Raw genomic sequence first — 144,179 nt, forward strand, 5'->3', positions numbered from 1 at the left:
CTCTTCCTTTCCCTCCTGAATCCTCTGTCCTGTTCTCAGGATGTTGACTCACTGGGCCTCCTTGCTGAAGTTTGATCCCTTCCCAGGGCCCACCACAGTAGCTAATCCTCTCCTACAGCTTTTCCATAGCCCCTTATCCATGGCTCTTGCCCATCCTCTCCTCTCAGGAGGGGATCCAAGACTGCCTCTCCCCTTGGCCTCATGCAACGGCCCTGGGAATCTTCCCTTGAGTCTGCTACACTCTCTCCAGGTGTAGCCAGGCTCTCTCACTCTAATTAACCGCTTCTTCTCCTGTGTGCAGTTTAGCCACCCCGTCACAGACCTGTTTCACCTTTCATCATTTTCATGCAATGTTCTAGCCAATTGGTATGATTCTTTTGGACCAGGAAGGATGGATCACCCTTCATTACAAAGAATGGCAATCTAGTTGTTTATGACTGTTGAACATGAGAGGCAATTTGTTTTGCAAATGATGTAGATCACAGAGGAAGGTGATTGACTTTGCTATAACCACTGCATCGGATAATAGAATTACCCACTGCCAGCCCATCAGATCTTTGCATCATGCCAGGTCCCTGATTCTGAGTGACCCATCTTGTCACATCAATAACATTCTGAAGTAGTTATATGTGACGTGAAAATTCTGCTAACTTGTGGACTTTGTTAGATACATTCACCACTTGGGATTCTCTTGCAGGAATGTCCCTGACCTTGTGGCATGACACACCACGCTCACACAATAGGCACTTGTTTCTGTATTGCTTAACTATATAGCCCAGCCTGTCATGAAGGGCATCAGTTAACACTGCGTCCACCATGTTTAAGACTGCAATAAACTGTGAAATTTTTCCTTCCTTTTCTTGGTTTCTTTTATGTAACCAGAATCCCTCAGCAATCACCAGTGGCTCCGGAGCTTTATAGGATCTCTGCATGTGCTTTTGTTCCTGATGTGTCTGTCTGCATCAGACTCCATAATAGAGTGAAAGTTTTTATTTCCTGTGCTGTTCAGCACAGTGAATACAATCTGGTCCTTCAGTAAAGCATGTGCAGCTACATAATATTCAAAAATATAGGCGTTCCACATTCTCATCAACAGATACCTGCCACTATGGTGACTTATGTTCAAATCAATACACTTTATGGGGCCAAAGAGCATGTACCAGACATCTCTCTGTCTCATGATCTGCTCAGTTGCACCTAAATGAAAGGTTTCCTTCCTTCTGGAAATTTAATCTTTCGCTTTAAATATGCCTCTCTCTCTCTGTCTTTCTCTCTCTGTGCCTCCTTCCCTCTTCTTCAAGTACTTTGTTTTCCATCAAGGAGCATGTCTTATTTCTTACTTGGAGTCTGGGAGGCTGGAGAAACAGAGAGCTTTGCAGTACTAACTCTCCTGCAGGTAGATTTGCCCAGGTAATGATGTAACAAATTGTTGTTCTCCTTAGTAGAGCTGGGTGAATAATGTATTTTTCAGTTTTCTTGCAATTCTGAAGAATCAAGAACAGTCTCCTTTCAGGTTGTCCTGAAAATGAAAAATTTCCAATTTTTGGCAAACCTAAAAATAAATTCATTTTGGGTTGAACGAAAAGTTTTGTTCAAATCAAAATGAAATGTTTCAGGTTCAATTTTGACCATTTAAAAACAGTTTTGATTTTTTTTAAATAAAATTAAAGAAAATATGAAAATGTCAATGAAATGTTCTTTTTCAGATTATTGTTTAACTAAACGGTTCAATGAAACCAGCACAATTCATGAAACAGGTCAGTGTTGCCAAATCTGCATTTTTCAATGAAAAATGTCTCAGCCAAAAAATTTCACCTTCCTTCTTAACACTGTTAACTTTGGAAAGGAAACGTTCTCCAATAAATGAATACACCAGCTGTGAGTTATCAATGCATTCGTCTAATAGTCTATTGAGCAACAGACATTAGATGGTTGCTGCCATCCCACATTTTTAAGGTAGACTGTTAGGGTGGACTATCCATGTTGTGACTACCAATACATAATGGAACCTCAATCAAAAGTGGGGCTTGGCTATCTACCCCAAGAGATCAGAGTAAGGGTGTGGGGGTAGATGTATGTAACTCTCTGATCAGTGCATATTATGCAGTCTGACCCACAGTGCCCAGGTGCAGTGCCAGGCTGTTTAGCTCAAGCTGTAGAGACTCAGGCTTTTAGCTCTGGATGTTTCTGGTTCAATCTTCAGTGGGTTGGTCAAAGAGGTTAGAGTCCAGGTGAAGGGGCCATGGCTCCATCTTAAAGCACTATGCCTTATGATTTTCACCCACCCGCCATGTGGCATTCTGAAAAGGTGAAATTCACCTCTGTGCAGAGGGCCATCATAAAGTTTGTGCAGCACTTACATCCATCTCTAACATTGTAATAGGCTATATATGTCTAAACTGCAGCCATCTTGAGATAAAGCTCCTACGTGAGCAATGAGGGGATCATCATAGTGGACTATGGAAGACAAGAAGCCCAGAGGATTAAAAGACTGTTCCAAAGATTCTTAGTAATGTATTTTTAAAATAATAATCCCAGAGCTTGTTTTTGCTAAAAATTGAAATTGATGGAAAATTTCCATTGAGTTCAGTAGAAGCAGAATCTGGCTACATTTAAGACTTCACAACAGAAAAATAAGTTTTTATGCTAACTTTTTATTTGTGTAACTGCACACGCCATGTTTGTTTAAGACCTTTATGACATGGCCTTGAATTTTAGTCAATTAAGAAAAAAAGAATGAATACTTTAACACTCCCAGTTTAAAAAATGTAACTAATTGTCCTTGATCCGCAGAAGACTTTTTTCTTTTTGTTCTTGTAAAACAAGTTTAAAAAATTACACTTGGCGTTTAGTTTCTGTGCTACCATTTTGTTGCTATTGAGGGAAAGTAGCTAAGTATTAGTTTACATAATAATGTTTCCACATGCCCATATTTAATGTCCAGTTGTAAATCCATGTTCCACTAAATCCCACACTCATGCTGGTACATGTCCTTGTGAAACAGATACAGGGGATATTTCATGTTATAAATTGGGTATAGAATTCCCACCACAGTTGCCCATGAGGAAATTGCAAAAAGGTTTCAACTGCCCTCCCTGAATTTTTGTTTCTAAAGGGGGCCCTGAGTAATGCTCCTCAGACTATATTTAATGTAGTGATTTATTTATAGTACTTTGCACAGCAAATGCTTTTATTTTAAGTTGCTTTGGTTAAGATAGCATTTGTGGAAATGTATTTTTATAAGGAACAGGTTTGTTTTTTATATAAAAGGGGGTAGAGTGCATATAAATATATATCTAACATTGTACCATGCTACACATTTCAAACAAAGTGACAAACACTTTGACCATTTTCACTAAGAGCATAACTTAGATATAGTTATATGGATCTTCCTATGCCAAAGAGCCAGCCTTGTTCAATCTCCTCTGATTAAAGTCTTTGTACTACTCATTAACAGACAACCTACTAAGCTGATATCTGTTCCAAGAATATAGCCAATGATTTATAAAACTTTGACATTTCCAAGTTTTTCTTTACAGGATATTTTAAAAGGTTTTGATCACTTTCAACCATGTTTTCTGAATTGACAGTTTATGTTGGTTTCACTACCAATAAAATATTGCAACAAAACTATGGCCACCTAGAACTTTATGGGTACCATTTTGCTGCTCACCATGACCATTCAGAAATTCACATACTAATTTGGTGGTGGTGGTTAGCATTTTAAATGCAGGCAATACCCACCTCTTTGATCTGTCGTCTTGTGCTTTCTCCTGCTTCCTCCTTTGCTCAAAGTGATCTTGACCCTTACCTTCTGGTCTGGAAGGAGAAATGCATGATCTCCTGGCATTAAACAACAAGCCCTGTAGTTAAGGGTGGGCAGTATTAGAGACTTCTGTGCTTGCCTTCTTCATCTTCAAGCTAATCATGCCTACTTTTCATGAATCCAGGGAGCAGCAGGAGCCCTGAGTTTGCTCCCAAACCCTTGTCTCTCTGAAGGCAGCGCAACAGTGCTACAAAGCTACCAGTCAACTCTAGTAACATTGTGCTTGGTGAATTTGTTAAACACAAAAACCTAAGTTTTTGAAAAATAGGTGTGCAAAGTTAGGCTCCCAAGTGCACATTTTGGCACCTAAATAGGTGGCCTGGTTTTAAAAAATACTGAACAACTAGAAGGTCCCAGTGACAACAGTGCAAGCTGTGGAGTATTCAGGACTTTCAAAAATCAGACCATTTATTTAGATGTCAAGTTGTGTGTCACAGTTGAGGGCAACTGCACCTGTATTGCCCTTGTATAGTCCAGAAAAGGCACCCACCCTTAGGCTTCCAGTTCCCCAGCCATCCCCTCTCTTGGGAGGGGACACATGTCTCTCTCCCTCCTGACCAGGGTATTGCCAGTCTGCACAGCTCCCTGCCTTCATGGTGAATTCTCTAACAAAGTCAGACTGTCTAAAAAAGATTACCTTACTTTTTTCCACAGAAAGGGCACAATAGGCATAGTTTGACTTGTATATTGGGTGGGGGGGCAGCTCCAGCCAAGTCAACAGGGCCACGCATGGGGGACAAATTCCACACCTGCCCAAGGCTCGCAGGGCTGGGCCTGCCATGGGGGTCACCGTTGGCCTATGAGGCTGGGCACCTGCCCTGGTGTTTGTTTGGGTCTCACACAGGTATCCTGGGGGGGATTTAACCAGGACCACAGGGTGGCTAATGTGCAGGAGCCCCAGCCAGGCGGGGGGGTAGGGAAAGGAGGTGCGTGTGTACTGGGAGGAGTATTTGGGGGGTGCTGGAGGGGATACTTGTGGGGTACTGGAGGGGGTACCTGCGGCCTCACACTCAAGGCAAGGTGGCAGTGTTGCGCTCCCTGTTATAGTGGCAGGGTGGCTGGTGGAGGCCCCGGATGCAGCACCAGTCCATCAGTCAGCACCTCCCTGCAGGTCTCTCCCCCTCCCCCGGGGGAGGCAGAGACCTAGCCCCGTCATCCCTCCTGGCCAGGCTTTGAGGCCCTGCATTGGTGCAGGCATCCTGGTCGAGAGGCACTTGCTGTCTCCACTTACCTGGCAGGCTGGGCCAGGCCAAGGTAGGCGGGATCCGACATCTGCGGTTGCGGGGGGTGGGGGAATCAGCTGCGGCTGCAAAGGTGGGACCAATCAGGCAAGGAGACAGCTTTTTCTGAGTTGCAACATCTGCTCTCAAGGAAAAATCCCAGACATTGCCTCTTATTTGAAAAGTTTGGACGCACAGCGAGCAGACTACCAAAAAAGAGGCAATGCTCGGGAAAACCCTAATTGCCACAGTTAAGTTACCACATGGCTCTTTCTAAGTGAGCACATTCTTTACGGATTACAGAGAAAACATATTGACACATGCTAACAAGCTTCCCAGAGATCACTCCTACTACAACCAGGGCTCTGGATGGTGAATAGTCCTTCAAACCCCACCAGGGCTTGGCCTGTGGTTAGGCGTTCATAACCCCTTTTGCTCAGAACAAGAACCCTTGTGACTGTGAGTTATCCCTTTATGCTGTTTGGGCCTTTTGATCCTGGGAATAGATTACTGGTGGCCAAAGGTCCCTTCTTAAAGGCAAAGTTTCAAAAGAGCAGGGCTGGAGGTGGGCATTTGCATTTCCTGCCTCTCAAGGGATCTAGGGGTTATAGTGGACCACAAGCTAAATATGAGCTAACAGGGTGATGCTGTTGCAAAAAAAGCAAACATGATTCTGGGATGCATTAACAGGTGTGTTGTGAGCAAGACACGAGATGCTTTCCATGGCTATATATGTTGTTCCTCATCTATCATCCCAGCGCAGGGTAAGGGTTATCTCTGGCTGAGTGACATCTGGATAGCTCATGAATGTGCCATATGCACCCCATAATTTACAAACCTACAAACAATTCCTATATGAGGCTGCCAAGTAGGGAGAACAGGATCATTAAGGATGAAGATTCCCTCCATCAGGGCAACTGGGAGATAATACAGCTTCCCTAGACTCCCCAAGTGACTCACACACAAAGCATAATTTCGTCCCATCTTCAGGCTCCTCTCTCACCTCCACAGCAGCTTTGTGAATCCCAGGAGTGCAACAGACTTCAGAGAGAAAATGGAAAGATCCATAAGGGCTGATTGGCAGGGGCAGGCAGTTCAAGTGCATGAGCTCCTCACCCGCTTCACCTGCTGTGTGTCCCCCAACTGCAGAATGATATCACACCTGTGGCAGACATTAAGGTCAGAGTGCTCCCTAGCTAGTGCAATATATGAGGGGTCTTTTTGAGCTGTAAGTCCCAGCTTCTCAGGAACCAACATTCCCCCCCTTCAGTGTTAAAACTTCTTCTTTATTTACTAAGTGTACAAGGAAAACCTGGTTTCCAGAATCAGCTTTGTCTCTCATACTTTTCTTCATGGCTGATGTAAATATATTAATGCAGTTACTTACCAAGCTATAACTTTCCCCAAGCAAACACAGACAGACAGACAAGCACAGATAACAGAGAAGACAGCAGAAGAGGGAAAAGGACAAAAAGCTCAGCTGTGGTTGAACTAAAATAGTGTTATCATGTCAAAGGTGGCACCTGTCTTGGATTGGCAGGAAGTCTGGTCCATGGACATTCGGGTCATCCTGGAGTTGGAGTGAAGTCCTGTTGTCAGGAGAAATTGCCACCTCTCTCCCAATAACAGGAACCAGTGGAGCAGGCAATGACCAAATTCAGGACAGGCTAGGTCATATTGAGAAACAACGTGGTCTGGTGAGTCTCAGGGTCAGTAGGTCCTTCTAGAGCAGGGGTTCTTAGGACAAATTTTTTGGTGGCCTCAGAATACGGCCACCAACTCTTGCTGGTGGCCGCACTCACACTTTTTCATAAAATACTTAAATAGCTTTAGGAAAACCAAATAAATATGCACAAATTACGATTTGGACATGTATATATTTATTGCTAGCTAGTAGGTCTGTTGTGAAAAGTGATATTAACAAACATACAAGTATCACTTTTAACAGCAGTCTTACTCAGCCCTGGCAAGCCTGGAGACAAATTAAGCCCTGGATGGAGGGTTGGGGGAGGCATTGGGAGCCAGCGGAGATGGGGGTTGGAGGAGATAGCAGGGGACCGGAGCCTGAAGCCCTGCTACCAGAGCCTGAAGTCTCGCAGCTGGAGGACAGGGCCCAGGGCTGGAGCCCGAAGCCATGTGGCTGGAGCCTGGGACCTGCTGTCACACAGCCAGAGTCCAGGGCTGGAGCCCAAAGCCCCATGTCCAGAGCCTGCCACCCCACTACCCCAGGGCTGAAGCCCAAAGCCTGAGCCCCACCACCCCTGGGAAGGCAGGGAACTCACTGGCTGCCTGGTCCTCCAGCATTGTGCCCCAGGTGACTCCAGAGGGGGGCAGAACCCAATCCCTGCTAGTAGCCCCAGCAACCAACATCAAGGCAGTGCATCCAGGTGCAACAGGGAGGAGGCCATCCACGCCCCCCCCCCCCCGCCCATCACAGCCCAGGAGGCTGTGGCCGCGAGAAAAGCCCCTGGTGGCTGCATGCAGCCACGGTGGCCTCATCCGAGAAATGCTGTATAGAGGCCCTCAGGATGCTTCTGGCATATGCCAATCTGCTGCTTCACAACGCCTGGCAGACTTCCTTAATTCCATGGTGTGGAGGGCTACACAATACATATCTTTCTCAATGGACAACAGACAACCAGAAAACATTCAGGGATCCCACAAGATAGCTGACTTTCCATCACAGCAAAGCATGATGGAAGGCACACACATGCCCCTAAATGGTCTTAGTGTGGGACATGCTCCCTAAAAAAGCAGAAAGCACACACTCATGAATATGGTTTTTGTGTTCAAACATCAGCTGCAGTTTACAGAGGTTGTGGCCATAGTCCCCACTTTATGCTATGACTCCTGGGTGTTAAATAAAGTATCCCTTTCTGCACTGTTTGAGAGTTGAGCCAGCAAGTCTATGGTCATCCTGAATGAGCAAGCAAATACTATGCACACCACACAGACTCCCACGAGAACACACTGATGGAAAAATCATTGTGTGTGCTACTTTAGCTCCGTCCTTCCCTCAGGAGACTGAGAGTTTTCCTTGAGAACATGGCTCCTGAACCCCATAGTGAATTTCCAACAGGGTCAACACCAAGAAGTGCAGTGTTCCCAGCTCCACCTAAGTGGCCATAGAGAGGTCACTTGACCTTGTCAAAATGAGAACAAGGCATCGGCATCAGACTGGTACCCCATTAAAATAACCCCTTGCAAATGTTAACAGGGTTTTCCTGATCTGTTCTATGATACATAATACTCCTGTGAGACCTGGACTACCCTGGCCTGGGGGGGGACGACAGACATAAATGACTTAATGACCTCTGCTGAACAAGGAACAATACGAGAGAAGCTACAGTACTTACAGCACCCTCACCTTTTGTGGGAGAATATGCAACAGTTGCCCCTAGCCTCATGAACGTGCCATTTCTCCGGCATGTATTCTAGACAGCTATTACTGATGTGAATTTTCCATACACACCTGCCCATTATACACATTTCTGATGTCTTGTATGTTTCCAAGTTCTGTGTTTGTTCTTTTCATTACCCAGTGCTCACTGCATAGCCCCTGGTTGGCTGCCAGCTGGGGTCCAAGAGTAGACGAGGAACACTTTTGCATTTTGCAGCTTGCAGGCCCAATAGGACAAATGATCCTCTACTGCATACCCTATTATGATAGTGGCATTTTGAAAACCCATTAGGCTGTGAGTGCTCACCTAGATTCAGAGCATCCGGGCAGTGTGGGCAGCCAGAGCAAGGGCTATATTTTCAGAACGTCTGGATCATTCTGGACTACAGCTTTGAAAATTCTTGTTTTTAAAAGCATCCATAACAGAGAGCTCAAGTCCCCTGATGTTTACCCCATGGCTTCCTTTGGAACTCATGCTACATAGGCCTTACTCAAATTCACACAGGAAGGCTGTGATAGACCTGGGAATAGACTCCAGGTCTTCACCTGCAAACCATCTTTCTGCCTCTCAAGATAATGTGCCTTTACCGTAAAGGAAAGAAATGTCCCTAATTTGTGGTTATTTACAGCACTGTAAATCAAGCATTTGCCATGAAGTACCAATAAAAATTGTTTAATATCAGACTTAAATAACTAAACTCTCAACAGCAGCTCATAAAATGAGACTTGGCAGTTCTTATGCAGTTATGGTTAAATTGACAGTCCTTTAGGGAGTTAAGATAGCCAAAAGCAGTAATAGTTAAGAACAAAGTGATAGATAGTGCAGTTTGTTGGTTGGACAGTCTTTATAGCACACTGTTGAGCCCTTCACATGTTGAGAACTGTTAATTAGCACTGGGATGGGAGAATGAAGATATCAGTTAATGGGAGACTTTGTCATTCAGTACTATCCTACTGAACTCATATAGCCTTCACCCATATGGGCCTAGACAGAAGAAGGAGCTTTGCCATAAAGGGTCCAGTTGCCATCTGTATGTAATAGGATACTTTTCAAACAGGAAGAAAGATGAAAGAGGAAGCAAGTCCAAAAGAGGCTGAAAGGGAAAGTCAAAATCTGAAGACCCAGAGCACAAATGTAAAAAGAACATCCATTAAGAATCCACATCTCAATTCCCTTTAAAAAGTCAGGTGTGAGAGTTAAATTAGCCTTGAGCAAGGTCCAAGTTCCACTGCCAATAACCACTTCCACTGCCAATAGCCCAAGCTGACATAACAGAAGCATTTGGGGACTTTTCTGTAGCATTAGGCATTCATGTCTCTTTTCCACTTATTTTTAAAAAAAATTATTTGTATTGTGGCCAACTATTTCGCTCTTTGTTAAACAAGGTGAGTTTAGAAATGGGGCCCAAATCAGATCCACAACCCTACATTTTGGGGGACTTTAAACTCTGTCCCCAGACCTGGATCTGAATTTTGCAATCTCTCATATCCTGGAGCAAAACACGCTGAAACTTTGGCATGTTCAAAATCGGGATCCAAATTTTTTGCAGCATGATCCCACCTCTGGGCTACATTTCTGTTACAGTTGTGAAAGCAAGGCAATGCTGCAGTGCAGTACAGGCCTGTGATCCACACCTAGTCACACTCCCCACCCCTACAAGAACGCTGAAGCAACTTTCAAAACTAAATGCCAGAGGGCACTAGGAGTGTTCAGTGTTTTTCAGTCTGCCAGGTGATTAAATCGATTTTCCTGATATTAACTTGTGCAACTCAAGATTGTGTCCTTCATGCCCGTGCATGAGTGTGTCCAGTGGCACAGAACGGCATCAGCCCAGAACAGCTCAGGCTTTATGCCACAAAAAACTGGCATATATGCCGGGGGTGGAAAGTCTGCAATGGTGAAAGTCAGCCACAAACTTCCTTTTGCCACGTGATTCAGAGGCATTCTGGGCAGCCCAAAAAAGTGGCAGCACTGGCTGGGGACGGTGTCTTGTCAGTGTGGCCAAAGAAATGTGCTGACTCAGTACATCTCTGCTACAACCTTCACAAGCTGGACCCCCAGACAGAGTTAATACTAGCTACCCTCCCACAGGGGGACTCCTCCACCAGGCACAGTTACTTTCACTGACACATAGAGGTTAGAATTGCCTTCCTGTGCCAGCTTTGGAGAATAAGGCCTAGCATCTGTCAGAGCATAAGAAATGGCAGCATCAGAGCCATCAGCATGAGCATGAGACTGTTCAGGGGAAATTCCCATGTGAGACTCTGAAATCAGATTCTGTGTACTCTTCTCTCTCTAGCCCAGCACACTATGCCAGGAGGATCCGTCAGTAGCCATGACCTCGCTAAGCAGCCACTGTCACCTGGGATGCAGTGAGCTGCTATTTTCAGTCACTCATCAAGGTGGCTACTAACAGAAAGGCTACAATTCCCCTCCTCCCTCTGCTTATCACATGCTGCCCCCATTCTAACAACCCCATAGTACTACTACATAGAAAACAGAGAGAACATGGAAAGAGAAATGACCATTTATTTCAAAAACAGCAAGATGTGGTTTGCAGTTATTTATTTTATTAAAATGGTTACAATATGTTGAAACAAAAAAGAGCAATACTAATAATGTTTGTTTTTCCTACATCATAAATAATTATTGAGTCTCCATTAGCTGTTGGCTCAGCATTGATCATGATCCTTGTTATTTAAAAAAACACACACACACATACAACCTATTAGCATTTATGTTTTTAGAAAACATTTAAGCAGCAACAGAAAAAAATAAATTAAAGAAAATTGTAACAAGAAATGATGCAAGTATTTGTTAATTGTAAAACCTACTTGATATGTTTTTTGCAGGCTATTCTTTGTGCTTTGATCGTTTAAAAAAAGACAGACATGTTTCTAAAATGGCTTGTCTTCTCCAGTTTATCCCGGAGAAGTCACTGAAAGTACTTTTCATTTTTAACAATATGACAAATATTGTTGTCATTTACTCAAATAAAACACTGAGAATATATCTAACAGATTAGTTTGACAAGACAATCAATTTATTGTCACAAAATATTTAATACCAGAATAACTTATAATAGTATGAACAAGAGTGAAGTATTTACTTTCTGTTCTTAGTTACAAACTCACATTATTATGACAAAAATCCAAAAATTCAGGTATCAAAAATTATTGTCATGGAATTCTAAACACATAATGATGCAAGTTAATAAGAGGTATACTTCAACTGTTCATACAGTCATGACATATGTTTCCTGCTTGGCACTTTATGTCAATGCAAATCAGCAATTTAGAAAACAAAGTAAAAATATATATGTACAAAATATTTCCATATCAATCATTTCCACTGTACCCTAAATAAACCCAACATAATAGTATGTTACATCAGGAAGTGTCCTAGAAGTCACAAAAAGGATATTTGCTATATATCTTGACTATTTTAGTGCAACTGGAACAGACTATGCTTGTAGGGGAGTTTCATTATTGGCCCAATCCTGCTTCCGCTGAAGTATACGGGAGTTTTGCTGTCAACGTCAACATTGCAGGATCAAAGAGCTAGCAATAACCACTGATAGGTTACCCACAGGAAAAAATATCCAAACCCTAGGAACAATCAACTCTTTTCCAGTTTTCTGTAACTGATTCAGTACAAATTATATTTGGCTTCACCACTGTTTATTCAAGCACTGGTTAGGATATTGTTGTATGATTCAAGAAAACCTAGCACACCAAACACAAATTTCTGCTTTTACATTGATTATATCACTCAATAGCAGTCAAGTTTAGAGACTTAAAATGTTATTTTTAATGCCTGATTTAGCATTGACTTTAAACCCTCCTAAGATACATGCTGATATTTTTCAATGTTTCATGTCCCAGATGTTTTTAATTTGGGGTTTAACTTGGAGTATATATAGTTTTGATTATGTCTTTTTTTCCATTGAAATGTGAATTGTCAATCAACTGTCCTTATTTGATACAGTATGTACAAAATAAAAGCATTTGGACATATTAAAGTAATAAGAGTTTCCATTGTGGAAAGTTATTGAGCTCCAGTACAAATAACAAACTGTACTATAGATTTAGTTTGGTACCAGAAGAGATTGGTTTTGTTTATGTATATAATTACTTCAATAAGTCAATAGCAAAGCTTTAGAAGGATGAAACCCAAATTGACTGAACAGACGGTCTTGCTGCAACCTTCACTATAAATCTCTAATTATCACAATGTCTGTGTGTACGTGTGCATTCAGATTAATTTGAATGACTGAAATATTCCTAAACCTGTATGTTTTCTACAGTATTGCACTTTTCAAAGGAGTTATTTTGGTATTTTAACACACTGCAGATACAGGTAAGAAACATGCACAACAACCTCATGGTCACTTTGACAAAACACACTGTACAATTTTTAATAATACTGTGGATTTTTTAAAAAAAGATTTAACATTTTCATTAAGATTCACCAGTCATCAATTTGTATAAGTCAAATACACAACAAGTCTCTCAAGGGCTTCCAGCATAATATGTTCAGCCCATGACTGCTAGGCTCACTTGAAATAATATACAAAGATTAAGGTTAATGGCATTGTCATCTTGAGGCATAACTGTGTTGTACTATGCCCACGTTATAGCTTATTTTTTGAAAGCAAGGCACTTATTGTTATAGCAATGCAGACATTTTATGCGCACATTGATTAACATAAAATAAGTTAATATTTTGATAAAAATGGACTTTATTTTATAATTTACATGCCTTTTATAGAAGCAATTGAACATTTTATTTAATACAATGAAAAAGTCTGGGTCTGAGAGTGTATTTTAATTTTTTAACTGACCATAGTGTAAAAAGAATCTATTTTCAATATTTGCTTCATACCTGTAGATAGGATTTTAGTGAAAACCAATGCTGTGAGGAATGTCCATTTGACCAAAAAATGTAACAATTTCTCAAAACTGCTGAACTAATGGCACTTTAACAGTCTTTATTTCTGATATATGTGATGACTTTTGAATGATGCAGCTGGTAGTTCCCTGCAGTTTATCTTTTCCTTGGGCAAGGTTTGTTAGGGCCATCGCTGCATTGATCTCCTTCCAGTATGTTTCATCTTTGCTTGTTCCTTTTCTGTTAGCTGCGCTAGATTCAAGCAACAACAAACATTTACATGTACAGATTACATTTCTACCATGACATGTGACCAGGGTACAAATTGCACAGAAAAATTCAAATGGCAAAGACAACCCCTCACTCACCTTTCACACTTGTTGGGTCCATTTTCCAAAGTTTCTGAAAGCAGAGAGAAAATCCTATTATTGTCCATTTTGTGCACAGGATTTCCCAAAACATACCCCAGACCCAGCATTAACTTGGCTCAGGTGGAAATAAGACTACTTTTGAAATGGAGATTAGTCTTTGATGAAAGTAGTTGTATAGATATCCAACGAAAGAGCCTGAAATACTGTGGACCAGATTCACTCAAGGGTCTTAGCCAGGAGGAACTAGCATAGACCCTGAGCAAGGCACCAGATGACAAAAAGTCCACTTTGAGAGGCTGTGGCCAGGTAAAGACACAGGGGTATCATAACTAGCAAGTCCCCCAAAGTAGGTAACTTTAATGGGGAGGGATCTGCTCTCGAGGGATGAATTCCTCCTGGAGCACAGTGTACCAGGCTTGGGCGGTAGATGTAATTCTCCCAGCTTCAACAAAGGTGACTCTGGCCCTGGAAACTTACTTATAGGTTCTGGTGGGATGGAGCTAGATGTTAAAAAAAATAATCCGGAGGACATCAGGAATGATAAGAAACATGAAAAAGCAGAATCACAGTCCTGTACGAATCTAAGGGTAAATTTTCTACAAAACAAAATTTCCACTGACAAGACAGTATGTGGTTTTAAATGTGACCCTGACCCAGTCTGCAACTAAACCACAAACAGGGATTTAAGAAGGATACATATTTACATAACTAACAAACACACATGATCAGTAGCATTTAGTGATTTTGTTGCATCACAGGCATTTTCTCCTTCGCCCCATCCAGAGGATTCTTTTCAGAAAAATTCTGAGAGGGGAGGGGAAAGTTGCATCAGCATATAGAACATTATATGTGATTATGCTATATCCTGCAAAATTTCCAGGGTGCAACAAGTGGCACATATAGACCTATGAAACATCTGCCAGGCAAACCAAGCTTTGGGGGGCAACTTGCCCCTTAGCAAATGACACCCTTGCCCACTCAAGAATGATAATTGTTCATTCAAGGAAGTTCTCCACAGTAACAAACAGAGGTGGATTTCCAATTAGGCACAGTAGGCACATGCCTAACAGTGTTGGTGTTCCCTGTCTGTATGTCTGGATTCCACAGAAGACATAATGTGACCCTGACCCAGTCTGCAACTAAACCACAAACAGGGATTTATATATTTGGGAATCAGGCTGATCACTGGTTGCCAGCCACCATGATAATTCCAAGGATGATCTTTTCTTTAAATAGAGCTTCCATCTGAAGGGATCCCAAAACACTTTACAAACTTTACTAGGTAATTGTGCAAACTATATATAAAGGATCACTTCATCCGCCAGTGGAATGCAACCACTTCTGTCATGAAACCTGGCATATGTTTATCAGCATAACACAGCACATAGCAATATTCCATAACAGTTCAGGGTGGGAAGTGAAGAATATGATATCTAGCTGACATTGCAGGAGAAAAGTAAGCTGTCAGGAAATAATTAAATGAGTTAGAATTTGGCTAGTGTGCCAAACTTAACAAATACCCTCTCCTCTTCCAAAGTGCTATGAGTTTCATAAATCTTCCCAAGTGGTCAGGGACCTGAGTTTTCTATGTCTTTTCAAGATGAAATGTCCAAAAGCACAGTGCCCCCTAGCAGTATTTTAGGGTATTGCTTCAGTACTGGACTCAGCAGGGAAAATGTGTGATCTGTACAGAGGGAGGGAGTCACAGAGAGAAGAAGAAACATTTGATTTGGTGGGATGTATTGAATCATCCCAGTATAACAAAGGCAACCTTCTTAACCCTTTTCAGAGTGGTAGCCGTGTTAGTCTGTATCAGCAAAAACAACGAGGAGTCCTTGTGGCACCTTAGAGACTAACAAATTTATTTGGGCATAAGCTTTCGTGGGCTAGAACCCACTTCATCAGATGCATGAAGTGAAAAATACAGGAGCAGGTATAAATACATGAAAGGATGAGGATCCTTTACCAAGTGGGAGGTCAGTCTAATGAGATAAATCAATTAACAGCAGGATACCAAGGGAGAAAAAATAACTTTTGAAGTGGTAAGAGAGTGGCCCATTACAGACAGTTGACAAAAAGGTGTGAGTAACAGTAAGGGGGAATTAGTATTGGGGAAATTAAGTTTAGGTTTTGTAATGACCCAACCACTCCCAGTCTTTATTCAGGCCTAATCTGATGGTGTCCAGTTTGCAAATTAATTCCAGTTCTGCAGCTTCATGTTGGAGTCTGTTTTTGAATTTTTTTTTTTTGAAGAATTGCCACTTTTAGGTCTGTTATTGAGTGACCAGAGAGATTAAAGTGTTCTCCTACTGGTGTTTGAATGTTATGATTCCTGATGTCAGATTTGTGTCCATTTATTCTTTTGCGTAGAGACTGTCTGGTTTGGCCAATGTACATGGCAGAGGGGCATTGCTGGCACATGATGACATATATCACACTGGTAGATGTGCAGGTGAACGAGCCCTGGATTATGTGGCTGATGCGGTTAGGTCCTATGATGGTGTCCCTTGAATAGATATGTGGACAGTAATTCTTTTCTTCTTATTCATTTATTTTCTTTCATTTTAAGAGAATAGGATGGGGGTGAATATGCCCCGCCTTGTAATAAAGAAACCTATGTGGGTAGGTGTACAAATAGAAATGGGAAAAAATAATGAATGTCACTGTCATAAGAACACACACTCACTCAAGCATCTGTGAGACTTTTACTTTAGGAAAACATTCTTGTGAACAAAAAAATTGCTTGTACAAACATTTGAGGAACGTGGCCATGAATAGTGATCAGTATTCCAATTCCACTGTTGATTTCAATGAGTATTTGCAAATCTTTTTTAGGAGTGTTCATCTAGATATAAATGAAAGTGACTTGCCCAAGATCATACCAAAACAGTACCACAGCCAAAAAATATAATCTAAAGGCTTGTCTACATGAGAGGTTTAAATTGCACTAATTTTAGCTAGAATACACTCAAATAACCTGAGTATATACAATGCAATTCTAGTCCTCACTCACCGACACTTACCATTATATGATGCTATTGTTTTAAATAAAAATAACTTTTTAACTCAGTCAGGGTTTGTTTTCAAAAATAAATAGATTTATTTAAAATATTTGCCTCTAAAATTGGACTCTAATAGAAATATCATTGATTATTTTGCAAAGTTCTTGCTAAAAATTGATAAAAGAGAAAGATTGTATAACGAACTCCGAAAGCCTTTAATTTCTAGTGTTGTGGCCCTTTTTTGCTGCCAAAATTCCTTTGCTTCTACTCCAAGTTTCTACTGCACTTCTTGTCTTGCACTTCTATAGTAGCCAAGAATCTCAAAGCACTTTACAAAAAGTATTAATTAAGCCTCACAACAATCCATTGAGGTTGGTAAACACTGTCTCCATTTTATAGATGGGAACAATGCAGCACCAAAAGGCTAATGAGCCCATTCAGCCAGGTGATGAGTGCATTTACCTCCCCCTGATGTCAAGGGGAATTGAGGGTCTCTAGGACTGCTCAGCACCTTGGAAGATCAAGTCTTTAAAATGACTGGACCAAATTCACAAAGCAAAGTTACATTTTGTTTGTTGTTCACCTCTCGTAATTTGTCCCACTCTGTCTCTCTGAGTATTGGACATGTCTTTTGACATTCTATGTATCTGAATACCAACTAATCAGAATATTTTAACTGCAAAGGCAACACATGGGTGAAAACAATTTCTGAATGTAAAAATATACCCACAGAACGCTGTATTTCTGAACAACAAAGGAGATGGTGATCTTGAATGCTGAAAGCCAGAATATATAATGTATTCCTGAAACTGGTGCCTTTTCCAAAGAGACAGATCCTTTTCAGTCGCAATGGTAAAAATGGCATGACACTGGCACGGAATACTATCCTTGACAATGGTATTTGCAAGGAATTAATTAATAATGCCAAACATACGAAATCCCATTGACCATACTGAGGTGAGCACTTGGTCACCAGCAATGTACAGACTGAGCATTTTAATCTTGACCCATAACTACTATAAAATAGATTTGAACTGCAGATCCCAAATATGACCAGTACTTTATTCAGAATAGCAGGGATACCCCAGATTTACCCTATTTAGTAGCCATAAGCATAGGAGCTATCTTAATTTGCATAAAGTAGATCTGATTGCAGACATCTTTCTCTTTACTATAGAGGCATGCCTCTCCTTTTGGTTTGATCAGGATGGAGCAATACATACTGGGATCTTAAGCCTCAATGAGCCAAGCTTATTTACTAAAAAATAATACAACTACAGGCTGCATTGTAAAGGTCTCTGGTCCACATTTGGCTTTGGTATAATATTTTGGTTACCGACCCTGTGTAGCTTGATAAAAGAACAAGCCAATATCATGTCATGCACTATGTACAGTATTACCAAATTATAGGACCTCCATAGCACTTTACATATGAAAAGCACTGTATAAACAACTATGTCTTGAAGAAGAACTCCAAAGTTTGTCTCTCTCACCAACAGAAGTTGGCCCCATAAAAGACATTACCTTACCTATCAGGTCTCTCTAATATCCTGGGACCAACACGGCTATAACAACACTGCATATGTAAAGATAAATGTATAGTAATACATACTACATGACAGGCACCTGCAGTCATTATCAACTGCATAACACTTTCTATTGAATTCCAAATATCACATGTTCTAAATGTCCTCCCATTTCAACTGCATACAATATTCTTCTTCTGTGTGCTACTGAAAAGGTACTGGGTTAAGTCTCAAAGAGTGATGCACTTCAGTGATGGGAGGAGTGATTTCTGTGTACACTTTGAAAAATACTTCAGGGTCCTTGGGGTGAAAGACAATTAAACAGCAACAGTCAGAAATGCCTTTTTATTCTGTGTTTGTACTGTGTCTAGTACAGGGTACGCTGACCTACAACTGGGGTCTCTAAGAGCTACCACAACATAAATAATAAATAATTATGAATGTTGTTGTTGTTGTACCTTCCTTTCTGCTGTTCCTGTCTGCTCCCAACTGCATAAGCACTCAAGAGGGTTAGATTCTGATTGGCCAGGAATGCTTCATTGTGTTCCCACCATGTACCCAAAGAGACTAGCTAGGCTGAATATTTGTTCCCTGTTGTTTATAGCAGGAAGTACCAATAAATCTCCTACCAATGGGATCCTATATACCTTTCCATTAATAGAAGTGTTCAGTATAGAGTAAGCATTAAAACTCATAGCATTCAGTGCCAAGATTATAGTTACTGGACAATAATAGCTCTGTAATGCAGTATGGTGTTTTTCAGGAGTCACATAATTATCATTATTAATACATCACACATATAGTCTATTCTGTTTTTTATATTAAAAGTTCTGTAAAAGTATTAACTCATTAATAATCCTGACAACACTCTCGTGAGGTAACTGTTATTAACTTCATTTGAACAGATGGGGAAAATGAGACACAACGTACTGAAAGTGACACTATTCACTTGAAACCTCGTCAACTGCAAAAGAAAAGTTAAAAGTCATTTATTTTGGTTACTGTGCCTGTCCTGAGCCCTCCTAACAGTTTTAGTACTTTCATCAGCACAGTTGCCTATTTTAAAAATATTTTTTCTCTCCCTTGCTACAGTGTGAAAGACCTACACAAACTGAATAACTCACTACACAAGAGATACAGGGAAACTGACTAGACAGAACAGGCTGTCAGGTGCACTAAGTCAAACTGAGGAAAGAGCAAGGTTTTTTTTCTCCAGTGTCTTTCCATTACATTTATCTTAGCTGTTACTTGTAACAATAACAGGCAAAACTTTTACAAACAGAAATGTGTTTTTTTAAGTTGACAGTGTCCCTTTACATGACTTGTCCAATGCCCCAGAAGGAATTGGTGTAAAAGCCAGGACAGGCATACAGGAGCAGTCCGTGCAACTAGGACAGACCCCAGCAAACTAAGGTCTCCTTATTTTGACATGCTTGCAGCAGTTTCAATTATTTTAGAAACACTCATAGGCCTGTCTAGTTATTTCAGTCTAGCCCCAGTATGGAAAGAGGCTGGAATTTAAGAACAATGCTTTCAATAATATAAATTACAGCTACAGCTTAGTCTTCATTTTGATCTGACAATATTATTCTTACAGCACGCACTTGTGAAATTATGAACAGCTTCACCAAAGTTCCCTCTAGTGAGCAACTAAAGAAAAAACGATCAGTTATGCTGCGTCCTGCTTAAGAGACGCACATCCACCTTCCCTCCTATTTTATGTGCCTTTGTGTGCCAAACCCTGCTTTTTTGTTATCATTTAGAATATGCAGAGCAAATGGAGCTTGCAATTCAAAGGGGAAGGGGCGTGTATTAGAGGATGGAAGAGAGAAAAAGAGAAGGTTACAGATTATTATATAGTGAAAACAAACCAACATGGAAATTGAGACACAGGAAGTCAATCTCATGTGACTGAAACATATTTAGAATGTATAGATTCCTTATGAATTATACATTCTCTATTCCAGAAATAAAGACATCTCTGATCAAAAGGGTCTCTTTGGCCCTAAATCGTGAATACTGTAAAATATTTGCTGGGTTGACAAAAGGCCATGTGTATAACAATCTTCATTTTAAAATTGGCAGCAGCACTCAACTGTTTCTCTTTCCTCCTCTTGTGCACTGTCTTTTGTTGGTTTGGGAGACCCTGGTTTCACGTGTGTTGACCAGCATTTTCAAAACAAGCAAAAGAAAGAAACAGAAGGAGGAAGAGGGATGAGGAATAATAGGAGTCAGCTGAATGAAAAATAAAGTTGACGTGTATGTAAATTAGTGGTGATGTGATATAATTCTCTGGGTTACAGACATACCTTGATTGTATAATGCTTTTCAAACCACAGTTTAATGGTACATGACTTAAACAGCAGTGTGAGAAAGCAGAGGGGAAAGCTGGGTTCAGTGGAGTTAATATTATTATATTAATTTACATTGATATAGCTCCTTTCCTCCCAGTGGATCCCAAAGTAAACCATAAACCATTCAACATCACTAAAATTGAGCCACCTTTGGAGCACGAAGGTAGCAAGCAATCAGCATAGCCGTAGAGCATGCTACGCCACAGAATGGAGAGACAATTGTAATCATGAACACTAGGCCATTCTCCTACTCTTACAAAGAGTGTCATTTAATATCCATGCAGAGCAGGTAGTACCTTCTGAAAGACCCAAACTCAGTAAACAGCAGTTCATCTGGCATGAATGGAGGAAATGTGAGTTGACCCGTCTCTGTACTCAATCAATGGAGACTAGGTGTTACTGTTCTGATCCTTCAATCAAGAAATATACTTTTTTCTGGAGGACTAATTCTGTTCAGCTAATGGGCCATTCTATCAAACTGCTTTGTAGAGCATTTATGATCATCTTCTGACCCCAGAAACTGGTGCAAAGGCTTCAAAAAGCCTTTTCCCTTTGTGTTCCCCTGCTCCATGTCTCACTGTTCTACAGAAGCCCCATGACAGATAAATTACAGAGAGAGGAGGGTAGAATGGAAATCTCACTCTGAATCTGACTGCTTGTATATAGTTTGTTTTTTGCAGTGAAGAAAGTCCCCCCTCCCCATCTCCCCATCATTAGCATCTGCAAATTTGTAATCAGCAGAACTACAAGGAACAAGGAGTAATGGTCTCAAGTTGCAGTGGGGGAGGTTTAGGTTGGATATTAGGAAAAACTTTTTCACTAGGAGGGTGGTGAAGCACTGGAATGGGTTACCTAGGGAGGTGGTGGAATCTCCTTCCTTAGAGGTTTTTAAGGTCAGGCTTGACAAAGCCTTGGCTGGGATGATTAGTTGGGAATTGGTCCTGCTTTGAGCAGGGGATTGGACTAGATGACCTCCTGAGGTCCCTTCTAACCCTGATATTCTATGATTCTATGACTGCTCAAGGCAGTTTACAGCCTAGAGAATCTGGCCTGTCTCCACCTGGAATCAGAATTAAATGTTTCTCCCATGGGGAATTTTCTATCTGCTTTGTGGACAGGGTTGATCAGATTTTGAACAGACCGGCTGCCACTGACAGAATTATTTATGTTAGGTCAGGGGAGAAACGCTGGTTGATTTACAGCCAATTTGCACTGCCAAAGGAATATCAGGCTATGACCTGTGAACTGGACCCACGTCCATCATACTGGTATAATCTCCTGAGCATATACTGGGTTCACACTTGGCAGAAATTTGTCAATGCCTTATTTTGTGGAGCTGGAGGAGGAAAGATGCCAGAAACTCTCAAATGAATGACCTCTAGCCCCATGCTCAGGAGACCAATTCCTTAAATTGATGTTTTCACTGATGATTACCCTCTCTGTATGCTAGAGAGTTATTGAGAAGGCTGTGATGAAGTAGCTCCAGCAACACCTTGCCTCAACCCCCTTTCAATCTGATTTTAGATCTGGCTACAATATAGAGACTGAACTGGTCTTCCTGGCTAATAATCTCTTTCTGTCACCAGACAAAGATGCAGATACCTGTACTGTCCTTCTTAGATCTGTCAGCTGCTCTCAGATTTATCTTTGGACATGGGCAGGTGGAAGAGAGTTGTGTTTGAATGGCCCCATTACCGCTTTATGGAGAGATTCCAGAGAGTGGTATTGGGACATTTAAACATAGATTTGTATTTATTTATAGAGATTTTTTTGCTGTGAGGAGTTGCTCATCTGCTCTGATGGTTCTCTCATGTAGGGTACCACAGTATCGAAATCTGGCAGTCCCCTCTCTTGATTCAAATGTATATGAGGCCACTGGAAGAGAGTGAGATAGTGTGGGCTGCAGTGCCACCAATATGGTGATGACAGTGGGTATGGAGATTATTGGATATAGGCCTTACTAGTTATTCATATATTTGCCAACTCAAGACTGAATAACTGCAATGTTCTGTGCATGGGAGTACCTTTGTAGACCACTTAAACTTCAGCTAGTGCAGAAACATTTTTTCACATGGATCATATTATACCTATTCTCCACAGACTGCATAAGCTACCAGTTTGTTTCAGGGTGCAAACCCAGGTGTTGGCATTGATCGATTCTATAAAGCCCTATATGGTTTGAGTTTTGCCTGTTTCATAAATCACCTCCTTTTGTGCACCCAATTGACAGCTGGAAACAGTGCTGCTCTAGATTATCATCCCTAGATTTGAATGGCTGGGACAAGGCATTCTCTGAAACCTTCACCTCTGGAATTCGCTTCCGGCTCTGGAACATCAGACCCAAGTATGTTAACCTTCAGGGATTGGTACAAGGCCTATCTACTCACTCAAGTCACTGGAGACACAAGAGCACGAAGTTTTCTCTGTGGAGTTTATAACAGAGAATGGGAAGTGTTGATCTTGGTGGGGAGCTGTTAGCAAACTGAGGGTTGTAAGGAGATTTTAAAATGGAGAGTGGGGAGAGAGTGAGAGTCCATGAGGAGAAAGGGAGTAAGAGGTAAGAAGAGAGGATATTTTCTGGATGTATTTATTTTCTTTATTTTTAATATTAAAATATCCCCTTCCCAGCCAAGATCCTCATAGTACTGCAGACAGACATGTTCAGATTTTCACTCTATTTGAAAACTATAACTAGGAGTTCTTAAAGATTAAAATAAAGCTTTTAAAATAAAAAAGTTAAAGTTAAATGCCGCCAGGGTAAGCTCTATTATACTCCATGGCAAGCCCCAATTGTTTTTCATTAAAAGTGAGGGATAAAGGAGTGGGTTTCAAAGTCATTTTTCAACACTATGTTGACACTACGGCAGTAAAATATGATTTTGTTATGCTAGTTGGCTGTGGGTTTGGGAGCAGACCCTATATACACGGTATAATATTATGATATAAATGCATACACACAGGATGTTTTCAGACTCCTGCCACAGAATTCACAAAAATGTTGCACAGAATTCCAGGGCCCCTGCTCATAACCATTCCCCTGAGCTGTTCAGTTCTCCCACATCCCCAGTCAGCCCTCCCCAACAACAACAAAACATGCTTATACAATGTACAAAAGTCATTTAAGTTGCAAGATACCCTATTATCAGTCCATGCATCAGAATTTCTAACCCAGTGCCAGAACTGATTCCACAGTGTACTTATCCAGCGTCACAGAGTGAAACATGCAAGTCAGAAGAGGGAAAGGAGTTAATTGTTTCTCTCTCTTGCATACACCTGATTGAAGAAAAGGTAAAGGAGCACTTGACATGATCTTTTTAAATATAAATCCACAAAAAATGTCCATTTCAAAGGACAATGGATGTCAGTAATAGTTTTTACAGCCAAATGTTCAAAACAGTCACCTAAGTTGTGCCTAGACATACATGCTACCTATGCAATCACATGGGAAAGGCTTAAAATAGGGCTTCAATGGTGCATAAACAGTGCAAGGGCAAATTTCACCCATATACAGAGAACCTTCACATGCACACATTGACCCACTCATCACAGCGCTTTTGAACCAGTTTCAAGAGGGGAAAGAGCTTAATGGGGCCCCAACAACTTGTTTCAGATCAGAGAAGGGCAAACGACAGATTTCTCAATTCATTGGGAGTCCCAAAACACAAGAAATAATTGTTTTGAGTTGACCTGAAAGGAAATTTTTTTGAACCAAAAAGTTGGAAAAAATCTGTTTTGCGCTGAACTAAATGGTTCATTTGGTCCAAAACAAAAGGTTTCAGTTTGACAGAAATTCATACATGAAAAGACATTTTGAATTAAAAAAAATCAAAATGCTTCATTGCATACATTTCACAACAAAATGTTTTGATTTTTTCAGAATTTTGTTTTGTTTTGTTTTTAGCAGAGACAATTTGGGAAATTCAAGGAGGTAGTTCGGTGCCTTAGTCCCCCTGGGATCTAGCTCAGAGTTGCTTTGTGACGCTGGGCAAGTCACTTAAACCAACATCTCACAGGGGGTCACTGATTGTGTGTTCCTCATTTTCTGAGCACCTGACTTGGGACCCTGGGGTCTGATTTACAGAAGTGCTGAGCACTCACCGCTGCAACTAAAGTCAATGAGAGCTGTGCTTTGAGCATATAAAATGCTATATAATGCTAAGTTCTCTGAAAAATCAGGTCCTGGGCATCTCAAACAGGGCACCCAATATTAGGAGATCTCTCTATGCCTCAGATCCCCATCTGTAAAATGGGGATAATACCACACCCATTGCCTCACAGGGGTGTGGTGAAAATAAATTCATTAATGTTTGTGAAGCACTCAGATACTATAGCAATAGGCACCATAGAAAACCCAGGAGGAAACCAATCATTCTGTTTTCAGAGCAGGGTTTGAATAGCATGCAATAAATAAGGCCTAGGGCCACACACAATGAGGAGAAACAAAATATTGAACAGCTCTTCATTAAATGAGCACCATCCATCCTATGCACTGAACGAGGCAGGACTCCTGTGGAAAAAACGGTATGGTCTAGTCTCTTCCCATCCCAACTCCCAGTCCCAGTTTCCACACACACACATCCCGGCTCCTTGACCCAATCTACTCTTCCCCTCCCCTTGTCTGGCTCTCAGAGAGACAGTCTCTCTGCTCTCAGTTCAGGCGCCTGCACCCCAATCCAACACAGCCCACAGCAGGCTAGAGATGCAATTGCAGGGAAAGTCCTGCTCAGTCCTAGTGTGCACAAAGAATCTTTGGAGTATTTAGCTTCTAAAATCCAGGCAGTCTCTACTTAGAATGTGCAAACCACAATTTTCAAAAGGCTTATAACTTTGCCAAATTTGGATGGATTTTCACAGTGAGGGGAAAAGGCACATCCCTGATACAAAGGCTACGCTCATACCAAATTTCAAGTCCTTTCTCCAAAGCATGGGGGCACTAGAACATTTCCAAGAAATATTTTAACATAGGCAAAGCAATGTATTTTCCCTCACCTCATTCTCAGAAATGGCTCAACCATTTTGGCTCAAATTTTCCTAAAGCTTTAAACATGAGGCAGACTCCTAGCACAGGAAATCTCTGGGCAAGTGAAAACAAGGTCTTATGTTGGGAAGTGTCAGGGACCTGTAGGGACCAAGTGTGGCTGCCCTCCGAACCTGAGGGTAAAGGGCCGCTCTCTCAGCCTGAAAGGACAGGGCCAGGCCAAGCTCACTCCAACACCCAGAAGGGGAGGGGTGGAGCAGGAAGTATAAAGGGCGGGGCCCTTAGCTCAGTCAGGGCAGCACCAGGGAGGGAGGCAGACGCAGACTGCGGGCTGCTCCCTTCAGACTCTGCTGCCACGCCAGGGGAGGCCCTGGACCAGTGGAAACCTCACCTGGAGGAAGGACTGGGGCTGCCAGGACTGCCTGCTGCCGAGTACCCCGAGGGACTGGAGGAGCCGGAGGGGAAGCTGGAGCTGAGGGGCACCCTACGGACCTTTGCCGGTGCTCCCCTGCCTGAGAGGCGCTACGGACCTTTGCCGGTGCTCCCCTGCCTGAGAGGTGCGCTACTGACCTTTGCCAGTGCTCCCCTGCCTGAGAGGCGCGCCCCTGACCTTTGCCGGCGCTCCCCTGCCTGAGGAGCACGCTACGGACCTTTGCCGGCGCTCCCCTGCCTGAGGGGCGCGCTACTGACCATTGCCAGCGCTCCCCTGCCTGAGGGGCATGCTACAGACCTTTGTTGGCGCTCCCCTGCCTGAGGGGCGCGCTATGGACCTTTGCTGGCACTCCCCTGCCCGAGGGGCGCGCTATGGACCTTTGCTGGCACTCCCCTGCCCGAGGGGCGCGTGCCGGACGCTGGCTGGCGCTCTTCCCACCGCTAATTCCCCAGTGGCAGAGGTGTAACCCAGGCCGACCAGTGACGTTGTAACTCTCCACCGCACCGACATCAATCACAGGACCCTTACTAACAGGCAGTGCTACCAGCCCCGCCTATAAGTCTCCGGTACATTATATTTTCTGGGTATGTTTTTAACCTAGGAGAGAGCCTAGAATACAATATAACCAGCTAATACAATTTAGAAGATCCTAAGTTGTGTTTTATCTTCTTTGTCTCCTCCGCTCACCACAACTCAGTTTACCTTTATCTTTTCTATTAGACGTTTCTTATCCAAATATTCCCAGACACCTTCAAAATAACAGGTCCTTGGAGACTTCCACAAACTGGAATGTTTGTCGATGTAGATGCTATGCTTTCGGAGGAGCCCATTCTTCCCATTAAATGAGTGAATGAAAAAGAATACAACAAACAAAGTAAATGAGAGAAGGATATTGCAGCAAAAAGGAGTTCACAAATTTTGTCCAGAGTTCACGAGAAGCAGAAATACCTCTGCTCCTCAAGGTCTCCAACCACTTGCTTGTATGCAAAGGAAGGTTTGGGTCTGTCTTTGTACCAGGAGATTCCCTCCCTTCAGATGTGAGAAGATGGAATCCCCATATGGAGTCTAGCATGGTGCAATTTCAGTGTGCCATCAAGAAAGTGATCTTTGAAAGAGCTCTCAAACTCAGCTATGGTGGTGGGTGTGGTATCAGGAGATAGATAGCTTAGCTTGTGTTCTTGAGGAGCAGAGGAATCTTTACATTTTAAATGTTAACTTATTGGAAGTTGTAAAACAGATGAGGCCATTTTACTCCAGAATAGTGTCTAATGTGTGGGAGGCCTTAAAACAGTAGTAGGTAGATTTGTATATGACACTGTGAACGCTTTGGATCCGAAGAGCTCTAAGAAGAACTGAATGGTTCTTTCGGCAAAACATTTGAAACTGTCTGTGATGAGGTGAATGAGAGTAAGGAGGACTAAACAAATATTTGTACTGAATGCCTTGTCAGAACTATGGGAATTCCTTCTGATAGGATCTATACTTCTAATGTTATTGTTTCTGACAGGCTTACAGACTTTGCAGATGTTTGTTGGCTACTAAATCATTCTTTAAGAATGTTGGCACCATTCCTAAGCCTGACTGGTCTAAATGAGAAGAGGTTTGTTTCACAGTAGATACTACTGCTTTGAGAGAAAGTGATCTTGAAGAAACTAGCTTTCAGAGGAGGGTGGAGGGTGTGAGCTAGCAGTAAGAGCACTGGTCTGGGAGTCAGGATTCCTGGGTTCAGGTCTGAATTATGCTACTGACTGTGACCTGGGTAGCCTCCCAGTGGCTCAACTGACCTATTTGTACAACGGATATAGTAACTGCGGATATTCAAACCCAATGGCATTTGGGGGTTTGCAAGAGACTTGCATTACTTTAAAATGAGTTTGAGGAAAAGTCGCAAAGAGTTTTGTCTGTTAACATTGACATAAGACATGTACGGACAGATTCTCCCTCTGCTAAGATCTGCACAGAACAGGAAAAGGTTGGAAGAGTGGGAAAGGGCCATCAGGCAGCAGCTTCTGCCTTCAGCTGGTCAAAAATTTTTCATCAAAATCTTTTTTCAGTGACAAATGCTGTTTTTATCAAAATTCAAACATTTAAAAATTTGTTGATTTCAATGAAAACTCCCGGAAAAAAACTATATTTCAAACTGGACAAAAAAATTGCTTCAGAAAATTTTGCAAAACTTGAATTTTTCAGAAACTCCATTTTATGGGAAATTTTAAAAATATTTAATTTTGTTTTGAACCAAACTGAAAACAAATTATGAAATGTTAAAATTTCCCACCAAACAGAAATTCAGACCAGCTCTGTTATGACTCCTTCATTTTCAAGCTCCCCTGGCCCTGGTCTAGGAACTGCTCTAAGCTATGGTCCCTAAAACGAATTACACACCTCTCATACCCCTCCTCACTCAACTCCTCACTCTCCCCCAGCATGCTCTCAGAAACAAGAAGAGGGGCAGTTGGTACAGGAGCCAGCTCTATCATCCCTACATTATCAGAGAGTCCCCACTACTATCCAGTGCAAAGGGGCTGGCTATCCACTGTACAAATGTAAAATGTCTCTATGGACAATTGTTCACAAGAACAGGACTTTTTACAAAGTCAAACACTGAACAGAACAAAAGAGGCTCCTAACGTGCAAAACTCAAACAAAAACATAAAATCATTTTCAAACAGAGAAATGAAAAAAACACAACATCTAAAACAATAGGGTTATTAATGGGATGTTGTTCTGATTAGCTCTGGGACTGTCTGTGCTCTAAATAAAAATCACTCTCCTGATTGTGTGAGATCACTCAAAAAAAATTTCATTTGAAGAAACTGTATTGCCCATTTGAAATTGAACCTAAATGATGATAATAATTATTATTAATAATTATTACCTAGGTCTTAGATAGCAGGTGATAAAACAATAGTACATAGATTGTACATACATAAACGAGGCTGTGCTGGTATATGGAAAACCATAGAAACAAGGTTTTCCATATATCAGCACAGCCTCATCTACCTGACAGGAAGACTGTATCAATCATATTTATTATTAAGTATGGTTCTCAGCAAGCTGCTCATTGCCCTGCCCAGTGCAAACTAGTCCACAACTGAGTCTGAGGAGCGATGCGCATCTGTGATTCTCACTGAAGTCTAGCTCCGTGACTGGGGGTCATCGCCCCTTCGAATCAAGCACCGTGTTATCAAAAGCAGCACCTAACAACAATTTCTTGAAACTAGATTTAAAAACTGGATATGATTTAAAGTCTGAAAGAATTGGCCCTTAGTTGCCATAGTGATCAGTGCCTCACAAACATGAGATAGGGAGACTGATGATAATAATAATGTAACATTTCTTATATCTTTGTATTACATTATCACCCAAAGGCTCTATCAAAGGCAACGGGGTTACACATGGGTGCAGGAGTCTGCCAATATGCAACAATTTGGCAGATCGGGGCCTTACACTGCACATGCATTTTTGCTGCAAAATCAGCTAATATTATTTTTAAATGTATGATCTAGGGCAAAACAAAAGCTTTATAGAACCGAAAACACTTAAAAATCATTACAATCACTCCTCCTGTTGTATAAATCAGAAATTTTTGTCTAAGTAATCAGAAATTAGCAGAAATTAGAACATCTATTTATTTTTCAGCTAAGCTTCTACTACTTCATTTTTTTCAAGACTCTTTGAATTGATAAATAATGTGACTTTTAAAATCAGATTTGTAACAGCAATTCTATTTGAGCACTTGATAATATAAAAGTGGCAAATTACCATATGAATACATTTTTAAATTGTGCCACTCTCTCTACGAGAAGATCACGCTATATTTTCTTTTTGTACCTTGAGGCAAAACAGGAGTTGCGGAAAATGTTTCTCAAGAAAGGTAGTCTTAGAAACCCAGCCAAAAAATTTTCTTTGAGTTTTCATGTTATTTTAAGAATGCTAAAAAGTGTGTGTGTGTGCACACACATATATAATTTCATACGGAATCTTAAACATGTTTAAGTTCTACAGAAACAGTAGAAAGTTTTCTTTCACATACATTGAATTTTAAATTAGTGTGTAACTATGTATTTAGCTATGTTATTGTTCCTTGTTTCAGCAGGTTATTCAAGATGCAGTCCACTATGAAACCACTCTGATTCCTAAACAATAGAAAGGATGCCCTCCACCAGGTACATGCATATTGTTCATTTCTGCTGCAAAGAAAAATTTAAACAAACCAAATTTCCAATCAACACTTACTCATTTGAAACAAAAAAAATTCTCTCTCATTGAAAGCAGATTGTAGTGAAGAAGCAGCAGTCTTCAAGGTCGTATGATGTTGGCAAAACTAAAAAATGCTTGTAGTCCAACTTGCCTATGTTCAGCTGTGTTTACTTAGTCTTAACTCGACAAAGTCTGCCTCTAATTATACATAGCAGTCATCGGCCCACAGATAAATAGATATTACACAAACGTTTGGAGGGAATGATATTTGGCCACTATAATTTTTGGAATAATTTACTCTGTATCCTGAACTTAAAGCATCAAAATGATTTATAACGTTTTTGGGATCCAAACATAAATATTTCCACTTAACAAAGTGATTGATCTCTATGACCTTTATGAATTTACATGACATGTTACTCACAAACAATAATTCTATAGTTAGGAATCCTGCATGTTGGTAAAAGGTGATTTTAGGTAGAGGTAGGGGCTGATCCTAACTGAAGTCAATGGCAAGACTCCCATTGGCTTCAATGGGCTGCAGCCCAGAATTTGCAATGCAAACTGAAAAGAATGTCGCAAGAGAGATGACTTTAACTCAGTTTTAAAAGACATCTCTGTAACATAACAACATGCATGCAAGTATATATTGCTCAGTTATCTCCAGAGAATAAACCCCTGATTAAAGCTTATGTTAGTGGTAAGAAGCAAAACCTCATTACAGTGCCTAAGTTACATATGTGTACTGCATATTAAATATATATTATTTACTTTGCTGGCTGTTATTTATACAATGAAAAATTAGCATACATTGCTCACACTCTTGGATGCTATAATCCAAACTAAATTTTCTCTTTAGACCAGGCAGATTTTGGTTTGATGACATTTACATATAATGCTTGTAGTTAAGTAGCCCTGGTTCTTATTTGAAGAAACAGGAATTTTGCAATATTAAAGACATTATTTGGTCCATGTATTTTGTATTATAAATTAGTTATTTGAATAAATACATTATAATCCTTAGCACTCATTTCCCCACTGATACTCTCTGCTATTGCTAAACCTGTACCAATCAGTACAAACATACCTGAAGAAGAGTTTTGACCTCAAAAAGTGAGACATGCCAGAGACTCCTTGAAGTCCACTAGGGACTTCAATATTGCTATTGATTTTACATGCAAGGGGTTCAGACACTAGGGTGATGGGTAGGAGAATAAACTGTAGATGGGGTGGGGGAGGGGTGGGAAGCGAGAGAGAGAGATTATTGGATTTTATAAAAATTAACATGCTTTTGAAAAATAATCTTTTTGATCAGAATATTAAATAAAGAGACAGCCACTGATGCAATAAAAAGCATATGGTATTGATATAACCAGCTTGTCTACCTCTGACATCTAAAATATTCAGTTTAAAGAAAATTAAGACACTTGTTTACACAGTTCTAGCTCTGTGTTTACAGGACTAAAATGAATGTTTCTAGATGGGACGATTATACCCCAGTCATTTCCTCTCATTATGCCTTGATTCACAAATGAAAATTGTTATAGAAAATGGAATGTGTTTTTGGATGTGGGTAGCTGCAGAGACAGAAAACAGATTTTTATCATGTGGAACAGCACAATGAATTCTTTCTTTTGAGGCTATTTTCTTACAGAGACTTTATATTAAGACCTTATTAGGTTGTGATGCAAATCTGCATGCGTTCAAGAGCGTGCCAATTACTCAGAACTGAAAAAGACTCAAAGACCAACTGAATCCAGGAAAATGAAGCAACATAGAAATCTCATCATCAGCCCAACCACATGACAAAAACAGAGGCATCTCCAAAGCCACTGATAGAAATGCCTGCCAAAAAGAGAATGACTGCTGCAAGAAAAATAACTTTCACAGCTTGATATCTAGGTCTTGTGACTGCTGTCCAAACAAGGAGTAGAAGTGGTACTATATAATGTGGCAGAGTAAACAGAACCACCCACTCACCACCACAGATTGCATTTTTAATTCAGATAATTTATTTCTTTTAAATGTGATATTTTGGGCCAGAGAAGAGGGAAGGGAAAATAAAGGTTTCTGTGGATGTTCCATTTAAGTTTAAAATTATGTAGTCAGGAGGTCCTCCACACTGAACATGTTGTGCAGGTTTCACTCACTGCTGTGCCACGAGAAAGCTCTCTCCAGCAGGATCCATCACTGAAAGAGGGAACAGAAGGCTGCAGAATTGCATATACATGTAAAATGAATTATATGGGAATGTAGGATTTGCCATGCCAAATCAGGCTATTGGACCATCTTGTGTGCCAATAGCCAATACTTGATGTTTCAGAGGAAGGCTAAGATCCTGTAATGCTCCTTACCAACTGTCCAAAGCCTGTGGAATAGGGTAGGTGAATTTTCTTCCTGGGCCTTATAGATGGCGGTCTGAAATGTCTTAAAACAAGACATTCGATTTGCAGAGGTGACAGAGAGAAAAGGAAGTATGGGGTAAAGTTCAAAATATTTGGAATATTGGGTCAGAGATGCATCCAAACATGTCCAAACCACCTTACAGTAGGCTGAAAATAAGGCTAAAATCTCTGAGAGAGATTTCCAGTATCTCCAGGTTTGGGTTCGGTTAGGCCAAGAACACTGTGAGTACAGCATTTATCATAGTATTTCAGCACTTCCACTTCCTGCCAAAATCAGGAAGTACAGACATACTGGAAAATTAAAAGAAAAAAAAAGAAGTCAACAGAGCCTTTTCCAAACGCCAAATAAGATCAGGTTTGTTTTAAATTTTGAGCAAAGATTTGTATCTATTCTTATTGTATCCTGACCAGGTCATACCATCTTTAGAGAAAAAGTGTGCTTACTTGTAAAAACTTGTAACCCGTGTTACATGTAAAAACAGTGCAAATATGCAGTGAGTGGACTCAGGTTCCTGCTACAGACTGGGTGGTGAAATACATTTCTTAAATGCATGTCCTTTCATGGAAAGTGCTGTGTAAAGAATGAGGCTACCTTTGCATTTACCCCATAGGAAGCCTGACATTTTCTATAACTTGCCTAGATTTCTTGCCTAGATTTGCCCCAGTGAATCCCCAGGCCTTCCCCAACACTTCTACCAGCTCTCTTCCCTCCCCAGCATTTTCTCTTCCTGTCTCCCTCCCCCAACACTTCCCTTTCCTTTTCCTCCTTTTTTTCTCTCCTTCCCAGTGCTTATTTCCCATTCCTTTCTTCCTTTTCCCAGTCTCTATCCTTCCCCACCAGCTTCTCACTATTCTTTATTATCCATTCCTTATCTGCCTCCTGGCCACAATGCCTTTTTCTCTCCCCCTCTGTTCTTTCTTCCTTCTCATGCTTATCCCCCCACTTCATGATATCATAGAGATGAACTGACACAGCAGGAGGCCCAAACAACATGCTACCTGAAGAGTGAGGGTAAATCCTGTAAGTCCACAGTCAGTGCTGGAAGGAAGAGGTAACAGGAAGCTGCTGTTTGCAGGGTCCTTGGGCCAGGGCCCGGAGTAGTGGGCAGGCTTCCCCCCCTCACTAGCTGCTGAAGGAGCGGCCCGGCTGTGGACTGCCAAGCTGCTGTGAGGAGTGGCTGGACTCTTGCTGGAGGAGTCCCCAGAAAGGGGGGGAAACCGGATGGTGGCATGGCCGGAGGGCTGTGCCACGAAGCAGATGCCGAGCGAAAGGAGCCATAATGGGTCTGCAAGCGGAGGTGAGGACGGGAGAGCCACCATCACCCGAAAGCGCACCCGCTGGGACTGAGCTAATTCACGTAATGCCCACCAGGAGGTGCCAGAGTGGTGAGTGACCCTGTGACACCTTCCCATAACACAAGAACAAGAGGTCACCTAATGAAATAATAGGTAGCAGATTTAAAACAAATAAAAGGAAGTACTTTTTCACCACAATGCCCAGCCAATCTGTGGAACTCGTTGTCATGGGATGTTGTGAAGGCCAATGTACAACTGGGTTTAAAAAAAGAATCAGATAAGTTCATGGAGAACAACTCCATCAATGGCTAGACCAGAGGTGCAACCCAATGCTCTGGATGTCCCTAATCCTCCAACCATCAGAATCTGGGACTGGATCAATCGAAATTGCCCTGTTCTGTTTATTCCCTCTGAAGCAACTGGCACTGTCCACTGTCAGAAGACAGGATATTGAGCTAGATGGATCACTGGTCTAACCCTGTATGGTTATTCTTATATTCTTCCAACAGAAGTAAATGACTACACCATATAGTGCCCTGGATAACTTCCATTGATAGCAATGGGAATTCAGCATGTGAATCAAGTCATTATACACACTTGCTACCAATTCCTCTGCTGGAAAGGGAGTCTTGAATATGTACAGGATTGTAACAAAGATCTATCCTAAATCAATACCCTGGATGACCATGGAATATGAGATTTTCTTGCACTGGCCACAACAAATTAGAGTGGGAAACAGTTCAGATAATATAAGATACAGCCTCAGCCTTCACCCAGGATGGAACCTAACACAACCCAAACCTTTGCTGAGGTCAAAAGTGTTAGACAAAGCTCTCTCTCACTTTTTTTTTTTTTATTTAAAAATTGTTGACCTCTATACTCCTTCATTTCTGCTGGGTCTTAAAGCAGAAAAATTAAAATACCATAAGAGAGGTTACTTGTGTGGTGTATATGACCAGGCCAACACCATAAAGTAGTGGAAATCTTGTGAGGCAGCCTTTCTGTCTTAAATTTCAAACAAAGGAGGAATCAGACTCAGTCTTGGCTTAACTTCACTTGAATCAGTAGAATTACACCATGAATTAATTTGGCCCAGGAAGTTCAGAAAAATATAATATGCACTGAACTTCTGAACCTTCTGAGGTCTACCCATCACTACAATAAATATTTAATCTCCATTAGAAACAGGCTGAATAAAAGACATGCATAAAAGAATCATGTTTGTACCCAATACACTGGAAACTACTCTGGAACATTTTTTTCATGGTGAAAATATTACCCCTGTAACACTGCCAAGTCTTAAATTCTGTTCCATCTCCAGCTGGTGCAAATTGGGCAAGTTAAATCAGTCTAAGGACTAGTCCAATGTGCACACCCAATTTTTCAAAATTTTATCTGTTTTCTTTGCCTCACCCCTTTTATTTCACTCGCATGCTTTTTTGCTGCCGCTGGCTTTCCATCCTTTCTGCATCCAAGTGCCTGCAAGGTGAGCATACCAATTCCATGTAAGGAACATAAGGGAGAGAAGCATTGCATGATTTTTCTGTGCACAGTAACTTGCACAACATTTGATAATACACAGGGATTAAGTCATTCATGAATAGGGCCCAAAGGGAGAAATAACTCCAGAAAAACAACCCTCCTTACTGGTAGAACAGCATCCAGAAATTCACAGTCATTACTGCCACAGTTACAATTTGTAGTCTGTCTGGCAAAGTAAGGAATCTAACTGCAGGCTCTGTGGTTTAAATAAAATGTATCTACAGCAGTTTGGATCGATGTTTAAAAATGTTCCATGTTATTTTAGTCCAAGGACAAGCTTTTAAAATTAAAAGAAAACTTTGGCTTTAATTATAGATTAAAAGTGAAAGTTGTTTAAAAAGAATGTGTTTTCTGAGCAGAACAGTTACAGAAACTGAAATTTAAAATTCATTCTCCTCTCCCAAGTGTGAGGCAACATTACCCATAAATATTTAAAGCAAATGTGTGAAAGTAATTAATTTATAAACAATATTGAGGATGCTTTTGCCATTGCTGTCGTGGATCATTGGCGTAATCTTACTTTTTCCAATGTTTAAATTTTTATGCTGAAATAAATGTAGGATTATTCCAGACTACAACGAAGCCACAGCAGGAAAATTTACCTATTTTCTTGATTCAAAATATTTACTGTTAGGTATATGCAATGTAGCATGTCACCACTACACACATTAATGTAAGGGTCTTATTCCAGATCCAAGTATTGGCAATGTGGTCTCAAAATACTTAGGTGCTACAATGGAGAAGTTGCTACTCTTGGGATAATTTTCAGCAACAATGGCCCATCTGAAAATCATTAGTGCATAGCAGTGGATTTTCCACATGTTCATATGCTGGACAAGCAGGTTGCCCTTGAAGTATTGTTCCCTGGGGGAAGAAGGAAACCTAGCGAAAAGTATTCTATTGTCAGATCACTATTTAACTATAGCCAGACAAAAATATGGTCAAGTATTCAGTTAGCTGTGCCAGACTGCTAATGAAGATGACAAAGGACGGAGAGTCAGAACAAAGAAGGCTATAGGGGAATGGGAGGAGATTTCTAAAAAAATAGAAATAGGACTAAATATGTAAATCTCCTGTCTTTCATAGCACTGACCTTTACTGTTATAAGGCCAAAACTTTGGAAAGGGTATTCTCTTTCTTTGTGGAATATCTCGGTATTTGAAGTACCAGCTAGAAATGATTGAAGTAACCCTATATAAAAAGGGTAAGAAAACATCTATGTAGTATTTGAAATTTAATGCCCCATTAATCGATAATTTGGCTTGAAGGAGAAAAATTGTTGGCAAAAGGGAATGGAATTAATTCTTTAGCTCCTTGTTTTTACTTTAAAAATTCCCATCAGGCCTCACTTAAACAAAGAACTTTAGTTTTCCACTGAAAAGACAAAAAGAAAATCTTGCTCTAGTATGTCCTGCCACATGCTTAACTACACAGTAAAATAGTATGTACTTGGATTCCAGTCACATTTCAGAAGTGTAGTATTTATTAGCTACTCTGTTGCCAAATTCCACTATTATCATTTTATTATAACTAAGGTATATTTTTACTAACTAAATTATATTTTAGTTTTATATTTTAGTCTTTAGTTTAAGCACTTGTAGTTTTGAAGTTACTGGAGTGTAACATATAGATGATACACAATATATCACAGGAAGTTGAAGTTTTATTTTTCTTGCTCTCTATAAACAATTACTATGTGTTTGTAGTCCTGGAGCATTTGACTTTCATAAAGCCCTACTGAAGCTCTAAAGACATGTAAGGTTCTGCAGAGCATGTCCCTTAGACTGAGCCAACCTCAGGCTGAGCTTGGCAGGGAGGGAGGGGGGGTGGAATGTGAAACTTGAGGGGGGGGTTCCAGGTGTGGGGGGATGAGGCTGGGGGGGGGGAAGGGGGGCAATATGCATGGGGATTGGGCAGACAGGGGGAGCAGCTCCCTGTACAGTGACCCCTCCCCCCACCTGCACACCCAGAACCCTCCCTCCACCGAGCCCCTTCACATCAGGAGCCCGCCGCACCCAACCCCCCCCATGAGTCCCCCAAACTGCCATCCTGCCAAGCCTCACCCCCTGCCTCAGGAACCCCCTGCACCCAGACCTCCCACCCCATTGAGCCCCAACCAACTGCACCTTGACCCCCCTGCCCCATCAAAGTCCATTCCTCCAGCCCCAACGGAGCCCTAACCACCTTCACCTGGACTCCCCTGCAGAGTCTCACTCCTCCGGAACTGTGCACCGAGCCCCTGTGCATCCAGATTCTCCCCCTGCACCCAGACCCCCCCCCCCCCTCCCAGATCGATTGCACCACACAGAACCCTGATACTCTTGAGGGAATTCCACACCAAAAAAAAATTAAAATTCTGCAAAGTTCTGCATATTTTAATTGTCAAAATAACACAGAAACACTAACAATATAATTATACCATTTTCAATTATTTTGGTAATTTATTTCAAAATACTTGTCAGCAAATAATTGAAAATGGTGTGATTATATTGTGTTATTTTGACAAAAAATGCAGAATTTTAAAATATTGTGCGCAGAATTTTTTTTTTTTTTTTTGATGCAGAATATTTAATTAGAATTCCTTCAGGAGTATACTACACTCTTTATTTAACCCCAACTCTCATTTACTTGAATGGATATTTGGGGTAAGAAAGAAAAGCAGGATTAGGCCTATAATAGGAACACTTCATTGTAATGGTGAAGCATAATAACCTGTGGAGAGGAATAAAACATCAGGCAAGATTTCCTAACCAATAGCATTTCCTTTAGCTTTAGGGATGGGTAACAATTAAACTGATCCTAGCTGAAGTAGTTAAATAAGCAGGCAGACAATGCAACAGACTTTAATATTGCAGGAGGTGTTATCACAATAGAGAGCCAAATAAATAAATCTACAATATAGTGGAGTGCACTAGTTACATGTACAAATTCAATCTCCTGAAATGTCCAGAGTTCCATAGCATTTATCATATACTTCCCGTTCAAAAGTATTACTAAATATTCAGTACTGTTGAGAGTCAATAATGATGATGGTATGACAATTTAACAAGTAATAAATATTACTCAAGTATGAGGACTTCAAGTTGTCTGACAAATCAATGATATACGTTATTCCCATAAAAGAAACTAAATGAGCTAAACTATGCTTTCATTTACCCCTGTACAACCACATTGAAAACAATGTTTTACTGCTGTCAGGAACTCCACTGAAGTCAATGAATGTTTTGTCAGCAAAAAATAATAAAGGATTAAACTACCTGTACAATGATCTTATCTGACAATCCAAGGAAATTATTAATATTATGTCCTAATCAATGGAAACACCACCTAAGCAACATAAAAGAGAAAAAAGAAGGAGAGCAGTGAATTTTTGTACATCATTGTAATGCATAATATACCATCAACCAACACTGCATTCACCTGAGATGTGAGAGTCTCCACTCCAAACCAGACAGAGTAGGGATTTGAAAACAGGTCTGCTAAATCTCAGATGAATGCCTGGCCATTGGCTATAACAAGGGAGGAAGATCAATCTCTATCGATCTCTCTCTCTCCCTCCTCTTCCCCCGCCCCATCACAAGAAAAGAATGGCCTGGCTTAGACACCTAACTCCAGAAGAGGGTTCACAGCTGCGAATCCCAAGCTAAGATAGGTTCCTACCACTGGCCTGTCAGTCAGGCACCTAAGTACCTTTGTGGACTTGGGGCTTAAGCCCTACCCCTTCCTCTGCATTTAGATGGCTCCCTGCTTGCTGGCTTCTGAGAAGGTACCTAGCTCTCCAGAGCACCCAATCCAGGACTATGAATTGCACTGGATGGTAGAGCAGCTAGAAGTTAGGCATTGCAATGCCTAAGGGCTTTGTGAATCTAGGCCAGGGTGACTATTTTTGTTCGGGAACCTAGGGTGAAACTCTGACCCCCATTGTCAATGACAAAACTCCCATTGACTTCAGTGGAGCCAGCCTTTTACCGTTTGTCTTTATATCTGTCCAGAAAGTGTCTAGCACAGCATTTCTCAAATGCAGCCACCAGGGAATTTTTCTGCAGCCATGACAGCCACCTTGTGGGGGGCAGGGCAAAACAACGGCCCCTCCCTGTAGCACCCAGCTGTGGATTCTGGCTGCTTTGGTGTTTGCTGGCACCACCAGCAGGGGATCAGCATCCTCCACACGCAACCTCCTGGGAGCTCCAGGCAGCGGCTCTTCAGACATGTGGGGCCAGTGTGTGTGATCAGCGGGCTTCAGGTTTCAGCCCCTGGGCTACAGCCCAGGATGGTGGGGCTCGGGCTTGGAAAAATTATCAGAGTGGCCACCAACAAGGGTTGGTGGCCGCACTCTGGGGTCACCAAAAAAATTGTTCTGAGAATCCCTGGTCTAGCACGCTGCTAGCATTAGACAAATAATAATATAACACAGAAATGTCTGCTAACAAAAAGAACTTGAAGCAGTTCACTCTTCCAGTGCTAGTTTATGAAAAACCTTGATTTTTTCAGCAAGCTGGATTTAAGATGACAAATAGTAGCTGAGAGAGAAAGAAGGAAGCAGACAAAATAAAGGGAAATAGAGAAAACATTTAACTTTAACTTCAATAGTGTAAATCTGTCAAGAGTCACAAATGACCACAAGACTCTAATATTCCAACTTTAAGCTAGTCTGAGATACCACAGCTCAGGCACTTGGCTAGTAGTTCATGCTGGAAAGAGAGTTTTTACATTTAGAAATGTAAAACACTGTAACATTTAAGGAATTTTGGCTTCAGTCAGCTGGCCGTCTTTCCTCCCAGGTTCAATTGACAGATGATTTTGAATGTTGCTTTGCCTTCTGTGCATCTGTTGTCTAAATCAACTTGGAGGTAGGAGGAAGTGATTGAAAACCGGCTTTTAAAATAATGGTACATTTTAGTGTCATAACTGAGCATCTTGGCAAAGCAGTTCTTTCTAACCTGAAAAGTCAGTGCAATACCAAAAGATTTGGTCATCATAACCTTAGCCACTAGCCATGGGTGAAAGACCTAGACACTGAAAGTCTTTCATATTAAGGTTCAAGGCTTGTGAAGAATTAAGGAGGAGAACACATTTCCTGACTCATTAGAATTTTGCTTTAACCATTTATTTTTGTGTCCCTTTTCAGCTGTTCTAACCCTCAAGCTTTTCATTTCATTCTCTTTTTGATTTAAGTTGTTCTTACTTTTCCAGGTTGTCTGCAATGCAACTTCCTTTTCCAATTTAGTCTCTTGCTTTAAACTTTTGTCTCTCTGGGGTTTTTTGCTTGTTTGTTTAGCTGGTTGGTTTGCTTTGGTTTGCTTTTTGTCTCTCATAAAACTCACTCACATATACCTTGCTGTGAACTGAGTGTATATTTCAGACACCCCCACATTATGTAAATATGCGTGGTTATTTCTGCAACTGCTTCTTCAGAAAAACTCAAAAGGCATCAAATAATATCTAGCATTTATTATTCCTGGAAGTTTAGAAATCTAGTCTTTCTTGAAGGCCTATATCTTTGTAACGAGAGAAAAGCCAAAACTGGAATCTTAAATCCCACCCTTTTTGAATTTTGTAGAGGAATGGGATGGATAGACTTGAGTCCAACACTGGCTCCCTGTTTCGGTTATGGTTTTTGGTCCAAAATGTAGAAATCTCACTAGAACTGGTTCTCATGAGTTTCCACCTCTCAAGATGGCAGAAATATCACAAGATAAGTTGATCTGATAAGTTTCCCACCATTATGAGGGTGAAGCTAATGAGATTTTGGAGTGAAAGAATATAAATCAATTCCCAGTCTAAACCTAGAGCACACACAGATCAAAGCTCTGCTTCCTCAATCTATCGCTACTTGCCATTGGTGTCAATTCTCTCCTGTAAAAGTCCATTTGTACATGTATGTAAGAGCAGAAGTCTGGTTTCAATAACCTACTTCCATCATTATATTTCAGGTGTTCCCATTATGACCTCAAAATTTCTGTTAAGCACATAAAGCAGTTTTTTAAATTATAGCGTGGCTTTCAAAAGCCACAAACCTACAAAGGGCAATAGGATTTGCTATATCATATAAGATTATTGGTCCATCTACTCTGGCAGTGTCCAATACATGACATTTCAGACCAAAATGGAAAAAAATATAGTGACTAAAACTGATTTTGCAGCGCTGTACTGAAGAGATTTTTTAACTATAATTAATTTCTGCCCTACCATTCAAACTTTAATTTTAAAAAATCAGTTAAAAATTGGCTCCCAAGAAAAGCTATATGAAACTATCAACTATTAATTTCTCATGAATTTGTATATCTAATCAATAAAGAAATTTCACCATTTTCACCAGTGAACACAAGTTTTCACCATGAGAAGTGATCAAATGATATCTTGGGGGCAACAAACTAAGGCGGTTCACACATTTGTCAACCAAGTTAAAATATTTTTACAGCAAAATGACAGTTTTTCTTTTTCTCTGAAAGAAGTATGTGTATGTGAGAGAGAGACAGACAGAAAGAACCCAGAAGAATTAAAGAAAAAACATTTTGGTTTTCCCCAAACCATTGAAAAAACAGTTTTTCTCAGTTTCACAAAGGGAATAAAATGTATTCACACTTCTCTACTCCTGGTAAAATGCCTTGAGTTTTATTGTTCCATCAACACATCAGGGATTTACAAGTATAACTCAGACTGGTATTATTGGGATGTACCTGCTTAAATCCACTACACCCAGATAGGAGAATAAACTCCCATCTATGCCAAGTTTCACTCCAGACTGAATTTTAACAGCTGGGTTATAAAGTCTTAGATTAAAAAGGATTTTAATGGAAACACCAGTACAACCTTAAATATAGCAGCATCAACAGCACCTCGCCAATCCAATAGACCATGGTACAAGTAGAATTTACCAGTATGTCACCAGGAGTTGTTTTATTTCTATCAAACAGTGGAAACAGAATGAAACACACAGAAACACCATCCCAGGTATGAAGTTTCAATTCAGACTTTTTTCCAGAATGAAATGAATTTTTATAGGCTCCCCATTCCTTTCAGTTTGGAATGCTAAAAATACCTCCCTCTTTCATTCCACTCCTATTAACACGCCCATCCTGGAATGGATGTTCAAATGACAGTTCCCCGTATTGTGCATGTTCGTTTGGGCGCATTTGCACACCTGCATATATATTTTGTGCATTAACATATATGCACACAAGATGAGTGGAATGTTTAGGTGTAAAATTCACCAAGCAAAAAGGTGTTTTGCCCAGGACAATTTTATTACCTGTACATGCAGATGTTAATATATGAGTGGAAGCTTCCATGAGTGATGAGCCATTGAAAATCCAGTATGCAAAACAGGAACATTTCAATGTCAGGCACAACAAGAAAGTTGCCAGTTCAAGCTCAGCAAAGCAGCAGTTTAGTCTGTCTCCAGCTACAGATTTGTACTAGAAAGTTGAATCTCTCTTGTCAGTGACAGAGTGAAGCATGTGATTTCAAAGCCAGTCCCCAAGGAGCAGAGTCACATGTTTTTATCTGTGGAAATGTGTTTTGTTTCTTCCCTTCACATTTCACTTGAATTTTCTTTGTCTCATGTCATATTTTTCACTTTCTTTGGCCCAACTTCTCCCTCCTGCCCAAACACCTAGTAAAAGGGCTTTGCATTAGGGCTTCCCAGGAGTCAGAGAAAACAGATTCTCCTCTCCTCCCCCTCCCAGATGGTAAAGCATCAGTGGAATGGCTCTGTGGCCACTGCACATGCCTGCCCCAAACCTCCCCCATAAATACACAGTGGATCTGCAAAGGTGCCATGTCCCAGCTTTATCCCCCAGCCCCTTCCGTGGATCCAAAGGGGAGATTGCTCCAGATCTCTGTTCTGTGCAACCTCAGCGCCATTCCTCCCCAAGCAGCAAAACCATAGCAGGTCACTTATGCTCAGAGCCTTCTGTTGACTTTCTGTGGGCCCAAGAATTTTTCCCTTTGTCTGCTGTATTAGGAGTACCTGCTTTTATTGTTCTGTACATTAAGGAAGACAGACAAGATTCGAGGGATGTAGTTTAATTAGGCTGCAACTTTATTAACTTAAGTCATCTGGGGACTACCCAGCAATAACTCATATGGTACAGGTCATCATTCCTTTCTTAATCATTTCCCCCTGTTTGGGGAGGACTGCTGTCAGTCCTCCCCCTTCCCAACCTGGCCCCAACCCATTGCTGGGACCCCATTGCCCTCATCTTGTCTGAGTGCTAAGAGGCTGAGGAAAGCAGGTTGTCTCTCTGCTGTATCAGACATTAGGAGCTGTACATCCTTTCTCCAGCTTCTTTAGGCAATGCCTTGCCCTGAATCTGCTTCCAATTCCAGTTTATTGGGGAACCAGATGCCCAACAGAATGAGTATGTGCACTGGGCACATGCCAAGTTGTGACAACTTGAACCGAACTCCTGACCCTACCCCATCACATCCATGAGCTGCTTTGACATAGACAGAAAACACCACCCCACCCAATCTGGCAATGAGGGAAAAATTCCTTCCCAGTCCCCAAAAAGGTGATTAGTCCAATGCCTAACAGCAGACCAAAACACCTGATCCTACTCTGAGCCCAGGGTGCTGCTGCTGCAGCATAAAAGAGGGCTCTGTGTGGAGGGAATGGAATATAAATATTCTCCCCCCTCCAAGGTGTGCATAGTCCAATATCCCACCTGAGCCCCTTCCAGTCAGCTCCTGGCTCAGGTGATGCTCCTCCTTCCTTCCCCTTTTAACCCAAGGGGGGGAGGGGCTCTTAAAGTTGCCACAACTCCTTTTCTTCCCACTGGCCAGACAAAGCCCCCACATTCAAGATTGCAGGGAGTGCATTTTGGTGTGCAACCTACCCCACCCTGTAAACACTGTGAGCAGTCCTTGCTTAAGCAAGTAATTTCCTCTCTTCAGTGGGAATCACTGACATGAGTAAGGGTTTGCAGGACTGGATATAAGGCCTTCTCCACATGAGAAAATTGTACTGACTTAACTAAATCTGTTTCAAAATTAATTTATTTAATTGGTCCAATCATCTGTGTGGACCTTCTCACTCTGGTATATATCAATTTAGCTTCTGAAGTAGATTTTCAAAGGCACAAAGGGGAGTTAAGCACCCAACTCCATATACTTTCAATGGGAGTTGGACATGTACTTTTCCTTTGTGCCTTTGAAACCCCCCTTTAAATTGATAATTTATTGACCTAAGCTTAACCAATAGCCTAAATTGCAACAAGAGTGCCCACATACAGGTGTTAAACTCATTTAACTAAATCAGTTTCTAAAGCACTTTAGTTAAATCAGTACAATTTTCTCATATGAACAAAACCCCAGTTTCCTTGTCAGTTTCTACACGCTCATTGAATATTTCTTATTTAAATGTTAATTGTCTTACTAATTTCCTTATTATAGTAATTATTGGTCATGCTATCCATTGCTGAAGCTGCAAAACAATTTATGACCAATCTAGCCATTGTTTGCACACACTCATAACTTCCTGAAACAGTCATATTTTGGGCTGGCCTCTTTTTAAGGGTAATTCTCATTCTTTTCTTTCTTTCTCTTTCTTTTCTGCAAAATCTCTTCAGTCATTTTGAGCAATGGGAGAATGGGAAAAAGATATCTTTTCCCCTTAGGACACACATTAACCACATGTTTTCAATAAGCCTAGATGGATGAAGTCTGAAACGTGGCAGGGGCATAGTCCTCACCGAGGACTGGAGCATTTGCTAAATTTGAGGGAGGATATAAACATAAAAAGGTTCAAGCAACTGCCAATCACTTTTGGGCATACTCTCTTGGCATTGTCTACCATTTCAGAGGCACCAGCCAATAGTGCTGTCCCATGATGACAGCACGGTATATTTTTCCCACCTGGCCAGACACAGGTCCTGGGCAGGCACAGGGACTTGCTTTCAACCTAGTGGTAAGAACATTTGTATGAGGGAAGCTGTAATGGTCTCAATTAAACACACTTTTTGTAACATCGATGGCAGGAGAAAGCTGTGGTCATTGCTTAACCCATGATTTTTAGATCTCTCTGGATTTTTTTTCACAATTTAATATTTTCAAAGTCAAAGTTTTAATTTAAAAATATATCCTTCTCTGCTATAATGATAAAGCCACCACAAATCATGAAAAACAATGTGCTGCTACCCTGCAACAAAACTGTCTGCAACCAAATAACTGGCTTGATCCTGCTTTTATTAAAGTGCATGGGAATTTTGCCTTGCCATCAATGGAAGCAAGAAGAGAAACTGACTACAAACAACTGTGAAATTGACTTAATTGATTTTCATTGTCAAAACGGAAAGAAATTCAAAAAGTGTGCAAACAGCTAAAGTACTAAAAAGCCAACTTGAGTTTTAAAATTCTCAGTTTGTTTACAACATCAGATATATCTTTAAATTGATACTGCCCATTTTAGCACAGGTAATTTCTTGTTTCTCTTTTCTCTAAAAACAACAATAAAAAAATTAAATGCAATCTCTTCCCAAAGAAAATCTATATTAATTCAATATTGCCCAATCTGATAATGCAAAAAGTAAAGTTCCATTAGCAAAGTTATTTTAACTGTGTAACCTTCAAATTTCAGTTCTATCATTTTGTTCATTAAATGCTATATTTGATATTCCACTTCCCAAATTTGGTTCTTGACTACACTGGGGTCTGTAGCTAGGACCTCCTGCAGTTGGTTTTAAGTGACCATTTATTTTAAAGTATCCCCAAGGATTCCTGTACAATTTAGTTCAAACTTGCAGAAATCATTAATACTAGAATTTTTTGCTGGCCCCTCAAGACAGGTTCCATTGTATTTAGGTTATGCTTCTGATTTTATAGCCCATTTTAAAAGTACATGTTCATTTCTGAACATATTAAATTGAGAGGAAAAGTTGGTAAGGACAACACAGAATCACAGAACTGTTTTTTAAGGTACACACACACACAGTGGCATAAATGACATCTGTGATCATAGGCCGGATCTTATAATATGCTGAGTGCCTCCTGCAAGATTGGGGTGCTAAGCACCTTCAGCTCCCAGTGCAACTCAGTGGGAGTTGAGGGTGCTTACAAAGTGCACAGAATCAGGCTGTGTCAATCACAAACTTCCCAGGAATCAGAAGTAGGAAAAGAGGAAGGCGAGAGGGGTGGGGAAAAGGAGAGAAAAAAGCAACAGTAATGAAAACACCAGAAACCAAACATGCTCCTGAGTACAAACATCTAAAAATAAAGATCAAACATCTTTAAAATCAGCCAGTCTCTCACGTTTTTTTTAAGCTACCTTCCTTTCCAGGTCTGCAAGTCTTAATTTCCTCAATGGTACGTATCATTTCAGTCTGTTCTCCTATTTAACAATGTCAATGATATGTGAGAATGGCTGAGGGAAGTGCAAACCAAATACAGAATGTGTAAAAGATTTAAGCTATGCAGCTTTCTGTTTTCTTTTGAAGACTATAGTGGGTATTAAAATGCTAACATTTGGTTCTCGTGACCTCACAATAATTGTTTAGAGGTATAACACAAAGACATTCTCTTTACAATAGGTTACACTCTAGTCTTGATCTCAAGATAGGATTCCCCAATTCCATACATGTATCTAGGGTAGCATATGGTCGAGTCTTTATAAGCATATTAATGATTGGAATGGGAAATGGTATGACCCATTTTCCGTATAAATTTTAAACTGCAATTTCTTGTTTTTGTCATTGGACACTGAACTCATATCCGGTTAATTTAGCCAGAACCATTAAGATACACAGAGCCACATTCTGATCTCCATTACACCAGAGTATATTAATGGAGTTATCCCAGATATACTGATATAACTGAAATCAGAATGTGACTTGTAACATAGACCAGCTGCAGTTAGTAAACTTTAAATTCATGATTAGCTACAAGAAATTGCTCTTAAGAAAATTCACAATAAATAGTCTGCTTCAAAACATTTTCTTCTGGCATGTTTTCTACCATTATAAACATATCAACTTTGCTAATATTTTTTCAAAACTAAAGTGTGAATCAATTTTCACTCACAGTTTATTTAAATGCCAAATAAACTGTTGTCATAAACTAAAATGCCAAACAGACAGTTTGAAATTCAATTCTTGTCTCCTAAGAATTATTTATTTTATTAACACAAATGATATGGGTTAATAAATGTATAGTAAGCCTCACTTTTTAAAAAGTCATTCTCTCACTTTCTGCAATCGGAGACTTATGACTGACATCAGAAAATAATAATCGGCTAATCTGGCATCACAAGAATGGATTGTAGCTATTATTGAGAACATACATACATGTCTGCTACATGATTATTCTGGGAACAATGGAGGGGGGAATTCTGAAACACTAAAACTTTCTTATTTTAACTCAAACTGTAGCAATCATTTTGGTAATTTCAAATATTTCTAAAATAGCTCTCATAAATGGACTTGAAATAACTTGAAAACACACACATTATTTTTTTCTTATAACAGGCTCTGTTCTTGCATCTCATAACATCACCAGAACCCCTTTAATAGAATTATAAACTTATAGTTTAAAACAGCCTACCTGCATCTACTATTTTATGAGTGGCTCTGTACACATGGGAAAGAGATTGCATGACTTAGCACACACCTGGCAATTTTCTTTCCACAAACTTCTGCTTGTCTGTTTTATAAGTGTAGGTAGAATAAAGTATATCCTAAAAGTTGTTCAGTTCTCATCAAAGACTGTAACATTCAAAAAGTTAATAAAGATATTTAAAAAGATCTTACAATGAATTCCATATATGCCATGGTTATTAACTTTATGGGGAAATATGCTGCTATTCGTACATTACAGCCCAGCCTGTTAACACTGCTACAGTTATAGTACGGCTGTCTCAGCCTTTCCATTAAAGACCCTATTTTTCACTCTTGGCTGAAACTTGGCAAGCAAAACTTAGACCAGTAGCAAATTTATTACATTTAAAAAAATCATTGTGACCATTTTAAAGTTACAATATAAAAGTATAGAAAATCCAAAGTTTACATGTCTAAGCTGCTGTATCTGTTTTTCAATAACTTCTGATTTAAAAACAAAACTTGGCAGGCGATTAGTCCATAATGTGGACCAAATGCTCTTGGTACGTTGAAAAATAATGTTGAATGATCAAGCAATTTAATTTTTGAATGTGTTCATTATGCATGCACCGTTCCTGTTCTACATAAGATTTGATATTACCACACACTCTAAACTCATCATCCCCCTAAGATCTGCATGAAAGGGGTGATTGCTGCCTCCTTAGCACTCTATTTGTCCCCTCATATTCAGTGGAGATCTCTTCACAGGGACAGAGATCCTGAGAAATGGGCAAGGGATGAGAGGTAAAGAGCTACAGACAAGTCAAGAGGAACCTGTGTCTTTCCCTCCCAATCAGTCCAGCTGGGAATCCACAGCCTAGAGCCGTATGAACTTTCCCACAGAGCCCCTCCAAGCCATAGAAAAATGACCACTGCTAAAAGGGGCAAAAGCTGGTCCCTGGTAGGCCAGCTTTAGCTGGGGAGACCCAAAGCCAGTGGGAAGGCCCTATGCTGGTGCTGGTGGGATCAAAAGTTTGAGGTTCAAAATTCTACGTTTTTCAGGTACGGAGGGCGCGGGGAGCCACTGTCCTCTTCCCCCATCCCAAAAAAACTGGAGTAAGCTCCAAAGCAGAGCTTTTCTCCCCACCTCTGAGGGGGTGGCAGAACCCAGAGATGGTCCAAATCTTGCCCCGATGTACACCCATTAATGCTAACATTTGGTTCTCATGACCTCACAATAATTATTTAGAGGTATAACACAAAGACATTCTCTTTACAATAGGTTACACTCTAGTCTTGATCTCAAGATAGGATTCCCCAATTCCATACATGTATCTAGGGTAGCATATGATCGAGTCTTTATAAGCATATTAATGATTGGAATGGGAAATGGTACGACCCATTTTCCATATAAATTTTAAACTGCAATTTCTTGTTTTTGTCATTGGACACTGAACTCATATCCGGTTAATTTGGCCAGAACCATTAAGATACACAGGGCCACATTCTGATCTCCATTACACCAGAGTATATTAATGGAGTTATCCCAGATATACTGATATAACTGAAATCAGAATGTGACTTGTAACATAGACCAGCTGCAGTTAGTAAACTTTAAATTCATGATTAGCTACAAGAAATTGCTCTTAAGAAAATTCACAATAAATAGTTTGCTTCAAAACATTTTCTTCTGGCATGTTTTCTACCATTATAAACATATCAACTTTGCTAATATTTTTTCAAAACTAAAGTGTGAATCAATTTTCACTCACAGTTTATTTAAATGCCAAATAAATTGTTGTCATAAACTAAAATGCCAAACAGACAGTTTGAAATTCAATTCTTGTCTCCTAAGAATTATTTATTTTATTAACACAAATGATATGGGTTAATAAATGTATAGTAAGCCTCACTTTTTAAAAGTCATTCTCTCACTTTCTGCAGTCGGAGACTTATGACTGACATCAGAAAATAATAATCGGCTAATCTGGCATCACAAGAATGGATTGTAGCTATTATTGAGAACATACATACATGTCTGCTACATGATTATTCTGGGAACAATGGAGGGGGGAATTCTGAAACACTAAAACTTTCTTATTTTAACTCAAACTGTAGCAATCAGGTTTGGTGATTCTCTGACAGACAGACAGTTGGATGACACAAACACATTTTTTTCTTTTATTGTTAAGATTAAAAGAATAAATTAAATGTTAAAAAGATTAAACCAAGAAACTGAGAGCTAAGCCTAAAACTGCATGAGCTCAGTGTGTGGTGCCTAGGTAGGGCAGCAACAACAGGGCCAAGCCACTTGCCAATGTATGCAGCAGTAGGAGGCGATTAACGATTATAAGCCCCAAGAGGTCCTATAACCAGCTGCACACTGGGGCTGACTCATCCTGTATATGGTTGAGCCTGATGTACAAGCGGGAAGGAAGGGATCCACATGGTCTGCTTAGGAAGCAAGTAACTCACAATGCTCCCCCACTCCAAGGATGCCTAGGTGTATTTAGATCCTGATGAGGCCAGAGTGGTACTTGTACCCTAGCACTGTAGTAATGTTCATGTGACTCCTAATGGAGAGAGAGAGAGAGAGAGAGGATGGCTGAGCCCCCTAAACACCTCAGGACTTTCCTTCTGGGCTCCCGCAAACTGGGGCACCCACTTCTGAAAATGTTGGCTACATATATTTTTTTATGCCTACCCTGAGAGGGAAAAGATTAAGGAGTATCTCAAGAGTTCTTTGCCATCCTCCCCCATCTTCAACCCCAACAGATGTCCTCCTCAGCCTCTGGGGCAACAGCTCAGTAATATCCTTTTTAAAAATGTTTCCCTGATATCCACTGTAAAATACGGTATTTACACCAGGGTAGCTTAATTTCGTGGACAATCATCACAGAAGTGTAGGACTGGAAAGGACTTCAATAGGTCAGCTAGTCCATTCCCCGGCACTCAGGACAGGACTAAGTAACAACTAGACCATTCCTGACAGTGATTTGACTAACCTGTTCTTACAAACCACCAATGATGGAGATTCCATAACCTCCCTAGGCAATTTCTTCCAGCGCTTAACCAACCTGACAGAAAGTTTTTCCTAATGTCCAACCTAATCCTCCCTTGCTGCAAATTAAGCCCATTGCTTCTTGTCCTATCCTCAGAGGTTAAGGAGAATAATTTTTCACCCCGCTCCTTGTAACAACCGTTTATGTACTTGAAAACTGTTATCATGGCCGCCCCCAATTCAGTCTTCTTTTCTCCAGATTTAAACAAATCCATTTTTTTCAATCTTTCCTCATAGGTCATGTTTTCTAGACCTTTAATCATTTTTGTTGCTTCCTCTGGACTTTCTCCAATTTGTCCACCTCTTTCCTGAAATGTGGCACCCAGAACCGGACTGAGGCCTTATCAGTGCAGAGTAGAGTGGAAGAATTACTACTCGTGTCTTGCTTATGGAATGATGTTCTGGGATGTATCGGGGAGGATGTTCTGGGATGTTCTGATGATGACAATAATAGCTTATAACTATGTGATTGCACATGTATCACTAATGGGAGTTATCCATTCATATGAAGGGCAGAATGGACACCTATATTCATTTCACCTATATGACATTAACAAACAAAGTCAACTGTTTTAAAATGATACATGAAGAATTCCTTACCTGTCCGGTAGACAAAATTGCCTTCTGTCTCCGATGATGATGGGGACACCAATTCCTCCTCAAATTCGTTGGAACTAAATGAACCAGAATGATTCCTTTGTCTCGTTTTTTCCATCATGGCTGCATTAGTAGCCATGACATGTCTCAATGAGTCATTTAGGTAACGATTCAATAAGCTGCTTTTGTATTTGGGAGGTGACACATAATCCTCATTAGCACTTGTCTCTGGTCTCACTCCTGTTTTTATCACCGAATTTTCAGTTTTAATCACAGTGTGGTGAACTGGTTTGTTATATCCCCCTTCATTGATATGGTTTCTTGGAGGATTTTCCCCATCTGAAGAAGAAAGATACATTATGGTTTATATAATATTTATAGAGTATCCTTATCTGTGCATCTTTAAATACATATAACATGATTAAAGCTAGGCAAATAACATAACTAATGATTTCTCAATTAATTTCACTTTTTTCTGTTCACAAATTGTCCAAGAGCAGATCATGATCTTCTCAAATGTTTTAGTTTCAGAGTAACAGCCGTGTTAGTCTGTATCCGCAAAAAGAAGAACAGGAGTACTTGTGGCACCTTAGAGACTAACAAATTTATTAAATAATAAATTTATTAAATAAAAAACTAATAAATTTGTTAGTCTCTAAGGTGCCACAAGTACTCCTGTTCTTCTTCAAATGTTTTAGCTATTCTAAATTATTTTCTGAACAATTTTATAAATAATGCTTGGTATGTAACTTTTATTTGAACAATCCATTCCATGCATTTGATATTTGAAATCTGAACAGTCAACTAAATCACATGGTATCTTTCAATACCCTGATTTGATTAGCTTAATTCTTAACATTGTGTTTCCTAAGAATTATGAATTTGAAATTCATTTCCCATGAACACTCTGAAATATTTGCTTAAAATTTGCTCTTTAAACAATATTCCTGCAACTAAACTTTTATGGAAAGTGAACACAAAAGAAACACACGTACAAATGAAACAAATTCATTTAAAGGCAAACAAATATTTCCATAAATGTTTTGCAGCATTGACTAATTTCTAATAGGACTACAGTGGATAAATACATATATCATGTTACAAAATTATTGGAAAATTATTGAAATGTATGATTACTATCAACATTCAGGAAACAAAAGTAGAGTGCCATATAAAACTTTTTCACAGCACTGCACTTTCATTTTGCTGAGGAGAGGAAATGTGAAGGAATTTTCCAAGGACTGCTTTTCCTGCTATGATCGCACTACAAACCAAATCCTGCTCACCTTACTATGTGAGAAGTTCAAATGAAGTTAATCAGACTGTTTTTGTTAATAAAGTGACCATGATTTGGCCCTACCGGCATATATCACATAAACATAGGAACATTAAGGCCCTTTGATTTCAATTAGACTAACCAGGTCCTTAAAGCTATGCACATTTTGAAGTGTTTTGCTGTACTAGGACCTAAAGGAATAGATCTGTTATTTAATACCCAAAGAACTAAGCATTATTTTGTCTAATAATAACATACAGCAAGGACAAACAAAGCTAATGTATGGCCAGATTCTCCCCCCAAGTTAAACTATGTAATCCTATTAACTATAGGGGAGTTACATGTGTATAACTGCAAACAGAATTTGGCATACAGCTCATGAAAAATAAAGCCTATGGCACTGAAAGCTTTTTGTGAAAGATCGGAATCCTTTCTGAAGAATCTGATATTTTCTAGTTTCACATAGAAACATGGAACAAAGTTAACATAAAAATATCAACAAACCTTCAGAACACGAATCATCACTGCTTACACTAAGTCTTTCAGCATTTCCTTGAACATATTTGTTGTACAACTTTATTCGTAAAGCCCAGCTGAGATCTGGTTGCCGGACTGTATTCTTTAGGCGACGTCTTGCATTGGCAAACCAGTTTGATACCTACATAAAAACAAATGCAATGGTTTTCCTCAAAAAAATTACAAATCTAATCTGCTAATTGTTTTACAAGTTTCAGGTATGCTTTGTGAAAATGTAGTAACTGAAATGTATTCACATGTATCAAGGCCCAAGTGTGTATTAAACTCAATTAATGAGAATGGAGAATTTTTCCTGAGACAGGAATGCAGGATCAGGCCATCAGTTGGCAAATACTCTTTCTGATGAGTTAGCAAGCACTTGTTGTTAATAATAGTCAGTTTTAATTCAACTCTTCCATAATGTCCCTTTTATATTAACTTCAGCATCTTTGTGAAAAGATAATATACTGAAATTTTAATAAGTATCTCCAATATACTATTCATTTTTTTAATTAATGTTAGATCATCTACTAGTTGACACTAACATCTATTCTTAGACTATAAAGTATGTGCATAATAAAAGAGTAAAGTATAAACCCGTTTCAATATATTGACATAAATGACTAAATTCTGCCCTTTGCTATGACTGATGACAAGAAAGTAAAGGGACTAGCGTGTAGGGAACATACCACGTTTAGAGTCACTGCAGAAACCTAGACATTGATCTATAGATAATTATCCAAAACAATATTTTTCGAAGAGTAAGATATGACAAAATGGACAAAAATTATTTAACACATGTGCTGTGCCTTCTGATATACACTGGCTCCAAGAAGTGAGGCTAAAAAAGAGAGGGTTGCAATATTGTGTAGTACTTTGTGTGTTAATGAAGTGAAAAAGCATGTTACACATACTATAGACTCTGACAAGTCACCTATGTTGTGCAAACATTCCAAACACGATCCCATGTGTTTACAGTGACTTTGAATAGTAATGTTTGCAGTATTTGGGCAAATGCTGACTTTGATTCCACTTTCACTTAACTGAGTGTAAAACTGGAGAAACTCGATTGATGTCAATGAGCTACACTGGTGTAAGTAAAGAGAGTCAAGCTGCCTACATTCTAGAAATTTGGAAATCTCGATAGAAACTAATCATGTAGAAGGACTTTAGAGTGCAGGTTACTTCTGCCAGGGTTAATTGTATTTTGACTGGCTCTCTTCAGAAAGGATGCAAAGCATCATTACTGGAAAAGCAGAATGTGAGGGATCTCTGGATTGTCCACAAAGCCCTCCCCCATTTTTATGCTGTGAGAGTCCTAACACAGAGAGCGGTAGAACAGGTAATTCACACTGATTTCAGCATGATAGCACGGCCTATTACCCTGCAAAGCCAGCTAATGCATGTTCAGTCACCTGTAGCCATGTAGTAATTGTATCAGCAATCATAAGATAAAGGGGTAAAGAATGGATAGCAGAAATGCAAGAGACCTACAGGCCTAGACCTATAACAATAGCTTAAGCAGTTAGCATAAGTATAAGGTCTTACAGCCTGATAGGAGTAGTTACTCAATAAGTTAGCATAAGAAAGTAAACTAACAATGACCTTAAATCAGAAGATGGTATAAAGAACAGGAGTACTTGTGGCACCTTAGAGACTAACAAATTTATTTGAGCATAAGCTTTTGTGGGCTACAGCCCACTTCTTCAGATGCATAGAAAGGAACATATATTGAGGAGATATATGTTCCCTTCTATGCATCCGAAGAAGTGGGCTGTAGCCCACGAAAGCTTATGCTCAAATAAATTTGTTAGTCTCTAAGGTGCCACAAGTACTCCTGTTCTTTTTGCGGATATAGACTAACATGGCTGCTACTCTGAAAGATGGTATAGGACTTTGTTTATTGTTTTGTAATAGTCACAAGTGTTTCAAACTGCTGGTAAGTGACCACAAGAAGGCAGTTTGTATCAGATTAGAATATTTTTGGAGGGAACATTATCAGATGCTCAGATGCAGATAACCATAGTAATCCAATTGATGTATATGTTAATAAGCATTGCTTAATTAATATATTCACCTATAGAATAAGGGCACCCCAATATCATGAGGGGGAATAAGTTAAGATATGGTAAAGGAGGGAACAGCTATGCATACATATGCATGAGGACCATCAAGGGCTATAAAACATTTGGTCTCAGGTACAGCCTTTGGAGTTCTTCATCGGCATGCCAGAGTCAGACTAAAATATGTCTCAACTTCTAGAAGCTCTCCCCAAGTATATTCCCGTGATGGTGCCAGCCACCTTGACAATATTATATTACATCACTTTACTTGTTGGGATTGGTTTACTTATTGGACTAATTATTGTAATAATAAAACTTTTACAGTTACAGAAAGTCTGTAGTGACTGGGAATGTTGTTGTCACTGCCATGGCCCATGGGGCTCCAAAAGCAGCAATTCTGATACTACTGAGCCTGATCTTGGGACAAGAACCTACCAAATTTCAGAGTGTTCATTGGGGATTCTAAATCAATAACCTAGTCAATTATAGATTCATAGATTCATCGATTCTAGGACTGGAAGGGACCTCAAGAGGTCATCGAGTCCAGTGCCCTGCCCTCATGGCAGGACCAAATACTGTCTAGACCATCCCTGATAGACATTTATCTAACCTACTCTTAAATATCTCCAGAGATAGGCAATTTCCCTAGGAAATTTATTCCAGTGTTTAACCACCCTGACATCTAACCACCCAATAACTAATCAACAGATCAGGCAACACACCAGATAGCAGCCTATTATCAGAAAGCCGCAGTGTGGATCACAAAGATGGATTTGGCCTAGTTTTGTAATCCAGCTATTGCGGTAAAGTATATAAACATCATACAAGTAGTTAGCTAATTATTTTGATCACTAATCCATTTCAGGGTGATTATGAGGAAAATAAACACTACCTGCTTAATTACAAGTAAAATTTTGGTTCAGCTTCCTACCTAGAACTTAGTAGAGACTCGTAAAGCCTGTCACTTTGCTTTTACTTAAATCCTATTTTACACAAAACAGGGCTCCACAGCAAGTGCCGTGAGCTCTGGATCAGCCCTCTAATGCCACATTCATTGCTTTACAAGCCTTGTCATTTGCTGTTAGGAGTTAGGAGACCGAAACTGTAGCTGGCAGAGAAGACTAAGTAATCTTTGTTCTGCTCCAAGGCTGCTTGTTTACATTCATCATATTGACACAGCAATCATTATAGTAAACCAGAAGGGATGTACTGGAATCCATCCACCTTCTAATGCAGTTAACAAACTCATTCCAGACCATTCAGATAAAACGTTGGTCACCTGACTTCCACAGGATTTAGTATAATTCTAGATTCATATGTGCAATAATAGAGACTGATTGATTTGGGGTCCAGTTGAATATTTTAACAGTTTGTGCAATGCCTAAGAAAACTGACCATTTTCTCAGCATCCTACGAGAAACATATTGTTGTCAAGCCAGGCCTACACAGATCATCTTGGTGCTATCAGAGTGCCCCGTACAGCAATGGTGTGACTCTTGCATAACAACAATTAGATTTAACTAAAGTGATTTACACTATCAATTTATTGAAAACCTGACAGCAAACACTGTGGATACGTTCTTTCCAACTTTAAACATTTTTCATATTAATATGAATGAACTGTATATTCATATTTTAAGCCTTCTGGTATGAGAGGATTAAATAATAATATACAACTATTAAGAAATAATCTTAACTCAGCATTTACAAAAGAGTCTTTTCCCAAACGTCTAGTATTACAGATCCTGCCTCAGAAATACACCCCAGCTACTGACTCCCCCTCAGATGACTATACATATACATTCTGAATGGAACGACAAGAATGCTCACAAATGCTGAATCCTAAAATACGGTGGGTGAAATCCTGGCCCTGTTAAAGTCAAAGAGAGTTTTGACACTAACTTTAACTGGGGCAGGAATTCATCGTATATCCGTATGTGTTCATTCAAATGTTGCATGTCATGTGTCCCAACAAGTCTGTTATCCTATGGCCTGTGTTATACAGGAGGTCAAGCTAGATAATCAGAGTGGTTCCTTCTGACTTTATAATCCAGGGGTAGGCAACCTATGGCATGCGTGCCGAAGGCGGCACGCAAGCTGATTTTCAGTGGCACTCACACTGCCCGGGTCCTGCCACCGGTCTGGGGGCTCTGCATTTTAATTTTAAATGAAGCTTCTTAAACATTTTAAAAACCTTATTTACTTTACATACAACAATAGTTTAGTTATATATTATAGACTTATAGAAAGAGACCTTCTAAAAACTTTAAAATGTATTACTGGCATGCGAAACCTTAAATTAGAGTGAATAAATGAAGACTCAGCACACCACTTCTGAAAGGTTGCCGACCCCTGTTATAATCTATTAATCTGTCTGCACATATCATTACCACTATTATTTAGGATTTATTATAAAAGAAAGTACCCTAAACTAACAACACTCAAACATCCATTAAGATGGTTATGAATTATATTACTCTGTGTAAATGAAAAATCTTAGCAAACAAAAAAAAAATGATTTGCTTACAAGGCACCGTGAGAAGAAATTTGCATTAGAATTCAACCAATGACTAAGTATTGTTACTACTGTCTCCCTAATTATGCATAATAATAACAATCATCGTCATAGTATTAAAACAAGAGCCTCATGTATAAACAAGAAAAAACAGGTGGAATTACCATAAATATGTTTCTCAGCCTTGTAGAAATTCCCCATAATGGTCAAAAGTATTTACACAGGCACCCAAGAAATACTGACCCTTTGGCTTTACCTCTGAAAATATTATTCTAATTTATTGTGCTTTTCTACTTAAGAAGAGCCAAGGATTTAGAAGAGGGATAATAGCCAAATGATCCCTTTCCCCCAAATAAATTATGTCATAGATATGCTTGTGTAAACGGTAATATTATTAAATCCTCAGCAGCACATGACCAGTATATTAATCTTGCTATGGCAAATAACTTCTTATTAAACAATAAAGCCATTCATATTTCCTTTTGGAAAGAATATGCAGTCATTTTTCTTTTTTATTTCACAAGAATATTTAAACCAAAATTTAAAATAAAATAAATCAAATGCTGTGGTAATAGTGCAAATGAAAACATAACATATTCATGGCAAATTAACAGAACAAATTGCTGGATTCCAAACTGGAGTCTAATCTGTGGGGTAAAATGTAAGATGGCTTTTAGAAGTATGATGCTTTCTAGACTTCTGCCTTCACAATTTTGGGAGTATAATGTTTTGAACTGCTAGGCCAAATACAACCAATGAAATCCTATTGACTTTACTGGGGTTGTTTAGGTATAAATCAGCACAGAATTTTGCCCAATGTATTTTTTTTATTAGTGATTAGAAATAAAGGAACTTCATAATACCTTCCAAACCCCAGCTCTTCATACAAGTCTGCCTTTATTTCCTAAGTTTCTAGGGACCAGGAAATAGAACAAACCTCCTTTTAGTTTCATAGCACCAACAGACAAAGAATTACTAAAATGATGGAAATTAATTTTAAAAAAACGGGGAGGCAGTGGAGGGAATTAAAATAGCAGGACACTCGAAAATGGCCCAAAATCTGGCCAGAAAGATATTATCCTAATAATACCCCCTTTTCTGCTTCATATTATCCTGCAGAAGCCCTATTGTGCAAATTCTGCATTTTGGAGGTTTGCATATTTGGAGAGAGTGGGCGAGATGTAGACTGGGCATAGCCTGGGGACAGTCACGCTACTGTATTCAGCATCATCTGCCAGCCAACTGTGGAGGAAATATATGCAGGCATGAATGCTGATCCTGTAAAGTTAAGTAGTAAATTCTTACAGGTTTCTTCTCCATGCTTGCAAACACTATGTGTGGGAGCAGACAGGTGCAGGCAGGGAGACACTGGCAGCACAATTCCACCTGTAATATTCTGGAGTCCAGAATATAGCGTAGAGGGGCTGGACTTCAGTGCAGATGCACCTACATGTATGGGAATTATTTGTCATTCTTGGAATCTCTGCAGGGTTGTTGCAAGATAATCATTCAGGAAAACACTAAATACCACCCAATAAAACCAATTGGATGATTCCCTAGATACACTGTTGGTGGAAACTCAAGGATTTTCAAAGTATCTTTTGACCTCCCATAGGATTGTCAGTACAGGGTGTGAACTAAGCCTGTCTGCAACTGAAGGTGAAACAGCTTCAGTAGACAATAAGCTTGAAAGACTAGTGAGAACATGACTACTATGAACATAGGCTGATATTCTAGGTGATAACAAAGGATGCTGTAAAACACTGAGAAACTGAATTGATGAACTGGAAAAAAGCTAAGATGAAATGTAAGACTGTTTAGAAAATTTGAAGGAATGCAGTCAGGAGAAAACATTACGTAATGGTTCATGGTTCTTCTACATGTCTTGGCATTTAGTATTACTAGATTAGAAGGGCACTTATACAACACCCTGTTTGATACATCTGGAATGTGCAACTCTTGGAATGAGAAACAAAATTTTCAAACAGATACAAATATATGGCTCGGAATCTGCGCTTTGTTATCCCACTCTCAATTCAAAGTAACTCCACTGACTTCAGTGGAGTTATTTCAGATTTACACCAGTGTGTCTGAGATCACAACCTGGTTCTGTGTGTTTAATGCTCAAGGTTCAACTATTTTGATCTGGATTACAGTCTTGTTCTTTTTTGGCATTTGAAAAGCATATATGAGATACTGTTGTTTTATTCTTCCAGGTGCAGGAATTACTGTGGATGCCAGACATATATATTTATCTCTCATATAGATGCTATGGTGCTTCTGGATTAAAAGAATACTGCACCTGAATTATGGGAAAAACAGATGGAGTTTCTCTTTGATCGTGTGCTTCTGTATATTAAGATAATAACTGGTTTGCATGATTCTTTAAAATGTGATTTCACATAAAATGCCTAGGTCAAATTCAACCCCAGTGTAACTCTGGTGAAGTCAATGGCCAGGGATTAATTTAGCTCAATATTATTCTTTTACTCTGCATCCTACTTAGAATATAAATTCTGTGGAACAGGGGCCATGTCTCACTCCATGTTTGTACAGCATCTATCACAACAAGCCAAAGCCTGATTAGGGCTTGTGATTGCTACTATCATGTAAATATTAAACAATAGCAATCCAATATAGTTTGCTTTATACAGTTAATTTGTGGCACTTCTAAAGAAAAACAGAAATTTCTCTAATATACCAGCTACGTGAAATGCTATTTTCTCCACACATGTATTCTGAAAATATTTTAAGTCTCATGTAAAAATATAGAAATGTTCTAAAAGGTGCAGACCAATAATAGTCATATTAAGCTGTTGTAAGTTATAGTGTTATGTAATCATATTTAAAAATTCAGAGTGATCCTTTCATACCTATTTTTTAAAAAATGAGATATGTTGTTTTAACTATATTTTCCAGTTATGGCATTTTCCAGGATGTTAATATTATTTTGGACAAAGATATGTTTCATTCACTGGTGCATGCATTTCACACACATACTAAAGAGGTACCCTCTTCCAATCATGGTTCATAGAACAGTCTTCTTTGAGGGAACATGCAAACTAATATTGGATACCTATCTCCTTCCTACTTTTCTAATATTTTATGATATTTTGCTACACGATGTAATCTGCTAAATGGCACCTAATGCACACAGTGGAGTACTGAGGGTCACTACAGAGACATACACACATGCTTATCTTTATGCACCATGATGAATAGTTTCACTACAGACAAGAAAATCATTCAGAGTGTATAAGTCTTCGCAGGATTAGAGCCTGAGATAGCACCACCCCACAGTTGATACCACCCCACAGTTGATACCATGTAACTCCATCATCTAACAGATGGTGCCAGATGGAAAAAGAAAATAAAAGGAAGTAAGATTTACAAATCCTTGGGAGCCAAGTCTATACTCCTTTCTCTTGACACAACCATCATGAATTTCAGTGGGAGTTTTGCCCAGGTAAGTAAAACCAGATAGGCTCCCATATCTTGCTAGATCTTATAAAGATAATTTGTATATGCAGTCTTGTGAAAATGGGGAAGTCAGAATCATTAGATGCAGGTACCCTTTGTGTGTAATGGGTGTAATACCTAGTAGTAGTGATCTCCGTAATTAGGACTGGATAGCTCTTTCCATTCTATCCCATTTTCATATGGGAAATGAACATCTACTTGTCACTTTCTGAAACATTTGTTTTTTGTGCTAAAAATCTTCCATGCTTAATCGCTGCCTTAAGATGATTTTTAAAGACTAAGCAAAATTGCTTTTATGAATGAGATGATTAAAAAATATACCCCTTTCTCACAAAAAAGGGAATCTCTTGCAACTTGTGTTTTAAGAGTTCTACCATCAGAATGAATGAAGTTAGAAAGTTCAGGCCTGGTAGGGAAATAGTCCTGTTTGAGAGGAAGTATTAATGGTTTGGTTCTGAATGAGTTAAAGAACTGCTCGGGAGTCCTTGCCTCATTCTTTGTTCCTGAGACCTCTCCTGCCCACAGCTAGACCTTTCAAGGTGTGAGTGGGCTGAGCCACGGACTTTGCAAGAGACACTTTTCTCAGTCACTAAGGTGAGCACTGGTGATACAGAGGGGGTAGCCAATTAGTTGCATAGTGCGGAGGGGGTTTTCTTATTATATATATTCCCACAATATTGGAGAGAGACACTCCATACTATGGAAATTCTATTTAAAAAGGTGTTATGAGTATGTGACCCCTTTGTTCAGTGCACAAAATTCAAGAAATGCAGCTGAGGTGACACGTGCGTGTACCGCGTGTGTACACCTTACAACGGAGTCTTTAATTAGGTGATCACTTCGCATTTTCAAATAGGCCAATATAAACCGCGCCCAAACTAGAGTACTTAGTCACGCCTCCTTAGGTTTGGGGGTACCCGCCTGTATTGCTTCCGGTGTGTTAAATATTTCGGATACTGTCCGAATACTAAGGATCCTGTCACACCCAAGCGGTGTCAGGACTCCAGCTCCCTGTCAGCACCTGGGGGGAGGGATACGTGGCCCTACATTTACACCCCACCACACGAGGGAGGCTGGCCGCCCGGCGGCTATACAGAGCCAGGGGATGGACGACGCCGGTCCCTGAGTCTGGCTGCTTTCCCTGCCAGTGCGCGGGGAGGGAGGGGCGGGGTTACCTGCACCAGGGTCATCTGGGAGCCGAGGGCCAGCAGGATCTTCTCGGTCTTGGTGGGGTAGGGGTTGTCGCGGTGCTTGTACAGCCACTGCTTGAGGGGCCGGGCCATGTCCTGCAGCGCCTGCCGCTTGTGCCGCACCTTCCCGCCGCTCTGCCGGGCCCTGCACAGGGAGAGAGCGGCCCGGCCGGTTAGTAACTCGTGGGGGTCCTCTGCCAGCCGCCCTCCGCGCCCTCCCGGCTTGGCTGACCAGATAGCAAGTGTGAAAAATCCGGATGGGGTGGGGGGTAATAGGTGCCTATATAAGGAAAAGCCCCAAATATCGGGACTGTCCCTATAAAATCGGGACATCTGGTCACCCTACTCCCGGCTCCACAGCGATCGCTGCTGCGCAGGGGCCCCGGAGCCAGAGCTGGAGTTCACTGCCCGAGAGCGGAGGACAGGGTGTGTGTGCACGTGCGTATCACACCGCACCACTGATCTGTAGCTCTAGACACCTGTGTGTACACACACCGCACTATGCAGTACAACCAGCGACAGGGGCCGGGGCAGCTACAAAATCTATAAACCCACCCCCGCGCGATGGCTTATTTGTGTGTGAACATTAACATACTGTACAAGTATGTATGCTTGTGTGGGTGTAACACACAGGGACACATGCACGCCATTGCACGTGCAAGCCATATATTTGTAGCAAAGGTCCTACAGCACATTCTGGCAAAAACAAACAAGCAAAAAACTCCCATCCCACTTCATCATGGTTTTCTAACATGAGTGAAATTAATCCCAAAGAATGATGACAAAACGCGACGTAACAATACTTATACTGATTGTCACCTAAAAAGTAATGTATTCAGCAACCTCCGTGTCTGTGCATTAAGACATGGGGCCAATTGCCTACAAGAAAATAGAAATTGCATTCTACTACACCCACTACTGTGCTCTGCATATTGCAGTTTGAATGTTTCCTCCACTTCGTCCGAAGAAACAAACTCCTCAGATTTCCACGACGAAGTAGGAAAACTGTGGAAACGTTTCAGTGAGACGCACAAGCAGACGGCTGACCTTGGGACAGCGAAGAGGGGAGGGAGGAATGTAAAACAGACAAAACAGAGATTGCAATATAAAAATATTTAGTGCCTGCCATAAAAACCCAATGTCCTCCTAGCACACAAAAGAAAGGAGGTGGCAAAGGGCTACATATAGCCACGCTGAAGTATTAGATTGCTGAGTAACGTGAATTTCCACAAAGTGTTTGGTACAACTTTAGCGTCCGTTATCAGGAGATGTATGGTATTCGGCATCTGCAAATAATATTTTTGGGAGGTTTGTAATCGGTCTTTCCAGCAGGTTTGCGAGATCTAAGGAAGCCTGTCTTGAGCACATTTAGCGTTTGAAAATATTGCAGCACCCCTTCCCTGCCTGGCTTATATCTGTTCTATCGCCACCCGAAATGTGTTCTTCTGTCCAACACGTTGGGAATGTACACTTACAAATCTGGCTAATCTCACTGAGTTAATTTGCCAGTGATAGACAATCCATTCACGCTACAACTTTAAGATGTTAAGCAGGTCCTGGTTCATTGGTGCACAAACCCTTGTTAAATCAAGAGGTCAGACAATCACTCTCTTGAAAACACACGTGTCATTTCCCAAATTTGCAGGCAAATATTAACATCTCGGATTTGAAAACAACTAAAACAGGAAAAAGTGAAACGCTAGTTTAAAAGATTAAAAATGCTTAAGGAAATAAAGAGAGGAAACCATAAACCAAATTCAGAAGAACAAAAATTCAATCGGATTAAAAACAGTCCAGGATATATTCCCAATGAAATGCCTGCTACATCGTTAGCGGCTGCTGCAGGGAATAGGCAGAAATGTGATTTTGGTGTTGTAGTTCCAGACTTTGTCAGAAGGTGTCGCTGTCTGGCCTCGCCAGCTACCTCCCATATTTTCCGGATTCTCTCGCCTGTTTCCTGGTCTTTTAAAATACTTTATTTAAAATCTATGTCTGAATCGGCTGGTAATAACATTTTGATGAAACATAATCTCTGCCCTACCAACCAGCAATGCAGTTAGAAGTATGAGCTGATGCAATCTTTAAGGTGGAAATTCAGCAATAAAAATAGCTCTTCGGCAGTTTTCATTTTCCTTATCTCTTTTAATGCCTTAATCCTTAATTTGTAAATTTAACCAAAGATTAATCACATCAACACTACAAAGTATATTTTATTAGACTTTTAAACTAACAAAATGTATTACTTTCCCTCCTCCTACACCACCTCCCTTTTCACCTGTTCCAGAACAAACATTAACATCTGATGTTTTATCGTCAGGTGGATTTTTAGCACAACTCTGTGTCTAATACCAATGTTCCCGGTCTTTGGTGGGCTTTAATGAAAGAGTAATTATTTGTAAATCCTCTTGCAAACACTGTAACAAAAAAATTAAGTTTATTTTCTTTAGCTCAGCCAGTAAATTTAAAACAAAAACAAATTTGAAGATAGTTTGGTTTACACTGTTAGACTTTCTTAAGGCTCCATTTGCTAAAAAGATCTCAAGATGTCATTTCCTAGAGCTTGTGTTTTATAGCTGCCCTATCTGGCTGATTTAATACAATGCCACGAGAAAGGATCGTTTATAGAGCGGCTTTCCTTATTGCTGGTCTGTTATTGCAGAGTTAATATTTGAAAACAAACAAACAAACAGGATGAAGACTTATTTTACCCCTTTTTGTATTTGTAGTTTTAAAAAGTAGGAGATCAGTAATCCAAAACCAGAAGTACTGTACACTCTTTCACCCATTCCAGTAAAATAAGACTGACACTGCATTATCTACTACCGGAATTTCCACTATCCATAGCTGTGGAATTGGAATCTCAAGAGATTAAGGCTTAAAAAACATATTCACAATAACCAGTCAAACAATCGTTTGACACCGCTAGATTCAACACACACAGCGCCTGCTTCGCTAGCTTCTGTTGTTATGTAGCGCTGCAAGAGTAACACAAATTACAGTGATCAGAAAGAGGGCCATACCCTGTCCGCCTGTTCCGAAGACTGAGGTTGTCTTTAATTGAAGGGCTGTCGGGAATGTGCACTTCGGGGTGGTGTGGGCTGTCAATGACCCCCAGGTAAGGTCGGCTGTTACTTTCCCTTTCTTTGGCGTTTTCCTCAAAAAGCACTTGGCTGTTGAATTTGTTAAAGACTACGGTGTTCATGGTGGGGGGGCTGGTGGTCGGCTGCAGTCTGCCTGGTTCTTCAGTTGCAGCAGACTCTGGTAAGTGGGAAACTTGCAGCTTGGATGTCCAGATGACTCAGATTGTGCTGGAAAGAAGAAGCATCGGGTTACTCGAGGAAATCACTCATATCATAGTAATTATTTAAACACGAAAAACATCGAGGCGAACTTGGCAGGGAAGGAGCTGTCTGCTGCTGCTTTTGCTGCACACGGTTCGTTATAGGTCTCCATGTCCAGTCTGAATTGTTGCCCAGGTTGTGAAGCTGCTCTTTGTGTGTGAGAGCGAGTGTGTGCGGTGGGTGTGTGCACAACTACGTTCTGTGTCCCTGATTATCATTGGAATTCCTGCCCCATCATCCCTTCTCCTGCTGTAAAATCTCCCCCACAGGGTTATCTAAAAGCCTTCACCATCCGCGGGGCTCCCCAGGGTGTCGCAACAGCCTGGCGCTTCCCCTCTCCTCCTCCCCCCAAGGGAATAAGGACATACATTGTTTTAATTACCGTAAAGCCTGGAGGCTCGCTTTTAGACAGAGGTTACTCGCGAGGAAGAACTACAGCGCACGGCTCGTTGCTAACTAATCTCCGGAGCCATAAACTCATCTCCTGGGAGCTCTGCGGTGTGTCCCGCTATCTGGAGCTCACAAAGGCTGGATTGTGGGGCCCTCCTTCCAGAGGGTGGGAAATGGCCCTTGCAAACGGGACCCGAGATCCTCAAAACACAAACGCAGCCCGGGGGACAGAGCGCTCCGATCGCCCGGACACACACAGCGCGGGAGCCTCACGCTGTCGGGACACGAGTGTTTCCCGATTCACGGTGTGAGTGTGGGTAAAACAGGGGCAATCCGCGTCCAGCGAACTCCCCGGGCGAGGGCGGGGCGAGGATTTAGGATAAGAGGAGATCAGGTGGAAGGGCAGCTGAAGCCATAGAGCCAGCATGGCCCCGTGAAGGCAGCATGGGCATGGCACCCATGGGTGCTGGAACTAGGGGTGCTGCTGCACCCCCTGGCTTGAAGTGGTTTCCATCATATACCGGGGTTACAGTTTGGTTGAATGGCTCTGGCCACCCCCACTATACACATTGTTCCAGCGCCCCAGATGGCAGTGCCCAAAGGACCAGGGCGGGAAAGGGAACGGGTTACAAGCTTTGGTGTGTGGCCCAGTCTCTGGCTAATTACACCCCCCCTCTGGCACTAAGGCCAGCCTGGGCTGTTTAAGAAGCTGGAAGAGCTGCGGGAGGTAGCGCCGCTGGGCGCCCTTTTCTTGCAAATCCCAAGGCTTATCCATCAGCTCGCGGGCCAGGCAGGCAGGCATCACTTAGCGCCATGAACTCGAACGACACGTTCTCGGAGAAGGGCGATGTTTTGTCTGGTGTCAAAGCCTATTTGACCGACCCCTGAGGCGATGTTTGGGAGAGTCCCGCGTGCCTTGGGGTTTGTTTTCAAAGCTGCCCCCTGCCCATTGACTTCCTTCGCGACCCGCTCACTGTACCGCTCTTGTGTTGCAAAGAACAGCCCCCTTCCCGCTGCTGCTCCTGCCTCCCCTGCACCCGCCCCGGGAACCTGCAGCCCAGCCAGCCCGCCCTCGCCAGCTGCTCCCGGAGCTGCTGCGCGGAGAAAGGTTGAAGTTACTGTACACAGAAATTAAAACGGCCACTGTCAATATTTGCAAGGATGCCATTCAGACATTATTTGGCTGCTGCGTGTGAAATATGACTAGATGTCTGAATCCACTGGCCTGGGACGTGCACACTGCTCTGAGTGTGTGTTTGCACACAGATACACAGATCACAATTACACCGCTTCGGATTTTCCACAGCTCCTCCTTGCTTCTTCTTTAGGAGCTGCTCTGCCCCGCCATCCATAACTGTCCTTTAAACGCGGTAAAAGGATCCATCATCTGTTCTACCCCCACAGGGTGTATTTGCCGACCTGGGGCCGGCACAATAAGCACGATGAATCACATTTGCTTTCCTGTCCTAACCCACAACAGAAAGCAAAGGCGTTTCCATGATCCAGCCGAGGTGTTTTCAGACATTGAGGGAGCAAACAACACAACTGAATCGAACAAGCCAACTCTCCTGACACGGATTTTAAACACAAACTATTGGCCAGGGGGTTAACGGCACAAAATTACTTGCTAACATAATCCACTGGTGCCCAAGGCACAGCTCCCAGGTGTATGTATCCAGCACAGCTAGGTCCATCCCGAGCTACACCCGTCTCCCCAGCACACACGGATTTTGCTTTACTTCCCCAATAGACAAGTCACATTCCAGAGCAAACTATCCTGCGGTTGTCAGTCCCATCAGACAACACACACACACACACACACACACACACACACACACACGTGACTGACAACACCGGAGAACCGAAACCCGGGAAACCGCCACCTCTCCCTTTCCAGCAGCCCGGGAAGCGCTCAGCTCAGCCCGGCTGTGCGCGCGGCGCTAGCCCGGGAGACGTGCTCGCTAGGCAGGCGCCAGGAGGCCGGTTCAGCCGGGGGAAGGTCCCTCCCGCGGGGGATCCTGCTCACACGGCAGCTAAGCAGCGGGTCAGGGCCGAGCTGCTGAGCCGCGCCTGGCCCGCCAGCCGCCGGGCGGCGAGGAGACAATACCTGGTGCGGGCGGGCCCGCGGAGTCCGCTCGGTGGGGAATAATCCAGCTGGGTCCCTACTCCCCTTCCCACTCCCGCCACATGTTTGCTACACACACCGCCCGAGCTATGACCACACCGACCGCGGCAGCAGCTCCTCTTTATTTACCAAGCGGCAGGCACGGCCAGGCCCCGGAACATGAATCCCGAAGCCTTCTCATGTTTCCTAGCTGCGGAGCTCAGCCTGCGAACATCCTCCCATTGCGCTATCCACCTTCCGGGGCCGTGCAGAGGGGAGGCTACCGGGCTCCTCGGCGATTCTCCGTGGCGTCAGGCTGCAGAAAGACCTGCCCGGCGGCAGCCTCTTGCGCCTTATTTTCTTCTGGTTTTGCTCCTAAAATCCCCGGAAAACCCGCCCTTTCCCCCGTCGCTTGCAAAGGAGCGAAGCCCCGCCGCGCTGCATGCCTGGCTCCCGGGCCCGGGGGGCCTCTGGGCCACAGGGGTCCTAGTTCTGACAGCCCGTCCGGGGACACGGTAGTTGCTGTGGTAGGGGTCGGGCAGAGATTAAGCGGGGAAAGCCGGCACATTCATCCCAGCCTGTGCTTGCTACCATCCAAACACCTTCAATACACAAGGTAACCCAGCAAGGTTTACCTGGCTGTTTGCTACGCAGGTGGAATCTGAACTCCTTCGGAGCAGAGGTGGGAAACCCACTTACAACTGCCCGGGTGAGCGCCGGGCTGGTTAACCTGTTATTTTAGACAGACAGGCCGAGTGATAGCCAAGGAGACTTCAGATTTCTTCCTCTGCTTCTGTCCGCACAGGAAATGTTTTGCAGCTCCAGCTGGCTAACAGCTGCCCTAATGAGTGACATCACTTGGTGTCACTGTGATGTCACAATATAATGTACAGGTAAGGCAGTCGCCGCTACCTGCTTAACAAGTAATACAAGCACATGAAAATGACCGCAAAATATGGATCGAAACTCTAATTTTAAAATTCATTAGATTGTTACATATTCTAGGAGAATTGGTGGGGCAAGTGGGATGGCATTTCGTGAAGCAGAAAAAATATAAGATATTCGAAGCAAAAAAACCAAACAACTTGCCACTTGTTTAACAAAGTTTTTAAGTGCCGGCTTCTAAAGGCAGCTCTCAGTGTACAAACTGCACAGAGTTTAAACTAGGAGCTTTCTATCGTCGTTTTATTTTTGTTATCCTACACTTTTCCATCTTACCTTCCACTCTATTTTCGCATCAATAGTAATGAATAAATAAAGACGCTGGCTGTTTTATGAATGGGGGCATACTTTTAAAAAACGGAGCCTATACATTATATTCGATCAGGGCAAACTGTTGCAGCCTTACTGAAAAGCATGCAACTCAGCGATTATTCACTGCCTCAGGTGAACTGCTTATGACGCGAAAGTATTATTATAATTGTATTACAGTTAAACAAAACTCCACAGCGAAACACTAGATCAGGAAGGAAAGGAGAAGAAAAAAAAACTTCCGAAAGCTATACCTCAGAAAGAGCAAAATAGAAAGAGCAAAATGAAAAGACAATCTAGAAAGTGTTCATGTTCAAACATTTTCCAGTTACTGCCTTATTTCCCCTTTATAACACCGCTTGAACTGTAAAAATAATCCCGGACCCGCAGAATAACACGTGGAATTATTTACATTTGACGGTACATAATTAGGTTGTAATTCCATAGTGGTATTTTGTTACTAAACATAAATCACCAGGAGAAAGATTCCGACTAGTTTGCTAATGTCATCTGGGACCCCGAGGTAGAACCGCAGCCCGGAGATGGCATATAGACTGAGAGCAGATCACCAACATGGAATTAAGGATTTCAGTGTACAGTGCTGGCGTCTGAAAGGTTTAATTAAAGCTGGTAAAGAATATTTAAACATTCTGTGTGTTGGGAGGAAAGGCTATAGGCTTGACAATGATTTTTAAAATCGTGACTACATGACTTTTGATGATACATAGAATGATGATGCCCAATACAGTAATTCGATTGATTAATCTGGTGAAATATTTTTATGGATTCTTTCATACTGATGTCAATGCTAAAACCTTAACAATCCGTGCTGGTTTTATTCCCAAGGAGTAGACCCATTTATTTCAGGGGATCTGAGATGGTTTACCAAATAATTATGCAATTCATCTATCAATTGTTTAGTAATCACACTAATGTGATTGTCACAATTATTCATAGATTCATAGATTCTAGGACTGGAAGGGACCTCGAGAGGTCATCGAGTCCAGTCCCCTGCCCGCATGGCAGGACCAAATACTGCCTAGACCATCCCTAATAGACATTTATCTAATTAACAAGTACATGTTCATAAACATGTGTGCCCACATATTATATAATACTAAGAATAATGAAGAATAATATGGTTTGGACTTTAGGGAATCTCACTATCTTTGATCTACTTTTGGAGGGGTTGCTTGTTTTCTTGTTTTAAAAATGTAAAATATTAAACTTGCTAATGAATCGCTTTCTATTTTCAGGACTGTACTAGAGGCATGGTGTGCACCTTAACTACTTGTGTAGACTCACTGGAATATAGATTTATTATTTGACTTATGACTTATAATTATTCACTTGAACATGGTTTGTAATTAACTGGCACATATAAGGGGTGAAAGCTAATCAAGAAGCAGGATTAGACTTTATAATAATCATATTTTTATTCTTTTTCTACAGACCTTGAATTTCATCTAATAGTTATATGAAAAACCAACAAAGCCAATTTTGTAACGTAGCCTTTATCTACAAATGTCACCAAGGAGCTTTTGCTACACTTTAATTGTAAAGAAAGTTTATGCACATTTGGTCCACTATTGAGAACTGTAAAATAGAGATTTGGATAATACTGATACCTGGTTCATTCGGAAGGAGCTCCATAGTGAAGTTGTGACAGGTTCTCAAGACTTCTTGTCCTATTTTATCAGGGAGGTAATTAAAGCAAAGTGAAGAGAACCCTCACACGTGACACTTTAAATCTACTTGTAACAAAGTTCTAAAACATTATTAAAGCGTGATTGAAAAGCTAAGCAAAAATATTTACTTCTAAGTTAAAGACTCACTTCCCTGTGTTTTGTAAAGATGCTGTTTTACCAAAGGCAAAATTCTTTCTAGTGGAATCATTTTTTCCATTAGTGTTTTCAAAAGAAATTCTTGTCATTTAGGCCACATCCCCAGTCACCAGCAAGTCTTCCAAAAACACACAGATGACAGAGTCAGGAGACTGAGTGCCGCTCTCCCAATTGGTCATATTAATCGATAGATGGACAGTAAGTTAACAGAGAACACCCTGTATGGCTGATTGCAATAAAAAATATTAAAAAAAAAAAAATCAACATTTGGAAAGCAGCGCTGGAAAAATACCAACAGGCCCTGTAGGGAAAAATCTGCCAAATAGTGAGAAGGAACTGCAGGAGCAGTTGGCACCAAAATACCTTACAAGCCTTTAAAGTAGTGAGATCTATCAAATAATCACATGTAAATTTCACATACACTCTCCCCCTCCATATTTTATTTCTTAGATCACATTTGAAAAGCTTTAATGAAAACAAGATTTCTATTTTTGGAGCTTGTTTAACATTTAGAATGTGATACAAAATGTAGGCTTTATGTTTTTAATTAAGGTTACTTACCCAACACTGCACGGAACAGTAAGTCCATAGCTGTTAGCTGGGCAGCGAGCTCACAGCTCAGTTCACTCACACTTCAGAATGTCCCTAGAGGGATGGCAACAGTGATATTCTGTCTCAGAAACTATAAAAGATTACACAAATAACACCAGCAGTGAAATATTAACTGTATCTAAGGGCAGAAATTCATAACAGGATGGAATGACTGGGTGTTTTAGGATATAGGTCAAAACCTGAACAATAGTTTTGAACTCAAAATGGGCATCTGTCACCTAGAGTCCCACTGAGAAGTTGATTCTATATTTAATGTAATTGGAAATTTCCATTCATGACTCAGGAATGACCCTTTTGGTGACTAGAGCTCATAGCTGGAACCCAGTGAAGTGTCAGGAGAGCATTTTTTAGACATGCGTTACTCAGAATGGGCTCCATAGGGCCCGAAAGAGGCACTGTGGGCCAATGATATTTCCCATTGGAAGCACCAGTAAGTGCAGGCTAGAGTTCAGAAGGTGATTTGCTTTAAAGACTGAAATAATAGAAACCTCCCAATCACAAGCCCTGCTGTGATACCCATGGCGCTGAACAGGAAATGGCGAGTACTGGCCAGCCAAGACCATGGGAAACCCCAACTGCTGAGCTAGCTCCTGAGCACATTGACATCATGAAGAAAATTACTCAGCCCAATTACTCAGCTTTCTCCTTTTCTCTGTAGTGCTGCTCTGAGAACCATCTTTTTCAACGATGTGGCAAGCTGAGGTCATGCTGAAGTTTCCTAGTGGGCAGGTCTCAAATGCAGTTTTCCACTAATTCTTTCACTTTCAACCGTACAATCCAAGGTCCACTTTTAGTCTAGTAACAATGATCCTTCCCCTTCCACAAAATTCCACTCATATTCCTCATTTTGAGCTACAATTTTTAAAATGTTATATTTCAAAAATATCACCTTGGACCAGATCCTGAAAGGTATTTAGGCACCTAATTCCCATTGATTTCAGTGGAAGTTCAGCACCTTTAAGAATCTGGGCTCTTCTTTATGTACAATTTCCTTTCAGCTGTAGATTCCTACACAGTTAACATATAGGTTTAAAATTCAAGGAATTTCCCTGTCTCATTCACACACACTGTGCTACATGATTTTGGGTGGCTAATAACTATCTACCTGTATTTAAAGAGCCTAAAGACCTCATGTAGGTGAGGGATTGTTTAGGATAATACAAACAGAAGCCTTATTTACTTTCCTACACAGAACAGGTGTTGACAACTGTTAACAAAGATTGCAGATGAACCAGCACGGAACATGTTTCAGCTGTAAATGTAGAGAAAGAAAAACCGGTTAACCAAATTAACTGAAATGGTGAGAAACTGGGCTTGCCCTTGTGTGACCCACGTTTAACGCTTCAGTTGTAATCACTCCGATTGCTACTGTTTGGTAATCTAGACAAGGCCTCAAGAGCAAAGGGATGACACTAAGTAAAGGTAAATTTAAGATAGGTTTCCTAATAGTGAGACCTCATTAGACTGAGGAATACTCTGCTCCCAAAGGAACTGGTGGAAGCCTCATCTCTTGAGACACCTGAAATCAGACTGGATCAAGTTCTAGAAAATATACTGTCACAGGCGCTGTTTTTCCAAGTTGCTGGGAGGTGCTTGACCCCCCACTCCACCCCTTCCCCCAAACCCCCATCCTGCCTCTTCTCCTGTTCCACCCCCTCCCCCGAGTGCACCCCTGCCCTTGCTCCTCCCTCCCCCCCCCCCCAGCACCTCCTGCATGCTACTGAACAGTGATCACCAACAGGCAGGAAGTGCTGGGGGGCGGGAGGGATAAGAGCTGATGGGGGGCAGGGCTGCCGGTGGGTGCTGAGCATTCACTATTTTTTTCTGTGGGTGCTCCAGGGCTGGAGCACCCACAGAGTTGGCACCTATGTATACTGTACCAAACAAAGGGAGCAAGCATGCATTGGTAGGGAAATAGGCCACATAACCTACTAGTCTAGGTTAGTTTGGTTATCACAGATGATGTCAATAACAACTTTTTTCCTGATGTGATCATGGTGGACAGAAGTCTGATACATAAGGAGAATAACTGTTTTATAGGTCCATTCAAAAATGCTAAGTCTGACTCTGGGGATATGACCAAATCCTTAGAAAAATATGTTCAGAGCCTCTAGGAGTTAAAGGGATATTAGCAGGGAAATGGGGGATCTCTGCAGTTTCATGAGGGATGTGAAGGATCCATCTGAAAAATAAAACAAAACCTTGCATTTTTCTTTTTACAGACATTGGACCAAATGAATTAGTAAGAGGAGGATGTTAAGTGGGAAACTATATTTGAAAAGTGAATAAACCAATATAATTCATGGCTGTTTTTAAATTAACTTTCCTGCTGACTCTGTGGCCAGATGATATTGTTAAGCTGCAGGTTAAGGGAATGTGGAGCTCAAAGAAAAATTAAAAGGCAAAAAGACAAGATTATCCATCTATGACATTCTGAAGACTGGCAGAATTAACTGTAAAACAAAATCCTGTTTTGTCCAATTTTAGTCAGACTAAATTCATTGAGAAACAGATTATAGACCTAGCAGAGACTTGCTCTCAGAATAACTCACACCATTATTTCCTACCAGGAAAGACATTAATATAAAAAAAACTGAAAGTAAGATTCTGCAAAATTAAATCTGGAAGAAACAGACAATGTCAGAAATGAAAGCTGAAAAGAAGAGTTGCCCCAGATTCTTTTAAAATGCAGGAGACCACTTTGTGTTAAAATAGTATTAACTGGAAACATTGTGTAAGTGGTTTCAGATGTTCAGCATATCAGAAAAGGACTCTGGAAGATCCTGCTTCCTTGTGATCCAGTGTTAACAGTCACTCTAAACCTAAGAAGAGAATGGTAGGCTCCCTGGGTTACTTGGAAAAGTTACAATCTAAGGCTGTTAATTTAGAATGTTGTAACCACAGCAATATGATGCTTCCAGTTTATTGCCCTTTCTGTCATGGATAGCATGGACCTCTGATGCAGTCAAGCACTGCTTTTCCTCTCATTTTATCCAGTCATGTATTCAGAGGTGGCCATCACTTCCCTACAGAGAATAATGGACAGTAAATAAGATAACCCTTGCTAAATACATAGTCCTTTTCATCCATAGATCTCGAAAGTGGGTAAGCATTATTATCCCCATATAGAATTTAGGAGATTAAAGCAAGAAGACTCAGAGACTTGATCAAGGTCATGTAACAAATCAATGGTAGATCTAGGAAGAGGACCATGGTCTGCTGATGCCCAGCATGGTACCCTGGACCCAGCTGCCTCATTGTCTCAGGACAATGGCCAATCACTTGGTGATGGGCTTAGTGCTTTCTTTTTCTCTACATTCTGGGCCACCTCTTTTGTTCATTGCATTCCTCAGAGTTCCCATTCCCTGGACAAATTATAACAAATCATATCATGTGTGGATCTGATTCTACTCCACAGAAGCCAATGTTTTCTTGGCACTGACTTCAATGGACACAGGAGCAGGTCTTGTGTGAGATGCACTGTGCTATTGCAAGACCCATTTGCTCCTCTTCCGATATGCACGTTATATTGTGAATGTATTTTCTTCTGAGGATAGCCATGCAGGCAAATAAAAATCCATGCTTTTACTGAATGTTTGCTAGTGTTTTACTTGGAATAGCATCAGGCAGTGACAGTGGTATAATAAGTGTGTAATTATGGAGAAAATCAGATTGGCAAGCGATTCTGTGCAATGATCACCAGGGCATTGTGCATTTCATATTCTTCTACTGGAATTCACTGTACAGTTATATTTGACAAGTTACAGAATAATTCAGTTCCAACTAATCCAGCATCTGAAATGGCAGATTACTGCCAGACATTTCCAGACTGAGGATTTACTGAGGATTCACGATTAATTGGTATGCGCCACAATGCTAAAATTACCTAGTGCTACTTTGAAAACTTAAGGTTAAATGTTTAACAGTCTATAACAATAAAAATTCATTTGCTTCATTTCAGACATCTGTGCAAAAAATAAACATCACACATCATTTTATAAAATTCACTAACATTTATTCTGGTTCCCAATCTAGTTTTACTGAAAGGGATAAAGTCAGATATTTGTAGGGTAACCTATACCACTGGCATGACTTCACCAATATAATAAATACAGTTGCCAAGCTAGCATTTTTAATAATCAAAAGCATTATAATAGGTTTCAAGTTGTGAGGGACTTTTGTTGAAGCCTGTCTTTTATACACAGGGATAGACATATATGTTAGGGCTGGCCAGAAAACAACAATTCCAGTTAGCAAAAAAATAAAATAAAATCAAGGTTTCAGTATTTTTCATTCCAATGTGGACCGGGACCTTTTGGGAAATTTTGTGAAAAAAGAAGCACACAAAGCCAATAGGGCCTGAGCCTGGGATGTGGGAGATGCAAGTCTAAATTCTTGCTCTGCCTGATTCACATCTCCCACATCCAAGGGAAGTGCCCTAACCACCTGGCTATTCTGAAATGGTCTTTATAACCATCGATATAAACATTTTAGTCTACATGCTTGACACCTCATCTGTCCTCTACTCGATCTTCGTGCGACTTAGTCTACCAGTCCAAGCTCTTCAGCATCTTTAAATAGCTGCAATATTTATACCAGAACCAAAACAAAACCTGTAATAGGTGGCTGGCTTACAAGAGTACTGATAGGCTTGTGGTGAAGATATGGGAGTGGGATTCATTAGGTCTTGGTTCAATTCCCAACTCTACGACAAATTTGTGTTTGACCTTGGACAAGTTGCAATCTCTGCATCTTAGCTCTTCATCTACTACAGGGGGATAATAGTTGTTTTTGACTGTGCCTAACACAGTATGTGCCAGATCATGGGTGGAGCATCTAGGTGCTACTGTAACATTAATAATACTGACAGAGAAATGTTTCCTCCTCCTTACTTTATACTGACAATACTCTTCTCCTGGTATCTGCCCACAATGTCTCAATTTACTTACCCTCATCCAAAAGTTTGGACAGTGTGACAGGACAGCTGCCCCTCACTGGTTGGCAAAGAGTTAATAGCAGCACTTGGAGCAGCTGCACAGAACCCAGCCAACCAGAAGCAGGCTGGGCCCTATAAGAAGGGCTGCAGGGCAGAGAGGAGCTCAGTCTCTCCCTGGAGCTTGATGGAGAAGGACTGGCTGCCTGTTGAGAGAAGTGCTGGGACAGAGCAGTGCTGGGCAGGGACTCAAGGGAGTAAGTGGAGCTCCAGCCTGGCTGGCTCCCAGATGGAGGCCTTGATACAGGGGCCAAGTAAGTGCTGGGCTACGGGGAAGTGGCCCAGGGAAAGCAGGTAGTGGAAGAGGGGAAGGAGAGGCAGTGAGTGGCTGCCAGCTGTAGGGTCCCTAGGTCGGGGCCCAGAGTAGCGGGCGGGCCTGTCCCACCTCCCCCTTTGCCCCACTGGCTGCTGAGGGAAGTGGCCTGAACGACGGGCTGGACTAGGGGCTGCAGTTTGCTACTGCGGTGAAAGGCCAGGTGAAGGACTGCCGGTTCCCCTGGAAGGGGGGAGACAATGGAGTTGGGGCACAGTTGGAGGACTGTGCCCTGACGAGGATGTTGTGGTCCAGGAGTGACATGGGTCCCCACAGACAGTGGAGAAGCAGTGACAGAGAGTGAGACACCACAAGAGGAGGACACCCTGCTGATTGACAGAGCTAATTCCCAGAGCAACCAGCTGGACTCACCACGGTGGTGAGCACAACTCGTTACAGGCAGTTATCTGGTTACAAAGTAAACTGGACTAAATAAAAAATAACGAGGAGTCCAGTGGCACCTTAAAGACTAACATTTATTTGGGCATAAGCTTTTGTGGGTAAAAAACCCATTTCTTCATGCCAAATAAATGTACTAGTCTTTAAGGTGCCACCAGACTCCTTGTTGTTTTTGTGGATATAGACTAACATGGCTACCCCTCTGATTCTGGACTAAGTCAGAAATTCTCCCAGCTTCTATGTGTAGATATAAATTTCATATGGATTTTGAGGGCTTAAAATGGATAAAAAGGGTCATAATATACTTAGGCATGCTTGTCTCCCAACCACTGAATAATATAATCAGAAGAAACCTCCCTTCCAGTCCCTCCACTTCTTAAATTCCCTGATTATTGTAACCAATAAGCAGCTTTGTCAATGCTTTGGTTTGAAAAAAGTAGAAGTTTATTCTGAATAAACCTTTGTCTTAAACTCCATTCAGTGGATTTCTGGTGCTGGAAAGCATGTGTCAAGTCAATCTGCATTCTAGACACCGTGCTGTATTATGGTTTTGTGACCTGAAAAAATAATCCCCAATTGTTTCCAGGTGCTGTAAAACTTGTTTTGGGAAGGCTAATCTGGGTTGTTTGGAACCACGGAAAGCACTTTTTGGGACATCAGGACCCTATTCTCCCTGTGTCAATCTTGAAGTCAGACAGTGCAGACTATACTTTTTCCAGTATAGGAAGACCAATCCTGATAGTTCTGAGATTGTGTAGGTTTATAGAAAGCTTTTTCTAAATGTCTCTAACTATGAAAACCACTGGGCACCCATGTGAAAAGCCTCTTACACATGACTTGCAGTCATGTAAAGCCTGTCCTAGGTAGCTCTACCTTCTGGTTTACATATGATCTTGATTATTTAAAATCCCAAGTTGAAGCAGACCATTTATTGAAGTTGGAGAGCCAAGTTTAATAGAAATAGCTATTCAAATAAATGGAATGACAGGCGTAGCTAATTAATCTGTTGTGCTAATGGTTGTACTGTCTCATTTTTAATATAACTGAATTAATGTGCCATTCAAATAGTTGACAAGTCACATGCACCATTCTAAAACAGACATTAAATCCAGAAATACAAAATGCTGTTTGTTTTTTAAAGCTATTGCCAGTGTTTGAGAGAGATTCTTCTTGGACTAATACCCAACAAGCCGTAATGATCACATAGTCTAGTGCTTATCCCTTTTGTTTACAGATTGTATATGTGTATTGTATAGGTTACAAAATGATAGAAATAGCAGTATGACTAATGCAGAAATTGCTAGCACCACCTGTTGGTGAAAATGGAAACTGCAGGTGAATGTAAGATCAGGTTGAACAGCTGGGGAGTCCTCATGACTCCCTTTTGTGATCCCAAAGTAGTTGTCTCATGCAAGAGCTCTATAAGATCCTTAACATGTTTATAAACATGACTTTAGACAAATTAGAGCCACACATCCACCATCCCCCAGTACACTTATCCACATCCCCCAGAATGTTAGGTCAAATCCACACTGTGAATGAAGTCCAGAACTCCCTTAAAGGTGGGTGGCACAGTGCCAGAACAAGATGTCACCTACTAACAGACTTTAACTGAAATGCTTTTACATTCAAACGCCATTTCTTATAACACAAAATACGTGAGTCATATGAGCTAAGACAATGGCAGCTTAATCACAAGGCATTTTTTTCCTCTGTTACCTAGTAGGTCTTTTGGGAGACTTGTGATTATCGTAGCATTGCGATTGTGATTATGGTAGCATTCTGATAATCAAGCCCTTGGACCTTGATCTGATGATCAAGCCCTCGGACCGCTACCCCGTCCTACTTCTGCATGTGGGCACCAATGATACTGCCAAGAATGACCTTGAGCGGGTCACTGCAAACTACGTTGCTTTGGGAAGAAGGATAAAGGAGTTTGAGGCGCAAGTCATGTTCTTGTCCATCCTCTCTGTTGAAGGAAAAGGCCCAGGTAGGGACCATCGAATTGAGGAGGTAAATGCGTGGTTGCACAGGTGGTGTCAGAGGAAGGGCTTTGGATTCTTCAACCATGGGATGTTGTTCCAGGAAGAAGGATTGCTAGGAAGAGATGGGATCCATGTAACAAAGAGAGGGAAGAGCATCTTTGGAGGCAGGTTTGCAAACCTAGTGAGGAGGGCTTTAAACTAGATTTGCTGGGGGTTGGTGACCTAAGCCCGTATGTAAGTGGGGAAGTGGGATACCGGGAAGAAACAAGGAGGAGGGTGCAACAAGTGAGGCCTCCTGATTCATACTGAGAAAGTAGGGCAATCGGCCAGTTATCTTAGGTGTCTGTACACGAACGCAAGAAGCCTGGGAAACAAGCAGGGAGAATTGGAAGTCCTGGCACAGTCAAGGAACTATGATGTGATTGGTATAACAGAGACTTGGTGGGGTAACTCACATGACTGGAGCACTGTCATGGATGGATATAAACTGTTCAGGAAGGACAGACGGGGGAGAAAAGGTGGAGGAGTTGCACTGTATGTAAGGGAGCAATAGGATTGCTCAGAAATCCAGTATGAAACTGGATAAAAGCCTGTTGAGAGTCTTTGAGTTAAGTTTAGAGGCGAGAGCAACAAGGGTGATGTCGTGGTTGGCATCTGCTATAGATCACCAGACCAGGAGGATGAGGTAGATGAGGCTTTCTTCGGACAACTAATAGAAGTTTCCAGATCACAGGCCCTGGTTCTCATGGGGGGACTTCAATCACCCTGACATCTGCTGGGAGAGCAATACAGCAGTGCACAGACAATCCAGGAAGTTTTTGGAGAGTGCTGGTGCAAGTGCTGGAGGAACCAACTAGTGGTCGTGCTCCTCTTGACCTGCTGCTCACAAACAGGAAAGAATTGGTAGGGGAGGTAGAAGTGGGTGGCAACCTGAGCAGCAGTGACCATGAAATGGTTGAGTTCAGGATCCTGACAAAAGGAAGAAAGGAGAGCAGCAGAATATGGACCCTGGACTTCAGAAAAGCAGACTTTGACTCCCTCAGGGAACTGATGGGCAGAATCCCTTGGGAGGCTAATATAAGGGGGAAAGGAGTCCAGGAGAGCTGGCTCTATTTTAAAGAAGCCTTATTGAGGGCGAATTAACAAACCATCCTGATGGGCAGAGAGAATAGCAAATATGGCAGGCAACCAGCTTGGCTTGACAGAGAAATCTTTGTTGAGCTTAAACACAAAAAGGAAGCTTACAAGAAGTGGAAACTTGGACAGATGACTAGGGAGGTGTATAAAAATATTGCTTGAGCATGCAGGGATGTAATCAGGAAGGCCAAAGCACAATTGGAATTGCAGCTAGCAAGGGCTCTAAAGGGTAACAAGAAAGGTTTCTACAGGTATGTCAGCAATAAGAAGATGGTCAGGGAAAGTGTGGGACCCTTGCTGAATGGGGGAGGCAACCTAGTGACAGATGATGTGGAAAAAGCAGAAGTAAATGCTTTTTTTGCCTTGATATTCACAGACAAGGTCAGCTCCCAGACTGCAGCACTGGGCAGCACAGTTTGGGGAGGAGGTGAGCAGCCCTCAGTGGTGAAAGAACAGATTAAGGACTATTTAGAAGAGCTGGATATGCACAAGTCCATGGGGCCGGATCTAATGCATCCGAGGGTGCTGAGGGATTTGGCTGATGTGATTGCAGAGCCATTGGCCATTAGCTTTGAAAACTCGTGGCAATCGGGGAGCTCCTGGATGATTGGAAAAAGGCAAATATAGTGCCCGTGTTTAAAAAAGGGAAGAAGAAGAATCCGGGGAACTACAGACTGGTCAGCCTCACCTCAATCCTGGAAAAATCATGGAGCAGGTCCTCAAGGAATCCATTTTGAAGCATGTGGCGGAAAGGAAGATGATCCAGAACGGTCAACATGGATTCACCAAGGGCAAATCATGCCTGACCAACCTGATTGCCTTCTATGATGAGATAACTGGCTCTGTGGATATGGGGAAAGCAGTGGACGTGATATATCTTGACTTTAGCAAAGCTTTTGATACGATGTCCCACAGTATTCTTGCCAGCAAGTTAAAGAGTATGGATTGGATGGACTATAAGGTGGATAGAAAGCTGGCTAGATCATCGGGCTCAATGGGTAGTGATCATCAGCTCAATGTCTAGTTGGCAGCTGGTATCAAGCGGAGTGCCCCGGGGTCTGTCCAGGGGCCGGTTTTGTTCAACATCTTCATTAATGATCTGGATGATGGGATGGATTGCATGCTCAGCAAGTTGGCAGCTGACACTAAGCTGGGGGGAGAGGTAGATGCGCTGGAGGGTAGGGATAGGGTCCAGAGTGATCTAGACAAATTGGAGGATTGGAGGAAAACAAATTGGAGGGTCAACAAGGACAAGTGCAGAGTCCTGCACTTAGGATGGAAGAATCCCATGCACTGCTACAGGCTAGGGACCAACTGGCTAAGCGGCAGTTCTGCAGAAAAGGACCTGGACAAGAAGCTGGATATGAGTCAACAGTGTGCCCTTGTTGCCAAGAAGGCTAACTGCATATTGGGCTGCATTAGTAGGAGCATTGCCAGCAGATTGAAGGAAGTGATTATTCCCCTCTACTTGGCACTGGTGAGGCCACATTTGGAGTATTGTGTCAAGTTTTGGGCCCCCCTACTACGGAAAGGATGTGGACAAATTGGAGACAGTCCAGCGGAGGGCAACAAAAATGATCAGGGGGCTGGGGCACATGACTTATGAGAAGAGGCAGCCTGAGAGAACTGGGCTTATTTAATCTGCAGAGGAGAAGAGTGAGGTAGGATTTGATAGCAGCCTTCAACTACCTACGGGGAGGGGGGTTCCAAAGTGAATGGAGCTAAGCTTCTTTCTCAGTGGTGGCAGATGGCAGAAAAAGGAGCAATGGTCTCAATTTGCAGTGCGGGAGGTTTAGGTTGGATATTAGGAAACACTATTTCACTAGGAGGGTGGTGAAGCACTGGAACAGGTTACTTAGGGAGGTGGTGGAATCTCCATCCTTAAAGGTTTTTAAGGCCAGGCTTGATAAAGCCCAGGTTGGGATGATTTAGTTGGGGTGGGTCCTGCTTTGAGCAGGGGGTTGGACTAGATGACCTCCTGAGGTCTCGTCCAACCCTGATCATTTATGAATTACCTGCCTCTACATTCTCCCACCAAGATTTGGGATTGGCTGGCATGGGTTCTAATGCTAGCAGTGACTATTATTTAAGGATATATCAGCCTCTTGAACTATATCTGAGTAGCTCAGCTATGCATTGGACATATGAGCACAGTTGTATCAAAAAGGCGGCGGTCTTGCCATGGCTCATTGCAAGTATTTCAAATTACTTTGAAGCGCTCTTCTGTGTCAAGGTGGAAAATGTTTCACACATTATATGATGACTATTTCCAAAGGGAAAGGAATACCATTTAACCCACATGTAACAGAAACTATCAAGTGACTGGCACCTTGCTACAATTCCGCTTCATTGAGCACTCTGGGGGAAATAAAATGTCACATCATTACAAACACTTGGGGGGGGGGGGGGGCAATTCTGTCCTTATACACAGGAACCTATATATCCCATACATAACTGCTTTCAGATATATATATATCGTCTCTCATATATATATATATAACAGCAGGTATGGACTGATAGATCTGAGAGCAGGTTTAGTTGCCAATCCAACAAACACTTATGTATGTACTTAATATTGCACAAGTAAGGAATCCCATTAAAGTAATACAATTAAACTTGGAATTAAGTGTTACAGGATCTGGATTTTAGTGAGTATTGTCTTTGGATTGTTTCAAAAACAAAGTTACAACTCATCTATTACCAGGAAGGGGGGAGACACCAACAACAAATTAACCAGGGAAATGAAAGAAAGGGAATCCGTAGTATAAAAATGGCAGAAACAGTTTGAATAATATAAAAAATAATATTAAAAAATGACCCAAACTTTTGCCCAAAACTCAGAATGAACCTGAATTATTTTTTTAAAATTGTACTTGAATGTTTATGCATATCTTTGCTTCCTGCCTTTGGCAATAACCAGAAGGAACTATTGGAATAACATGCTGATTCTAGTTCACATCTAAATAGGACCAAGAGGAATGGTGGCACTTCCTCCTCTTCTTCCTTCTCCTCCACATTGCTGACAGGGCACTAGTGCAAATCCTGGGGGGCAGGGAATCACTGCCACCAAGTGAGTTGAGTGCTACTGAACAGTGGCAGATTGACAGCCTTGGAGAAAGAAATCCCCTATTTAGTTACTGAATAGGTACAGCACAGGCAATGGTAGTGCAAGCTCCCTCACATGGTCACAGTAATTTGTCACAACTCTGTTCCAAAGGGTCAGTGTTACTATAGTTACTAGACCCAGGCAATGGCTGGCCTAACAATGGTGCTAATTTCTTCCAACTGTTCTCTATGTACTGGCTGGAGAACCCCAGGTAATTTCATATAGGTTATCAAACAACCACCCCATAGCGATGACTTTTGGTTGCTATCACTCTCAAATGCATACCTATCCCTTATCAAACTGCTGAACATCTATTATCAATCTTCATTCTCTCTTTGTCTGATTTTTTTTAACGGTTTGTCCCAACATGTGTTTTTTTTTCCCCTCCATTCATTGGAAGATTTAATGATGTGTGAAAAACCATGAATACTCTTTGAAAAAGTTCTGGGAAATCTCCTTACAGTACATCAGTGGCAGGAATAAAGCAATGGAGCGAGGTGAATATGCAATGCACTGTAACTGGAGCCAATGTAAGATGTCTTTCTGCCATTAGAGAAATGCAAAGACTCCTTAATGATGACAGGATCAAGCCCATATATGTCATTTGATGTCCAATGCAGAGCTTCGCACACATGGGTTTATGAATCTATTGAAGGGGAACCAGATTTGTCACCAGAATACAATTGACTACTCTTTGTAAGAAAAGATTAAACAGATGAACAACACTACGCACCATATAAATTTGGATAAAACATGTAATATGCCAATAAAAATAGCAGGAATAGGAGAGGAACTTGCCAGCCAAAGGGTGCCTTGTATAGACCACAGAAACAAGACTAGAAAACTAACACAAATCAAGGCAATCTTGTTCATAAAAATCCTTAATATAAAATAGGGAACACCACTGTATTGGTATCTAGAAGATAATGTTTAAAATCCAGTTACAGAAATACAAAACAGCACATTAGGACTAACCTAATAAAATAGAACAGATTCATAAAACTGGAGCAGTACTTTGCTAGTTTCAGCATCCTGGTTGGGAGAACGAAGTACTGAATAGTGTGGCACATTACAGTTTAAGCAGGGCAGTAAAGCATAATTGGTACGCCTTATCTTTTTCTTTGTGAGAAATGCCATATAGTCTAATAGTCACCATAAGATAATGGTTCCCTTAAGAATGCAGATTTTTGGGCCACATTCTCTGCTAGCATAGGTCCAGTAACCTCAGTGATATTATACCACCAGAGATTTTGTCCCTCTAAAAGGTAAGTATGTCACCGAAACTCAGAGGACTAGTTTGTTTCAGTGCCGCTGAGCCACACAAGATTGCCTCTCCCCGTTTTCAAGCAGCCTGAGGAGTATGTGGCAAAGCTTAAGAGGCTACAAAGACGAAAACCACAGCTTACCGCTGGGGAAGAGTTTGCTTATGAATTCAGAACTATACTCTGTACGCAGACAGTCTATATGGAAAGTTGAATATCATCATTAGAGAGACATGTAACTTGTTTTCCTTTATGTTATTCTGCTGCTGTTTATAAGGCAAAGAGAACTTAAGTAGAAATAAATGTACAAGGAGCAGCCACTTAATTTATTATGAGAGAAAATTCTTAATAGTTCAACCTACTGGAAAGACTCATTTCTTCGACACTATGGCAGACCTGGCACCTCACCGCCCCTTTGGGGCAGCAGGGGATGTGGTGTTGGAACCTCGCCACTCCCAAGTTTTTGTGCTCGCTTCTCTGTGGGCAGCCTAATGCGGCCTAATGGCCTCCCTCCATGCAATCATCCCTTAGTTGGGGTCATGTGCCCTAATGGCCAGAGTCCATATAAATCGCTCCCAGCATCCAAGCAGTGTGGCCCAGTGGCCAGAGTCCATATATCCCCCCCCCCCGCAGGCAGGATAGTGCGGCCTAGTGGCCAGAGTCTGTGTAACTTGCCCCAAACATCTGGGCAGTGTGGCCCAATGGCCAGGGTCCATATAAATCGCTCCCAGCATTGGAGCAATGTGGCCTAATAGCCAAAGCCCATATAATCCCCCTCATTAGGGGGGTAGTGCAGCCTAGCAGCCAGAGTTCATATGATTCCCATGCTGGGCCATCCCCTGACTGGGGGGTGGGAGGGACAGGTGGCTGGGAGGGGTAGGGGGACCCAGGCCCACCCACTCCACCAGGTCCCAACCCAGGGCCCTGGGGGTAGTGGCAAGTTCCCCTTGCCACTGGCTCGGCAGGGAGCTGCACGAAACATGCCAAGCCTCTGTGTGGCTTAACACCATTTTCCTCTAAAGTTCCCCTGGGTCACTTCCTACCATAACTTCCAGGTCCTCCATTTCAGGGGGTCCTCTGATCTGTTCCCCTTCTGTTATGTACTCCATCAGGGCGTTGGGGCGCATCCCAGCTTGGCTGGCTTCCAGATCCTGGAATGCAGGCTGTCCCTCCTCAGGAGCTGGTGGCGTGCCTCCTTCCCCTCGGACGGTCAGCACAAACTGAGCAACTCTGCAGGCTTTTATACCTGTTCTCCAGTTGGAGCATGCCCAGCAGAGCCTTAGGGGCGTGGCTTCCTCTGCTACGAAGGAAGGGTTAACCCCTGCGGTACCAGTAAGGTGCTGCTCTGCCCTGTCACAGACACCCAGGGTCAGCAGCTCACTTCAGGGTATCTTATGAGATGTGAAACAAAAGAGCAAATCAACTGCTTTCAGAAGAAGTGATCAGCTGGCCTACAACAAATTTAAATCTCATGACAGAGCCTTGTGATCTTCAACCCCCAGCTTTCATTATATTAAGGGACAATAATTCTGGTGACAAACTAGCATAAAGAAGCAGCTACTACAATACAAAATATGTTGCACCCAGGACACACATTTTATGTTTCCTTAACAACTTAGAGATAAAACTGTGTGTGTCACTACATATGCATTTTTCATAAACATGAACTTTAATGAGAAATGAACATAAATCTTACATTTAAATAAGTCGTTTGACCATCCTGAGACAATTAAATAATTGATAATGATTGTCACCAAGCAATAAATCACACAGCCATAGAGTGGTAAAAGAAAAGCTTTCTTGTCTGCTGACAGATGTTTGGAATGAAAGACTTGGTTTTCCTTTAAGATTCAATAAGGAATTACATAAAGGTGAAAGATTCTTTCTGCTGCTTTCTCGATGGTCAGCTACAGTATTTCTGCATTAAAAACAATGCTGTCTTCCTGACAGTTTTACTTTTTTTGGAATTTCAAATTTTCTGAACATTTGAATGAAAATGAAGAGCAAAAGTCAAGACTTTCAGCTGGCGTAAATCAGGCACAGCATTACTGACATCAGTGGCACTATGCTGATCTACACTAACTGAGGACCTGACCCCAAATATTTGAAAAGGTAGTTCCTGCACTGGGACAGCCTCTGCTCTTACAGCAAAACAAATGTAAATAGATAGCAGGCTAGGAAGAGATATCAGAAGTTGCAGCTGCAAAAAGGATTGAAAATTTAAAAAGCAAGCTGGGGAGGTCAAGAGCAAAGTGAGCAGAAGATGCATGCGACAGAGATGGGCATTTTTCTAACAATCATTCCATTGTTATAATTAAAATAACCATTTCTTGTGTAACAACTCCAGACAAGAGTCTTCATTTGTCAGTCAATATGACCTAAAGTTTCAAAGGACTAGATTCTTACATAGGTGAGGACTGCTAGGAGAGAGATTAAGGTGCCTTCTTAACCTCTGAATGGCCCACAGAATTGCAGTCCCTGTGCTTAGTGATATATAGGGACTAGAGCTAGCGATAACTTAGATCTGATCATTAGAGGTGTTCAACATGTGGCCAAATCCTTGTGGCTGCTCTAATTTGCACTGGGGGCTGTTCTGGCTCCTGGATGCCCCCACGCTTGGGGGAAGTAAAAGTGATTGAGAACCATCTTTGTGTAGTTCCTTTTCAAAGAGCTGCTCTGTTGTGATGCCTGCTCAGTTCAATAAAAGACGTGGAAGCCTTTGAAAATGTATGTGCCTGCACTGCACAATATGTGCAAAATTCAATTGTTCTTAAAAATCTAATCTGTTTAAACTAATTATGTAGAATCCAGCAGGTTTGCACAAATGAGAGCTATGTTTTTAATATAGTTACTGTGACTATGTAGCTGTTCTGCCTCTATTTCAAAAGGCTTCTTCTCCCTGTATAGAAAAGAACAGCTTCAGGAATGCTAAAGGAAACATCACAAGTAATACAGCTCAAGGCTGGGATTACAAGACTGATTTAAATGAATGACTTCAATGGAACTACTCCCATGTGTAAGGGCTACTCATGTCAGTAAGAGCTTCAGGTTTGAGCCCTGTAACAGTGAGAATTACATTTATTTTCAAAATAACTAGATCATAAAATTAAGTTTACATTTAGATTTTACACCCTTTAAAATTTGATATAAAACATTAAAGACTGAAAAGAGAAGTCATATCAAGACCAACTATTCTTGACAGATAGGTTTGCTTCTCTTTATACAATAAAATATCCACTTGTGTTATACTTTTCATAAGCAAGAAAATGAAATTATTCTCAAACTATTCTCTCCCAACCTCCCCCTCACTTGACTAAAACATATTTGCAAAAGTATTTATTGGATAGATATATTCTGTGTATAACAAAGACTTTATTGTGATACCAGAAGCAAGATAGAGACACATCTATTTAAAAGTACTTAGCAAGGCCATTGGTGTAGAAGGCGTCACCAACAGAATTTGGAAGTTCATGATGCCATGCAAAGGTTTACATGTATGTAAAATTGTTGATTAGCGGACTCACATTCTGATCTCCTTTAATACCAGTGGAGTTACTTACTCCATATTTAAACCACTGTCATGGAGCTCAGAATCTGTCCCCAGATATCAGAGGGGTAGCCATGTTAGTCTGAATCTGTAAAAAGCAACAGAGGATCCTGTGGCACCTTTAAGACTAACAGAAGAATTGGAGCATAAGCTTTCGTGGGTGAATGCCCACTTCATCAGACGCAAGTCACTTGTGTCTGATGAAGTGGGCATTCACTCACGAAAGCTTATGCTCCAATACTTCTGTTAGTCTTAAAGGTGCCACAGGACCCTCTGTTGCTGTCCCCAGATATTTTATTAAAACTCCTTATACCTAACTAAAGGGCAAATGCTGTCCCCTGCTCTGAGTGATGTGGAAATGCTGACTGCTCTGCATTGGGAAGGCAGAGCACGGACTTATGCGCAGGGAACTCTGTACTCTCCTTCGCCCCTCCACCCCCCGCAATGCACCATGGAGTTCTACATGTGTGGTGGAGGAACAGACAGTAGATCCTCCACTATGCAAATCCACAGATGCAAACCATCTACACAGGGGATGTGTAGGGATCAAAACTGCCACTAGATTCAATTTGGCTGTAAAGGGGAAAGTAGTGCCACTGCACAGATGCTTCACATTATATCTCCGGGTTAGGGTATGAGACTTGTCTTCCCTATAAAGGAGCAGGTTTGGGTTGTTGGGTTTCAGTGAATTATCACACTAGAGTTTCTAGTTCATGTATGATTTTTTTGACAAATTTGGTGGTGCCTGCATTAAAATATGAACAAGAATATCATTTTAAAGTGGGTCACAGTCTCATACTACTGCTTATAAAGGTTGCGGGGCACAGTACATGCATAAACCTGGATTACTCATGGGTTAATTAATTGCCTGAATGTGTTTCAACAATTGTTCTATAATCTACAATACCAATTAAACATTAATTAAAACATTAAAATAAAGAACTTGATTACTGAAAGGAAAGTCAATAATTCTGAAGATAGTTTTGTGTAAAATAACAAAGTGCTTCAAACATTGTTGTTCTAAATTTAAAAGAATAGTTGAATCCCTGAGAGATTATATTTATAATATATAAATATAACGATATTAGTATAAAATGCTCATTCATCTTTATTTTTCCTTAATTTACTGCTGTGAATTTTAACTATTGAGTTAATCACATGTATTATCTATTACTTACATAATTAAATATTATCTTGTTTGATGTTGGTGCTAGTAAGAGGAAATTTGGGATAATCTTGGAATAAGGTCTACAGCTCCAGCTGTTTGCAGTACTTATGTAATACCAGATGTGAAATTGGTGCATCTGCAGTCAGTCCTCTCTTGTGGATTGCAAGTGATCAAACAGGCAAAACCATAATGACAGGATGATTAGACAGGTTTAGCAGAAAGGGAATTGCTCAAGACAATCATGAATTACTGTAAGCCACACACAGTGAAGAAAAATGTATTTATTACAATTTCATCAAATGCAAAACCATATCTTAAATTTGAGAGTTAATGATGTTAACCTGGAACTCATACAATTATTTTCATGTGTTTTAAGTACTTTTTAGATGATAAAATAGCTGAAACTTTTTAAAAGCATACAGAATGAGTACACTATCAAGTACATTTCCATTTTTAAACACATGTATTTTAATTAGATAGTAGGCTTTAAAAATATCCTCAAATGTTTCTCAAACTTAGGTAGTCCATTTAGTTACATATTCAAATGTCTTGCAGGGAGTAAAACATGGGAGCCAGTAAAACTGGTTGAGGCGTCAACCATATTTTGCCTTCTCTGTAGCTAGAGCCAATCTGCGGATGTTTGCTATGCAACCAGCTGCTGCTTCCTGTAGGGTTTCATCTGTAGAGCCCACCATACCCAGTAGAAGCTAGTAAAATAAAATCAGACAGAAAAATAAAATGAATACACTGAAATTAAATTATTGAATTAAATTTAAAATCATATATACACACATATATTCATATGTATACACACCCTCATATTAACACATTCATATATGCAAATAAGACTTTTTGAATTTTAAATTAAGAAATAATACAAATCTTGTTAGTTCAATTCATATAAGGAATCCTGACTCATATTTTCTGTCACATTTGTGCCAGTGATACTGCTTTTTCTTATCTTGGGTTCTCTCTTGGATTTTTTTCTCATTTGCAGGACAATTTTCATTGAAATTACAAAATTTTCTTTGCTAAATTATGAGAACAAATCATATTTGAGATTTTTTATGAAAGTAGCCATGTGCTGTTTTAGACCTTCTTCCTGTGATTGGATCCAGGTGGATGAACCCTTGCACCCAAGAAGAACCACACTAACAGTCCACCCACATTCATCTAGTTGAGGGATCCAAATCTTAAAATGTAATTCTTTAGACACTTACGTTTCAAAAATAAAACAATTTAGGGGCAGATTCTGTCCTTTGCTCAAGTTGAGTAGAACTTTACTCTGTGTAGTTCAATTGTTTTCAATGGAAATTCTCTTTGAATAAGGCACTACTCAAAATAAGGGTGATAAAATTGGATCTTTATAGATAAAACATTGTTACATATCAGCAAATGACTGATCATAGTTCTATTTCCTTATTTGTAATGGATTGCAAGTCAGTGATGCAACTGAATAAGCCATATACACTGGAAAACCGAAGACTCTTGCTTCGCTCAAATTAACTCCACATAATCTTCAGATTTCTGGAAATCTGCCAATCTTAATGTGAGTTCAGGTATTTTGAAGCACAGACAGCTCTAATTAAAACCCCTACTTTCAGTCTGCAATACTTAGGATTCTGTATTCACCCAAACAATGTTAAGTCAAACCACAAAGAAATCTGTTATCACTCAACTCCAGTGCATATTTTTCATACAGCTAAAATATTACATACAATTATGAACTGCTAAATATAAAAGCATAAATTGAATGCAGATATCAAATTCATATGCTACCTTTCTCTAACCTTCCAGCAGTTGTAAGGCATGGGTCACAGCTGCACACATATGGCATTTGCTTATGAAGATCAAAGCATTTTATACTTAAGGAAGTATTTGTGTTAGATAAATGTACAAAATAAGCTTCTTGCCAGTCACTTTTCACCCCTCGACCCCTATAAGTAACTTACGAAAGGCTGCCATGAGTATGCTTGAATTATGTTAAAAAAAGGCTTTATGTAAATTAAGTGTCAGTAGGGGTCAATTCTTGTGTCAAAGTTTTCACATAATTCCTATAAATTTTACTGGAATTTACATATGTATGAACAGTAGATCAGAATTCTTAAGATGTGAACACTTCAGAAAGATATATATGTTGTTTATTTGCTCAAAAACAGTTAAAACTGATGGAAAAATTGTATGAGAAAGCTTTGCATCTATACCATACTCTCTTATTTTTACCTGTTCCCAAACTATGGGCCTGATCCAGCTGTCAGTAAAGTCATCTGAAGCTTTGTCATTTATTTCAATGGGAGCAAGATCAGGCTCTGCGTGTGTGTAGTACAAAACTGCATTCTGTAGTACAAAAACAGAATGCATTTCTTATAAGACAGCTTAAATGAGGTCGTTTTTTAAAAAATGGTGTTGATAAAGAAATGTCTTCCTTACTAATTACAATATATCACCTATTAATTTTTTTTTCTTCAGTAAGTCATAACTGTGATCAACTTTAACTGTGAAAATAAAAAGGGTTCCCTTGGGCATGCCACAACTTTTTTGTGACACTTATAGAGTAAAGGTCATGTGTCTGATTCCAAACCAAAAATATGCATGTATGTACCGTACATACGGTGATTTTGGTAAAGCCATAATTTTGAAATTTTGGAACAAAGAAACCATATACTTTATGTAATTACAGTCTGTATGTTACAGACCTAGTGCAAGGATTTTTTTATTTTAATGAATGATGAACCCCAACTTTTCATAATAATTCCATTGTTGGAATTGTGATTAGTTCATGTCACCAGATGTTATGATGAATTAGTGGTTTTGGAGGTACATTATTTAGTAGCAAATATACAAAAATGTGCTTCGCCTATAGCCCCTCAGCTCCATGCTATTTATTTTTTCCTTCAGCCACTCACTTTTCTGTTTCTGAGTACACAAGATTTTTTAAAATGCACACTATTTTGTTACTTGATTATAAGATTAGTAATAAATAATATAAACATCAATTTTTATAAACCTACTCAATGATACTGTCCATCATAAAAACATTTGCCTAGTTCTACTGAAGTCAATGGGAGTTTTTCTTCTGACTTTGGCAGGGCAAGGATCAATCACTTCCCAATTTGCTGTTCTTCTAAATCATCAACAAATGGTGACATATGTGCAGAACTACCACTGTATAGACAAACCCTATATACCAGGCTGTGCTCTACGTATATTCATAGTGTGTATAGAGAGAAGTAATCCTCCCACCACAGGCCACTATGGTAGCCCTCTGTGGGGGTGGAGGACACATAGCAGCAGAACCTCTAGTTCTTTCTCTCCCTCATCCTACTCTCAGAGTCACTGCAGAGGTGACCAGCACACAACCCAGAATGTCTCAATTTAGGTATCTAATGACATAATTTGGCACTTAAGTTTGAGGATTTTAGCTAAGCGTTGTTGTTATTATCTTTGCCTCGTGAAAAAAATGTATCCCTTTGTTGCATTGTAACAAGATCATAGGTCATTGCTGTCCTGCCTGCCATTTTTCAGTGGAATAGTAAATTGTTTCACAGGGTTAGTTCAATTCACTTGTGATTTGGGGTGTTCTAGTCACAATATTACACACATTTTGACAAGTCCAAGAAGACTTTTTGGGCTTCCAAGGCATCAATGCAACATAACTTGTCTTTTTTTTCAGATGCAATGCCCTTGAACTTCATGCATCCTTTCTCTTTACTGTTCAGGTATTGTTTTCTGACACATGTAAATGTTAACATATGTCAGAGGCTGCAAAGAGGCAGGTGGTATAAATGTGTCTGTCTGGCTTGTAAGAGGCACTTTCCACAAAAGAGAAGGCAATTTCAATATTATATAGATTCCATTTTTGTTGGCTGGTATATATATTCTAAGGCAAAGGTCCAAGCAAATTTGGCATAAGTAGCATATCATACCAGCAAATAAGCACAAACATAAGATGTTTGGAGATCAGACAGAGTGTGCACATCATTTATGGTCTCTAAAAGCAAGAATAATTCACAGCCTCAATTATCCAGATGGTCATAGCAATAGAGAAGATTTTGCTATTGCTAGCCCAGCTTTAAAATAATACAAGATTCCAAGGCTGCATAATGGGAAATTACTTGCCTTGTAATTCTGCTAATCTGAAGATATTCTTACAGGATTCTGACTGCTGAGTCTTGTGCTCTCTCGCACAAGACAGGCATAAAGCTCTAAGGTTTTTGGTCCCTAGTGCAGCAATAATGGGCCAGTGTGTAAGCCACAACATCTCTGTTGGTAATTGTGCATCATCAAGAACTCCAACTGCCCTCAAGCAAAAAGCAAAGGCTCCTCAAAGAAAATCTTAGCCAATCACAAAACAAACTGATTGAGAAATTATTTCCTCAAATAGAACAATACAAACATTAAATTGTAAAGATATACACCACTTCTAAAGATTGCCCTCCAAACTCTGAAAAGAGATGTGCTTGTGAATGAGAACTCTGCAGAGGTGATATCTTCAGTGAAGCAGTTACAAAGCTCAAGTAATTCTCCTTTCTCTGAAGATACCATCTTGGCAGAATTCTCACCCCGGGAGACTAAGTAGCTCAAGGGATATCAAAACAGAAAAAATGCAAACATAAGCACTGATACACTAGTAAACCATTCATCCAAAAATATCTTGGTGCCTAAGATCAAGGTTCTGGAGCATTGTAGTGTATATTCACCTTCTTTGCTCTGGCCATGGCCATCTCAGCTACCAAAGTCTTGTGTGGGCAGTGGGAGACACAGGAGGCAGCATTTTCAGGGAGAATATACTTTATCTTGGTGTCACCTTTCAGAAAGGGGTAGCTGTGAAGTGTTTGCCATACATTCTTCAGCTGATCCAAAACAGCATGCAAGGGCACAACAACCGTACTGGATAAGGGTTTCATGGCCGAGGTAAAACAGATACTTTAGAGACCACCACACCCAACAGTTCAGCATCCTGAGAACGTGAAAGACAAATAGATCCTCTAACAACAGAATGAAGAAGTCTCTACACACAGAACATTCAACACCATTCCTTTTCTGTTTCTCTCATCCTTTTTGAACAAATTTATTCAACTTCTTCTAATCAGAAGAAAATATGAACTACCTCTTTCAATTAAATCTATTACTAGACAGAGAAAGACTGGGAAGTCAGGGAGAGATCAGATGGACCCTAGAGTCCTTGAGACCAAAAATGTTTGTTTCAATAAGATTGCTGCTTATGTCTATCACTTTGGCAATGACATATTTTAGATTGACACAGTGTTCCCAGCTGGTGTTGGGACTTGCCGTTTTTTTTTTTTTTTTTTTTTTCAGATTTAGGTTTTCATTTCTTTCATATGCTACAGTTCCTAGAAGATGCTGAATTCCTAGCACTATGATCTTCTAATTGTAAAACACTCCCATTCCAAAAAAGACATTTTACATGCTTTTTCTAAATCTAACCTAAAAGAACAAAATATTTTAAATAAAAGCATATGGGAGAAACTTATCCAAAAAAGTATCAGTCTGGATCCAGCCAACATTTTGTAACTTTCAACAATATACTGCACACTGGAAAATTTTAAAGCACCTAGCTTTGAGTGTTATGTTACACATATAATTTATCCTTATGAAAATATTTCTCATACAATTAAATTATAAATAATACAACATTACTGTACAATCAAAACATGAGGTTAAGCTCAGTCACTGTTTCAATTTTACTAAAATCCAAGCTGATTTCCATCTCCAACTGAGCAAAAGGATAAGACAATGTTGGCCATGCCCATACTGCTGAAAAAGGCATTGGCCCAGATTCTGCAATACTGTATGCTCATTTTGCTCTGCTCAAAGTGGCACAAAGTGGATGGATTCCAGCTGTAAAAGAATTCCCTTTGTGGAGGGGAACTCCCTGCTGGTGTAAATCTGGCAGCTGGAGAGAAGCCAGTTCTTGTTCCAACCACCTTCCCATCACAGCACCGAGGGTGTGACAGCGAAGGCAGGGGGCATGGCAGGGGATGGGCAGAACAGAGCTCCATTATGATAATTCTCCATTGGCATAAGGTCCCTTCTCTTAGGGATCTTATCTAGTGGTGTAAATTAGGGAAGCCCCTGGGGCGCTCTAACTAATGCCCTGACCAGACCAGGCCTAGGTTGAGTTGGGGAGCTATAATGCTAGGCTCTAAATGGCTAGTCAAAAGCAAGAAGGAAAGAAATAAGGAAAAACTAAAACAAAAAAGAGAAACCTGGAGACAAAGGAGCCTGTAAATGGGACAGAGGAAGGGAATATGAGAAAGACTATGAGATAGAGAGAAATGAATGGGCACAAGGGAGGAGAGAAAGAAATAGCATTCCTGAGGGATCCAACATTGGAAGCCAAGTAAGCTGTGTCTGATTGTGTCTAGCAATAAGATATGATCTATTGAATTACAATACACATTTTCATTACATTTTAATTGATTTTCTGTTAAAATAGATATTTTAGTTTAGAAATTTTTGTTTTGTGAAATTTCATGACTATCATTTCCTCAATCTCCCTATCCTCATCCCTGTTTATTTCATCCATCTGTCGCGTCCTGTCTGATACCTCAGATGTAAGATCTCTGGGACATGGACTGTCTTGTTATTTGTCTGTACTGTGCCTAGTACAATGGGACTGGAGTTCCTCTAGGAAATACCATAAGTAAGTAAGTAAGTAAATAAATAAATAAATAAAAAAATATTAAAACAGTATCCAGAATCCCCAATCAGGTTCAAGGTTCCATTGTTCTAAGTTCTACACAAACACACACAGGTTCCTGACCTGATAAGTTTACAATCAAAGAAGATAAGCAATATACCAAGGGTGTATGGGGAGGATACTATCAAATATATAAAGTATTTATACATATATATACTTTCATGTTTTCAATGCTGTAAATGGACCAAGTAAGAGTAATCTATCCTCCACTCTCCCTACTCATTATCAATTGCCTAATTTCTTATAGCATTATGGGGCAGATCAGAGATGATGGGCAGGATGAAATGAAGTAGAGAAATGCTTGTTTCAGAATCTGACAAATGGGCAAATGAAGCTGGAGAATCATTGACAGTGCAGAGAGGTGGGAAGCAAATGTAAAATAAAATATAAAATACTAAAAGTTTGTAAACTTCTTGAATACTTTAAAATATAGGAACTTTTAAGATTCTCCCATTTTATGTTGTAATTCGTATGTTTTCAAGGAATATTTTCACAAATGTAAAATGGGGATCTTATTGGATATATTCATACAGCACAGAAGTATGAAATGTACCTAAATATAATTAATACCTAAACAGATTATTAATTTTTGTTTATCATATATGAAAACATGTAACAAGTCTAGACTCTTAGATGTCAGATAATTTGGGTCTATATTTGGCTGTAAGAGGTTTGGTGCAATATTAAGAAAGAATTTTATCATCAAGAACATTCCAATGTACTAAGAGTCTTATGGGATTTGAAATTCATCCCACAAAAAGCAATAGGCAGATCTGATAATCCAGAAATGATGAAGCCAAATATCTTATAGCATATTTTTGTTTGGACTATTATCCAATTTTATTTTTATTTCACTGTAGTTTTCAAGAGAAGATTAACATATAAAAAAGGCATTTGGAGAAAGAGAGAGAGAACACAGACAAAAGCTTTTTATGAATGATTGGCAATCCATTTTATAAAGATTAAAACAGGAGCTTAATTAGTCACTCTATGTAACAGACATTTAGAACAGAAAGCCCTTTGCCAGGGATCTTGCTTTTTTATTTATGTATTTATTTATTTTTGTAATTTAGGTTTGCTTCTGTGACATCCCAAGAACTCTCTTTTCCGTTTGTTGCTGTTACCCTCCCCCTGCTTTCTTCTTTTGATTCCTTTTGCTATTTAACATTTTGTTATACTTTTCTTTTTTAAAAAAAAAGTCTATTTCTTTCTATTTTTGTGAGCATGAATTTTACCTTGCCCTTTCTCTACATGGACTACTGTGGGAGTAGTATAGGAAATCTGGGGAAGGATTGCCAGGTGGCCTCCCACTTTTCCAAATTTTTGTTAATTTGCTATTAATTTGAAATGTTTTGTCAGTCATTCTATCTATGGTAGTTATCTAAAGATTATGGATCACAAAAACAGGACAACTGTAAATAAACAACAACTAGTTGCTGTGGACTCACAAAGTTCCTACTCTTATTGGGGTCACAGAAATAACAGAAATCCTAAGAGTAAAATAGTGTATACACTGGCCACAAATAACTTATTTATTGTAGAAAACACACTGATAGTGTCTGTCCTCATTACTGAAGGGTTATGCATGACTTGTCTGTAAGATCCTTGGTTGGGCATGCTTCTGGATTCCCAGTTGTCCCTGGATTCTTGAAATTCACTCTACATAGTGTTGTCCTTGAATGCTACTTTGAACTACAGCTAGGAAACACTATACAGCTTCCAGATTAGGGTCAGATTCTGCCATCCTTCCATCAAGTAGTACCTTACTCTGTGAGGATTCCCATTGTTTCAAGGTGGCAGAATCTGACTGTTACTTAGTAGAGCTAGCTTTAAGGAGTATATTAAATCAACCTTCAAAATCTGAACTGGATTCACATTTTCTTTTGAGTTTAATTCAACATGATTTTGATCTCTAAAGCTTTACTAGATTTGGGTCCAGGATATCTAAGGATATGTCCCCTCTCAATCACAAAAGCTTAAACCAGTACCATGCTTTTGCTAGTAGTTCTCAGATCTGAATGCCTGGGGATTAGAAACAGGATGTTCTTATTGGAGAGCCCCATACCCTAGATTTTACATCCTACTTTGGTCAAAGAAATCTTAAGTCTGTTGGCTTTCAGGGCAGAAAAAAGACTCATGCATATTCTCAGGCTTTTGTTTGTATGGATAGCAGTGGTGTATACATCTGGTTAATCCCAGGCAAGTCTATTTAGGACTGATATTGCTCCACACATCTTCTGTTTTTAAATGAAGTAAATGTTCTAGAGAACGTTTGGTGCATTGTGTAAAATTAATAATAATTACATTATAAAATCAATATATGAACTCTAGAATCTTTTAATGAAGGAAGACTATTTCAAGACAAAGGAGAATATATCGATTAAATAATATCAATCTGGAAATTTCTTACATTTGGCTCTCACTATTTGTATATCCAGTAAGCCAAAGCTAACATTTTTACCAAACAACCATTAAACAAAAATCAGCATGAACACAGTTTCACCTCTGTGATCACATGTAAGCTCACTATCCCTGTGGATACAATGAACAGCTCCTCTAATCTAGAAAACCACTAATTTGCCTAGGGCCCAAATATGAGAGGGCCATTTAAAGTAATCAGTTATTTGTTCTCTTTCCCATATTAATATTCTCCTTTGTTTCAGGGACTACCAAAGAGATTTCACTAATAGCAATTACATCAAACAACAGAAAAGGAGAAAATATTATATGGCATAATATCTTCTAGAACTTCACAAACGCAGTCACAAATAATATAAACAAAAATATTAAATTTCTGAAACAACAGGTACACACTCAATCCTGATTCCACAGTATTGAATTTATCATACTAACATTTACACCAGTTCAGCTCCACTGACATCAACCAAGTTACTGCTAATTTACAGTTGTATAAGTAAGAACAAAATCAGGCCCAAAGTACGAAGGGCCCAGATTCTACAAAGCACTTTATGTACTTCCTTAACTGTAAGTACATGAGTAATCCCATCCCTATTCGGAAAAGCACTTATGTATGTGCTTAGCTCCAAACACATATTTAAGTCCCACTGACCTCAGATGATTTAATTGGGAATTGGTCCTGCTTTGAGCAGGGGGTTGGACTAGACGACCTCCTGAGGTCCCTTCCAGCCCCGATATTCTATGATTCTATGACTACTCATGTGCTTAACATTACAATATGCTTAAGTGCTCTGCTCAGCTGGGGCCCTAGTTCTGATTCTGTCTGCTTTATCAGTCTGATGATTCATTCACTTCTTATTGTCATAGTGTGGTAAAATATGAGTGTTCCCTGTCTAACTAATCCAAAACCTTGATGAATAAAACAAAGCATAATCAGACTTTATACCTCATCTTTATTCCTCAATTGCTTTTTAATAGAGCAAAAATACTTTAATTTTTTTTAATGGAATATAATCAAGTATAAATAAGGATCTCATGCCTTGACTACCTTTTCCCATGAAAACTGTAAATAAGGCTCTGGATATATTAGGATGAACACAATTATAGCTGACCCTATAGTTTTCTAATTCACCAATTTCTTTTTTAAAGTGAACAGTCTTATCATTTCTATCTGAATAATTCTGGGTATCACCTGAGATTCAAAAGTCTATATTAACCATTATTTCAAAATTACTTTCAGTTTGTCAGGGGGCCATGGTGTAAGAAACAGTTCCCATATTCAGAGCTTTTTAATTTTCCATTTATATTCTACACAGTATAATTTATTAGACATTATTTGCAGTTTCATTGATATTGACTGCTGCTAGCATTTAGCTCAGTAAGTAGATTCCCAGGTAAGCATCCTATTAAATAAAACTCAATAAAACTAACAAACAGTACAGCAAATTTTTTCATGCCAAGAAATCACTTCTATAGTGTGTCTACTGCAGCTTTCACCAGACCAGAGAGCAAGAGCTCCAAGGTTACTGCAAAAGTATCTTGTATGACACACACAGCTACACTGGTTATTTGTGTAACTCCATTAATTTCAATAGAGTTACAATAAGAAATGTGTTTGACCCATATTGCCTATCCATAAATGAAGCTATTGTGGCAAAAACAGAACACGATTGGCTAAGAAATCTGTAATTCGAGGTCTTTTAAAAAACTGCAGATAACTTATGTAAATCCATTAAGGACATTTCTGGTTATGTATAATCTTTCCCCCTTTTTAATTAATAGGGACATGCACATGAGACAGGATGCTTGATTTTAAGGGTCCATGTGATCTTGTTCTTTATTCCTTAATAGGTCTTAGTCTATTACAACTGGTTGCTGTGGAGGAATAAAGGAGCAAGAGCGAATAACTCTTAAAATCAAGCATCTTGTTCTCTCATAAATTTCTCTAGTAATGAAAAAATGGGGTGGGAGGGGGAAGAAAATATATTATGTATAACAGGAGTTCCCAAATTTTTCATAGCATGGACAACATCTTAATAGAAAAATTCTCTCACTTTCCTGACTATTTGCAATTGCAGAGACCAGCACACTCACATTTGGGATCAATTAACATCTCCATGGCTTTCCAAAGAAAATCAATTGGGAAAGCACTTAACATATTTTATGTGTCTTCTAATGTGGATTAGCAGGTGGAACCAAGGACAAGGAGTCACCACCACGCATATGACTAGACAGCTCCCCAAAGACCCCAACCTAATAGCTTTCTTTAACAGAGTAACAAGCCTTGTGGATAGGGGGAAAGTGGTAGATGTGGTATATCTTGACTTTGATACTGTTTCGCATGACCTTCTTATAAACTAGGGAAATACAACCTAGATGGAGCTACTATAAGATGGGTGCATAACTGTTGGAAAACAATTCCCTGAGAGTAGTTATCAGTGGTTCGTAGTCAAACTGGAAAGGTATATTAAGTGGGGTCCCACAGGGATCAGTTCTGAGTCTGGTTCTTTTCAATATCTTCATCAATGATTTAGATAGTGGCATAGAGAGTACATCTATAAAGTTTGCAGATGATACCAAGTTGGGAGGACTTGCAAGTGCTTTGGAGGATAGGATTAAAATTCAAAATGATCCGGACAATCTGGAGAAATGGTCTGAAGTAAATAGGATGAAATTCAATAAGGACAAATGCAAAGCACTCCACTTAGGAAGGACCAACAAGTTGCACACATACAAAATGGGAAATGACTGCCTAGGAAGGAGTACTGCAGAAAAAGGTCTGGGGGTCATAGTGGATCGCAAGTTAAATATGAGTCCACAGTGTAATGCTGTTGCAAAAAAAGCAAATGTCATTCTGGGATGTATTAGCAGGAGTGTTGTAAGCAAGACACAAGAAGTAATTCTTCCACTCTACTCCGTGCTGATTAGGCCTCAACTGGAGTACTGTGTCCAGTTCTGGGCGCCACATTTCATTAAAGATGTGGACAAATTGGAGAAGTCTACAGAAGAGTAACAAAAATGATTAAAAGTCTAGAAAACATGACCCATGAGGGAATATTGAAAAAATTGGGTTTGTTTAGTCTGGAGACGAGAAGACTGAGAGGGACATGATAACAGTTTTCAAGTACATAAAAGATTGTTACAAGGAAGAGGGAGAAAAATTGTTCTCTTTAACTTCTGAGGATAGGACCAGAAACAATGGGCTTAAATTGCAGCAAGAGCGGTTTAGGTTGGAAATTAGGAAAAACTTCATAACTGTCAAGGTGGTTAAGCACTGGAATAACTTGTCTAGGGAGGATGTGGAATTTCTGTCATTGGAGACTCTTAACACTTGTCAGGGATGGTCAAGATTGTACTTAGTCCTGCCTTGAGTACAGGGGACTGGAATAGAAGCCCTCTAGAGGTCCCTCCCAGTCCTATGATTTTATGATTCAAAGTGATCCAGTGATCAGAGTTAAACTTTTCCATGGGGTACTGACTGGTTTATAATAATGTCCTCCTTTTCAGATGAATACTAAGGAAAAATGAGGCATTTGTTGAAAATAAATGTAAATGCAAAGTCCATGGAGCCAATTCATTTTTAGTTTAATACCACTGAGGTCAACTGAGTTACACCAGAAATGATTCTAGCCCCAGACATTTATTTTTACTCAGACAACATTCTGTTGCTATCAAATGGTTAAAAAATAAATAGAATTTGAAATTGAAATATTTTGATTTAAGAAACTGACAATTGCTCAGTGAACTTTTATTAAAAATATAGTCAGACTGGAACTTTAGAGAATATATCATAGTTGCTAAATCAATCAAAAACTGCTCATTCACAGTCTACATTTTGGCTGAAGGATTTTTGCTGGGATTGTTATTTTTGTTTGTTTTTTTGTCTTTAACCTTTATGGATAAATAAAAGTCTGACATCCTGTAATTGGAATTCATTTGGTAAAATATACTATTTAGAGCACATTACAATCTTATAATACCAAAGAGATCAATGTGCCAAGAAAAAAAGAACAAAAGAAAAATTAAATATACAACTCTTTTGACATTTTTGAAGGTCAGATTGAATGAAAGAGCATACGAAATGTTTTTTTTTCAAAGGTGGCCTCCAAAGGAAAAATATGGGTTTACAGTCTTTTTGCTTCCTTATGATCCATAAACTAATACTTTGAAGGTGGGATTTGGTTTTAATTTATTTATGTATTCATTGCTTGTTTTGAACATCAAAAATTCAGGTTCTACCTACTCTGAAAGTGTTCATGGATGGCTGGAAAACTAAGTTTATGACAGCAGCCAAACAAACAAACAAACAAAAAACTGAATCCAGAACTGAGAGGGCATGTGATTTATTTCATACTGTCTGAAACTCTGTTTTTGTTAGTATCTATTTAACTAAAGCATTAGAAATAAATTTTCTCTTTGTTGGTGATTCAACACTCTCTCCAACTCAATCCAAATGTCAATGTATTGTCTATGCTACAGCAGCCACAGTGGCACAGCTATGGCACTGCAGCTGTGCTACTGTAGCATCATAGTATAGATACTTCTGACATTAATGGTAGGGGTTTTTCCATCACTGTAGCTGATCCACCCATCCAAGAGGTGGTAGCTAGCTCAGTGAAGGAATTCTTCCATTGATCTAGCTGTATCTACAGTGGGGGTTAAGTTGACCTAACTATGCCACATAAGGCATGACATTTTCATAGTCCTTGGAGATGTATCTAGGTGAACCTAATTTTTCGGTGTTGCCCAACTGTTAATAAGTCGAGAAGCATCAGCACTGGTCTAATGTGCTCGTGGTAACCTTCAGAATGTTGTGATTTAGTGAACACAAACTGTATGTGAGAGAGTTTAATGTTTTTAGTGAACATAAAGTGTACTTGGGAGTGTTAGAAACTTATAACATAAGGTTATGTAATAAAAATAATTACCATACAGACTTATTATGAGAGATAAAACCTTTATTTGTGACTAAAGCACAAAGACTGTATAGAATAAAAACACCATCCAGCTCACACAATCTACATCTGTGCAAGGCAAAGTACTTGAGATTTGCATTCACTTTCATAGAGAGGAGCTGGACAGACATTTTGTTAAATCTAACCCTAAGGGCCCTATCCAGCCCCAGATTGCTTGAGTGGCTGCTGGACTTTGGAAGATTTGTGAGACCAAAATTCTGTAAAGGTACTGCATGGCCTGAAAACAAGCAATATCACCTTCCTGACTGCTTTGTGATAGCTAACCAGTGAAACGCAAAGGGTCCAGCCTGCTTCCTGCCTTACCTCTCTAAAGACTTTTACTAGGGGATGAATTAAGAACTTCTTGATAAAAGGGAAGGCCTCCCATTCTTATTTGATTAAAGCAAAGCCGCTCCTATAATTTTCACATTCAGTGATTCGATTAGATAGGTGCCCTCTTCATCCCAAAATCAAGCGTTGTTTTTGTTTTTGTTTGTTTCGTTTTGTTTTAAGAAAAGAAAACCATCCATTAGTGGGAAGTATTGAATTGTGATACAGTAGGACAGAGAGAGAAAGGAAGTATTAGTGTGTGTTTACACTTGGTTTTTATGCTGCTTTCACTATAATAGTTTAGAAACCTCTATAGTGAAAGCAGTACTAATGTGGACATGGTATAAAAGTGCTTCAATCCCTATATGGCTTAGTTTCATAAAGTTATAGAAATAAATGATACTTATATAAGCACCTTTATAATGGTATAACTTCATCTATATCAGGAAGTTGTAACACTTATGGTAAAGGGGTACAAAAACTGTATGCAGACCAGACCTTAGTAACACAGTGAAAGTATGAAGTCTAACTTCTGAGGAACAAGACATGTAATCATATAATCTTTATATGACACACAGAGGCTACATCTAAACTACACATTACTTTTGGTGGCACATTGATATATGTAGTTACATGCTACAGTGAAAAGCCAGCTGTGTCCACACTGCAGTATATAGCTACGTCAGTGAAAGGCTCTGGCAGAGGTGAGGCAGTGAGAAAAGGTTTCAGCAGCTTCCTGCTACCAGAGCCCTTCACAGTGGTGAGAAAAGGCTCCACCAGGGGAGGAGTAGTGAGGAAAGGCTCCCCCCTGTGAGAGCCTTTCCCTACTGCTGTAGTCTTTCCCTACTGTGAGGAAAGGCTCCAGAAACAGGGAGCTGGTGGAGCCTTTCCCCACTGCCTCCCTGCTGCTGAAGCCTTTTCCTGCTGCTGGAGTTGTTCCCTGCAGTGGAGAAAGGCTCCAGCAGTGGGACACTACAGTGCTGAAAACAGCGGTGTAGAATGGAAGGCATGGTTTCAGCAAGTAGAGAGCCATGTAGTGTATGCATTTGCGTACAGGACCGGCTTTAGGCCGATTTGCCCGATTCCCTGGAATCGGGCCCGCGCTGGCACCTTTTTAATTTTTACTCACCCGGTGGCATTCCGGGTCTTCAGCGGTGGGCCCTTCACTTGCTCTGGGTCTTCGGTGGCAGGTCCTTGAGTGCTGCCGAAGACCCAGAGCGAGTGAAGGACCCGCTGCCCAAGTGCCGCCGAAGACCCGGAGCGCCGCCGGGTGAGTACGAATCAGGCCCTGCACTTGCTAAAGCCAGCCCTGTTTGCGTACATACCCACACTCTTCAGGTGTGTCTTTACTTGCCTAAACTGTGTCTCACCACTGCTATTTACACCCATTCTAAGAGGTATGTACATAGGTATGTACACTAAACAGGCTAACAAAAGATGTGTAAGCAGGGTCTGAATGAACTCTCCCCTGACATCTAGTGATGAACAGGGGGGAAAGACTTCAGGAGTCATGTGTCTATTTGCATAGTCACACCTACTCTGCCTAGATATTCAGCAGACAGAGCTGCTATGCAATTTTGGCTGTTTTGGGTTAAGTATTGAGTGCAGAGGTAATGAATTATTATCCATATTGTATGACTAAAGGGCTGCAGGACTGTGCTTAGCATGCCTTGATTGAGGGGTTCACCCTAATTTAACCTCATTAAATGGTCTAGGAAGCCACATGACCATCCCCCTTCTCCAGTGTTTGAAGAGAGAACTGACTAGACTTATTTGAGAGTTCTGGTTCTTTCTCAGTGATCAGTAGAGCTGAGCTCACTAATAAGCTGATCTAAGGGTGTTGACCCTTAGATCTCATTCAGGGACAGTGTTGTGGTGAAAAGACAATGCAGAAGGGGCAGTAGCAGAGAGGTTCCCCACTACCCAGTGAAGTCACTAAAGAGTTGAAATCACTGAGAACTAGACTAAGTGGTGGAATCTCAGAACACAACATCACAGCAAGAGTTGGCAGTTATGGTGGCAGCTGTGAGCAGTGGCAGTGACAAGCAGCAGCACAGACCGTGATAGGCAGTGACCGCAACAAGCAGTGGCAGTGACAGCAGCAGAGACAGCAACAAACGCTGGCAGACGTATCACTCAACCACCCTCTCTTCAGGGTGGGAGGCGAACCTGGACTCTGGCAACATTGCTGACTTCAGACAACAAACTGAATGGGGTGCAGTGGAAGGAAAAAGAGAGTGGCATGTTAAAGAAACATTCCTCCTTTGGATTTTCACCCTGCAGGATGGGAAACCAAGAAAAAGGACACTGCCCAAGATACTGTGGGGCGGATGTTTTACTTATTGGTTGCGTACTTTCAAGTCATTGTTGCAGCATTTTCCCAAATTAGTGCTGTTTCCTTCTGTTAATAAAAGTTTTCTTTTGTTAAACTTTTGTTAAACCCTGTCTCAGTGCTTGTGAGTGGGGAAGTATTGCTCTTAGAGGTGCCCAGCGGTGGTGTTTAGTTTTCCCAGATTACTGTTTGGAGGCTCGAGTTAGTTCTGTTTTGTACTGTTAAAAGGATCCCCTGGATACTGAATCTGGTCCTTGTTGCTGCCTACAGCACCTGGCAGATGGATAACAAAAGTATGCACTGTAGACACCCCCACACACTCACATATGCAGAGAAAAAGAGAAAAACAGAGACAGAGACCAATACATGAGGACCCTCTGGCTGAAGGATGCATCTACAGAAGCTAAAAGATTCAGTGTCAACATTCTGATCTCAGCTCTAACTACTTAGTACCATTCCAGCAGCACAAAACAGCTGGGAATCTGGCTTAAATGACTACCTGAAAATTCCGTTTGCATACTGAAACTCCCCAGCTGGTGCTGTTACCAGATGTGCCCATTACTTTGGGGTATGCTCATTTATTCAGGTTACTCCTCTGGGGAAGGGGGTTCTGTAATCCTGTCAATGTACTGCTTGTGTCACTTGTGTTTACATATGGAGCTCTACTTCTCCCTTCTGCAAGTCCCCTCCCAATGGAGCTATCCTGCAGGACCTAAGGTCCCTAGGGCTGGGTTACTCCCACCCCAGAACCAGATAAACACCCACACACCCACGTGTACATTAACAGAGTAAGTCTGAGCGGACCGGGTCAATCAGCACTGTCAAGCTGACCCCTTATATGTCTCTGGACTCACTGGGCTGGATGAAGCAGCACTTTCAAGCTGTCTCTCCTTATATGCCCCTGGGCTCCATGGACTGGGTCAAGCAGCACTTTCAAGCTGTTACCCTTATGGTGTCCCAGATTCAGCACGTCCCTATCCCCACTCCCCCAACACAATTGTACTGGCAGTAACCTACTTGATGAGCAAACCCCACAGTATTTTGGGCGCTGCAGAGATCTTTAGCTTAGGTAAAAGAAGCGTTGCTGTAGAGTGAATGGGGGAAGCTAAAAACACAACCGAGTAAAGTTCAGCAAGAGAGAGAGAAACAACCAACTTAACCATAGAAGTTATTTATTGAATAATAGTGATAACTACACAAGAAGGACTAAACCAACATAACATACATGATTAAAGGCTAATACCTAAGGTAGACAGGAAAACAGAGAGAGAGAGAGAGAGAAAGAAGGGGGTCTCACCGCTCCCTGAAGCTTGAACTGATCGGGGTTCCCAGATGATGGTGGTAGCTGAGGGTCCTGAGGGCAAGAGGCAGGCAGAGTCCCCCGCACGATCAGTGAGGAGATGATGGCGTTCCAGTGGAACTGATGCCTAGTTTGGATCTAAGCATCAGAAACCTGACTAGGGGGTGAGTAGGCATTTTTGTAGAGAAAATACAATGGTTCAAGGGAGAACACTAGATTTGTTTATAGGTAAACTGATGACTCAAGGGTTTTCTTTAGACTAGACAATAGGAGCTGATCACTCTTGGCTATGGGTGGTGTTTTCTTCCAGGGAGCTCACAATGAAACTAGGCTGCTTCAGTATTTGGATATCAATTAAGGATTCATTACTAGAATTGGTCTGATAACTGCTGAGCTGGGTGTGTGTGCAGGCGTAGGTTCATTAGCATCTGGAGCAGAGATTCCCAGGATGCAGTGCTTCCCTGCTTTTTCTGGTCCCAGAATTCAGTGTGGTTCTCTGTTCTCCATTCTGTATGTAAATTGAGATGTCGTCCTGTCCCATCTTTCATGCAGATGAGGCTAGGGGAGTTGTCTCTGCTCTCCATTCTGTATGCTAATGGAGATGTCTTAATCTTGTCACCCTTGTCAGGAGGGATCTAGGTGTGTCTCCCAACGCCCTTCACTGCTCTCTGCAAGTTTTCTTCTTCTGATGGGTTTTGGTTTAAGCAGAGGCGGGGGGGGGGGGGGGGTGGCGGTGTCTTTCATGAGTCAGGCTGGATACTGCACCCTGGTTCCTCAAGAACACAGAGGTGTCTGGTATCAGTGTAGGGGCATTGTTGCCAGCATAGTGGGCATTTTCCGGTGAAATGAGGTGTGCCTGGGGCACCTCTGTGGTCTAGCTATTGCAACATGGAAAGCCAGGCCAAAGGCAGAGCAGCTCTCCCAAGTGTGAATACATTCTCCTTTTCATCCTGGCTCAAATAAGGAAAACACTTAAAGACATACTTAGCCTTAATGAAGTCAATGGGACTTAAGCATGTGCTTATTGGCTTTCCTGAATTGAGGCATCTGTCAGGATTGATTGTTCTTGAATATGCCTGTAACTGGAAAACTGAACAGAATACCAGGCTTTTATCCCTAGGGAAGTCAAGACCCATTTGAAGAGAAAGGGATATTAAGACAATTTTTGTTCTTAATTGTTAATTCTTTGGGAGGACAGAAAGTAAAGAGAGGTTCTGTTTCTCAGATGAGGAAATTCAGGACCAGAGAGGTTAACAGAAACAGATTAACCTGTCAGTGGGCAAAGCCAAAATTAGAAGTCAAGTATTTCCAGGTCTGTACACATTCCACTAGATGATGATGCCCAATTGAACCTGGCTGGGACCCATTTATCTTTTATCCTGGGGTTCATGCAAAGGAGTTACTCCAACCCTATGGTTGCAGGAATTCCTTCAGCCTGCACAAGTGTAATACATAGAGAGAAAAAGAGCATACAGAGATAAGTCCAGTTTACTGAGCTGCAGTACCTACAAGGCAGGGTGGGAGCACATTTATGTGAGCCCTCTTCCTCAAGCTGATTTGTAGTTTCATCCCATGCAGTCTTCCACCCACCACTTTTTTGACTTAATTTTCCCCATGGATAAAATGGTTTCTTCATATAGTCCGCTTCCACGCAGCCTTCTGGTTTTCCAGTTTTGGACTATGGATGTTTTTTGCTGTATTGGGCCCTACATTTAGAAGTTAACTCAGGAGAACACAATACTGGCCAGTGTTCTATTAATTTAACATTACCTTTTCCTTTAAATGACCACGCTCCCCACTTCACAAATAGAACCAACACAAACTTTGAATTCTTACACTGATTAGCAGTTAGTAAGCATGACAAAATGGTTATCCTTTGAAACAACAGCAAAATGAAAGAAAATGAAATTTGACAGACTTTCAATAATCAAAGGAACAAAGTGTTATAAAATATTTGGATACCTTTTAATATTTATTGTTAAAAAAACACTATTGCAACAGTGATTCAAAGTCTAATCCAGTGCCTATTGAAGTCAAATAACAAAAATCTCATTGAATTTAATGAGAATTTGATCAGGCCTTTACACCTCATTTTGCCTAAATTATGGGGGACTGAGAGAGGTGTCTTTTAGGAGACAGATTTTTAAAACTAGAACTCATCTGTTGATAGTCCACATGTACAAAAAGTACCTTTATTCACCACCTGCCCCTTACACTTGAACCAACCAGAGTTGCTGTATTACTATAAAAATACTGCTGCGGGGTGTTTGAGGAAAACACATCCAAAGACAATGATGACTAAGTGTTTGAAACCTATTTTTAACTAAAAACTGATTGATCCTGCAGAGAGAAAAAAGGAGTTTCAGAAGATGATGTTAATAAATGCATATTTTGGTACATTAAGACTCTTGAGTGCTAATTCAAGAACTATTTACTTATGCACGTAAGAGTTGCTGTATTCAAAGGAAAATAGATCATACTTTCACTGAATGCCAAAAAGAGTTATTCATGAAGTCTGAAACCCCATTATTGTTATTATTATTATTATTTCTTATGTTCAGCTTCTATGAATAGCTGCTTATACAAGGAAACTATTTTTGGTCAGCTGAATGCCAAAAATAGTTATCTGGCATTCTGCCCTTGTGTTTTAAGCCCAGTATCAGCCAATTAAGAAAATTAATTTTAAAATCCAATTGTATATACTATTATTCATAAAAATAAACAGCATTCTAATAGTATTTTTCTTTTTTTATTACTGCCAAATTAAAAAGAAATATTTCACACAGTCACAAAGATCAGACTGTGCAAGGAACTAAACAATTGCAAGAAGTTGCTCTGTGTATTTCTGTGGTTTGGAAAAAATGCCAAGTCGGAAGGAAAAGACATTCCCTGCATTTTCTAAAGCAAGATAAATACAGAAAAGAAATATAGATGAAAGATGGAACTGCTATCTATGGACTCTGCCAGATTCCTTGGCTTTTTGGCACACCTATTGAAGCTGGCAGACTTAGCCAGTAGCAATCTTTTCCATTAAAAGGAGCAGCATATATTTTGGTCTAACATACTTTGTTTGTGCATTTTTAACCTTCAAAAATGTCTATTTAAATTTTTTTTAATGATTCCTTCTTCACAGTTGGCTGTAGCTCCACTTATTTGAAACGGCTCATTTATCACTAAAAGAGCTGCAGGGCACAGCTACTGTTGAACAGCTCCAACAAACCTACAGCTTAGTGGGACAAGCTTCTTTTTATAAGACTAAAAGTGTTTTGAATGTGCCAAGAGAAGCTTTATGCCAGCCTCAATGTTTGTTATCCAAACGTTACTAAATTAGAGGTCTCCTCAAGCACACAGTTCAGGCAAAGATAAGCTGATCTCCCTTGCTACTGCTGTTTTTTCCCATCTGGGATCAGACAGACTTTAACAGAGACTTTCTAGATATCCCAAACTTTAGTAATGTGATAATTTTGAGAAATTAACTCCAGTCAAGGTCTAATTTACACTGAACCAAAACCTTTATGACTTCTGGCAATGATGCAATAGCAAATTGTGGTAAAGGCATGCTTGATCTGAAGGCAGAGGCTGCTGTTTCCTTAATGGAGTTAGATCTTTAAGGAAAATGTTTCAACCTGGCAGCTTTTAAACAGAATGCAGCTTGCAGTGATTTACGGTTGTCAAGTTTCAGTAGTCCTTCCTAAACAATACAAAATATGCAAGTATGGGGGTTGGTTTATGGAGCCTCTTTTCTCTGAAATTCTTGAGTGCAATTTGATTGATGTTTGCTGGCTTGTAAACAGCAAAGGAATTGGACAGACTTTCTGCAGCTGACAGACATGCAGCAATTTTGCCATCTAGTGCCTTATTTTTTGTCCAAGTACTGTAACAACTAATTTATAACAAGTAACAGGCATCAGCTTGGTGTATATGCCAGCCATGCACTGCACCTCCAGCCTAAACCGTGGAGCCAACATGGAGCCAACAATGACAATTACAAAAGTAGGTTCTTCCATATATTAAGTTGAAAATAACATTCTAAAGATACACACTTTGGTAAAGAAATATGTGCTGTGTAGTTACATATATTTAAATGAAAATACTTTGCATCAATTTTAAAAATATTTTTTCTTAAACTATGGCTGATGGTGTAAAACAGCAGATTCTGTGCTGTCAGGTTCTCACCAAAACACCCTAAAAACCCCAGACATAAATAAAAGCCAAATGCTTTAGTATTTCTGATACTAAGCTTCAAGCCCATACCAGCAGCTGGCAATAGTCATTTTTTGGAATATTTGCAGTAGAAATTACAAATAATTATCTTCTATATTTTGTAATTTACCTCAATTTACTTCACAAAGCTTGTTTTATGAAAGAAGTTCTTTAATATAAAAAATCTATCCAAAGCTGTCCGTAAAAATGTATAATCTTAGCAAACAATGCCCAGTTCTTCGAAAGCAGTGTATAATAAAAATGCAGAATATACTTTTTTAAGACCGTCACAATATTAGTGTATCACAACATGTCTAATATTAAATCTGCATGTCAAACTAATCTATATAGATCCATGGTGAAATCTGCCACTTTTGTACATTAGATTATTACAATAGAATGGTAGGATCCATAGATATAAATCTTTCTCCCTTGAAAAATGGTAATATAACTCCAAAGAATACAACCAGTTATTTATATATTAATTCATAATAGCTTTTAGAAAATACAGTTACCTGTAACTACATCTTTGACAAAACAATACAGGAAGACTGTAAAAAAAGATGTGTCATTTTAAATTAAAATCTGATAAGGGAAAACGGCTAAAAAAAATTCCCAATTATGGCCTCTTCTGCCCTTTGATATGCATGCAAGTCCCACTGACTTCAGTGTGAATTGCACAAGTGTATCTTTGGAATGAAGAAGTGGGTCTTATGACTAATCATTAAAGTTCAATACTTGACACGGTACTCCATGAATTATACTGATTACAGTCTTGGCTCAGAACTTGAGTTTTCTTACTTAAGGGCAAGTCCTGTCGCTAACCTTCATGCCTCAAGGGTGTTAAGGGTCCCAGATGTACAGGGACTGATGTGGTTCATCTGAGCATAAGAGTGGAAGGGAACAAGATTTTGGAAGCCTGTGCAGGGTTTACATGATCTTTCCACAACATAAAACTTAGCTCTATAGGTTTCCTAGCCCAGCCATGTGCAACAGTACTTTGAGGGAGGATTCGTGGATCCACCACTATGAAGATTCACTGATAACTGTCTCCCTCTTATCAGTGGAGCAGGGGCACAAGAGAGGAGGCTTCTCCAGACCTGAGGCTTAAGAAGAAGACATGGAGCAGACATCAGTGCTGCTCAGTGGCACATGTATGAGGATTCCTTTCCCATGAAAAATCTCATTGCTCAGCCAGATTACTTGGGCTGGGTGCCAGGAACAGATCTTCCTTTTAATTAACAATATACATATTTTAAAAGAATGTTGTTTTATACAAAACAATAAGACGTGTGCAATAACTGGAAGTTAAGAAGTGGATGGTACTTTTACGCTGCTCATTTTACCAAATAGATCAATACAAATATTGTTATCCCCTTTCCCATTTGTCGTTCATCTTCATCATTGTGTCTCATCATATGTTTAGACTGCAAGTTCTTTGCAGGCAGGAACCATCTTTTTATTATGTGTGTATATAACAGTGCCTACCAAAATGAGACCTTGATCCTTGATTGGGGCCTCTAATTGCTATCACAATACAAATAAATATGTAAATAAATGACAAATTAATTATTAACATATTACTATTTAGTTAAGTTGACAATTTTAGCACACGGCTAACCTAAGGTCAAATGATACCCTTTGGGAACATCAAGAGGTATCTCATACCCTCCACAACATAGTAAAAATGACGGTAAAAATGATCGGATTGGACGGATATCCCTGACCATTTTAGAATATTTTTATGTGCCAGTTGATCAGCTGCTTGCAAACCTGAGAGATATTTTTATGTGAGAACCTCATCATCTTGTTTGTAGTTTTACAGTTTTCTTATCTAAGCTGTTCCTATTCTTATCACAAAGGGAATCCATCATCACTATGTTCCTATAATTCACAAATCATTACCATATTTTCAACCAATGAGATTCCTGTTTTCTAACATACCATACTGCTGCCACAACTGTCATAGCCAACTGCGGTAATGGAATATTTCACTTTCAAAGACACTATAAGGAGATTCGGTATTTTGATCTCGTAATAAATATTTTATTTTCTAAATAAATACCTGGATAAATTCAGTTAAAGCTGTTAGGTTGTGAATGATCCTTACCCAAGGAGAGGTCTATATCATTGGGGATTTAAAAATTATTTCAATAATCTTTTTATGTAGTTTCTGGCAAGGAAACAGGAAAAAAAACCAAAAGAAAAGAAAAAACAAAATAGTCCAATGCCATATATCAATTCCAATGCAGCTCAGCCGGGCCCCTCTTTGCTTGGGATACCAGCATCCAGGGAGGGGGTAGAGGGTTAACACCTTAAATCACCCCTATCTTGAGTGGGGCAGAGTATTTTGATTACAATGGCAATGAAGGGAGGAGTAAGTATTTAAAGAGTAACAACAAGAGACATTTTATTATGGAAAAAGATAAAAGAGAGGAGGATACTTTTTTTTGTGGATGCTGATTTTTTGCTGTCATTGATAGGAGGGACTTCATATGTTAAAGGAGGGGTTTATGTTTTGGTCCTGAGGAAAGGAGGTTGATATAATATCTTTATGGGACTATTTAATCTGTTGTTGATTCACCAGGACCAACCTTAGTAGCAGGCAGGTACAGTAATCCCCTTTTCCCATGGAGATGAGTTCTCTGCTAGTGCTAGATTAGGAATTATTAGGACCAGACTGTGGGTATGTCTACACTACGAAATTAGGTCAAATTTATAGAAGTCGATTTTTTAGAAATCGATTTTATACAGTCGATTGTGTGTGTCCCCACTTAAGACCATTAACTCAGTGGAGTGCAACCACAGTACCGAGGCTAGCGTCGACTTTCGGAGCGTTGCACTGTGGATAGCTATCCCACAGTTCCCGCAGTCTCCACCGCACATGGAATTCTGGGTTGAGCTCCCAATGCCTGATGGGGCAAAAACTTTGTTGTGGGTGGTTCTGGGTACATGTCGTCAGCTCTCCCCCCTCCGGAAACCCCAGGCAGGCAGTGGGCTGAGCAGGTCGGCGGACGGAGCCCCAGACTGGCAGCGGGATGAGTGGCTCAGCCCGCTGCCGGTCTGGGGCTCCGTCCGCCGGCTCTTGCCAGCTGGGGACCCGCTCAGCCCTGCTCAGCTGGCAGACCTCGGTGAGGTCGATCGGGGTGCCTGGACAGACATGACTATCCTCCTCTTAGAGCACCAGATGGGACTGACTCCAGGTCATTCTCTTCTTTAAGTTTCGTCTCATGGAGATCAGTCCTGCCTGGAATATCATGCGAGCTGGAGGCTTCTGCCTCAGGCTACTCTCCCAGCCGGCATTACCATGCGGTCGCACCTACCCCAGCCTGCCCCTTGCTCCCCTGGCTCATGAAGCCTGGACAGTGGTAAGGAGCAGTTCAACTTGTGGAATGACAAATCCAGAACAAAGGATTGCACTCTATGGGCCACATTAAGATTATTTCAGAGTCCTAGATAGCATTTAGTCCCTATAAAAGGCTTCATGAAAATTTCCCCCCGCCTCTCACAAAAATGTTAATTTATCAGAGCAGCTGAAAGGGTAAGGAACCCGGGACTATAACTGAGAGAGAGCTTCCATATTATTTAACTCATAATTGATATAATTCAAAGTAAAATTTCACAGCGCGGTCTGTTCTAAGACTAAAAATGCATGAGGGGAGTCAGAAAAAGGAACGGCGACCTGTTTACGCCCAGTTTCAAACTGGTGACGTTCATGTGTTAGGTGAACGTGATCACTACTACACTACAGGACTTTTGTGTGTTAGGTGAACATGATAATCACTACATTATGGGGCTTATCTTTTTTTGCCACAGACTTTGCCAAATGCACAGGAATGTTTTCTCTAGCTACAGAAGCTACCTAATGCAATGTTTATATCTGTGGCCTTCCTGCTCACAAAGCGGTCATGCCCCTGCCCAAGGCTGCCACAGCAACCTGGCTCAGGCAGGATCGCTAGTGAGGCATGATATTTTGCTGTTAAGCAAACACAGCAATTCTTTCCTGGCCTCTGCCACTGAATGCCTCCATGCATTAGGCTATGCCCTATCAGTGCGGGAGGACTGTATGAGCTTGGAAAACGTGTCACTGCAAGTGCATTTTTTTCGCCTTCTAATCTGCAATAACCTCAGGACGGAGATTATAGGGGAAACGTAGAAACATTCTGGGAGGACTGCATGGTCACCTGTGCTGCTGAGTGCTGCTGAGTTCGCCACGCTGGCCAAACAGGAAATGAAATTCAAAGGTTCCCGGGGCTTTTCCTGTGTACCTGGCTAGTGCATCTGAGTTCAAAGTGGTGTCCAGAGCGGACACAATGGAGCACTCTGGGATAGCTCCTGGAGGCCAATACCATCGAATTGCATCCACACTACCCCAAATTTGACCTGGCGATGTCGATTTCAGTGCTAATCCCTTCGTCAGGGGAGGAGTACAGAAACTGATTTTAAGAGCCCTTTAAGTCGAAAAAAATGGCTTCATCATGTGGACGGGCGCAGGTTAAGTCAATGTAACGCTGCTAAATTCGACCTAGACTCATAGTGTAGACCAGGGCTGTGACAATTTTATTTATGCTGAGTAGTAATTTATAACATAAATAGTCCCACTGAAGTCAATGGGAAGACTTGTAAAGAAAAGTACTCAACATGAGTTAGGGCATCACAGTCTGGCCCTAGGTTGGTAATTATGGGAAGGGTTTAATATGCATCCACTCTTATTGGAGTCACAGAGTTAGCTTGAACAACAATCAGGGACAGAGAGTAACATAAAAAAACCTTTAAAATGATTTGGAATCAACTAGTTATTCAGTGGCTAACCTATTTAACCATGTAATCTTAATGTTATTCTTGTACTCCCTCCCACTTTTCCTCCTATTGTTTGCTATGCCCATTGTTAAATCTTGCTTCAGATTACATTGCAAGCTTTTGGGGGAAGGGATCATGTCTTTCCATGTATTTGTACAGTGCTAGCACAATGGGGCCCAGATCCTGATTGAGGCCTTTGGGCACTAGCACATAACAGAGTGAGATTCTGTTCTGAACCTCTAAGAGCACTAACACAGAATTGACAGCCCAGGGGGAGGGAACAGGGAAGCTAAAGTGCCTTTAAGTCAGCTCTTCACCCTCCTGATCCGGGGCTGTTTTGGAGGGTGGAGAACCCCCTAGCATAATTTAGATGGCCCTGGAGCCATCTAAGCTACACATACCATCCAGGTCTACCTTATGGGTCAGAGTTCTACCTGAAATCTATGCAGTACTGCTTGCTGAGGCCCAGCCACTGACACAACCATCACCCTGCAAGTCCCCTACAGCAGGATTTACAAGGAGGACCTCAGGAGGCAGCCTGATGGCTGTCCCCACAGTGTCTGCATTTGGAAAATCCCCCCTTGACAGAATAAAGGGTTTTTCATAGATTCTAAGGCCAGAAGGGAATACTGTGATCATCTAGTCTGACCTCCTGCATAACACAAGACATAGGACTTCCCTGTGTTAATTTCCATTTGAACCAGAGCAGATTTTTTAGAAAACATCCAATCTTGATTTAAACATTTCCAGTGATGAAGAATCCACCATAAATCTGGGTAAATTGTTTCAATAGTTAATTACTCTCACTGTTTAAAACGTGTGCCTTATTTCTAATCTATATTTGTCTGGCTTCAACTTCCAGCCACCAGATCCTGTTACACCTTTATCTGCTAGATTGAAGAGACATCTGTTATGCAGTGTCTGTTTCCCATGTAGGTACTTCTAAACCAGGGATCAGCAACCTTTGGCACGCGGCCCTCCAGGGCCGGTTTATTTACCTGCCACATCCACAGGTTCGGCCGATCGCGGCTCCCACTGGCTGCAGTTCGCCGCTCCAGGCCAATGGGGGCTGCGGGAAGCGGCGCGGACTGAGGGATGTGCTGGCCACTGCTTCCCGCTGCCCCCATTGGCCTGGAGTGGCAAACCGCGGCCAGTGGGAGCCACGATCGGCCGAACCTGCAGAGGTGGCAGGTAAACAAACCGGCCCAGCCCGCCAGGGTGCTTACCCTGGCGGGCCATGTGCCAAAGGTTGCCAATCCCTGTTCTAAACTGTGATCAAATCACCCTTAACCTACAGATTGAGCTCCTTGAGTCTTTCATTACAAGGCACGTTGTCCGATTCTTTAATTATTCATGTGACTCTTCTCTGACCCTTCTTCAGTCTTTCAATATCCTTCCTGGATTGTGAACACCAGAACTGGATACAATATTTTAGTAGCAGTCATACCATGCCAAATACAGAGGTGATATAACCTATCTATATTTACTCAATATTCCTCATTTTATACATCCAAGGATCACAATAGCCTTTTTGGCCACAGCATCGCACTAGGAGCTCATGTTCAGTTGATTTCTACTACAACCCTCACATATTTTTCAATCATTGCTTCTCAAGACAGCATCCCCCACCCTGTAAGTATGGCCTGCATATGGGATTCAATTAATGAAATATTAAAAGAGGGTAATATAATTAATGCCAATCAACATGGGGATTTGTGAAAAATAGATCTTCTCCAACTTAATGTCTTGTTTTTGATGAGATTACAAACGTGGTTAATAAGAGTAATAGCACTAATGTAATATACTTAGACTTCTGTAAGACATTTGATTTGGTACTGCATGATATTTTGGTTAAGAAACTAGAACAATACAAAGTCAACAAGGCACACAATAAATGCATTAAAAACTGTCTCACTGATAGGTCTCAAAATGTAATTGCAATTGGAAACCCATCATAGAACAGGTTTGTTTCTACTGGGATCTTGCAAAGATTGGTTCTTGGCCCGCTACTATTTAACATTTTTATCAGTAACCTGGAAAAAAACATAAAATTATTACTGATAACGTTTACAGGTTACACAAAGATTGAGGGTGCAGTAAACAATGAAGAGGACAGATCACTGATACAAAACTATTTGGATTGCTAGGTAAGTTGGATGCAAGAAAACAATGTATGTTTAAATATGACAAAATGTAAAGTTACACATATAGGAACAAAGAATGAAGGCCATACTTTCAGGATGGGGGATTTATAACTTATTAATCTATTGTTATTTTGCCTGGGATCGATATCAGGCTGACAGTCCCTTAACTACCCAGGTCATCCCATTTACCCTTTTTAAAAATTAGCATAACATTAGCTTTCTTTTCATCCTCTGGAACATCCCACAGGTCCAAGTCTTACTGAAAAATCAACAATAAAGCTCCAGAGAGCTCCTTAGCCAGCTCTTTTAAAACTACTGGAAGCAAGTTATCTTGATCTGCTGAATTAAAAATGCCTAACTTTAGTAGCTGCTGTTTAACATCCTCCTAAGTTACTGTTGGAATGGAAAGTATTTGATTACATGATTTGAATTAGGGCTGTCAATTAATCACAGTTAACTGACATGATTAACTAAAAAAAAAATTAAACACGATTAAAAAAATTAATCATGCTTAATCGCAGTTTTAATCACACTGTTAAACAATAGAATACCAATTGAAATTTATTACATATTTTGGATGTTTTTCTACATTTTTCAAATATATTGATTTCAAATACAACACAGAATAGAAAGTGTACAATGCTCACTTTATATTATTTTTATTACAAATATTTGCACTGTAAAAATGACTAAAAGAAATAGTATTTTTAATTCACCTCATATAAGTACTGTAGTGCAATCTCTTTATCATGAAAGCTCAACTTACAAATGTAGGGGTTTTTTTTTGTTACATGACTGCACTAAAAAACAAAAATATGTAAAACTTCAGCGTCTGCAAGTCCACTCAGTCCTACATCTTCTGCAGCCAATTACTAAGAGAAACAAGTTTGTTTACATTTACAGGAGATAATGATATGATAGAGGTCTATAAAATCATGATGGGTGTGGAGAAAATAAATAAGGAAGTGTTATTTACTCCTTCTCATAACACAAGAATTAGGGGACATCAAATGAAATTAATAGACAGCAAGTTTAAAACAAACAAAAGGAAGTATTTTTTTCACACAACGCACAGTCAACCTGTGGAACTCCTTGCCAGAGGATGTTGTGAAGGCCAAGACTATAACAGGGTTCAAAAAAGAACTAAATAAATTCATGGAGTATCCTCTATTAGCCAGGATGGACAGGGATGGTGTCCCTAGCCTCTGTTTGAAAGAAGCTGTGAATGAGCGACAGGGAATGATCACTTGATGATTACCTATTCATTCCCTCTGGGGCACCTGGCACTGGCCACTGTCAGAAGATAGGATACTGGGCTAGATGGACCTTTGGTCTGATACACTATGGTCGTTGTTATGTTCTTAATGCTGCCCACTTCTTATTTACAATGTCACCTGAAAGTGAGAACAGACGTTCGCATAGCACTTTTGTAGCCGGCATTGCAAGGTATTTACGTGCCAGATATGCTAAACATGTGTATGCCCCTTCAGGCTTTGGCCACCATTCCAGAGGACATGCTTCCATGCTGATGACGCTCGTTAAAAAAATAATACCTTAATTAAATTTCAGGGAGTGAGGGATCGTTTTCCAGGATAGGTTGTAGATCATTGATAATGCGCTGGAGAGGTTTTAGCTGGGGGCTGTACGTGATGGCCAGTGGTGTTCTGTTATTTTTCTTGTTGGGCCTATCCTGTAGTAGGTGATTTCTGGGTACCCGTCTTACTCTGTCAATCTGTTTCCTCACTTCCCCAGGTGGGTATTGTAATTTTAAGAATGCTTGATAAAGATCTTGTAGGTGTTTGTCTCTGTCTGATGGATTGGAGCAAATTCAGTTGTATCTTAGGGCTTGGCTGTAGACAATGGATCGTGTGATGTGTCCTGGATGGAAGCTGGAGACAACCTATCCTGTAAAATGATCCCTCACTCTCACAGACCTTGGGAGGCAGGCCCCCAACCTGAAGCAAATACTCACCAGCAACTACACACCACACCACAGTAACACCAACCCAGGAACCAATCCCTGTAGCAAACCTCATTGCCTCCTCTGTCCCCATATCTACTCTAGCAACACCATCAGAGGACCCAAGCAGATCAGCCACACCATCAAGGGCACATTCACCTGCACATCTACTAATATTATATATGCCATCATGTGCCAGCAATGCCCTTCTGCCATGTACGTTGGCCAGACCGGAAGGTCCCTACGTAAAAAAATAAATGGACACAAATCGGACATCAGGAATGGTAACATACAAAAGCCAATAGGTGAACACTTCAGCCTCCCTGGACATTCTATAACAGATTTAAAAGTAACTATTCTTGAACAAAAAAACTTCAGAAACAGACTTCAAAGGGAAATAGCAGAACTAAAATTCGTTTGCAAATTTAACACTATTAATTTGGGCTTGAATAGGGACTGAGAGTTGCTGGCTCATTACAAAAGCAGTTTTGCCTCTCCTGGAATTGACACATCCTCATCTATTATTGGGAGTGGATTACATCCGCCCTGATCGAATTGGCCCTGTCAACACTGGTTCTCCACTTGGGAGGTACTCCCTTCTCTTCATGTCTCATTATATAATGCCTCCATCTGTAACTTTCACTCCATGCATCTGAAGAAGTGAGGTTTTTTAACCATGAAAGCTTATGCCCAAATAAATCTGTTAGTCTTTAAGGTTCCACCGGACTCCTTGTTGTTTTAATTAAATTTGTGACAACTCTTTGGGGGAGAATTGTATGTCTTCTGCTCTGTGTTTTAACCACATTCTGCCATATATTTCATGTTAAAGCAGTCCTCAATGATGACCCGGCATGTTCGTTTTAAGAACGCTTTCACTGCAGATTTGACAAAATGCAAAGAAGGTACCAATGTGAGATTTCTAAAGATAGCTACAGCACTTGACTTGACCCAAGATTTGAGAATCTGAAGTACCTTTCAAAATCTGAGAGAGACAGGGTGTGGAGCATACTATCAGAAGTCTTAAGAGAGCAACACTCCGATGCGGAAACTACAGAACCCGAACCACCAAAAAATAAAATCAACCTTTTGATGGTGACACCTGACTCAGATGATGAAAATGAACATGTGGTGGTCTGCACTGCTTTGAATCATTATCGAGCAGAACCCATCATCAGCATGGATGCATGTCCTCTGGAATGGTGATTGAAGCATGAAGGGACATATGAATCTTTAGTGCATTTGGCATGTAAATATTGTGCGACGCCGGGTACAACAATGCCATGCGAATGCCTGTTCTCACTTTTAGGTGACATTGTAAACAAAAGTGGGCAGCATTATCTCCTGCAAATGCAAACAAACTTGTTTGTCTGAGCGATTGGCTGAACAAGAAGTAGGACTAAGTGGACTTGTAGGCTCTAAAGTTTTACATTGTTTTATTTTTGAATGCAGTTATTTTTTATACATTACTCTACATTTGTAAGTTCAACTTTCATGATAAAGAGACTGCACTATAGTACTTGTATTAAGTGAATTGAAAAATACTATTTCTTTTATTTTTACAGTGCAAATATTTATAATAAAAATAAATATTAAGTGAGCATTGTACACTTTGTATTCTGTGTTGTAACTGAAATCAATATATTTGAAAACATGGAAAATATCCAAAATATTTATATAAATGGTATTCAATTATTAACAGTGTGATTAATCGCGCGATTAATCACGATTATTTTTTTAATCACATGATTAATCATGATTAATGTTTTTAATTTCTTGACAGCTCTAATTTGAATATATCATCCTGGTTTTTCTCAAATAGAGAACAGAAATATTTATTGAATACATTTGCTTTTCTGAATTGTTACTAAGAATTGTACCATTTCCATCTAGCAGTGGACCAATATCATTATTGGGATTCTTTTTATTCCTAATATACTTAAAAAACTCCTTGTTGTTGTTTTTAACTCTGCTGGCCATAGATTTCTCCTTATGTCCTCTGGCTTCTCTTATCAATTTTCTACAATTCCTGGCTTCTGATTTATATTCATAGTTATCAACTTCCCTTTTTCCATTTGTTTCCCAAATATGGGGAGGTCCCCTGTATACAATGGGGTTGAGTTCTTCAAAAACGACGATGGATACCGAAACAATGTATACCAGGGAATTTTTCCCCATAAGAAACAATGGAATAAAGGAGGGATGTATTCACAACTTCACCACACTTGCCTACGACAACGCTCTTTTTGCCTAAACAGTGTACCTTTTTACAATGACAGGTTATACACATTTACACATAAAACATTGAATAAAATAATGTAGAACCCTGCTAACACCATTCAAACACATAGAACATTTTAATACAGTAAATACAGTACAGTAATACAGTATAAAACAGTGTCAATTACACTAAACTTAGGTAGGGGAGGTGGCTGGCTTTTCCATGGCTGGCTTTTTGGTTGCAGAAGTCTTAAAAAAGGATTCAGAGTAACAGCCGTGTTAGTCTGTATCCGCAAAAAGAAGAACAGGAGTACTTGTGGCACCTTAGAGACTAACAAATTTATTAGAGCATAAGCTTTCGTGGATATATGCATCCGAAGAAGTGGGCTGTAGTCCACGAAAGCTTATGCTCTAATAAATTTGTTAGTCTCTAAGGTGCCACAAGTACTCCTGTTCTTTTTTTTAAAAAAGGATTTTATCGACACCTGCTCTCCTGCACGAATCTTTGAATGATAGATCTCCCTGTAGCAAGCCACTGCATCACTGAGAGCTCTGGAGACTTTGGCAGACCGTTCACCGCTCTGTATGATTTCCGTCATCTCATCCAGCAATCCAAAGAAACGGGAGAGATTCTTTGTAATTGGACTCCTGGCTTCCTGCCCTATGTCATCATCATCATCGTCCTTGCTTTCTTCGGATATCCATTTTTGGTCCAGCTCAATCAGTTTCTCATTTGTCATTTGCTTAGCGTGAGACCACAACAATTCCTATACATCCTCCTCCTCCACCTCCTCAATGCTGACATCCTTCGCAAACTTGACAATTTCTTGCTCGAGAGTAGGAATGGCATCAAATCCCATGAAGCTGTGGACAGCATCTGGCTATGCATGGCACCAAATGCCATTCATAAATTGTGAAGTGACCTCTTCCCCCGAATCATCAATGTTTTCCACGCTGTTCAAGATGTTGTAAGACTTCCAAAACCCCTTTACACTGGGCTTTCCTTCATCTGCCATCTCCTTAATCACCATGGAGAACGTCCTCCATAGGTAATAAGCCTTGAACATGGCCGGTGGATGCAAGTATAGTACTGTACTGTACAATAGGGGAACGTGTTGCAATTCACGTCCGTCCCAATCTGTGCAAATGATGGATATGTGGATCAGGACCAACGTAAATCGGAACATATTCCCCCATTGATGAGTGACGGATATCCGAACAATGGATAAGGGGGAGATGTATACCGGGGGCCCCCTGTATATATATTATTTTCGATAGCTCCTTTAATTTCCCCTCTAAGCCAGACTGTTTTTTTTAACCAGTGTAGCCTTCTTTCTCAATTTTGGGATTGTGGCTCTTGGGTATCTAGTAAAATGTTCTTAAACAGTTCACAATTATCATTTATATTTTTTAAAGGGACCAAGTATATTATTGGTTTGGACTTTATGGTGTTTGGACATAAATTTAATGAAACCATGATCACTTGCACCTAAGCAACCACTAATTTTTACTTCTGGAATCAATTCCTTTTTATCAGTCAAGATGAGATTTAATACAGAATTTCCCCATGTTGTATGCAACACTTTTTGAGTCAATAAATGATCATCTATAATTTTTAGAAATTCTGAGGACATTTTAGTACTGGCAGCATGAAACCTCCAGCATATGTCACTCAGATTGAAGTCCTCCATAATAATGGAGGTTTTTTCCCTCACATTATAGTTAGATAGATGCTGAAGGAATCAGTCATCCTGTTCTCTCATATGATTTAGTGATCTGTAGCAGACACCAACTAGAATCCCATCTTGTGCTTTAACTGTTAGAACATTGATCCATAAGAATTCAAGATCATGTTCTTAATTGTCAATGACTTGGAAACAGGTGATTTGTTGACATAGAATGTTACTCTCCCATTCGTTCTGCCCATTCAGTCCTTCCTAAATATGTTATAATTAAGGTTAAGATTTAGTCATGGGTTTTTTTTTAGTAAAAGTCATGGACAGATCACGGGCAATAAATAAAAATTCATGGCCTATGACCTATCCATAGCTTTTACTAAAAATACCCCTGACTAAATCTTAGCTGCTCCTGGGGCTCCGGGGCGCTGTTGCTCTGGGTGGTCCAGGGCACCGCTGCTCTGGGGGTTCCGGGGGACCAACAGCTGGCCCCTGCTCCAGTGACAGGGGCTAACTGCCCGTTTGTATGCTGCTCCAAGGCTCCAAGGGACCATTGCTCCGATGTCCTCCGGGGCAGCCCCCAGGGCCACATCTGCTCTGGGATCGCTGCTCTGTAGCTACCCGCAAGACCACTGCTGTTCTGGCACCCCCTGGAGCAAGCTGCCCCAGGCCGCCCCAGTAGTGGCTGGTGTGGCTGGCCCTGGGGCTACTCCTGCAGCAGCTGTCCGAGGGCCACCCCAGCAATGGCCAGTGCGGGTGGCCCTGGGGCACTCCATTGCAGCTGCAGAAGTCACGGAGGTCCCAGAAAGTCATGGCATCTATTACTTCTGTGACAGACTTGCAGCCTCAGTTATAATCACTGATTTTCGCATTCCAATCATGCAAACCTTCCCATCAGGTTTTAGTACTATCAGTTAGGTTGAATTTATGCTTATAAGTGAACTATTCCAATTCCTCTTGTTTATTATCCAGGTTCCAAGCACTGCTGTATAGACAATTATAAGAATTTCTTTTCAGATCCCATGTTGTCTTCATTAATTTTGTTCTCAACATCCTGATTTTGTGCTAAATCATGCTAATTTCTTCCGTCATTTCACTCTCCTTTTTTGTTGTTAGTTTAATATGCTCTTGACTAGTCTAGCCAGCCTGTGCCCTAGAAGATTGTTTTTCTTTCTACTGAGATGGAGGCCATCCACATTATACAGCCCCTCTCCCCATAGAAGGTATACAACACCAAACCCAAAACCAAAGCCCTTACATTACTTACCTAGTCAGTGTTCACTTCCAGAAGCTTCTGCCTTCTGTCTTTCTTCACTTACGAGGCAGGAAATATCTCCGAGGCGATCACTTGGACATTCTTCTCCTTCAGCACCCTTCTGAGTTCCTTAAAGTCATCTATAATCTGTAAAATGTCCTGTGAAGCAGTGTCATTAGTGCTGATATGCACTGTCATCAGTGGATTATTATCTTATTATCTATTATTCAGTCTTAGAGTTACATCTCGTTTCTTGGCTCCGGGAAGAGTGTACGCCAACCATCCTGTTGTCCACCTGTCCTTTGCAGAATGTTCTTTCCATTCTTCTTAGTACAGCATCCCCAATAAGGATCATCTTACTTCCTCTTTTGTGGGCATGCTTGTAGGTTGGGCTGAGAAACCATCCTCGGGTATGTCCTGTACACCTCTCCATTCCATTTGACCAGCTGGATCCTCAGAGATATTTTCTTTAGTTTCCATGCCAAGAACATGATAATGATAGGATTCTCCTAGCTGTGTGGAATTCTTTCTGGTCCTCTTCTCTCTGGTGGTCACAGCCTACCCATCCACATCTGCCTCCAGCCATGTAGAATGCCACCTGGTTCTCTTGCCTCTGGTGATTATGAACTACCAAGTCTCCTCTCTGGTTTGATTTCTGGCTTCAGGCAGGAAAGAACACATGGCCTATTCATTGCAGGTCACAATCACTGTTCCATCACTGGCCATCATGGTATTGAGTGTAGAACTGTACATAGAATGAAAACCTTACACATTCCCTCTATAAACTCCCTCTGAAACGCTACTGATTGCTGCTCCTGTTCTCCTACTCATGAGTTAGCCAGGCAAATGACTTGTATGTCAGGCCTTGCTGTTCAGTTCCCCTCCCTCATTAACATGAAGGAATTACCCTCTAGGACTGATCAAACACTGGATCTGTTCAAGGACCCAAGGGTCCCAGCCACATAGCCCTCCTCTCACTAAGGCACAAACAGACCTGACTCACCCAGACTGTTCAGGGGCCCACAGTCAAGCCACATGACTTTGCCAGAAAATAAATGAACAAAAAGACAGACCAAACACAAACCCTCACCAAGTCCCTTTACCTCCACGAACAGGATCTGCAGCTACTCTCTCTGAAACTCCATTTGCCACTCCTGTTTGCCACCACTCTGGCCCTTTTATGCATCATGAAGGGGAGCAGGTTTCAAGTTTTCACCCATATTTAATAAAAAAAATTACTTTGGATTGGGAATTTTAGAGGGTGGGTGATTTTTGAGGGGTGAAGGGGAGGAGGGTCTTTTAAAAAGCATTGAGGTAAGGCAATGCAATATGCTTCTCAGGAAACAGTGGTAATTTCCAATTTGATGGGAAAGAAATTTGGCATGCCTCATGCTAATTCATATACAAGTTTATTGCCTACAGGGAGTTGACCAGAAGTTTCACACTATCTAGAGGAATAGTTACTCCACAGCAACCTGGGGTGTAAATGTACCTTGCGGTAGTCTGCCAAATATTGTCTGTGTTGATCCTGTTGCTGCATTAGGGAACTTTTAGTGCATGGCAGCAGAGTCCACACAGACAATTAGTATACAGCAGGCTAGTACAAAGTCAATTTGCAACCCAGCTTGCCAAACATTAACTATTTATTTAGATAAGCCATAGGCTTCTCTCCATTTCTCAACATCCTTCCTTGAGCCATTCATTAAAACAATTGACACCATGGCTTCTCTTTCTATCAACTGGCCTCACGTTAATGCTTCGTCAGGAAGAGGCCTTTAATAATACCTCAGTTCATAAGTTATAAACTTTCAAAATATCTGGATAATTAAAGCCCAGAAATAATTACTTGTGAAGAAGTGTTTTGGTATGTTTAGACGTATATAATTATTTCATATTCTTCAGAACAAATGTCGGTAATTAAACACTGCTATGATTACTCACTTGAATGTAAATGAAAATTAACACATGGAGAATTTAAATGTTGTATTTTATGCAGGTATTTAATAAAATTAAGCAATTTAGCTTAACCAGTTAATTTGTAGCTCTTAAAACTAACCATGGAGTGCATTGAAGCCAATCACACACAAATTTGATGCTAGACAAAATTATATTAAAAACTTGCTTCTTTGAATTTTAAAATATTAATTGGAATTGTTCCCCAAGACTTCACTTACAATAAGCTCACCTCTCCCGCTCAAGAAGCCTTGTTTTTGTATACTATTTTTTGGAATTTGGCACAGTGGTTTGGGATGGTTTTAAAACTATTCAAAGTGTCATGTCCATTGTTAGCTCAAAGGTTCCAGCCATGCATAAGAATGCCTAACAACAACTCAGACTTCAGACCTTAAACTACAATGCTGCTTAAATGTTTAATTTTACATTCTGAAGTCTCATCCTTCAAGACTCCCTATCCCAGCCCCCCCAACCCCACTACCAGTCTCCCCATATCGTTCCCTGTTTCTTTGAACAGCTATTCCCAGTCCTTCCTCACTGCAACTCCCCGGCACCTTGCCCCAGTCTCCTTGTCCAGCCCATCCCAGTTCTCTTACACACTCATCAAATTCTCTCTCTCCCTGCCCCCAGCCTCCAGCTACCTGACCCCCTGCCCACATACCTGGCATGGAAAATTTCAGCCCAAATGGTTAAAGTTTGGCAAAGTTATGGGCAACTGAAAATAAGATCTTATAATGGGAAATGTTGGGCAAATTTACCAGCCAAGCTAGAAGCTCCTATAGCTAGAACTGAAAGTTAAAAATGAACCTAGATCCAGGTGAAATCTTAATAAAATAAAAGTACTTTATCATCATCCTATACAGCTTAAAGTGTGCTATGAGCTTTACAGATAAAAAGGAAGACAGGATCCTTCTTCTGGGGGTACTTGCAATCAAATTTTAGACATGATACAATGAGTGAGAACAACAAACTGTAGTTGGGCAATAAACAGGAAAAGGATGCTGGGGATCTGGTCAAGAGTCCAGACTAGAAAGGGAGGATAAGCAGGAACAGACAACCCCAAATTCTCTCTAGCCATAGAGCACAGTTGCAAGATGGGCTGTGATGGTAGTATAAAGCTTCCCCACACTACATTACCAATATTATGACCTACATAGACTACATAATATGGGCAAGAGAGTAGTTCAAACTTGAGTCAGTCCTAGGTTGACCATATTTCCCTATGCTGAATACAAGACACCTGGTAAAATTACTCATGTTCAAGCGAGTTCAACGGCAATCAATCAGAGCGATTTAGTACAAATGTTCAAATTAACATCAAGTTGACAGAGCCCATGTTAAAAAGAAATACTGCGTAGTTGGATTCTTTTTATTTACCATCTTATCTTTAGTGCTTTAGAGTTCACATGAGGAGAGGTAACACACACACACACACCCATACACCTCTCTCACACAGGGCAGGGGTGACCGACTGACCAGACCTTCCCTGCCTGGCGCTCTCCACCCTCCATGGCTGGCTGGGTCCCTGGGATGGACCCGCTTCTCCTGGTTCCTGGTGCCGCGTCTTCCCAAGGCATCACTTGGTGGGGGAGCACGCAGGGTCACATACCTCCCTCCCCAGATTTCTGCCAGGGTTCACACCAGAAGGTGGCCACCAGCAGCCTTTTGGCACTGTGCGGGAGGGAAGGGATGGGAGCTGCTTCCAGCCGCAGGAGAGAAGGGGCCGGGGAAGGGATGACCTGGCCTGTGTCTTTGCAGAGCTCATCTCTTACCCCCCACCTCCTGTGGCTGGAAGCAGCTTGTCCCTTCCTGCCCACACAGTGCCGAAAGGCGGCTAACACCTCCATGCTGCTGCTGGCCCCTGATATAATCCAGTCGCCTCCTGTCCCCCGGCTACAGCGTGGGCAGGAAGGGGTTAAGCCCTAAGGATGCACTGTGCACCAGGGCCCAGGGAACATGACTGCAGGGGCTTCAGGGAACCCGGCCAGAGAGGTGGCTCAGCAGGGGAGAGTGCCAAGCAGACGGAGCAGCCACACACTCCCTGGGGGGAAGAACGAAGGGAGGTGGTGGTGAAGAGGGTGCTAAGCCCCTGCCCGGCGGGGGGAGGGCTACTGTGGAGCCTGCTGGGTCAGAGTTCAAACAGGCTGGAAATCACTTCCTCCCCCATCACTCCAGAGCTTAGGTGAGGGATGGAGAGGTTTCCCCATGCCAGCACTGTGTGGGGCTTTGGCACATGCAGGGCTTGGCTCCTCCTGGCCAGTGTCCCAGGCCAGAGGGTCTTGGGCTTTCCCAGGGCTCCGGCCCAGCCATAGGCAGTGGGGGAAGGAAGGAGCCTACTGGCCAGGCTGTTGGTCAGCTGAGCACTCTGATCAGGGGCTGGTTCTCTGCACAGCGCTGGGAGAGGGATGCACCCTGCCCCGGGGGATATGGAGGAGCAGTGGGGCTGAGGTGGCTGAAGGGGCAAAGCAAGGAGAGGACAGTGAAAGGGGGGAGCACGTAAAGGGCTGATGGGTGGGCAGCAGAGGTGACACATAACCGGCTTCTGCCTGGTGCCTGACCGCACACACCAGACACCACAGCTCGCAGCATGCAATCAATGCCAGCAGGAATGGGATGGGGGATGGGGCCCTGCTGGCCGAGAATTTGCACGCAGCGGGGGCTGCGCTGACGGACCAGCAGAGGGAGTGGCCGGCCTGCACGCTGCGGCCACTGGATCCCCCCACTCGCCGCTGGTGGGCAGATGGCTGGTGAGCAGGGATCCGGCCGGCACCAGGACTTGCCAGAACTGAGGGGGGAGGAGGGAGACAGAAAATATGGGACAATTTGCCTCTTTTTAAGAAAAAGTCGTGACACCTGCAGGAGGGCTTAAATACGGGACTGTCCCTTTAAAAAGGGACATCTGGTCACCTCAGTTCAAATCTTGGCCTCTCAACCGATTCATGCAATAAATGCATCATCATTAACACAAATACAAGATATGACTTTAAAATTCACAATAATATTGCACCATAAAGCATCCTTTTTGCTTCCAGCACATTTATTCTGGATGCTAAAGTAAAAAGAAGAATTCTAAATAGTACACCCTTTAGGAAATTTACCATAATTGGCTTAACACACTTCCCATCCCCTTCCCCCCATCTCAAAGGCCATAATCCTGGTCTGTCCAGTTCCTCTGACTTTAACCTCTGGAGTCAAAACCTTTACTAGTAAAAGCTTCTAATAAGAAGACATACCCCTAACAGATAAAAAAACCTTTGGGTAATGTGCTGTCATGTCACAAGACTTTTAAAAGTGAATGCAGAGCCCAAAGAGCTCCTAGGCTTGTACTACTTTACCTTAACTTGGCCCAACAAGATCCATTACATAAGTGGATTCAGCTGCTCTCAGATTCTTTCACTGCTAGGTGGCTACTGTGGCACAGAATTCAACCATCCACTAAGATGATCTAACTCATTTTTCAAAGACTAGTTGAAATAGTAAGACAATAATGACTCTGTATCACAACCAGCTTGGACTTGAGTTGAGTGAATAATCTAGAGGTGAATGGCCCATGTCATATTACCATTTCTGTCAACCATCCAGCTGACTTCTTTTTAGAATATAAATACTCTCTAACTCATTGTTTACCCAAAGTTCTCTGTAATAAACCTGAGTTGATCTCAGGTGGGCAAGTATATTCAGAAGTTCCCTCATGTGCTGGAACTCTTCTTCTTATCATGCCAATGCTATTTAACAATTTGAACCCAGAGTTGCAAAAATCTTGCACCTTACCTTCACTACTCCATTTTCATGCATGGTGATGCAGTTATTGGGATCCTCTGAAAGTTGGTACAAGGCCTGAGCAGTAGCTCGGTGAACTGATGTGTCATTTGATTTCAAGTAACGTACTAAAGGAGCCACAGCTTTGGTTTCTCCAAAGGCAATTCTGTTACTTCCCCACATACAACAGCGAGAAATGGCCTCTGCTAAATGACGCCTTAATTTGTCATTGTTCTGGGCAGAAAAAAAAAAGAATCCATTAAATATCTTTCTTAAATAAGTAGGAGAACCATATTTCCAAGTAGTTTAAGGGCAGCCACAATTTCGAAAGAAAGAAAGAAAGAAAGAAAGAAAGAAAGAAAGAAAGAAAGAAAGAAAGAAATCTCAATTTATGAAGACTCTTGCATGAGTGCAGTGGAGCTGACAGCTTTATACTGTTCTGTGCTTAACGGATGCTATATATTTTCAAAGATTCAGTGTATAGGCTGGTTGGAAATTAGGCAAAATTAGTGTTAAAATCTGTATGAAAAGCCACAGCTTGGAATGTGGCTCCATCACTAAGATTCTGATAAGGATTTCTCTGTGTTGTTCAAATATACTGCTGTTTCCCTTCCTACTTGTTCCTCCCAGAGGACAGCTGCTACATAGAGAGGCACCCTTATCCCCTTTGTACTACTTGCAAGGAATACTAAAAAGGGGTTCTTGCTCCAAAGCAGCTGTAGTATTAGTCACAGAGTGACTTCATAGCCAGTCTACATTCTGAAGTGGGAAAAGAGTCTATATCCCTTTTCCACAACTGCTGTAGAACTCACCACTCATGCCATGCTCTTTCGCTTCGGGTTTGATACAAGGACTGGAATCAAATGGCTAATTAAATTTGTATAGATGGTTGGATATTACAGAAAGATGTCACTTACTGTGTTTGCTAGTTTGGACAACAGAGGGACGACACCATGATCTGTTATAACAGCTAAATTCTCTTCATCTTTGGCTATGTTGGTAATAGCAGCACATACACTTGCTAAAACTTCTTTATTCTCGGATTTTAGCAAATTGACAATCAGTTCCAAGCCACCAACAAAGGAGCGAACCATTTCTCCAGCATCCTACGTGAAAACCAAAATAAATGTTATTTTTAAATGACCAACCTGCATTTGATACAAATATTAAAAAATATATTAAAATTGACATTATGACCTAGATATTCAAAACACTGAAACTGTCATTGGGTTGCTTTTAGTAAGAGTTACAGTTAATTCAGAATCCACAGGGTCTCCTTGCTGCATATTAAGGCTAGACTATTTTACAGGCAGTCTAAAATACTTTCATATTTTACATTAGACCTGACAGCTCAAGACAAGGGACATTATTATCCATTGATTCAGACAGCGTAAATGAACTTTCAGTTCTTCTCCAGCAGAGATTATACTAGCCATGTTAGTGAATGTGAGACATGATCCTGGTGCACTAGGAGCACCTGATGAAGCAGCTGGGCATTTTCTGGGATGTCCTAACTAGGACTGGAAATGAAAATGCAAAATCAAAATCAAACTAAACAATATACCAGTGTGACTCTGTAGAACTACAACTGAAAAATACTATTTATTTATTAATCAATTCAGTTTACCAAGCAAATATTTATATATTAATATGTAAAACAGAAAACTAGCAGTTGTGGTGCAGTGTGATTAAATTAATGCATATGGAATTCTTCTTAGGAATTTGCCTCCTGCAAAAAGGAACTGGCAGTTAGGTAACAATGTGACACGCATAGTACTTTATAGACCCTTAAAAGAGCATATAATGTAAATCAAACAGTCTTGTTTAAAGACAAATTCTTGACTCGTTAAACTACAAAATCATTGACCAATGCTATATCCCAGAGACCATGCTGATGCGTTGTACTTCATTGAGCTGAAATGTTTGAAAGAAAATATATCCATATTTTCTTTGGTACAAGCATGTGATCACTTCATACAATCTATTTTTTAGTTTTTCTAGCCATCTATGGTCAGAAACAATGCCAGGATAAGAGAGTATCGGCTAACTGATTATTCTAAAATTGTGAAAAGAAATGTGACTTGATTTTGTGAGAAAAACAGCCTGAGAGAGAGAGAGAGAGAGAAAGATTATGAAAAAAATGGAAAGAGTCTGATATAAAATATGTGGGTGAGAATGCTAAAAATAAATGGGACCCTAGAATATTAAATTGAGGTTACTTTCTGGTAACTGGAGGTTCTTCAAGATGTATGGTCCCTATTTGTATTCCACAAGTGGGTTTGCATGTGCACCAACTGCTTGCCCCAGAGCTTTTAGTAAGTCTGCACATGTGCAATTGTTCTTATGCTCTGAACCAAAGGTATAAAGGAGCAGTGTGAACCAACTCCACTCCAGTTCCTTTTCAGTTCCGTGTATCTGGTCATGGTCTGCAGCAGAGGTGATGGAGGGTGAGTAGTGGAATAGAGATACAGATAGGGATTGCACATCTTGGAGAAGCTCCAGTTACAGGTAAGTAAACTCCATTTCTTCTTCAAGTGATGGTCCCTATGTGTATTCCAAACATGTGAGATTAGTAAGCGATTGTCAAACAGGAGATGGGTGTGAGGATGCAGATGGTATGGATGTTTGCCATCCGCACTGTTGTACCTGCAGAAGTCTGGACCAATGTGTAATGTGTTGTAAAGATGTGTATGGAGCTCTAGGTAACCACCATATATATATCTAGTAAGGGTATGTCACACAAAGATGCTGCAGAGGTTCCTTGCACTCTGGTAGAAGGAGTCTCACCCCTTTTGGGCGGGAGGATATAAGATAGCCGGTAACAAAGGATGATGCAGCCAGAGATTTATTTAGAAAGTCTCTGTGCAGATAGACCTTGACCCCTTGATCAAAAGTGATGAAAAGTCTAGGTGTTTTTCTAATTGTTTTTGTTCTCTGTAGATAAAACATCAGTGCCTGTCAGACATCTACAGAGTGAAGCAGTTTGTCCTCATTAGAGACATGAGGTTTCGGAAATAATACCAGTAAATGGATGGTTTGATTAATCTAAGAACATAAGAACAGCCATACTGGGTCAGACCAAAGGTCCATCTAGCCCAGTATCCTGTCTTCCGACAACGGCCAATGCCAGGTGTCCCAGAGGAAATGAACAGAACAGGTAATCATCAAGTGATCCATCCTCTGTCGCCCATTCCCAGCATCTGGCAAACAGAGGCTAGGGATACTTCATTCTCTCCGGGATGCTCCATGGGGTGGGAAGAACTAAGCTAACTATACTAATTATAAAACTACACTAGCACACTAAGTCTAAACTACTAAAAACTACTAAAACTATTTACAAATTGTATTTAAAGATATTAAAGTAGAGGAAAATCAAGGCGACACAAAGAATTCTGACTCAGGCCATGCAGCAGTTAAGAAAGAACTGGAGACATGTTGGTCTGCACTGCCCTTTATGCCCTTGGTTTGGAGTATGAGGAGAACAACTGCAGACTACTTACTAAAGATCAACAGACTCAGGCGCATGGTGCACATGCATACCCATGTGTGGAACACACATAGGGACTATCACTTCAAGAAGCAGCAAGATGTCTTGATAGGAAATCCTTCTTCTCCCTGGAAACTTTAAAATTACTGCCCAAAGACCATCAGATGACTGGTCACAATGGAATATTTCAATCTGGAAATTCATTCTCTAAGATTATTATGTTCCCCACTAGTACTAATGGACAGATCTAGGGTAGGACATGGAAGGGAAGAGTAACAGCTTTGTGAAACGTTTCCTCTTAAAAAGTATACTGTAGGGTGAGGACTCCAAGAGGTGGAGAAGCAGAAGGATGGTGGATGGTCACTGTCTCACCTCAACTTGCAAGGATATTTCTGCAAAGTTAATGTTGAACATGTCTGTATTATCCTACTCTGTTTCCTGCTCTGCCTGCTACAGTTATATCCCCTTGAAGTGAAGGACTGGGCCTCCCTGCAAATGCCTCTGCCTCTATTGATGGTTCAAATTCTATGGGATTTCCCTGCATGTTTCTGAAGGGCAAAGCTCTTTTATGAAGATGGGGTAACCTCCCCCTGCCCCACCCACTGATGTAAAGATGTGTAAAAATCTCTAAAAGTTAAAATTCAGATTTTCCAGCCCCATACATGGAAACTATAGCTCTACATGTCCAATATCTACTATGGTAAGAATATATATTCTGCTTTTTGTAAAGGTGGAATTAGATTGGTGGCATGCTAGCATATAAACAACCCAGTAGTAAGGAAGAGAGCTTAGTCTTGGGAATCCATTGTGAAACCAGCTAAACACAGGGATAGAACCTTCTATCAGTAATGAAAAGCAGAGGGAAACTGCAGAAACCACATGTCAGGAAAGTTTCCCATATGTGATTGTGGGTGTAGTTTGCTGGTCTGTGAAAGAAAAAAAGAAAAGCAGAGAAGCAGGAAATCAGGATAATAATGAGAAGAAAGAAGTAGAGCTGAGAGTTTGTAGATCTGGTATGTCATACTCTGCTCTTTACAAGACCCTTTGAAAAGATTTTCTTGCAAAGATATTTAAATTCAAATTCAATCTTTTAGTGTCATTTAACATAACCATATACCTTGCTTACTACATTAAGTTTCAACTTGAATTTGTGTTTATTGACACATATAGGTATCTACTGTATGCAAATGCCACATTTATTTTAGATGTTTTTATATGAGTATATTTGTGTTAATGAGATAGATCTTCATACTATTAGTACACCTCTACCCCGATATAACGTAACCCGATATAATATGAATTCAGATATAATGCAGTAAAGCAGCGCTCCGGGGGGGGGGGGGGGGGGGGGGGGGGGCGCGGCTGTGCACTCCGGCGGCTCAAAGCAAGTTCGATATAACGCAGTTTCACCTATAACGCAGTAGGATTTTTTGGCTCCCGAGGACAGCGTTATATCGGGGTAGAGGTGTATTTCTTTTACCAAAGTCTTCAGTTGTTTGTGTTCTTCTCAGACTCCCATTTAATGTTTAAGTAGCCTAGGGCAGTTATGTCTACAAATTGCTTTCATAACAAAACAAACGAAAAAACAATCATATATGGCTTCAGAGATCTCCTTTGTTCTCAATTTTCTTTCTGAATTAGGAATAAAACATATAACCTTTCTGCTATATAATGAAAGTGCACCTTTTAAACTAATCAACACATGACCTTTTTGTGAGTTAAACCCCAAAGGTTTGTCATTGCCAAATGCTAGTGTGTGAGGCTTTAATATATACTAGTAATCCTAAAATCTTACTATAGAAATGTAAATGATATTGTTTCTAAATCTTGGCTCAACAGTTAGTTTGCTATTGGGGAATAATAAGATTCTGACATTAAACATGGAGAGGAGAGTGTCACTTTTCAAGCCTAAGGCTAAACTACTAACTTTGTACATATAAGATATAATAAGCCTTTATATACTACAAAATTCTAATGTATTAAACATATTTAGGTTCACTATTTAGACTTGTTATTTTCTTTTTGATAAGTTACATATGGATTTATTCAAAAAAATATAAACTTTTAGTGTTGTTTTGAAAAGCTTAGAAAGCATCTCACTGTATAGTTATACTACAAAACAATGCCAACATTTGGATACAGGGGAAAATGTATTTGAGTGAATTTATCACATTAATTCTGGTACTCATTCAACAACTTTTACTCATCAAGTGGTACTTCACTTCCTGAATAGTCCTCAAGAAGTAAGAATTATTCATTGAGGGTAAGGCAGAAAGAATACTGCCTTGTAAGGATAACACTAAACAACACACTTCATACATTAAAAAATTAATATTATTCATTCTCATTGACAATAAATAAACTAAACATATTTTTCCCTGTAAAGTCCTACTGGTATGTTTTGATAAATTGTGGATGCTTCCTGTTTATAAGGTAAAAATTGTATATTGGGCTGGACAAACCAAGAGGCCAAATGCTGAGGTTTCTATAGCAGAAATCAAAAAGTAGAATGGACAAAAAGTTATTACCAAGTTAACAAGAAGTACCTTCAAATTATTATTACACTGACATTTGAAATGTAATATTTAAATCTTAAATGAAAAACAGGAGAAAACCTATAAAAATAGGATAGGCTGTTAAACTTTTTTTTTTTTTTAAATTGTAAGAAGTAGACCAGAAGGCCAAAATAATTCGTACATTCTCATATATTTTTTTCCCTAGCTACAGGGTAGCAAAACCTGTGTCCTCAGAATAGTGAGAGACTTACGATCATAAACAAACAGGTAAAACAAAAATCTGGCAGGTTTTCAGAGGACAAGAGCCCTGTTTGTTATGCTAAGAGAAGTTGCAGCCTATTGCCTTCTAATCACACATTTGATTTGTACATCTTACTGATCCTCTCAAACACCACCTCAGCAAAATGTAGTGAACTTTTCTTTCATTAATTTTTATTTTCACATACTTCTACACTTCTGGCTCCTGATAGAAGCAGAAATACTGTCTGAAAGCCTCATCTTAAAGAATGTGTTCCCTAATTGGGAACACTAATTACAGAAGTATTGTAATATTTCTAGCTTAATTTTCAGAAAATACTGATTTGGAAAACATCTGAATGTTGGGGTTCTTATGCCAAGTTCTCTGGCCCCTTTTGAGGTTTTCCCATTACCATATTATACCTAATTTTGGGGTAGTGATTTCCATTGAGAAAACAAAGCTCATCATCTCTAAATTGAGACATAAAGTACTTGTCCAGGCATTAATACAAAACATTCTTTTGAAACCAGATTCTTCTCTCATTTCTTCTAAAGAGTCCATTGCTCTTCTTATTTGAAAACTAAATAGTGCACTGCAAAAACACATTGTGTTTATCTTTAAAAATATTTCATTTTACAGATAAAAGTTTCTCCACTAAAATCAGTAGTATTTTACATTTAGAACATCTTACAAAGCTTAAGATGTCAAAGCTAATTTGTCAACTCTGATGGCTTTTGCCCAAAAATGTGATGGTATGGTTGTTCAAATAAACTTTAATTATCAAGTCATCTTTATACTACCTTTCCTCTAATGGAAACTGTCCATTTTTACTCTCCATTGCCAATTCCATAATTTAGCATATTAAAGCACAACACAATTTATAAACTTCAAAATTCTGACCTTAGTTTTAAAAAATACAATACATATTATTTTCCATCTATGAATGTTCTTAGATAACTAACAAAACAGGCACAGTATTCTACTTCTGTTGTTTAGTGAAAAGAGGGAGTATGGTATTTACATAAGGAAATGTCTATTCATTGTTCATATTACAAGCAAATCTTGCCCCTCCTCCAAAGCTGAGAAAGTTTCCATCATTGCAGAATTGGTAAGGCAAATCCTGCCCCTGCCTCAGAAGTTGTGAAGGTTCCCAGGGTTGCAGAACTGTTGAGTTTCCATCTCACAAGGTGGGACAGGTTTCCAGTAGGTTGCCCAGCTCCGCCAGTGCACAAAGTATTGAGGGGAGCAGGGCTGCGTAGTGGCATTGATGCTACACAGATTTTCCTGTCCTTCTAACCCCACTGAGGTTGCAAAGACTACTGCAGCCTCAGAGTTGCAATAGTGGCTGTGAAGTGGCTTTACTGCTACTCTTTGGCCTGGGAGGGCAGATTACTTCTCTGACTCTTCCTGGAGCAATCATCAAACAACCAAATACTTTGGCTATGTGTTGCTGCCCATATTTAAGCAGTAAGGCAAAATCCTTAGCCAAGTAAGCATGCTATTCAGTGGGGCATTCTTAGGGTTACCAACTTTCCAATTTTCAAAACCAGACACTACTGGCCCCCCATCGCTCGCTGCACCCACTCCTGCCACTCACTTGCCGCCTGAAGAGTTGGGCTGGGAGGAGCTAATGCGGAGCCTGCCTGCCTGCCCGGTTGGGGCATAACAGGGCGGAGGAGAGCGGGCACCGGAGCATGGAGCTGCGGTGGAAGGGTCAGTCCCCAGAGCGAAAGGCTGGGGCCAATCGGGTCACAGCGGGGTGGAGTGGTCCCCAGAACAAGGGGTCAGAGAGAGCCAGGGCCCCAGCAGGCTGCAAAGGTGGGACAGACCATCATGGGCAGCAAGCCTAGCTGTTGGCCTGCTCCTCAAATGCCTCGTGCTGTCAGGATCCGTCCTCCAGGTAGTGCCAGTACCTTCCTCTCTGCCAGAGCTGCGAGCCAGTTCCTCCAGCTGCAACTGCTCTTCCCACCCTCCCAGCAGTGGAGGCCAATTGCAGTTACTACAGTAACCGGACTTTTGATGTCTGATCAGCAGTATTGACCGCACAGGTCCCCTTTCGACCGGACTTTCCAGTTGAAAACCAGACACTTAGCAACAAGAATGCCATTCTGTGAGAGCCAGTGGGAGTGAGGGAAAGAATCTTCCCTTTCTCAGGCCATTTCACGGCTGCTACTGCAACATTAGGGCCATATTTGTGGCTGTTGCACTCCTCCTCCCGCCCCCAAAGATGGGATCAGATCTGCCCCCCTCCAACTTTCCAATCTCCCAGGACACTTTCTGTGCTCTGTGTTGTGGCCCTTGGGAGTGCACATTCCTGTGTGAGCTCCCAAATCCAATTTCCCCTGCACAATAGCAGCATAACTACGGTAAGGGTCCTTTGTGGCCATGGAGGAAAGGTCACGATTTGCCTTCTATGACATCTTGTAAAGCACCATTGTATTTGAAATATGAGACAAAAAGTATAACTGGAGTAACTGTACAGTGACCCCGGTGGATTGCTGGGTTTCCCATCTACTTGCCTGATAGGTTGCCAGAAAGTCAGGAGTCAGGCTCTGTGACTCCAGAATGGATTCAAAATTACATCCCATTTTTTTTTAAATTTTTGACTTTTCATAATGATTTGGGATTTTTTTCCCCCCAAATTTTTAATTTTTTCATGGAATCTAAATTCTGTTTTTTGAACAGCAGCAGTTATGAATCCAGATGGAACACTGTGTTTAGTTGTATATGAAGGCAGAGGGAAGCAGTCCTACCAAGAGCATAAGAGATGATTAGGAAAGAGAGGATGTAGATGGAAACTATAGTTATTTCTCCTGTTTAGACATTAAAAACTAAAAGAAAAATACATAATCAATTCAACAAATTGAGCTATAGAAATAATGGAAAAGATCTTACTGGTGATTTCCTTTCTGCTAGCAGCATCTCCCACAATTCTGGACATCTGACCTGCTCTTCTCTCTGCAGCTCATGAAGGTGGATCAGCATTTTGGTGCCGCATGGTCTGGCCACATCCTCTCTGCTCCCACTTGTAGCCAGATGAGTTATTCCCAAACTATAAACTTATGGAGGCTGATCAGCATTTTGGTGCTGCACCATCTGGCCACGTCCTCTCTGCTCCCACTTGTACCCAGATGAGTTATTCCCAAACTATAAACTTACTATTTCAGTGATAATGAAATAGCTATCTATATTAGTACAATGGAGATTAATAAATTCATAGATTCCAAGGTCAGAGGAACCATTGTGATCACCTGACCTGTATAACATGTGCCCGATCTTCTGTATAACACAGGCCATAGAACTTCCCCAAAATAATTCCTAGAGTATATCTTTTAGAAAAACATCCAATCTTGATTTAAAAGATTCCACTTAATATCTGACACTTGGCTTATGATCCAGGGTGGGTGGAATTGCAGAAGACCCTGCTAGCAGACAGTAAATTATTAGTAAGAAATTTTCTGTTCTGCAGACCAGAGTCTCCCACAATTCTGGACTTCTGGGAAGAAGCGAGCTGTGAGTTGTTATGTAGGGAGGGTTATAAAATAAAAATTATGTGGGAAAGAAGTACCCTCCCTTTTTGTGAGCTCACTCAAAAGTCTGTATTATTTCTGCCTGAAGCATCCTCCCAGCAAAGGAGGTCTCTACAGAAGACAGAAAATCCACCTTGTAGTGCTTAATGAAGATGTTAGCTGTAGATCAAGTGTCCACTTTGCAAATTGCTGAAGAGGACACACTTGCTCATGAGGTCACTAAGGATCTCATGGATTGCACCTTGATCTCTTCTGTGACAGCAACCTCTGATAATTCACAGGCTTTCATAATACAAAGTCTAAACCATCTAGCAATGGAGGAGTTGGAAGCACTGAGTCCCTGGCATTTTGGCTGGCAGAACACACAGCCTATTCTTCTTGTGGATTCTGTACACTTGAGATAGATTTTCAATGCTCTTCTGACATCTAAGCTGTGCCACATCTTTTTCAGTTTCATGCTGTGGTTTTGGACAGAACAAAGGAAGCACAATCTTTTGGGAAATGCGGAAGGAGGAATTTACCTTAGAAAGAAAGGATTCTGGTGTTCTGAGCACCACCTTGTCCTCGTGGAACACGCAGTAAGGTCCCTGTATAGATAAGGCTGCCATCTCTGACACTTGCCTGGCAGACATGACAGCTATGGATAAATAAAAGGCTGACACTGTAGTTTGAAACTTGAAGGGACGGGTTGTCAGGGCCTTCAAAATTAGTGGAAGCTCCCATTTTGGGAAGACTAGCTTGACCATTGGTGTGGCTAATCGGACTGCTCAAAAGAATCTGGCTACCTGTGGACTGTCTGCCAAGAAGCCTGAGGATCCTTTGAAGCACATGCTACTAAGAGCTGACAACTGACATGCAATGGTACTGGGCTAAAGGCCTCTATCTATGCCTCTATGGAAAAAGTCCAGAATGGTTGGAATTCCTGAATTTCTGGCATTTGCCTTGTGCTTTTGGCACCAATTGTTGAATCTGGACCAGATAGAGGTGTACACCTTTAGTGTCAATACTCTCCTAGATGAAAGCAATGTCTTCATGACTCTGGAGGACAGACTGAGACCTTCTAGTGCTTCCATCTCAATAGCCAGGATGTTAGTTGAAGCTGTTTCAGATGTGGAGGAAGAAGAGGACGTTGCAAAAGGATGTCTGGTCTCCATGGAAGCTGGAGTGGGGGGTTCCCATTTCAGCTCTGCCAGGTCTGAGAACCAACATCTCCTTGGCCAATGAGGAGTTATCAGTATTACTGCTGCCTGTTCTCATTTTATTTTCTGGACCACCTTCCCCAGTAGTGGAAATGGTGGATATGTGTAACGTATCAACTATGCAATAAGGCATCTGTCCCCACAGACCTGGGATCTGCCTTGTGAAGTATTTTGGCTTCTTTGCATTCATATGATTCACAAACAGGTAGGCTGAAGGGATGCTGAACATCTGAACAATTAAGTTGAAAATCTGCTGATTTAGGCAGCACTCAGAGTTGTTGACTTGGTGCTTGCTGAGCCAATCTGCCTTTTGGTTCAGGTCCCTTTTGACGTGGATTGCTCTGGGGAAAAGGAGGAACTGTTCAGCTCACCTCATTACTTCCATTGCCTGGAAGGCAAGTGGACATGCCTTTGCAGACATTGCTGTGGGCTGATTACCATTGTAAGGAGTTGAATACCTGTGTCAGAACCTGTACATGATTGTTTTATGTGTTCCAGGGCCTGGCCTCACACCTTTAATATGAAGGCTTGAAGACTTCTGATGCATGATTGTGCCCATGGAGTGATCCCTATACACAACACCAGGAATCCTAGCAGTTGGAGGCACAGTGCTTCGACAGGCCTCCTGCAGCTCTGGAGCAAGAAAATAAGTTTTCAGATTTTCTGAAACCTTTTTAATAATGGGTAGATCTTCACTACCAAAGTGTCTATTTATACCTCCAGGTGGGTTATTCTGGTGGATGGAGCCAGAGAACTTTTCTAGGCACTGGTGATGAAGATGTGTGCTTAGAGGAGATTCAACATCCAAGACGTGGCCCTGTGCGCTGCTGACTGCAATGGAGCTCTGATCAGGATGTCGCCCAGGAAGGGATACAGTTCAGTTGCCAGCAACCTGAGTCTGCTGAACCTGGGAAGGCTGCCTCACAAATACAGCACTGCTTGGATTTAACCAGCTGCTTTCTTGCCTGTTCTATCATGCCTGTAAGGGTCAGAGGAGCTTGCAGGGAGACGTTGCTCTGGAGGTTCAGTGGTGATTAAACCCCTAAAGGGGTTAAC

At 40.8% G+C, this 144,179-nt stretch overlaps 2 protein-coding genes across 5 annotated transcripts in view; both read right to left on the reverse strand.

Moving 5' to 3' along the window:
* Positions 1-11,005: 11,005 nt before the first annotated feature.
* Positions 11,006-68,782, reverse strand: MKX (mohawk homeobox). Of its 3 annotated transcripts, none has more exons than XM_054017147.1 (7): positions 68,661-68,782; positions 65,696-65,983; positions 62,661-62,820; positions 53,416-53,569; positions 51,639-51,974; positions 13,706-13,739; positions 11,006-13,589 (listed from the first exon to the last, which is right to left on the reverse strand). In XM_054017147.1, the coding sequence occupies exons 2-7, from the start codon at positions 65,875-65,877 to the stop codon at positions 13,403-13,405; spliced, it is 1,053 nt and encodes a 350-aa protein (XP_053873122.1). In that variant the 5' UTR covers positions 65,878-65,983; positions 68,661-68,782; the 3' UTR covers positions 11,006-13,402. The 3 variants fall into 3 exon arrangements, with proteins under 3 accessions (XP_053873122.1, XP_053873121.1, XP_053873123.1); XM_054017146.1 differs by lacking the exon at positions 68,661-68,782 and adding an exon at positions 68,514-68,610; XM_054017148.1 differs by lacking the exon at positions 68,661-68,782 and adding an exon at positions 68,514-68,610 and having other exon boundaries at positions 13,504-13,584.
* Positions 68,783-90,399: 21,617 nt separating this feature from the next.
* Positions 90,400-144,179, reverse strand: part of ODAD2 (outer dynein arm docking complex subunit 2) — a 165,766-nt gene continuing 111,986 nt past the window's right edge. For both annotated transcript variants that reach the window (XM_054020776.1, XM_054020777.1), the window contains 3 exons: positions 133,071-133,259; positions 132,166-132,387; positions 90,400-90,834 (listed from right to left, as the gene is read on the reverse strand). In XM_054020776.1, coding sequence (XP_053876751.1) covers positions 90,721-90,834; positions 132,166-132,387; positions 133,071-133,259 — 525 coding nt within the window. In that variant the 3' untranslated portion in view covers positions 90,400-90,720. The remainder of the gene's footprint in view (positions 90,835-132,165; positions 132,388-133,070; positions 133,260-144,179) is intronic.

Source organism: Malaclemys terrapin, chromosome 2 (genome assembly GCF_027887155.1).
Source record: "Malaclemys terrapin pileata isolate rMalTer1 chromosome 2, rMalTer1.hap1, whole genome shotgun sequence".
In the NCBI taxonomy this organism is placed as follows: Eukaryota; Metazoa; Chordata; order Testudines; family Emydidae; genus Malaclemys; species Malaclemys terrapin.

What these genes read in the sequence shown, in the direction of transcription:
- MKX (XM_054017147.1), bottom strand. Translation starts at nt 65,877, where the DNA reads ATGAACACCGTAGTCTTTAACAAATTCAACAGCCAAGTGCTTTTTGAG. An exon ending in CTTCGGAACAGGCGGACAGG is followed by an intron (nt 62,821 to 65,695) that starts GTATGGCCCTCT and finishes CTCCCTGTGCAG; the next exon opens with GGCCCGGCAGAGCGGCGGGA. An exon ending in GGACCCAACAAGTGTGAAAG is followed by an intron (nt 13,590 to 13,705) that starts GTGAGTGAGGGG and finishes GCTTGAATCTAG; the next exon opens with CGCAGCTAACAGAAAAGGAA.